The following is a 139,600-nucleotide window of genomic DNA, read 5'->3' on the forward strand; positions in this document are numbered from 1 at the left end:
AGCATATTTTCAGTTACATCTTCAAGTAAGTAAGTTCCTTAATAAAAAAAAAAAATAAATACACCCAACATTACTATGCTGAACTATTTGAAAGTTGTAAGACTTCAAATATTTCACATAATGAAACACTCAACTTGAAACTATTCATCTTATCTGTTGAAAATATATATGTAGGCATATGTATATATGTACTTAAGTTTTAATTAGAACACTTTATTCATCCAAATTTTTACACTTCAAATCAATTTCTCCAGGTGTACGAAAGTCCTAAATTTCTGTTTCTCTCTTTTAATTATAGGACTTGACCTGAAACACTCAAGTAATGGAAGTTACTCCTCTTATATGTATGACAAGGTTTACATCTCTTTCGAAGTATATCTAATTTATGTACTAAAATTCCCCTAAAATTTTAGGCATAGTTTGAGATTTTAATTTGTTCCAATACTCGTCAAAATAAATAATTAAAAATAAGAACTGATTAATTTTCAGTACAGAATGGAAGCACACGTGACATTTTTTCTACATAATTTCGCTTTAAGATTCTTGCAGACTCTCAGGACTACATACCAATGATAAAACTGTTTTCACACACATTGTCACTATAGCAACATCACTGATGGTTATCACTCTTTGGAACTGTTAAGACTAAAGACGCCAGTCACAAGAACCTACATAATCAGTAAGACATATGTCAGTTGTTTGTTAGCTGGTCGTTGTAAGTAACACTACACAGAACTCAAATGTCAGTGATCACAAACATTCTCTGATGACTGGATGACCATATTGTAGATTTCCTGGCTGGCAAAATATGTCATGAAGGATAAATAATTCTATTTTGCATTAAAATGTATGTTGAATAATTCGGTCAATAAGCATTAATTACGAAAAGAATTGCTAATTTCCTGGAATAAAAACATGAAAATAAATTCTGAAAGAAAGACGTGGGAAATTGTAATCTGAATGTTTTTGTTCAAGTAACACGTCTGTGTTCTGGATTATCTTTGTGAGGACGTATTGAGGTCACAGCTGAATTAAATGATTATGTTGGGCCACATATGTATGAACTGAAAGTAAATAAAAACATTTGATTTCATTTAAATTCTCGTTAAATGTGATAAATCTTGATGGTATATCATAGGGAAGAGCTTGCACTATAGATCAAATGAAGGGTTCAGAGCCATAGTGGGCCAAGAGCCATTTATTAAAAATGGAGAAAGCAAGGGTTATAGTTAAGTGAATACCATAGTTTAATGAAGATTGACATATCAATTAGTTTGAATGTGTATACTTTATATTACTTGCTATATGATTCCATTGAATTATGGTAATAACTTCATTTTAACCCTTGTTTTCTACGGTTTTAGTAAATGGCGCTTGGCCCACTATGGTTCTGAACCCTTCAAATAATACCATAAAATGTGGTGAAAAGCAAAAACTTTTGGTGTTTCATTCCACTTCAATCCTTCAAAAATTGTGAGGAACGCTTTAATCTCGTTCTTAAAATAAAAACCTAAGATAAGAAGAAATTTAAATGGTACAAAAGTTATTAAAAAACAGTAACAACATGTGTACTGAAAATCGACTAGTTCATTACATTCCTTCTCAATAACTCCCTTTGATGTCAATTGACAGAATGTTTCCGATTGATATAAGCGGATGCTTAAAGCATCTCTTACACACTGCAAAATCGCATGTCTCTTAGGGGTTATTTCATTCTGGGGAACAGGTTAAAAGTCACAAGAACTCATTGTGGTGAATACAGAGAATGTTCCAGTGATCTTTATTTTCAAAAGCACTTTTTATAGTTGGTTATTTAACGATAATGTACCAACTACTCTGTTACTTAGCATTGATGAAATTGGTGGTAGCAAGATGATATTTGGCGAGATGAAGCTGATGATTCGCCATAGATTACTGTCAATGACACAGCTCATCTGCCCTGAACCTTGAAGAAGTTAGAGATAGTTGTTTTGAGTGATGTGAGGCTAACCTTGTAGCAAGCCGCTGGCTAACGGTACTTTTGGGGCGAATACACTCTGCTTAATCCCCTTTCTATTTTCTTAAAAAAAAACATTTCTCTCCATTTATACTTGGAAGACGGAGGTGAATGTTTGCTTTCTCTAGGTAATAGAATTGCTGGTGTAAATAAATACTCAAAGCTAAGACGTAGCAATATAACTTTAGTGTGTAGTGTTTGCATATATATATGTATAGGTGTAAAGACTAAGTGTATAGACTATATATACACACACACATATATATAAGACGTCCCCGGTTTTGAGTTGCTGACCCTGGGGAGCAAATGTCCCCGGTTTTGTCCTCGAAAATGAATTTTGTCCCCAGAAGCTTTGATTTTGTTTCAATAACATTTTACTGGAACCACTGCGATTCATGCACATTTCTGAACGGTTCTCAGTATGAGACAGAAGAACCAGCGATCACAGTATGAGATATTCTGCACTCTTTGAGAAGAATATAGCATTTTTGTCTTTGGTAATCTTAGCATTCGAGTTGTGTGGAAGCATTAGAACTGCCACAGCATTCATTTTTAAGTAATTAAAAAAAATGAGGAATTTTGTGAGAAACCAACAGATGAAAAGTGGTATGAAGTTTTTCAACATTTCAAAAAAAATTCCATTCAGTTTGAAAATATTCTCAAAATAGTATCATTAATCATGTGTCTTTCATTCAGTAATTCATCAGTTGAAAGACTTTTCTCCACAATGAACTCTATCTGGACTGATGAAAAGGCAAGAATGAAAATTGAAACAGTTAAAGCTTTGTTACAAGTGAAAACAAACTTTAATTTCTCATGTGAAACTTAGTGTGAAGCTGTATGGGAATCAACAGATACTTAAAAAGATACAGTCTTCAGACAAGTACTTGTAAAATGTGTGTTATAGTTCAGTGTGTACAATATTATGTGAAAGACTTCCATGCATGCTTCAGTACTGAAATTGAATTCTTAGTGGCTATAATTATGTATAGGAGTTACGTGTGTTTATGCATTTAATTAAAAAAGTTAAGATACTCAACAAATTTAATGTGCAAAATTCTATCATTATTTCTACTGTTACATCTATATCCTGCAACATTTCAACGGAGCATGACTAGGTAAGCGTTTGTGGTTTTTCTTGAAATTGCCGATGCGCCCTGCTGGACCATAAAAAATCTGGTCAGCCTATGTATATAGTAACTCTTGTAGAATAATTTTGTGCGTAGTATATATATATATATATATATATATACACACACACACACACACACACACACACACATACAGACTAAGTGTATTTCTAAACGTATTACCTGTATAAAGCAAATAAATTTATTGACTTAAACTTATTTGTGCCTAATCATGTCGCCTCCTAAGAAAAAGAAAGTAATTCATTCCCAAGCACGTGAAATAATAGCGGAAGTAATAGAAACGTGTGAAATGAAGGCAAGACCAAGAGTCTTATGCATTGTTACTCAGGCCAATAAACACGCCGCATATTACACTGGTGTGTCTGAATTTACGATAAAACAGTGAAAGACTTCACAAAGTCAACATTTTCTCCTTAATCGAGGTACAAAGGCCTCAAATAAAGACTTTTAGGGTTGACCAAAGACTGGTGGAGTTCAGATACACCGTACTGAGACTTCTCCTTATATGTGTAACTTATCCCCGATCAGATTAACATGGAAAAAGATGAAATAGAAAATAATGTGAGAGGAGATTTATCTTTGCAAAGATTAAAGGAACTTACAGAAATTACTTTATCATAAATAACAAAAGAGAACTGGGAGGGTTATTGTCAACATATATCAAAAGTGGAAAGCCAATATAGATTTCGACATAATACAGTACCTGCAGTAGTGGATAATCTGATTATTTATTTGGATAACGAAGACGATAGTGTTAGTGATGAAAGCAGCAGTAATGATGATGATGAAAGTGATTCAGAATCAGCTACTATATTGTAGCAGAATTGGGTTATTTTACGACGCTGTATCAACATCTAGGTTATTTAGCATCTGAATGAAATGAAGGTGATAATGCCAGTGAAATGAGTCCGGGGTCCAGCACCGAAAGTTACCCAGCATTTGCTCGTATTGGGTTGAGGGAAAACCCTGGAAAAAACCTCAACCAGGTAACTTGCCCCTACTGGGATTCGAACCCGGGCCACCTGGTTTCACGGCCAGACGCGCTGACCGTTACTCCACAGGTGTGGACCGCAGAACTGGTGAATCAATGTTTTTATAATATATGCTACATTGCATTTCTAACTTTCTTTCTCCATCCACTACTAATAGAAAAATACCCCAACTCCGCATTTCTTCCAGAGCAGATGAGTTGTATCACTGACAGTACTTACAGTTGGGGAAAACCTCGGAAAAATCCAAACAGGTACGGTATCAACCCAAGTGGGAATCTTTACCCATGCTCGAGCACAACTCTGGATCAGCAGGCAAATATGCTACTGTCTGAGCTATGCCAGTGGCCTCAAAAGTTCTTCACCAGTAGGACTAACATACAGCAATCATAGTGGAAAACATCTGAAAAGTGAGTATGGATTTTTATTACACACTTTTATCACTAAAGATTTGTTATAGAAATAACCTTATATTAAACTGAAACTAAGATGGAAAATTTACTTTAGTTGACTAGTTTCAATTTAACACAAAGTTATTTCTACAACAAATGTTTAGTGAAAAATTAGGTCGCTTTCATTGTAAGGTGAGATACAAGTGGTGCCCCAGAAATTTTTCATGAATAAACTGCACTAAGAATTTGCACTTGTGCCACGTGATGAAGAATAAAACTTTGAATATCGTAAGCTACTATCAACATAACTTTGACTCTGCTGAAATTCTGTGGAACCTTTTTTTTGAAAGCAGAAATCCAGAATGGCATTGCTTATTGGATTGTCAATTTAGTTTGGGTTCATAAATTTTTGCCCACATTTCATCAGTGAATGCAATATGATTTAGAAAATTATAATCTTTATTTTCCTATTGCTCAAAATGGAGATCAACAACTGCATAACCTTGCTATTTTTATACCTATGTTAACAGGAGTGGAAACCAAAAGGAAGCAATTTTGGAACATTTTTGTTTAACACAGTTGCATTTCTATTTTATGGTTTTTAAGTGCAATTTTAAATACTGTTAGGTTTCTTTTATGTAATAATGTTCTGAATACCGATGCTACTTATTCTAATTTCCTGGGCTAATTGACATGAAGTTTATAATGTCTTTCTGCCATGAGGGATTTATTATATGAAATAAAGGAGTCGTCATCTACAAGCATTATTCTCAGGCCAATGTCACTCTCTAAGAAATGTGTTCACCCATCATATAGCTGTGTGGTAAAGCAAGGCACTTGTCATTCCGAAGACTACAATAATAATCATTTGCAGTTTTATCATGTGCAACCTGAATTTTTTTGCGAGACCATTGATTGCAGTCATGTAAACATGACTTAGAGCACTGCACACCGACTTTGATGAATTCTCCACACTTTTTTTACTAGAATAGCATCAGTCTACTTGTATACATTCTTAGTGAAGACAACTAGGATAGCACTAGAATAGCATCAGTCTACTTGTATACATTCTTAGTGAAGATAACTAGCGCCTCTATATCTGAAGAGTCACATTACGATCAATGTTCGTATCTTATGACATTGTTGCTGTTCATTTTCGAAGTGGTGTCCATGAGAATACATGTTTTACTATATGTTTCTGGATACTGATGAACATCTCTATGGAGTGTGAACAGCAACAAAGCGAATGCTTTCTTACATGTAAAATAGGAATACATAACCAATATAACAAACTAAGTATACATAATTTTTAAGTTGTCAAGCATAAAAGTGTAATGATTGGAGACAGGCAATATATGAAATTTCATATTCTAAACAAATCCTACTAGTGGTATGTGAACAAAGGATTTTCACGGTTCACTATGGGTAGAATGCAACTAACGACCAAAAATTGTTCATATAGGTATCATAAAATGTGGCAAAATTATCATATTTCATAAAACTCTTCATACTGTTTTATATTTCGTACTATTTTTTTCCGGTCCATTAATATCTCTGTACAACTTGATTCAGGGATTTTGGCCCCTGCAAAAAATAAGCAGATAGACTGAGAGTGAGTTACTCATCACTACTGGTAGACTGGGTCACACAGGTCAGGCCGCACAGTATAACACAAAACACTTCCTTCTTATCATGTCTTGGGACACTCCGCCTTAAAAACACAATATTCTTCCACACGTCCCGTTACTAACACTACGTCTGTTGACTAAACAATGTCATGATGACTTATATTTTCTTGACATGAGTGTCCCTCAGCTACGAGCATAGATATTATTTTCATTCTTCCTCTTCTCTCTTTCCCTCCTATGCACATATGTGATTAAATTTCTTTCTTATGACGCAACACACAGCTCGGTCACTAGCCAAACAACCAAGGACAGGGGTCATTAACAGTGAATCGAGCTGTAACTACCACTGAACCAAGCTTTCGAGATATTATAAGGAGATATTAGAGATGTTTTCTTAGAAAAACTTGAAAAATTCAAGACACCTATTCCACCAACATCCTGGGATACCCCAGGGGAAATGAGATATCCAGATTTCTCTTTACAATCATTGAGCTCCTGGCGTCAATAAATTCGATAAACCAAACCAAAGTGGTTCTTATTCCACCTTTACTTATTCCTTGGATCCAATAAGTCTTTTCAGTGAAGCCATGTTTACTTTTATATGTGTAAATTATTAATGTTTAAACGGGTTTCAACTATTAATTATGCTGTCTACTTAATTTCTCATTTTGCAACTTCATAGGCTTTCGATTGTGCAAAACAATATTAACTGACAGAAGATGTAATCTTTGTCAGAAAATATAGAAAAGTTACTTGTGTTGCAACCAGTGTTGAGCTCAGCCAATGTAAGACTTATATTATTTTTCTTATTTTCTTTTCAGTGAAAAAAATTTAGTTATCTAGTTCTTGCATTCAGGTAAGGATTTGATGATGCTGACAGACTATTTGTAATTATGCAGATTTATTGTGTTTTGTTTCATAGCATATTAAATATAGAGAAAACTATTAGCATCTAAAGGCTTATTTAGTAAATGATGATGTAAACCTGCTTCAAATGGTGTAGAAACAAAGATATATTAGCGCTGAAATATTTATTTCTTATTTTCATATTTTGGCAAAATTCTCTTCATATTGTGCCAGTCTCTAGTAATGATGCTAATTTAAATATAATAATGTTCATTAAGTATGCACTTACAGGAAATACCGAAACCTTTCTCCTTTATGGTATTTGTGTTTGAATCCTATCAATAAGATATTTTTGTGTTCTTTACAAAATTAAATTCGGAAACAACGTCCACATTTGGTACAGTAATACAAACGTCCTTCCATTTTGCTCGAGGATTCTAACAGAAAAAATGGTTGCTAAAAATCTGGATAAACATACAAACCTTAGGCTATGAAATTTCACTAATAACCAAAAACTGATTATCCTGTCCAAGTTTTGCATAATTCTCCAGTCTTGACGAGATATCATTACCAAACTCTTTATAGTTTCTAAAACATCTATTTGATTTTAGTTATCTCTACAAGAGCTCCTTTACACAATTAGTCAACAGCATCCTCCTCATCAATGAAACTAGGCCTACTTTGTAGTGAATCGTCAACTCTGCTGTCTTCATTCAAGTCTATCTCTATCACACTTGAGGAGCATTGTTGCAAACCATACTATATTCATCTCTGAACAAAACTGAGTTTGACATGATTTTGCATAGTTTGTTTTTCTTCATGCTATTAACTCAGTTTATATCAAATTGTTTTCCTTCCTGATGTAATTGAAGCCTGAAAAGTGAGGCTCGTTCATATAATTTTTTGTCGTATTTTCCGAACAGTGTAAACTGTATTATGTCCACCATTAGATTTTTTACTTTCGTTATGAAAGTCAATTTAAATCTTATATGTTGGATAATTCGATTATTTAACCCACATTTAAAATGTTTATTTTCATATGTGTAAATTCAATTCGGCGTTTCAAGCAAAAGAAATGTTTCTTAAAAAATATTTGATGTTTTTTTTAAGTTGGTTATTTAACGACGCTATATCAACTACGAGGTTATTTAGCGTCAATGAGATTGGTGATAGCGAGATGGTATTTGGCGAGATGAGGCCGAGAATTCGCCATAGATTACCTGGCATTCACCTTACGGTTGGGGAAAACCTCGGAAAAAAACCCAACCAGGTAATCAGCCCAAGCAAGGATCGAACCTGCGCCTGGGCGCAACTTCAGATCAGCAGGCAAGTATTTGATGTTAAATTCAAGTTACTGTTTGGCAGGCGCAGCTCCTTAAGGTTGTAGCAAGACTGCGCTACACCTAAAAAAATTTACAAGTTAAATTATTGTGGTCTATAAGTACACAATTGGTATGATCATCTATAGTAAGTTTCTCATCCAACTAGAATCGTTTGTAGGAACCTCATCATTGACTTGCCACAGTAAACGACTGTGCTTCTTATGGGGACTGGCTTGATCTTGGGTATTTCTTCGGGGCGAGGGGATGAGAAGGGTGTTGTCCAGCGTGGATTTTAAATTGTTAATAAATGAACAGGGAGGTAGTAAACGAGCTTTGAAAAATGGAAACAGATGACAGAGCTACTGATGAGTGACAATGAATCAGTTAAGAGAGGTAGAACATGCCCTGCGACTGCAGTTTGGTGCAAAAACAATTTTTTTTAGAGGATGAGCTTGTATTTTATTAATGTTTTTGCTTTCCGTGTCCACTGCAGTTATTTGAGTTGAGTTGGCTGAGAGCACGTGGTGGTGCATACGAGAAGTTTCAGTGATTATGTGGCTGTGAAAGAAGAAAATCTTTGTTCTCTTTTCCTTGTGTTTTGTTCAGAGAAGAGGCATATACAAAGCATCTCCAGGATCGCTCTAAAACACGAAAACTCGACAGAGTTAATAGGTGAGGTTTTGAAAATTTTTACGACTGAAGCATAGTAGGCTTAATATTTTGTAGTAAGAAAGTAAACGACCAAAATTTTGAAGCACTAGCCGCCACTGCTGTTTGGTACACAAGCAACTGATACCAACAGTTATTTTCTACACATGAGCCACAAAATTAGCTACTGAGAATTGAGGACAGGGAAATAAAATATTTGCAGAACTAAGAAATCATAAATAGGGAGCAGAAACATTTCACTTGTCCAAGAAACAATAGCCAAACAGGTATTAATTTTACTTTGACCCGCAGTAAGTGTACCCTGTCCCAAAATGATTGATAATTGAAGCTTATTATTCCTGAAAAATCAGGTCCTAAGCTCTCTGTATGACAGATATTGGAAATTAATACCCAAAATTCTTTGTATGGAAAGAGAAATACAGCTTATTTCCAATATCATGTATGGACAGGGAGTTAAACCGCAACAATGGCTCTATGCTAGTGCATTGAGCTTATGAAGCAGGGTGCCCAGGCTCAAATCCCAGTTGATCTACCCTGAATTTACAGCTTGTGTTTGGCAAGCAAATGATCCAGAAAGCATAAGGGTTTTCTCCAGATACTGGTGCTCCGGTTCCTCTATGACATCTCAATTCTCCATTATCATCATTCATTACGAGTGCAATGTAGATCCACTACCTGTGGTGCACTCTGGATATTCTCTAACGAACTAATTGTCTATGCTTGTTGGCACTATGAGCCATGGTCTAGAAAAAAAAGTATGAGCCATGCTCAAGGAAAAACAAATAAGATGGACAGAGTGTGTAGGTAACAGAGCTTTCATTTTCATAGCCTCAGTTTACTTTCGGACTTGAAAGAACAACATTCCCAGACATTACTGTAAATTTAAGTCTTTTTGCAAAAGGCCAAAGGGGAAGAATAGAAATATGTACTGGTATGGAACAAGAATTTTCCGAGCTGAAATGCTGTGGTCTACTAGTGGTATTGCTACCAGCTGTTTCATCTCCCATGCACACTTTGCCACTAAAGATGTCTGCCACAACAGTAGACAAAATGTCTAGTAACAACACCAACAGCAGACCACGGTCTCCCAGCCTGGAAAAGATTTGTTTAATTGACACCAGCCATGAAAGCCTACATGCTAAGAGAAATAGAGTAAAATCCCTCGTAACCGGCACCAAAATAACCAGAAATACCAAAACATGGCACTTTCGACTAGGCAAAAAAAAAGTTTAAATCTGCCACATTGTCACAGTCTAAGCCGTCAGTTTTGCCACATTAGAAAGTTTGCACAAACTTTCACTTTCAGTGAATATTCTAACCTAAAATTATTGTATTATTTGTACTGTGTGATGTGATTTAATAAAAAAAAAATTCACACAGTTGTTATGTTTATTCTGCTATGTTTGGGCCATCAGTGTTGCCACATTAGGAAGTTTGCACGGACTTTCATTTTCAGTGAATATTCGAACCTAGAATTAGTGTAATATTTGAGTTGTGTGATGTGTTTTAATAAAGAAAATTCACGCAATTTTTATGTTTATTCAGTTATGAGTAGGGCCCGGATTTTTCGAAAATGCATATGCGCATATGCAAATGCATATTTTGAGGGTTAGTGCATGTTTCGGCATTTATTTAGTTTATGTATGATCAATTATCTGACAGTTCTGAACGAACTGTAAATATAGTAATGAATTTGTATGTCGGACATCCCTTGGCACCACAATAACCTTCCTATTTCAAGTGAAATGTTAATGGGACCATACTTCCAGTCTCACAATACATGCAGGTAGATGGACCTGCAGACCTTTTTCACAGAAGGAATTTCTTACATTCCTTTCTCAATGCAGTATCATCTCAAAGTTTGTGTCAACAGGACTGCAGGTGTTCATCTGTTGACTTGTTTTTCATCTACTAATAGTTTATGTGGTGTTCTGTCAGATTAAACTAAAAATGCCTAGAGATAAGTCCACTAAATCCTTTTTAATTAAACCGTCAATTTCAGGCAATAGTGACTATTCAAGTGATGGTGATGTAGTGTACCGGTATTGTCAAGTCTGTGAGAAGACTATGAAATGCGAGAAAAAGTTTTAACTAGAACAGCATTCGAAAACAACTGCACATCTCTGGTCAAAACAAAAGGGTAAGAACACGCAACAGGTACTTTTAACTCAGGTGAAACCACGGTCTGAAGTTAGTACATTTTCCGCTGACCTTTGTAAAGCTTTTGTATGCAGAACATTCCACTGCATAAATTAAATAATCTACATCTGCGATCATTTCTTCAAAAATATTGTCTTAATCAGAGGACACTGGATGAATCCACTCTTAGGAAAAATTATTTACTTTCGCTACATGCTTCTATCCTAGATTCAATACTGTCTGACATAGGAAGGAACTGTGTATAGATTTTGGTTGATGAATCAACAGATTCCTGTGGCAGACACATAGCAAACTTCATAGTGGGTAAATTATGTCCATAAGAACCCAGCAAACCTCATTTACTTCCATGCAAAGTGATGGAAAAAACCAACCACAGTACAGTTGCAAGATTTGGTTAGTGCATATTGTTTTGTTTTTAGTGAATATTTTCTACATTTTGCATGCATATTTTAGGTATTTTCAGTGCATATATATCTGGGCCCTAGTTATGAGCAAGTGTAGAAAAATAAGCTTCACATGGCTAACAAGGAATATTCTCACTTAGGGGTCACGTTCTTGAGAAGTGTGCAAGGTAACATTAATCCTTGTATGATTAACTTGCATGTAGAATGCTGCTAATGGCCAATACAGACTGTACAGGAGGGCTGTAAATGGTGGCATCAAGCTTCAGCAGCTGTCCAGTTTTTCATATAAATAGAAGACAATGGAGATTTCCCAATCTGAAAAAGACCTAGCTGAGCATGTAATTGCATTTTTCCGGGATGAAGCAGATGCGGAGTGCAAGACGATGTACACCCTTGATTGTGATGACTGGAACTAGTGGCTCAACTGAAGAAGGGAGTGTACAGAGATTCAAACAATTGTGACTATATGGGAGAACCTGGTACATGCAGTTCAGAAGCACCGTTTCTGTCACCAAAAAAGATAATATACCAGATGTTTCAGACCACACATATCAGCTTTTTTCTCGAAAACTATATGATACTGGTTGTTCAAAAAAAAATTTTGATAACCAAAACCTATGTAAAGAATCGATTGGTGGCAGTACCATTTCCTGTAACAAACCGGAAGTAGGGGTACCTGTGGTCAACTTCGAAATTTCAAATGAGAACATGTGTCATTGAAGGTGCCATTTGAAATTACTTTTAAAAAGAAACAACTTTTTCTGGAACTTTTTTTTTCTAACTTTTATTGTTTACTCACAAAGCAACAAATATGGTATTTTCTGAGAAATGCTGTATATTGTTTATGTACGTACACTCTTCACAGTAAGTGTTGAAAATGTCTGCAGCCCTGTGCTAAACAATGTTCTGATCTCCTAACATCCATGATTGCACGGAGACCTTCAGCACAGCTGAGAGACATACAGGCTTATCTAATTCTTTGTTTCATATCTTCTCTAGTTGTTGGATGCACCTGGTAGAACATGTCTTTAATTCTCTCCCACAAGAAGAAGTAATTTGGAGCAAAGTCAGGAGATTGGGCAGGCCAGGCTATTGGTCCTCCTCGTCCAATCCACCTTAGAATAACTGGTTAATAACTCGCCGAGACCTACATGAAAAGAAAGCCGGACACCCACCCTGCTGAAGCCACATCGTTAACCAAAGTGTAAGGGGAACATCATGAAGCAACGGGTGCAAAATGTTGCAGAGGAAGTGTATGTTCTACCATTCAAGCTCTCAGAAAAGTATGATCCTATGACTCGGTGTATGAGGAGGCCACACCATGTGTTGAGGGTCCACATGTTTTGGTAATCCACTTCACGTAGCCAGTGTGTTAACCAGAGACCAGTAATGGGAATTATAGAGATTCACCTGACCATTACTTTTGAAAGTTGCCTCATCAGTCCACAGAATTCTGAGCTCGAAATCACTGTCCATGTATAGAAATCAGTTGCAGAAATCAACACGAGTCTGACAGTCATGTCCCTCAAGTTCCTGATAGAGATGGATATGGTATGAATGAAATTTGTTGTCTTTGAAAATTCTAAACACTGTATCATGGTGCAATCGTGAGTCACGGGCAATCCTTCTTGTAGGGGAGAATTAAAGACATGATCTACCAGGTGCGTCCAACAACTAGAGAAGATATGAAACAAAGAATCAGAGAAGCCACATCATGTGTGTCTCTCAGCTCTGCTGAAGTTCTCCGTCCAATCACAGATGTTAGGAGGAGATCAGAACATTGTTTAGCACAGGGTGGCGGACATTTTGAACACTTACTATGAAGAGTGTACATTAACAACATACACATTTCTCAGAAAATACTCATCCTATTGACGCCGGCCGTGAAAGCCTACATTCCAAGAATATCATTTTTGTTGCTTTGTGAGTAAACAATAAACGTTAGAAAAAAAAGTTTCAGTAAAAGTTGTTTCTTTCCCATTTATGCCCACTGCCCCAGTAATGTGGCGTTTTAGCCCCCCCACTGTCCACAAAGGCTTTTTTTTCTTGCCGTAACTGTTTCGATACATTAAGTTGGTACTACTGAAGAACGACAATGTACAGTTTATGCAAGTTGGGCCTTCAGTTCTCGACAGAGCACAACAAAGAAGGAAGTTTTATGAGAAGATGGCATCTACAAATGTATAAGTAATTTCTTATATACAGTTATTGATAATGTGATCAAATTTTATAGTAAACACTTGCCAAATAATTTAAGTCGAATATGCATTCATCATATTATTTCAGTCTACTTCAGTTTTCTTTCTATTACATGTTACATTATACCGCCCCAGAAGTGGGGTACTGGGCACGGTTGGTAGGGGGTTTTTCTGGTATATATAAGTGTTTTGTCTCCTTCCAGAATCGAAATTATTGCTCCTGTGGGGAAGATAGCAACATCCTGGGTGCTGATATATTTACTAACTCTCCTGAGATAACCGTTTTGAAAAATTTAACGCATTTTCACGAATGTGATAATGGGAAAATTGACAAAAATGACAAATTTGCTAAAATGAGGCCACTGTGGTCGCTTCTAAATGAGCACTAGTTGCAGTTCTTTCCAGAAGAAACCAATTTCAGCATCGATGAAGCAATAACACCATATCTTCGTTGTCACAGCACGAAACAACATATTCAATGTAAACCCATAAGATTTGGTTACAAGTCATGGCACTTGTGTGCACGTCTTGATTACATCATTCAATCTGAATCGTACCAAGAGGCTTCTACTGACAAGATAATTCCTGGATGGGTCTGTTGCCAGAATTATCTTGCCAGTGGTGGACCTTCTTGCTGAATTTCCGGAAGAAAAATCTTACTTCTTATATATTGATAATTCCTTCACTTCATTGTTACTTTTCAGAAAACTGAAAGAGAATGGTCATGATGCAACTGACACTATAAGGGCAAAACGGACAGCAAAGGCTCTCCTGAAAACTATAGAGGCCATGAAAAAAATTTCGCGTGGTTCACATGATCAAGTGACAGATGATATAGCAGGAATCACTCTGATGGGTTACTACGATAATATTATCGTAATCGTTGGATCCACGAGCACAGGCAAAGAACCCATGGGAGAAGCAAGACGTTGGAGTGCAGTCCAGAAAAAGAAGATCACAATTCCACAGCTTGCCTGTATTGTGAACTATAATCTGTTTATGGGCGGGGTAGATAGGATGGACCAAAATATATCATCTTACAGAATCAATATTCGAAGCAAGAAATGGTATTGGCCTCTCATTACTTTCGACTTCAACGCCACAATGGGTAATGCTTGGCAACTGTATTGTCTAACACCAAAGGGTAAAGGGGATGGTATGGATCTTCTGTCACGTGATGCATTGTACAAACATATCTAACGCAATACCCCGAGACTAGATTACGTCCTGATCGATCACCACTCACTGGAAAAGACGGGTTCCTGATGACGCCCGTCTCGATGGTCGTAATCACGTGATTGAAAGAATTGAAACTCAAGTAAGATGTGCAGAGTGTCATAAGAATACCTTCAGAAAATGTAGGAAATGTAATGTAGACTGTTACATCCATTGCTTTGAAAAATTCCATACCTAAGTTGCAAACTATGACTATTATCTGAATTAAGTGTAAAATAAGAAGCAAGTGAACGGCTCAAATAGGCCTATGTTTGTTTGTAATGTAGAATTGTTTATAATTGTCTTATATAGGTTCTATATTACATGAAAAAGAGCTCTATAGGATTTATTTTAGAAAAAATATCAATTATCAAAACACCCATCCCATTCATGCCCACTGCTCCATTTCTGGGGCGGTGGTTTTCTTCAAACTGGCTAAGTGAAATTTGTTTTGAGCAATTTTCTCCTTAGTTACTACGTCTTATGATTGCAATGTCAAAGTATTTCTCAAAACAGCAAAAGAAAATTAACTTGGGCATAAATGGGTTAAGTTCCCAGTGTCTTGTGCTTATAAAAGTGGGATTGATATGTTGTTCTTTTCTTTGGACTTGCAGACATATTGTAAGTTTAGAAGTGCAGAGTGGAAGAGGGACAGAAACAATGTCTTCCCTTTCTTTCGCTCTACTATTGACATTAGTAACAGTGCTCAGAAAATTCTACTGGACAAATGCATGTTTAGAGATGTTTTGTGTTTTGTGATGATGTTTTCCTCCAGAGATTCAGATATCTGTTTGAGAACAATTTCATTGAAGTTCAATCTACATTATAAATCTATCAACAACTAAGAGTGTCCATTATGAGAGTTCTGATGTAGATTAAGATTTATGAACTGAAGGTCTGTGAACTAGTTTCTATGATACAAATAATAAAGAAAGTTGGTACTTTGTTGGAACTCCCTCACCTTCAAACATGACCAATATCAGAACTACGTCATTTGAAGACCTCGTAAATATTTCATTTTTGTTTTGTAATTTTAATTTATACTCACTTTGCCTACTAGCTAGCAAGCTAGCTAAATAAATAAATAAATAAATAAATAAATAAATAAAATAAATAAAACTGAACTTCACAGTTCTGAAATTTTAGTGTAAGTAGGACAATAGATATGGAAATACTCCAAACGAAAAATATAAATGCTTACCTAGCCTTTGGGCGTAAGAAAATAATAGTAGGCCTACTCTTCGAACAAGGACATGGTGAGTGGTGAGTGGTGGCGGTGGGTGCCATGAGAACAGTCAAAACAAATAATAACAAACACAACCTCATCAGTTTGGTGTGGATATGGGTGGATGCCTTTACTCCTGTAATAAAATCAGCCAGTGTTACTATTTCCATAGGTGATTACAAGACTTTGAACTATAAAAATAAATAAATGAATAAACAAAGAAATAAAGTAAACAACTCTTGGAATGATAAATGAACTTTAAGATACAAAAGGAAGAGAAATTTATAGGGTTTATACACATGGAGAAGAGAGGAAAGTAGAGATTATTATTGCAGATTAGTAACCCTGGAAATAATTCAAAGCCCTTGTAAGTTCCCCAGTTGTTTGTGCTATCAATATGCCTACAAAGTAAATCTAATAGAAGTTACTTTCAGTGAAGTCTCCTATCTCTCACAGCAGAGAACTGCCTTGTCTAGTTTACAGAATGACATAATTCATCATCTGTTAAGCGAGTTCACGAGTGTGTTCACAAGCCCATATATGGCAGAATTATTACTGCTAACAGTAATAGAGCTTAAATTAAAAAGCAGTCCGGGGACAAAAGTGAAGAGTGGCGACAATTTTTGCAATCCTAGCCGTAAAACGTTCTCTCGTCATGAAACTGTCCCAAATATCTCAAATGGATGTCATAATTCACTACCGTTGCTCAAATGGGGTGAGAAGAGAACATAGCATTTTTCCATTAAGATATCCTTGAACAAAGTGATTTCATATACAAGTTGAACCGTAAGTAATGTCATTAATTTCAAGGGGCTATCCTTTGAGATATTTCAAACAAAAAAGTTAAATACAATTTTGGTCGTTTTTGCTTCCTAAATTCCCAATATACTCAGTCAATTTAAGAGAGCAGTGTATTAGGATGATAAATGATTGAAAGTAGTTTAGTTTTTTGTCCTGTAACTGTGTAGAAATTTGATCTGAACAAATGTATTTCACAAATATTAAGTGTTCATATTTTTATATTTATCGTATTTTAACCTCATGCTCTGATTGATGATGGCATTTTTAATGCCGAAAATGTTCATCTAGCATTGTTTTAATGTATTAAAATGGGAATATAATTCTCAGTGTATTAAGATAAGCTAAAAAAGACGGCAATAAACTTAACATATCAATTTATATTTAATCCTAATGCTTTGGTCCAAATTGTAAATTTAGAAAGGCTATAAAAATTGGAAGAGGGATAAATTTATGAATTGCTCTGTCTCAAATTGATGCAAATTCATAAAGATTTATGTAACAATGCTGTATCAACTGCTTGATTTTCTAGCATCGGTGAAATTAGTGACAGTGAGATATTTTAGAGAGATGAGGATCCACCATGGATTACCTGACATTCGTCTTTCTCAGTTGAAAACCTCGGATAAACCCCCAAACATGGAATCAGCCCAAGCAGGATTCGATCCTAAGTCTCAGCACAGCCTCGGATTTTTTTAGACCAATGCTAGCCAAACTTCACACTGAAAAATATGTACAAAGAATTAAACATGAAAATGTTTCAATAAGGAGGAATATTTAAAGAAATCACCCTCTGAAATGGCTTCCAATTACTCTTTCAATTATTGTTAAACCATCATAGAGCCTGCAGGTCAATGTTTTATTAAATACGGAAAACCATTTTATTTTACTGAATTAATATGAAAGTCTCAAACTGAGTATTTCACCTTCAATTGCGATTCAATGTGTTTTACGTACCGGTACTTGTAGCCAAGCACTGTCCTCAAAATACCGATATCTTGAAAGGATGGAACTTACTTTCAGTTCTGAGTTCCATATTCAGTGCTGCAGTCCCAACTTTTCACACTGAATACTCTAAGTTAGGGCATGACAGTCTCGGGCACCAGGTTGCCCCAGCACCTAACATTAATGGGTGACTCCTCAAATGCAACAAATTTCCCACAATTTGGAGTAAAGGAGGCATGAAGAAGACATTTAAGATGAAAAATAGGAAATCTGTATTTTAATGATCACATTTAAACATAAAGGCTACAATAAAACATTAGTTTGAAAACAGCATTATTTTGATTACATAAAAGTCTTATATTGGAGCCGGTTCCAGCTACCTAATAAAGGACACTCCAAAGTGTCTCTTTTGATTTCGATCACACTTTTCACTAGAACAAACTCTTGAATTGGTGTCTGCTGCAGCACTGTGATTTTGCAGCCACATCTTCACATATCTCTCAGGTTTAAATTGGTTAACTCTTGGGGCATTTCAATGAATGGACTTAAGGTTGGAGACATTAGTAAACAGCAGTGATGACCTTGAGTCAATGATGACGTTATTCATCAAGCTGAACCCTCACTCATATTTTGCAGTTGAACATGTCAATGTGAAAATTGTTCTTAGCATTGGTAACACATTATCTGGGATGTTTTCGACTCCACAGTTGTCTGCCAAGTCCATTAACCCTTGCATTGCACATAGCTTTCAGTGGGATTAAATTATCTGCAGATTCTGCTTACGTCATTTTCATAGTGATGCATGTCTCCTTTCTTGATTTTAGTTGGATCTAGTACTGCAATGTCCCACAACAGTTGGTTATTTTCAGAGTCTGCATCAGTACACAATCACGATCTCTGTCTGCAGCACTCTGAATGAATTGCTAAGCATGTATTCAAAATATATTCGAGTTGCGTTCAAGAATGACATTTTAAAAAACACCATCTTTCACAGCATTCACAGCCAACTATGTGTTCACCTGGTTCACCTTTACAACTCTTGATCACATCATATTGTTCAACAGATTGTGGTGAAATGCTGATGCACATTATGTTTTTATACCTTCAACCCCTTAAACGATGTTCGCGATTATATTATGAGTATGAGTCGGAATATTAAAACTCACTGAAAAAAAAAAAAATCAAATCAAAGCAAAAGGTATACACAAAATATCAGAAGACATATTGAACTCTTATGAGTGAGGTTAGGCAGAGGGTATATGACATATATCCACATATACCCTCGACTATAGCACTATCTATTTTTACTATAATTGAATCGGTCAGAGCTGAAAGGTATTAAGTCAAAATTTGACTTTTTTTTTTTTTAATTTAGGATTATGAACTATTTAAGCAAGACCAATCAATCAGCGCAAGAAAGAATTAAGTCAGCCTTCTCCTTGTACAAGAAACTGTTGCTATTGATAACGTGAATGGAGAAGGAAAGTATTAAGCCATTGACTTCCTGTCTTTCAGCGCAGCGCCACACCACACCATGCAAGGTTGGCCAAACAGCCAAGGTGCTGCTTTTCGATTCCTGCCTTGTCATATCAATATTTTAGTGTAATACCAGTCATCAGTGACATTGTGTTTTTTACCCTACTTAGTTTGTATTTCGCTGTATCATAAGAGATGTAATTTATATCATTCTGTTCATATAATTTTGAAATGGCTAGCAACAAAAACTGAAGAGGAATGATGAATCTTTTAAGATTAGCTGCCATAAGTGACTTTGTATTTTTTACGCTACTTTACTCTATTTACCTTGTATATGCTGTATCATAAGAGATGTAGTAATTTACATAATTATGTTTATTTAATTTTGAAATGTCCAGCAACAAAAACTGAAGGAGAATCATTGTAAGTTCAGCTGCTATAAGTGGGTGTGTATAATATGTTTTACCCTACTGTACTCTAATTAGCTTGTATTTTGCTGTATCATAAGAGAAGTTATAATTTACAACAATGTTCTCATTGAATGTAGGTGATATTTCTGTTACTAATATTGTAAATGTAAATAAAATATCATGTAATATTAAAATATGTAAAGCATTTATGAAGTGTAAGTAGCAACCACAGAGCTGAAAAGCATTAAGTCAATTTTTCGAAATATTTTTTTTTTTTTTAAATATGTGTGAGGCATTGAATTTGTCTTTCTATAGTGGCACACATAGGCTAGGGAATTATTCTACAGCTTAACATAAACATTAAAGAAATTTACTTGGTTTTCTTCACAATATGTTTTTTCTTTCTCCTGAAAAGTTACAAAAACTGACTTAATGCCTCTCAGCTCCAACTGATTCAATTATATACAATATACGGTATTAGTTTATAGTTTCGAAGTTATGATGGGACAGGCCCATGTGCATTTTGGTCACTCTAGAGTTCCCAGAAATATAAAGAATACGGACACTCAGCACTGATTATGAAAATTAAGCTTCGGTGTATATTTCCGATCACACTTATCCATGTTTTCTATTAACACTTAAGCAGTAGCACAGGATGTTGTCAACACCTCAGTCACATATACCGGGTATAGAGTTGTTAACTACATATTGAGTAAGCCTGTACTTTTGAAACTTTCAGTACCTTTCCTAGAATTGGTAAGACAACAACCGTAAATTTGCATACTCGAGAAAATAATGGTTTAAGTGGTGTGGGGTGATGTCAACATCATGTGCTCCTATTGTAAAAATAGTGACAGTGACTAAACTGACCATACTTGTGTAACAAACAACAATGGATGTTAAGTAGTGGCTGTGTGCACAGAAAGCTCAAGAAAGTGATCTGGAAAGGAAGATAAAAAGTAAATTATGATTAGGAGTGAATAGATGTTCGAATATTACATGTGAACCAATATTGAAATATCATTACCGTACATTAATTATAACATTATGATAGGTATTAAAGTATTTCATATAGTTGTATAAATGAAAAAAGAGCGATATTTTATTTGTTCACTAAAAATAGCTAAAAAAACCTATTATATTTGGGGTGTCAGCAACACCCTGTGTGACTCTTAATGTTACGAAGTTAGACGCAACTGCTTAACAGTTGGAGGATTAAAACAATACAATTAAATCAAATTAAATACTATTCTACTATTAAAAATAAAGTATTTAAAAAATAAATTTAACCAAATGAACTGAAAATGTAGCCTACTTCATACAAAAGAGGTCCACCAGAGAATATGCTGTTTAATCAGAGTCACTCATGCAATTCTCTTCTGAAGAATGGATATATTGTAACAATTGCTCCTTCTGAAGCATTATGTCATGAAATGCAACACAAATCCCACTAAAAATAATTTCACAATAAGCATTGATTTTACTGTATTTATATACAACTTGTTTTTCTCATTAGTTCATAGTGAGTTCATGCTGGAAAACAGTCTTTCAACATTTGCATTTGTACCTTGGGTACAAATAATGAATTCTATCACTTTTTTTTTAATTTGGGAACATTTCATCAATACTTTTGAATTGATTCATCAAGATTTCATTTAAATATTTTGATTTAAGGATATTCTTCGAACTTCTTTGGAATTCATAATATTTTTCACAATTATGGTCTCATCAAGTAAGTGAGATTCAATAAAGTTTGATCTGGTCGTAGTTTGCTTCATAGTATGAACTGTTTTAAAAATAATGAATACAATCAGTGTCATCTACAATGTTGTCAATGTATTGAATTCTAACGTCACCAACAGTGATGGAGATTGATATTTATAACAAAATAACATTTCAGTTCCCAATTTTGTTTTCAGTCACTAATTTTTAAATATGGGACAAAACCCTATCCTAAAGATCTCTTTCCAGACAATGGGAACCATTGGCGAAAAAGGAAAGTTTCTGTATTTTATTGGATGTATGAGAACCCTAATTATATTATCTCGAAATTTCTACTTGGGCCAGACATTTTGTCTGGAGCCCCCTATCACGTACAAGATTTTTTCACGTGCCCTAAAAATAAGATACAAAATTCACAACTTCACTTCCCTCCCAAAGGAAGCCATGTTTAGAAATGTATTAACCTTTAAGTCCCATCACTCAGTCAGGTTTGAGCCTGTGAATCTTGGATGCAATAACTAGCTTGATAACTGCAAGACCATAGATCAATGTTCCCAAACTTTTTGAAGGTGCGACTCACTTTTGGGTGAGACATTTGTTTGCTACTACTACCATAATGTTACTCTACTCAATTCGAAATATATAAATTCCTGTACAATCGAAAACAACGATAATTTTACTCAAAACCAGAGGATATTACCCAACTTCTAATGTATCAATACCTGCAAGACGAGAAATCGGAATATGCAAACCTATTTTGCAAGTCTATTTGGCTTCTTAGACTGGCCTATGTCGCTGATATATTTTTCTAACACTTAAAAACTTTGAATAGTAGCTTGCAAGGCCAATATGTTAATATAACAACAGCCAGAAATAAAATCGACTGATTTATAAGAAAACTTGACTTCTGGCCGACATCATTTGAAAAAAAGAAATTTGATTCTTTCCAATGTATTAAAAAAACTCACGAAAAAATTAGCCACAGTACATACTGTATGATATGACAAATATTAGTTTGTTTTGTGGATAAACATTTTACCTTATAGATTTATCTAAATTTAAATAAATGTGTAGTGAAGAATATTGCTGGAGAACCTTTTAAGTGTAGAGTAAACATTTGTAATTTAAATTTATGTATTGTATTGATTAAGGCCGGTTGAGTGGAAGAGAAGGCCTTATGGCCTTAACTCTGCCAGCGAAAATAAAACATTATTATTATTATTATTATTATTATTATTATTATTATTATTATTAACAGTCACAGATGGATACTGAATCTATTTTTAGACAATTCCGTTCAATTGACTGTAATTCCAAAAAAAAAAAAAATATTAAGAAAATACTAATTGAAATATGTTACTGATGACATATTGAAACTACACATTTTTTTCGCAGGGTTTAGACCAGTTTTGGAACAAAAGAATGCATGAATACCTAGACCTTGCAAAAGAAGCTATTACATATTTTTTATAGTATTTGAAAATTCGTATTTATGTAAAATAAGTTAGTGGTCTATGATTGCCATCAAAACAAAAGCGAGATTTTGAAAATAATAAGAGTTTGTGAATAGAGAGTTCATATTTGAGAAGATATTTTCTCAAAAACAGGTACATTAATTGCATTAATTATTTTTTACTTTAAAACCACTTAAACATTTTTTTCTTATTTTTAAGTTTAACGTTGTTTATGTTTCTAAATGCAACAAAAATTTATGTTTTGTCTCATTTTGTAAGTCATCTCGCGATCCCCTCAGCTCTTTACACCAACCCCACTTTGAAAACCACTGACATATACTAAGCTCATAACGTGTGTATACTTAGTCATTCTTCAATGGAAGTTTACAGCAGAAAGAGGGACTTGTACAGTAAGGCTAGTACCAGAGAAAGAGCATCATCGACCTTTAAGCTAGACTGCAACAAATCCTGGCAAAAACTTTGAAAAACACAGTCAGTAGTGTAGTGTGCATGTGTCTTTGTGACAAGTGCATTGTTTGTAACAAGTGGTGGTTGCTATGTTATCAATCAAAGAGAGAGTGTTTTTCAGTGTAGTATGTTTTTCGTGCTGGGGATAAATTTTCAGAAAGTGTAAAACTTCAATTTAAGAAATGTTTTCATCAGACATGTCCTTATCGTGATACTGTGTATAATTTGATTATTTGTTTTTGTGATACTGGAGAGGTTCGTGATGCTCTCAAAATTGGAAGATCTTCTGTTTTAACTGAGGAAATAAAATAGAGGAAATTTTCGACATACGTGTAATGCTATGTAGTCCCAATAAATCAATGTCGAAATTAGCAGAGCTGACCAATGTTTCTTTGTGGAAAGTTCATAAGACCATAACTAAAAACTTTACATTACACCACTACAAAATTAGTTATTCAGTAATTAAAGAAATCGGATTATGGAAAAGAGTGCTAGATTCAATGATTTCAGGAGTCCACCAGCAGACATGGACAAACACTGACAAAACTTTTTTTAACAATGACGCACGATTTAACTCTGGTCGCACTAATTCCCAGAATTCGTGCATATGGTCATCAATTAATTCCCACCCAGTACGAGAGACATTGAATTGAATTGAATTTAATGGAGAGGAGCACTATGGCCCAGCACTGCGACCTTGTTCAGATCTATTGCGCTAGCCCTCTGGTGACGCATTCCCAAACCCACACTGGTCGATCACACTAAGGTTCTCTGGTCCAGGTTTCGAGCAGGCAACCCTACTCGTCCCTAGGCCAACCCCCTCCATGCATCGATGACCGGCAATCGGGGAACGCTACAGAATAATGAAATGGAGAAATGGTGACAGAATGATGTAAATGCCTAATATGGGGAAAAATGGGAGAACTCCGGGAAACCCTAACTGCGACCTTGTCCACCACAAGTGTCACTATGGATTATTTCAATGAAAAAATCCCAGACCTGACCAGGAATCGAACCCGGGCCGCCTGCGTGACAGTCTGAAGGTCTGACCATTTAGCCACCACAGAGGTAACAAGAGACATTATTACATCCCAATAAAATAAGAGTTTTGAATTGCCATATCCAGAGTGCAAATCGTATCACCAATGTTTCTTTTAACACTACTGTTGACTCACGAGTCTACTGTTCAGATACTGTTCTTCCATTTATTGCTCAACTTAACCAGAGTGAAACTGAATGCTCTTCTTTTCAGCAAGAGAATGCAATGGTCCACATATCTCATCATGTGATGCGACTTTCAGAGGAAACCTTTAGGGAAATTATTATTTCCAAATGAATGTGGCCTCACATGTCCCCTGATCTTCCACCTCCGAATTATTTATTCTGGGGCACGGCAAAATCTGCAATGTATAAAACAATCCCAATATATTGATGAACTTAAGATCGAAATAACCAATTATGTTAAATCTGTTCCTGCTGTTTTTCTCTAATAATGACTGAGTTTGTTCATTTGCAACATTCCTCTTGCACCCAGTATACTCCAATGAGATCTCTTCTTGTTTGCTTTTTGCAGTTGATACATAGTACATTGTGGTGGTGATGATATCCAGTTCAATATAATTATAGAGGTTTTCCAGAAGGTGGTCATGTTTTGAAAACAAAGGGTAGGATGCTATTGCTGTTCTCCTTGGAATATGAAGTAGATATGTGAGTTTCTGGATGTTTTCATATGGCTTATCTTGAAGATTTGCAGCGACTTTGGTCAGTGTTTTTCGGCCAACGTATGTATGGGTCACAGATACATTAGTGTCGGACATTTGGATCACGTTTTTTTTTTCGCTCAAAGTTTTATTTTTATCACTGGATATTGGTCAGAATTTTTAGGTCACTCAGCACATTTTGGTCACTGAAATCGGTAACTCATTTCTTTGATCAGAATGAAAGACAAAATTATTTACTGCATTTTATATCTGTGGTATGAATTCATACCATTTTTGTGGCACAAGCACAAGTTATTCATGATCGTCTTCACTATCACTTTCTTCAATGTTCTTGCTTGGATTGAATTTCAATGTGTATGCTACAGCTTTTAGGTAAATATACATCTGTCCACCATCTTTATGCTCTTCATATCTTTGCACTATAGCTAGTAGCTGCTTCTGGTTTTTAATATAGGTTACTTCTTGTTCAGAACTGGTCTCACATTTCCCTGTCCTCATGCCAGTAACGACGGGTTTTCAGTTTGCTGCAAGTTTTAAATTGGTAACAGAACTAATTTAATACAAGCATTGGTTTGTTCTCTGTGTACTGAATTATTTGTGCCATTTTCACTATAGTAATTCTAAACCAAACACAAATTATGTAGATTGCTAGAATACAACCAACACAATCTGATTACCATTACGTCTGTGATACCTAAACATCGCATTACCCGAGTACTGTTGTACCGTAATGTTTTATTGACCGAAATGTTGTATGATCGAAAAGATTTGTGAACCAAAAAGAGAGACCAAAATCCACCTGAAACAGTCTTGAAATTGCTGTCTTTGGAGGGTTTCTCTTATCCTGGAAGAATCTTCTAATATTGGCTATGTATTTGTCAGCTCCATTTCTTTGGAGGGTAGAGGTTGGCATCTTTTATCCGCTCCCTTCTTTGTCAGACCATCTGCTTCTTCATTTCCTTGCAGTACCACATAAATCTATTCACAGTGCTGTAGTTGGAAACAAATTTTAGGGGATACTGTTGAAATCTCCGTGGTCAGACTAGACTATGTATGGACTCGTACTGCAATTCTTTTCCAAGGTTACTTCTTCGCCAAGCAGTCTCCTCTGCAGACCTCGTTTCAGATCGCAGTCACAGTTTCATTGCATATATGGCAAGAAATTAAATGCTGACATTGGTGGCTCAACACTTTCTAGAAACAAAAGCCTAAGAACTCTTTTACTGGAAGAGTATTCCTTTTCTTAGTGCAGATATCGTTCATTACATTAATGTTCATTCACATTCTTTAGTTGAAATTCGAATAGAATGAATAATATGTAACTGGGCTCAAGATTCATGAATTAACGAAAAGTAACAATATTTCCCTACTCTAGCAAACTTCTAGCAGTATGTCTGAGCGAGTTTTAAAAATTAGTGAATCAGTGCAGCAGAATTCTTGAGGCGCCACATTATAAAATTAATGTTATGCGAAGGTAACTACGCAAGTCTTGAAATTAGCAAATCAGTGTAGCAGATTTCTTGAGGCACCATGCTATGAAATTAGTGTTAATTACTTCTAGAAATAAGACGGCGGTATGCAAGCTTGAAATTAAAATGTCACAACTAGGTACTCCTGAAGTGCTAACAAATGGACAAGTGTTTAAGAAATGGATATGAGATTCCAGCAGCTACTTTTATGCCATATATCTAAATCAAAATATTTTTCACATAGCTAACATCCTCCATTTAAAGATTATTTAAACATAATTAATATATTTTCGAGTCTATATTTTTTCTGGTACTATAACAGTGAGTTTTTATTTTACACGGTATGGCGTACTGGTCAGTACCGGCCCAACTACAGAACTGCCTATTTGCCTGGAAACTTTAGAGAAACTGTTTGCAAACATGTACAAGAGGATGGAATGCCATCTATAACAGCGAGGAAAGCACTTTCAGCACCTAGTGTAAACATGGTGACATAAAGTAAAGTAAGTTTAATAGTTTTTTCACACATATGCATTGCCATCAAAACAATAATTCAGAGGGAGTACTGGCAATGTCCTTATGTCACATTTCAAATCAGGTACGCCACTCTACCAACTTCATTCTGTCTGCCAGTCTGGCCACTGTCCTTACCTCACTGTTGAGTGATTAAGTATGCGTACTGTACAATATATCCTTTTAAAATAAAAAAAACAAAAAACAAAAATTATTACTAAGAAAATGTTGAAGCTCAAACAATATAAAGTACAATGTTGACTAGTATATTAATTAACAATGAGTTGCTACAAGCTGGAAGTAGTGTTGCCAGGTCATCTGAAATGTTGAATCATCTCCTGATTTTTAAAGACATTTCTGAAAATACGAAATGTCTTTAAAATCTTCCGAAACTTTATAGTGGTATCCTATTTGTACAACAGCACATTATTTCACTCTCATAAGATTCAATTCGGGTTCTTTCTCGGTGCACCAGGTCGAAAGTCTTACAATTAAATCATTCCATTTAAAAATTGAGTGTTGCACAGAGTAACATGACCCAATTCTTTACCAAGGCTCCATCTGTGGTTCCCAATTGTTTCTAGTTGCGGCACTATGATTATGGGTTTTTGGTTTGGTTTTGTGATCAATCATAGGGATAATAAGGTAAAATTCGATAAAGGGATTTGCATTGGCTCTCATGAACTACACAGCATATTGTTGTTTTATATGTGTAAGTTGGGATTCCAAATTAATATCCGTGTTGTAACATAGTGTCATAGTGCTCAGTGATTAGTGTCAAACAAGTGTAAATCTTTGGATAAAATATATGAAGAGTACAGGAAAAAAAATGAATGTCACATTGCTGTTAAGGGTAATGTAATGATCTAATGCAGCATATTAATACAAAATTTATTGTTGTTTCTATTAAAATGAAGAAAAGGATGACTGCATCCATGGTAATAATTCTTCTTTTTACCAGATGTGGTAAGAACACTAAAGTTAGTAGTAATCTATTGAATTAGATACTGACATCATTTTACAGCATTGTAACATTAATTTTTTTTTTTTTTTTCCTGTGTACTCTTCAAATTTTGGCACCCAAGTTTTGTTTATCATTCAGGAAAATATAAATTTATCATCTGAAAAAGTGAAAGCTATAAATTGTGATGTTTGGGTTTCCTGAATGATGATGCACGACTATACACAATATTTTCTTTCAGTCATAGTGTGATAAAAGATCTGGAAGCAATTGAACCAAGAAGCGCTAAAAAGAAGACAGTCCCATTTCTTTTCAACCTTGCATTAATTTTTCAATATTAATGACAGGAGATTATATACTACAATAGCTTGATGCAGAATAGAGGGTTTTAAAGATTACATAGTGAAAGTGAGCGTTTCAGCTCCAACTGAATTTTGGATTATGGTTCGAGACCCCAACTGGCCGATACAATGAATATACATATCATCAACTGGTGGAATCATACCATGTGACATCATATGTTTTAACGTACAACCTGCTGCTACTCAAGGTTACCAACACTGCAGAAAGATAGCTAAATGTAATAGATGATTTTAAATCATAACATTGGAGGATTGTTGCAACTAATATTTTAATTTTCCAAACAAAACATGTTTATTTTATAATTTTGTAATTACCAGCCACAATAAACGTTTTATGGCTTTGTTTAAGGCCCATATTACACTATCAAATTTCTGTGTCACAGAATATGACAACAATTTTGATCAAATATATATGATCAAATGTAAGATTTCGAGTACATTACACTATGTCAAAGCTTTTAACATATCTTTCACCACAGTTCTAATACTGGATCCACAACAGTCCTATGCATGTTGCAACTGTAAGTGCATTAATGGTTATGGAATTAGTACTAAAGAAGAAATCAAAGAAAAATGTATTTGGGTTAGAGTTTGGGCAGGGAGAAAAGATACAAAAGAAATCCTTCAAACTCTACCGAGAGAACTTCAATGTGAAGATGTGAAATACTATACCAAGATGATGAAACATTTCATGTGACTCATAATATATTAAAAGTTTTGTGATTTTCACAGATTATGTTTACTTAATCTCCGCCATTTTCTTTCTTCTTAGAAACAGGTCACAGATTTTATCAAAGTTATGATGATGACCATAACTTTATCACAGAACTATGCCACAGCTATAGATGTGATCAAAGATGCTCTATTACACTGTAGAAGATTTTATCATATATATATATATATGTATATATATATATATATATATATATATTATCAAACTTCTGTGACACAGAAATTTGATAGTGTAATATAGGCCTAAAGGACTCACTGCTTCACCTTCCACATTTTTCATGTTACAATATTTAATGACATTATGAGCAATATGCTTAGCTTGACTGTGTGAAATGAGCCGTTGGTTAGAAGACAGTTTAGCTCACCTTACACAGGAATATCCTCCTTTACCGCTCCTTTCAGACTGACTGACTGACTGATAGCAGAGTGTAAAGTTTAGCGATTTTCTTTATGTGACATTGGTAGTGCTAACTATTGCGGCAAACTCCACTTTACGTAAATGAGTAACAGCAGCACCTCAAATCCGATAGACATGTTCACTTTGTCGACCAGTACATTCAAAGAGTCCCACAAGGAAAGTGACACGTTTCAATTGCAAAGTTGATGTACAGCTACTAGGTCTCATGAAAAACATCTACAAGCATGGAGAGAAACATGATCAATGCTAGGATTTTTTAAAATTAATGTTGCACATCAAAATTAAAGAGAGACGTACCCATATAACTTTGTATGTGATACAAAAATTTAATTTAAATCTTACATATTAGTTTTAAATCATACTTTCGAATTTTCCCCTGAAAATTTCGAATTTAAAAAAAAGTTTTTCGAATTATATTTTACAACTTGGCAACAACACAAATCGTATTAATCTGTATTATTTCTTGTTCGTTTTATAAATGCAGTTGAGCTTGGAGCGCTGATGTTTTGTTGTGAATGAAGCCTAGGCTCACAAAGAGGAGAGGTGCAGTAAGGTGAAGTGTGGTTTAAGCATTACTGAGGTATGTACCAGCAGTCACAACATTATTATCAAAACCTGCCATGCACATTTAGAAAACGAACGAGTTATTCCAAACCACATGTACTATCCAAGTGATCACACTTTCTATTTCTATTCACATTGACAGAGATTCAGCTTATTATAGAAAAGATTAAGACTGTCCCATGATATACCATGAAGAAGTATGTAGTACAGGGGAGTAGATCTGCCTACTTCGTGCACCAGGTAAAGTAATCAGAACACAATGGACTGTACTGCTGTAGGAAAAGAAAAACACATTATATTAGGCTAAATGGACCTTGAAAATGATTCTGGAAGCACCTCTCCACCCTCCAACTCCAGGTGCCCTTATTTCTCAGTCCACAACCAGATTCTCTATCAACTTAACAGACTCAGTTTTCCATTCTGACAAAGCTCTGTGCAGACAACAAATTCCTTAAGATGCAGTATGTCAGAAATATTATATTAACAAATCCTCTTTTAAATTTTGAAACTATGGCGAGACAATTCTCTGTCAAGAGAACTTGCATCAGTATGTCAGTTCGAAACACGTCACACATGAGAAGACCTCAAGCAGTTATTAACCAGTACTGCAATTCAGAATAGTTAAGTGATAATCTTCGTTATATAGATTATTAAAAGAAAACTGTTCCAAACTGGCTGTTGTGAACGGCCATTTTGATGCATGTTGACACACTAGTTATTTTTTTCTACAGTGTATATCTCTCAGTATGATGGATTTCTCAAGGAGAACATTTAACACAACACACCTCAAATACACCTTCCACAACACACTTTTCGAAGACACATCAATTGTATTAAGATGCAACCTGTCACGTTTGGCTCTCATAATCAAAGTTCATATTGTGACACTGCACATTTTAGAATCCATTTCGTTGTTACAATTATGAACATCAAACAAGGAGGAAATTTTTCATTTCAACTGTGGTCGAAATTAGGCATGACACTTGTACAGTAGATACTTCATTATTCACAGTAAATGCTGATTTATATTAAAACTGCATAAGACAGTTATGAACGTATACATAATAGGAACCACAATAGTCAATACTTGTAAATAATTTCATGGACTATAGATACTGTGAACACAAGGACATAGTTATGGTACCTCATGTGCATAACCTTCAAAATAATGTCTCTCAATTTTTATGCATTTCACCTAACATTCTTGTAATTACATAAAACAGTATTTGGAAAGGTTCTTTGTGTGTCAATCTAATAACATCCTATACTGAACACAACATTACACTACATTATGACCAATGACTTTTTAAACATAAACATGTTGAAGCATATTCAGAATTCCTTTTACAACTCTGCCATATTTTTTGGAGAAAATTTCATACCTCCACCTGTTCAAATGCTGACATATATTTAACAACTTAATTGTAATACACTTCATGAAAGTTACCATTGTTTACTCAATGACATATATAGATTAAATGCTTGTCATCAATGAAGAGCACTTATATATATATAAATGCATTCTGGGATACATCGAACAGCTGTGCTGCGTGGATATTGGACCATGAAGTTATTCATTACATATATCACATATTTTAGTTTCCACATACTTGTAGTACTTAGCCTCACACATATATGTAATTAGTACAACTATTTTCATTGACAGGATATTTTTGTATTAAAATTATATATGTACTTCACTGCTGTATATATCAACAAAATAATTTTTCAATACATTAAAATTACAACATTTGAATTGGCATGTACAAACACATAAAGCAAGTCTAAGCTAAAACTTGTAGTGGTAGAGAAATATGTTAGTACAAATTTTCTTGTGGTACTACACTTCTTTCATAGTTTCACTCTGTTATCACCACCTGTATAGCAATATCCACACTTGACAACCAGCGCAACATATCCTTTGGAATGTAACAGATTCTTACATCTGTCTACGCGTTTCCAGTCTTTAAGCTGACTTGAACAGTAACCAATGTCTGGAGTCCTGCGAAAGTGGTTTTATTTTGAAAGAAATTAGTTTTAAAATTCCATGTTTTCAGTGTTATTGCCAATTTGGCAGGTTATTTTAAAATAGTATAGGCTATGTGCAAGTTTCATAATCCTGGCTTAAGATATTAAACAAGATAAGAGTGTTTTCAGATTTTTAAATTTATACAGAATTTAATACATTCAGTTGCTGACAAAATGGTGGAACTAAATGTGCCATCGAATAAAGATAAAAATGCTGAAATTATGAAAATATTATTTAAAAATGCGTTATTGTTAAGATTTCGCGAATCAAACAACACATATTGCTGGAATTATGTGGCCCCAAAAGCAAAATGTGTCATTTCTTGCAGTTTTTCAGGAGAGAGCATTTAAAGTTTGAACGAATGTATAAAATCATTTTATGCTCGACCATGCCGAAATGTAGTAATTATACACCTGGTAGAAACCCTTTAATGGACCTCATTAAAGTACATCTATTCATTAAAGTTCAGGTGTTCCATCAATCAGAAAATACCATTGTAGCAATATGAAAGCGCAAGTATCGATTATTCTTGGATATGCAATTGAAAGACAACTAGCCAATTGCACAATAAATCACCTATATTTGAAATAAAGTCAGTTCTGTTACTATAATAATTATCGTTAATTGTAAATAATATTCAAATAAATTCAATTTGTCATCTCGTTTTTCAATGTCTAATTCAATTTCAAGGTTATATCAAGATTAATGTTTATTTTACTCTCTAGATTATATCAAGGTCAATGTCACATTTGTTTCTCGGAAAAAATCAATACTTTCGCGTCTGCGCACATCTAACAATTTACGAGGTACTGCACAAGGTCAGTTCCACTCCTCAGTCAGATAAGAATAACATGAATACTTATGAATAATTTCAAGTTAGAAATATGGTCGAGCATAAAAAGTCGTATGAAACTTGACTATAATGGTAATTAAGACGCTCGTATGAAAATTATGAAACTCACTTGCACTCGTTTCATAAACATACTCGCGTCTTAATTACTACCATTATAGGCTCGTTGCATAATGTACTATTAATCATGTTTCATAATGGGTTGTAGAGGAACCTAATAGAGGTAAATAAATATGTCATATTTGTCACAATAAATACACCATCAGGATACACAATATACCACAAAATCTCATTTTCGCCAAAAATTGATATTCAGTATCACTTTTTGCCTTGGAGCCACAGAATTCGTTTAAAAACTTGAATTATATTTTTCCTGTTGCTCTACGAAATCGCGTTATTTCGCGATTCAAAAGTGCGTTTTTTATCGGCGGAAGGGGAGGGTTAAGTGAAGAATTATAAAGAATTAGTGCAAAAAATTGCCAAAATGACAATTTACGTTATCGCATCTCATGAATTTCACGGTTCTCTAGCAATGTCTTACCACCTACATAAAACCTAGATATTGTTGCCACACAGTATTTCAAGACTTAGTTTGGATAGTGCCTAAATGTTGTCACCAGCATTTTTGCATTGAAAACCAACTTCCAATCTTTCTAGTGAACCACGAGGAAGGCACAGGGCCAGAGCACAGCGCAGCAGTTAACAGCATTCGTTCTCCTCTCTCCAGAGGCAGACAGAATGTAGGCACAGAGTGTTCATTACTGTGACAACTGAGCTAAAAGTCTACGTGGTAAAGCCATTTTCACCGGAAATACGAGTGACAAGTTCAGTTTTTAATGCCTGACCCATATAAGTAGTGGATAGAAGGGAGCTGAAAACAGATTTTACAAAGCTGTCAAATGTCGGGTCTTTTAACCATTATTACTAGGAAAGTTTTGCGTACAAAAAAAAAAATGGTAAAGTTATACCTATTATAGGCCAATGGATACCCACATGGTATAGAAGGTTAAGACTCTCACCTCTGCAGACAATTGGCATTACTAGCTGTAGGAATGTCAGTCCTGCATAATTACTGCCTTCACACCCAAGGAAATATCCCTGGTACTCAATTCTGTTGGAGGCTGATTGAACACCTGGACCATAGTGCAACTAGGAGGATTAGATCAATGAAGAAAATTCATGACTTCATTAGGAATCGAATGACCTTCCGGCTTGCAGCCCAATGTCTTAACTGCGACCCCACGATACACTCCAATTTAACAATAATAGCAGTAAAAATTGGACACCACATTAATTGACTAATGGTATGGCAAGATAAAATTATGCTGAACTGTTTGCGAGATGATGTTGCCAAATTACAGCTAGCATACGAAATTTTATATGGCAAGTCCCAAAGAGTTGTTCGGTTCTCTCTGAATGTGTCAATGATGTATTCATCCTCCCTTAATATCGCACTTTCTCATGCTATAAAGCAAGCTATTTCCTGTTTTATCAGTTCAAAAACTGGAAACTATTGCAGTTATTTCAGCTCAATACACAAACTGAGAGAGGTGTAACATATACAGTGAGTTTGATAACATTCCTACAAGACTCTTTCAACTTATCAAGGTTAAAAATTAAATAGGCTCGTGGCTAAAAACTTGGCCATAAGAAAGTTTTCTCGAAGTAGGTACTTCTTTTCCCCTCCTCATCCTAAGTGGAACAATGCTCCATAATACAATATTATTATTTTACTGGTGCTGGATAGTCTTTCCAACTTAAATGTCTAACAAATATTTTTTCAAAAAATATATAAATAATTTGATTACAAGTTACCATAAATCAGATACTGCAATGTCATGCGTAATTCGAGCCAATTTGGAGGTATGGTATTTACTCTAGAATCCTGTTTCTTCCCCACATACTAGGGAGAAGTAGTGAGGAACGAAATAACACCAAGGTTAAAAATCAATAGCAATGGTTCCATGTGTTGTGAGAATACCTGTCTTGAATAGGTGTGATTATTTCTCTTAAGTTCATTTTTGAACATGAATTTAGCAAAATTAAGTTACAGCAACCGTATATTTCAGCACTTACAAATATATTAATCACTTAATCCTCAATTTTGAAAGTGACACATTTTCAATATGTAATACGTAATAATAATTTACAATCAAGGAGTCATTCTTCCTCCCAGACACACAAAACAGCGAGGCAACTGTCACGATATAACACAAGGACTCCAAGCACAACACAGCAGGAGGTGTTCTTCGGGATATGGAAGATGTCTCAAAACAAACCTCTCTTCTGAGTCTTCCAGTTGTGAAGGCACTTTAAATAAGTTTCGGGGCCGAGCGTTTGAGGCAAAGCATTTACCTTTTGTCTCTTCGCATTGGACAAACACAAATTAGAGGAGGAGCTGGGATCCACAAGTCACACGCAACTCTGTATCAGTATCTGTGAGCCTGGTACAAACTGTGGAGGGGAATCCAGTCTGATCCTTCGTTCTGATACTGCGACTTCTTGTGAATCTTCGTGTAGATGGAGTCACCACAGCTTCCATACTGCAAGCAAACACCAAGAGTTGCTGTAATAATGTTAAGAGTATGTGAAACATATGGTAAAACCCTGCTATCCTTCACCCTTACAAGTGATTAGCTGATTAATTTTTCCCCCAGAATTCATTTTTTAGCACTGACATCAACGTGATTATATACCAGAAAAGAAGTTTAGACAGTAACAACAGTATTGCTTTAATAGCTTATAATCTTACAGGATGTTAAGTCTTTCCTTGTAATTATTCCATAGTTCAACTCCTGGGTTCCTCGTGACCTCATTGTTAGAGATCTTCATTGGCCGTGTTTGGTTAGTTAAGGTAACAGCCCAGCCAGATTAGGTCCCTACTAAGCCAGTAAGCCAGGTCTGTACCTGATCGAGTATGCACCTGCCTGAACCTACCCGTATTCTAATATCTGACTTCGAATTTGACTTAAGTAATGCTGCATTCTGCAAGCAGTGACAATGTGTGACTTCTGAACGTTATTTCACATTGCTACATTATAATTGTATTAATTTAATAATCTTTCCCCCAAATATTTTAAAAGTTTTATTAACAATTCCTCGAATGGAAAATTTTATTCTAAAACCATAATGCAAGATAACTCTCTTTATTATGTGAACAAATTCACCCCAGTTTATGGCAGTATTTGAGACTATTTTCCAGTCTTTGTGTATCCTACCTCAGAAGAAATTTCAAATAAGGATAACTTAAAATTTATATTTTCTAACTTGGACTTGTAAAACAGTAGCCTACATGCTTACATTTAACACAGTGAGCAATTCCCATGATGACAGTTGTCTTTGTCCATTAAAACAAAGTTGATCCCAAATTTTGCTTTTTACTTTTAAACTCGGGTTGTGTATATCAATTAATTCTCCAATTTTAAGTCTTTTTTGAAGTTCAAAAGTGGACTCTTACTCAGTGTTGCTAGACATGGTCACAATCATTACTTACTTACAAATGGCTTTTAGAGAACCCAGAGGTTCATTACCGCCCTCACATAAGCCCACCATCGGTCCCTATCCTGATCAAGATTAATTCAATCCCTACCATCATATCCCACTCCCTCAAATCCACTTTAATATTATCCTCCCATCTATGTCTCGGCCTCCCCAAAGGTCTTTTTCCCTCCAGCCTCCTAATTAACATTCTATATGCATTTCTGGATTCGCCCATACATGCTACATGCCTTTCTATCTCAAACGTCTGTATTTAATGCTCCTAATTATGTCAGGTGAAAAACACAATGTCATGTAAAATTCTCCATTCTCCTGTAATTTCATCTCTCTTAGCCCCAAACATTTTCCTAAGCACCTTATTCTCAAATACCCTTAGCCTCTGTTCCTTTCTCAAAGTGAGAGTCCAACTTTTACAACCATACAGAACAACTGGTAATATAAATGTTTTATAAATTCTAACTTTCAGAATTTTTTAGAGCTAACTTTGCTGTCATAGTACCATAGAATCAGTCCTATTCGAAGGGTTATGTTGGGGTTTCGTAACAAGCTGTTTCTTTACTGTGATGGGTTGTTAGCCCTTCGCCCAACTCCCAAGCTGGAGGACCACCCCTTTTCAACTGTCCGTGATTGCTTAATATATTTGCAGCTACCCTTCATATCTGGAGGCCGTCTCCTCTATCTGGAACCTCAGGATGCGCCATGCCGTGGTGATAGGAACCCACAATACATAGCATGGTCACAATATTGTTGAAAAATAACTGCCTAGTTTTAAGTAGATGGAGTCCTGCAAATAGAGCCAACAGGGTGCTACTAATCCAAGACCCTACTGCTAAATGAACAATATGTGAAGACAAAGCATGCCTGTACTTTAATGCTGCTTGCGTCATTCCTTTGCAAACACATGAAATCAGACCCAATTGCATCCAAATGACACAGACTTCTGCTCAATGTAATAGTAACAAAAGAAATTGAAAGTAAAGTAACAATAGCAGAATTTTTGGAGCAGGAGGACGACAGTCATTTTTTCAATATCCTTGCCATCAGAAGAATACGAACGAACATGAAAATGAAACTAAGAAAAGTAAATGCACAAAGAAGAGCAACTAACTTCTTCACAAGAGATCAAAAGAAAAATGTAGTATTGTAGGGAAATCATGTACTCATAAGTGGTATAAATAAACTGACAAATGTTCCGATTTTTCCATATTTTATGTTACACAATATCATTTTCATGAAGAATAGTGTAGCAATAGTTCAATCGAGTATTAACCCAGCATGTAGTATGCAGATAAAGGTGGCATTTGAAAATACTGAATTGTGCATTTCATACTGATAAAAGAATAGCGTATTATTTGGAATAAACAGTTCTACTATATCAGCCCTGGGCACGAAGAGGTAACGGAAAAACCCCAGACTATGTTCTCCTTTGTTTACACCACCTTACAAACGCATAGCAAGGCACTCTGACTGTGTCAGTAGTGGATTTCAGGTGGTCAGTGAGAGTCAAAAGCTCGTAAAAGCTATGATAATAGTATCAACATGCAATGGCACTTGATATAATAATGATTTCCATATCCATTTGTTACTTTGCCTCAGTAATAACACACACGTAGCTTATAAGATCTTTCCTTTATTTCATTCATTTCTGACATTCTCTGAACAGCCATGGGGACTAGCAAGCCTAGAAGGGAAGCAAGTTTCTATCTTTTTCTTCTCTCTTATTCAGGAGCAAAACCAGTTACATCGCTGTCATGTATTGGTAGTTGCATCAATGGCAGAACTCATAATGTTAATAAATCACAAATTCTGTCCATATTTCATGTAAGAAAAGTGTGACAAATAAGAAATAGTTTTCAATTTTTTTTTAACTAGGAGAACTTTATCCCATTTTAATAACACATTACTTACTTACTTACTTACTTACAAATGGCTTTCAAGGAACCTGAAGGTTCATTGCCGCCCTCACATAAGCCCGCCATTGGTCCCTATCCTGTGCAAGATTAATCCAGTCTCTATCATCATATCCCACCTCCCTCAAATCCATTTTAATATTATTCTCCCATCTACGTCTCGGCCTCCCCAAAGGTAATAACACATTAAGAAAGGAAATAACAAAATTATTCGCTTAAACTACATTTGGCAAATCAGGAGCACCAAAATTGAAAATTTATACTTGTTCACCCTTATTTAAATACAGTATTACTCAATGTTACTCAAGCTCAGATGAAAAACGGTCGGCATTTTCTGCTTGTTAACAATATGTCTGCTTGGTTCATAAGATGCCAGTAAAAATCTGTCAGGCTTGAACGAGTATTGTAAGATCCAACAGTGCTATGATGTCCTTCCTGAATGCAAAACTTATTTTAGGCTAGTGTAAAGTTTATGTAATCGACTGATGAGCCTACCTTATACAATCTGTCACAGCAATGGTTACTTTTTTTTCTTTTAGTTGATTATTTAACTTTGCTGTATCAACTATTAGGTTATTTAACGTCGATGGGATTTGTGATAGTGAAATGGAATTTGGCAAGATGAGGCCGAGGATTCATCATAGATTACCTGACATTTGCCCTACGACTGGGGAAAATCTCGGACAAAACCCAACCACGTAATCAGCCCAAGCGGGAATCGAACTCACGCTCGAGTGCAACTCTGGATCAGAAGACAAAGGCCTTAGCCGACTGAGCTATGCCGGTGGCTAGCAATGGTTACCTTACTGTCCATTTGTATCAGACCAAAATATTACTGCCTCAGCAGGGGAAAGTGGATTGGAGAGTTAAGGGGTAGTTGGCAGAGACTCAATTGAGATATTAGTGCTCAGGGTTGTGCTATACGTTCTTACTTGAAATGTTACCATAGTAATTCAATTAGCTTAAACCTTACAGCAAAATAATTTGAGTGAGATCTGTGGTGCACAAAGTGACTATTTTCATTCCACCACTGACCCACCATCGAAATTTAAAGTAAATTAGGTCTGTCCAGAAAATATGAAGCCATTTTGAATTGAATATTTCAAGAACAGGTCGCATGTCCGTGATGTAATCTGTCAACCAAAGAGCGGCTTAATGCGCGTGCATGGACAGTTACTATTCTATGGGACTATGTCAGCAGTGAGACGCAATTGGGTGAGCTTATGTACTGTATGGCCCCCATCGCATTCACAACAATGAAGCAAGTAAATCAGTAAACTGCATCAAGTTTAGTTTCCAAATTGGACGTTCATCAATGAAAACTATTTGAATGATTAAAAATGCTTTTGGGGATGATTCAATAAGTGAAACCCAGATAAAATTGTGGTACCGATGCTTCAAAGATGGTTGGGAATTCACTGAAAGAAATTCATATTATGGAAGGCCTTAAACAATCAGCACATCTGAAAATGTTAAATTAGTATCAGCTGCGATTGGCAAAAATCAGCAACTTAGAGTGCAAGAATTAGAGAAAGATCTGGGGATACCACATACTTCTGTTTCAGAGATTTTGGCAGAGGATTATGGGATGAAACATGTGGTGGCAAAGTTTTTTCTGCAGCTCCTCGAAGAGTCAAAGTAATTTCGTCATGAAGTTGCATAGGACTTGCTTGACAATGCTAAAAATGACCACATTTCCTCAAAGCAGTCGAAACAACTTCTGGCTTCTTCGAAAGTTGAAATCTTCATTGAAAGAGAGAAGATTGGAAACTGTGGATGGGATTAAGGAGAATGTGAAGAGACAGCTGAAGGAAATCCTGAAAGAAGACTTGGAAGATTGTTTTAAAAAATTGAAGAAACGCTGGGATAAATGTATAAAATTCCATGGGGAATATTATGGAGAGGAATAAAGTGCCATTGTCCTAATTTTATTAGAATATGGTTCTAATATTAAAGGTCTGGTTATTTTTTGAACAGGCCGCATGTGTACAGTTTTAACTGAATGTCAGGAATAAAAAGAAAGCAAAAGATCGATGACAGGCAAAACTGTAGATTTTGTGTTGCCTAAGTATAGTAAGTCAGAATGTTAGGCATTCCCAATCAATTTCTTACTCACGTAGAAGTGAAAGCAATGCAATGACGTACATGGGAGAGTATGTATGAATGCATTACTGAACTCCTGTACATGATCACTTGATACGTGGAATCAGGACATCATGAGATTTTTCGTAAAATGGCAAAATGATTGTGGATTCAGTTTTATGCTCTTCCCCCATTAACGCAAATGCATATCGTCACTGATTTAATGAAACTTCCTATGTGACAGTACAGAAAATAATTTTTCAGGAGAAAAAAAAATTAATTAAATATCAATAGGCCTACACTGATCCTTAATGATGTCATTTGTGTTCATCACATGCACCAACGTTTTCTATCGAATTACTTCATAATCTCACTAATTTTCAATTAATTTTTTCTTCCTCCTGGAAAATTATATTATGTACTATCACATAGGAACTTTCATAAAATCAACGACAATATATAAGTTTCGAAAGTTCAGGTATGGGGGATAAAGCATACTCGAATCTTTTGTTGTAGACATGTTGACCGAAAAATTTTCATATAGGTGAAGGTGTACAAGGCCAAGGAAGCTTTCAATAGAAAAAGGATTATCTTCTGCGAACATACACAAAAAAAAAAGCTCCACTAATAATTTGTAACAGAATAATAACTTTTTAGAGTAATCATAGTATACAGAAATGGAAACCAAAGAATTTTGTAACATAAAAAAAACAATGTGAATAGGCCCAATAATATAAATAACACAAAGTCAAATAATTTGTAACCTGACCAACTAAAAAGAGAATAAAATTAAACTACAAATTGAAATTCACATCCTGGAATTTTCACGACAAAGACTGCCAAGGGGGTAACAAGATTACTCCATATGAATAATGACAAGTACATCTTAAGTGGATTAATTATTTGTGTTATTCTTATTCCAGAATGTTGGTAGACAAGTACTGGACAAATACACGGAATTTAAAAAATATATATTGAAGAGAATGAAAGTTATGTTAAAAAATTATCAGTGGGGTAATTCCATGTGAAATTGCGAGATGAAATGGATACCAATAATAAGTAACTTTGTAAATGAATAATTATTGAGGTTTTACAGTAAGTGATGATTTCAGAAACTTGAGATAATTATCGGTACTGACCTTTTGGCAATTAACACATTATTTTATCAATGTTCTATTTGCATCAGAATGAACTATTATCTATGGGATTTAATGAAAGGGTTTTATTATGACAGAAGATACTTTCCAGAAAAGTGGAATTATTTACGCACTGAAAGTCCAAATACCTAAGGTACATTTAAGAGATCCTGAAGACCAATACAATCCATCCTGGCACTTTTACAATTTCTTATTGTTTTTCAAAGACAATTTTGGAAAAGCAGAGTAGCCTAAGTTCAGCTAAACTGACTGGCAAGTGCAAACAAGCTTCATCCTGATAACCCCGACTTTCTGCCCAACGACCAGCTAGGTTACAAGCAACCAGCATGGTAACTAGTCAGGCTTCGTCTTGTACATTCCGACTTCCTCTCCAGCGACAAGCTTAGTAATCAACCAGGCTTCATCTTGTACGTACCCTTACTCCAGACACATTTTCTTTTATGGAAGAACGAGAAGCATGGTTAAATGTTGGAAGACCAACACCCAATACTAGCTCTCTGGAGAAAATTTGTGGTAATCAAATGCAAGTTCTAAGATTTTCACTAGAAAATTTAAACCTTGTTGGTATGTGGGACATAAATGGATGAGTGACAGTAGTTATTTCTGAAAGCTTTATTATTGGTTATGTTTACTAATCGACGCCATAAAGGGAGCATGAAACTATATAGTGGCCTGGCAGATTTGAACAATATAAACGAGCATTTTGCAAACACGATCCTTCTTTAGAGCATATCAAGAGTTGTGTCGGGTTCAAAGAGCTGGAAAAAACTACTAAAATTGCAGATACACTTACAGAAAGCTTATGAATGGACATTGATATACAAACATTAAGGTGAGATTTATTTTAACTGATAAGGTAAGTAGTTTGAAGTAGAAAAGAGTAGTAAATTCGTTTCTTGGCAACATGCTTCCTCCACATGGATCCTTCTCTCCCTCTGCGATGAAATATCACTTCCAATTATGGATATGATTCCCAGTTTCATGGTGTTTATCACTGACAAATTCATGAAAACTGAAAAATTATTATTATTATTATTATTATTATTATTATTATTATTATTATTATTACTGTTTCTGTATTTTACGTAAATATGACCTGGTGAGTCACATGTTCAATTACTCCAGAGTCACACCTTGTAAGTTTAGGAGAGGTTGGATAGCAACACGGAACTGTGTGGACAACTGCTTTTAATGAATTCCCAACTTGCTTTGAAGAACTGGTACGGCAATTTCATCACTCATTGAGTCATCCCTGAAAGTCTTCTCTTATCATTCGAATAGTTTCAGCAAACGAATATTCAATTTGGAAGCAAAACTTGATAGACATTATCTGATCTACAGTACTTGCTTCAGTTATTTTGAATGTGACAGTCATACATTACACAAGCTCACTGCTAACATAGTAGCCACATGGGAGAACGAATATGCATGCACAGTTAAGGTCTCCCTTCTGACTGGCTGCCAAGTTACATCAAGACACTACAGATTTAGCAAGATATTAAAAATGGCTGAAAACTTTCCAGACAGACTTCATAGATTGGATAACCACAAAGTCAGTGTGAAGAAGAGTACAAAGGAGGAATATTTTTACCATATACATAACCTGTAATAAGAAACAAATTGTTTATATTTTATATCTTTTGAAATATCTGGCAACAGTGTATTCCTTTTTTTTTTTAGTTGGTTATTTAACGACGCTGTATCAACTACTAGGCTATTTAGCGTCGATGAGATTGGTGATAGCGAGATGGTATTTGACGAGATGAGGCCGAGGATTAGCCACAGATTACCTGGCATTCACCTTACGGTTGGGGAAAACCTCGGAAAAACCCAACCAAGTAATCAGCACAAGTGGGGATCGAACCCGCGCCCGAGCGCAACTTCAGACTGGTAGACAAGTGCCTTAACCGACTGAGCCACACTGGTGGCTAACAGTGAATTCTAAAAAAGAAATAAAAGTATATTACATATTGTAAAAAATTCGATGTTTTCTTGATTTCGAAAATATGACTGCTGCACCAGAATTTATCAGACAAAAAAAAAAAGCGCGAAACTCTCCTATGCACACTAACTCTGAGAAGTAGAAAGTATTCTGCAAATCTGTTGATGTACTCACAGTGGCTGGCAGTTGCTGCAACTTCTCGCAGTGTTGAGCATGATGAATATATTGTCGATGTGAAAGGCTGCTGGACAGTTCCGTATCAGTAGGATCTGGAACTGCTCCCACTGCCACGCCCGAACCCTCTCCACCTGCCATCGGAAGACGGAATGTGGCATATGGGCTTATGTCCTCCCGTCGGCCCAGAGACACACGCATGGGAGTGGGCAGGTAAGATGTCTCTCGGGGACTGATGGGTTCGCCATCAAGACTCACTCCAACTCCACTAGTACTACCACTGGAGTTGGCAACACAGCTTTTCTTTTCCACGTTCATCAGTGCCGTTTCTGACGTCACGTCAGCTCTCCCAGATTTCTCTGATATTGGCAGGAGGCATGTACAAGGAGTAATAATTTTGATTCTTCCAAATACCTCACAAATAAGTCGTAATACTTGTTTGAGTTAGGTATCAAGATTGAATAAATTCGAACGCCAGAAATCTTTCAAGTTAATTCTGATTTGATAATGGCATTACCCATGCACATCAACATCTCATACAGGTTTTTATTATGCAAACATTTTCATTTTTAAACCTCTTGAAAGTAAACTTTTACTTAATTAAAGGGAATCAAATTATTTCTGACAAGACTAAAGAATATGCAATTATACAGGGTGTTAAAAAAAGTATCCAATATTTTAGGAGGTGCTAGTATGCATCAAAACAAGAAAATAATGTCTAATAAACATGGATCCTACAACACATACTTTCTGAGATTTGAACACTTGTTCATAGGAGGTGCTCAATGTGACGTCCATTTATGGCAATGAATTCCTCTGTCCTTTGACATAAGAAATAACGCTTACTTACTTACTTACAAATGGCTTTTAAGGAACCCGAAGGTTCATTGCCGCCCTCACATAAGCCCGCCATCGGTCCCCACCCTGTGCAAGATTAATCCAGTCTCTATCATCATATCCCACCTCCCTCAAATCCATTTCAATATTATCCTTCCACCTATGTCTCGGCCTCCCCAAAGGTCTTTTTCCCTCCGGTCTCCCAACTAACACTCTATATGCATTTCTGGATTCGCCCATACGTGCTACATGTCCTGCCCATCTCAAACGTCTGGATTTAATGTTCCTAATTATGTCAGGTGAAGAATACAATGCGTGCAGTTCTGCGTTGTGTAACTTTCTCCATTCTCCTGTAACTTCATCCCGCTTAGCCCCAAATATTTTCCTAAGCAGCTTATTCTCAAACACCCTTAACCTATGTTCCTCTCTCAGAGTGAGAGTCCAAGTTTCACAACCATACAGAACAACCGGTAATATAACTGTTTTATAAATTCTAACTTTCAGATTTTTTGACAGCAGACTAGATGATAAAAGCTTCTCAACCGAATAATAACACGCATTTCCCATATTTATTCTGCGTTTAATTTCCTCCCAAGTGTCATTTATATTTGTTACTGTTGCTCCAAGATATTGGAATTTTTCCACCCCTTCGAAGGATAAGTCTCCAATTTTTATATTTCCATTTCATACAATATTCTGGTCACGAGACATAATCATATACTTTGTCTTTTCGGGATTTACTTCCAAACCGATCGCTTTACTTGCTTCCAGTAAAATTCCCGTGTTTTCCCTAATCGTTTGTGGATTTTCTCCTAACATATTCACGTCATCCGCATAGACAAGAAGCTGATGTAACCCGTTCAATTCCAAACCCTGCCTGTTATCCTGAACTTTCCTAATGGCATATTCTAAAGCGAAGTTAAAAAGTAAAGGTGATAGTGCATCTCCCTGCTTTAGCCCACAGTGAATTGGAAAAGCATCAGATAGAAACTGACCTATATGGACTCTGCTATATGTTTCACTGAGGCACATTTTGATTAATTGAACTAGTTTCTTGGGAATACCAAATTCAATAAGAATATCATATAATACTTCCCTCTTAACAGTCATATGCCTTTTTGAAATCTATGAATAACTGATGTACTGTACCCTTATACACCCATATTTTCTCCATTATCTGTCGAATACAAAAAATCTGACCAATAGTCGATCTATTACGCCTAAAACCGCACTGATGATCCCCAATAATTTCATCTATGTACGGAGCTAATCTTCTCAAAAGAATATTGGACAAAATTTTGTACGACGTCAACAAAAGTGATATTCCTCGAAAGTTACCACAGTTGGTTTTGTCCCCCTTCTTAAAAATAGGTACAATTATGGACTCCTTCCATTGTTCTGGGACAATTTCCCTTTCCCAAATAGCAAGTACAAGTTTATAAATTTTGCTATATAATGCACTTCCACCCTCTTGTACTAATTCTGCTGGAATTTTATCGATACCTGGAGACTTTTACTTTTTCAGATTTTATTGTAGGGATTCGTAACACGCTGTTTTTTTACGGTGATGGGTTGTTAGCCCTTCGCCCAACCCCCAAGCTGGAGGACCACCCCTTATCAGCTGTCCACGACTGCTTATTCAATATATTCGCAGCTACCCTCCATATCTGGAGGCACTCTTTGAAATTGACCTGGTTCCTTCATGTGTCCCCATAACCAAAAGTCTAGGGGATTTAGGTTTGGGGAATGAGTAGGCCAAGGTGTGTGGTTTCCCCAACCAATGCAGTGGTCCAGAAATGTCAACGTCAGGTGTTCATGTACATTGCGGAGAAAATGTGCTGGTGTGCCATCGTGCATGAACCACATTTGTAGCCCTGCTGACATGGCACATTCTCCAGCAAGACAGACAATATGTTAATAAGAAAGTCCTGAAAGTCTCTGTGGTAGCAAGCATGGCCGTATGAATCTATCACCAAGAACACCTGCACATATGTTGATTGAGAATCGGTGCTGATGCCTTGTTTCTTCAACTGCATGGGAATTTTCATCACATGCTGATTACGAAAATTCACAACACCATCTCTGCTGAACCCCGCTCATATCGCAACCAGACTTTTGTTTTCAGTATTCCTTGCAATGTATCATTATTCCATGCTAAGGGTGTCAACTACGGTATGATTTTCTTGTAGTCTGCTGTATTGTAGGGCAGAGAAATGCATTGCCATGAATGGACGTCACATTGAGCGACTCCTATGAACAAGTGTTCAGATCTCAGAAAGTATGTGTTGTAGGACCCATGTTTATTAGACATTATTTTCTTATTTTGATGCATACTATCACCTCCTAAAGTATTGGATACTTTTTTAACACCCTGTATTATTAATGATATGTATATATTTTTAAATAAACAACTTTTAACTTCACTCTGTTATTATTGAAATTATGTTCGTAATTTTACCTTAATGACTAGTTCAGATGTGTTGTATCGCCATCTTCAGATTCCCTAGTAAAGTATTGTGCTTGCTTCCAGTTTCTTTTTTAGGTGGGTGTGTGTTTATCACTGATAATGTTGTGTCGAATAGCGTGTGTTCTGAAAATCAGTGGAGTGTTTAGGATGTGTTGTACATGTGTACGAGATTTATAGATACAAAAACACATGTATAACACATTATAAACACTCAACTGAATTTCATAACACTCTCTCTTCGACACATTAGCAATCATAAACACACCTCCCACTTCTACCCACACATCCCCACCAAGACACTAAGAAGAAACCGGAAGCAAGCACCAGACCTCACTAGGAAATCTGAAAATGATGATATAACACGTCAAAACTAGTCTTTAAAGTAAAATTACCAACATAGTTTTCATAAAAATACAGTGAATTTGCAAAACTTTTTGTTTAATTAATATACAGATCATTAATGTTAATACAAGCGTTAAAAGTGTGTAATAAAAAATGAAGAATTATATTATTCACTTTCATTAAAACTAATTATGGATCTCAAACTTCACATAGAGATAACTTATATATCGGTACATGACAATAGCATACCAATACTTCATTTTTTAATATAAATTCTCACGGTTAATGAGAGTATACGAATCTAATCACTTGGATTCAGTGATACAGAACTCTATTTCTGTGGCACTTTGAAGACAAAAAATAACACAATATTTTAATAATTGTTCTTCATGTCTTTAGAAACACGACTGGTACTGCATTTACAAGATCCTCTGTGTCCTTTCTGAGACTTACATTTGAGAAACAATATTTCGTAATAAGATTAGGTGACAGGATATCACAAACCAGCTTGTTCACATAAAGAACACTTAAAAAGTACAAGATCGAATCTTAAAAATTATTTGAGGTCTATTCCATAAAAATATGGAGTAATACTCCACAACTTACAACTGGAATTTCCTGTCAAGAGTGGGGTTTTATTGTTCTGTTCCAAAGAATTATATACAATTTATGTTTATTACTAGAAAATTCTATATTCTATTAGTCAACAATTATAAATGATGTTCTAATACACAATTGAAAGTAAATATTTTGTCTCCCTCTCCTTTTTCTTTGGGGGGGGGGGGGGGTTATGAGCAAGGAATCTGTAAAGTCCGTTCCAAAAGGTAAGAACAGCCAAGTAAGATGTGAAAGCTGCTTTGCATTCGCTATGGTTCAGTAAATATACAAAGTTTTTAATATATATGGCTGCCATAGCATGAGATCTGGCTCCCAGACAACAGGTTCAGTATCAACCAGTAAAATGCTGCCTGCAATGGTGGAAGCAGATATGGGTTATGAAACCTACATTACAGTAGATGTTGAAAATATACTGTCACTCACTCGTCTAAACTCATCAACTGAAATTCTTATTTCATGCTCAATATTAGTCTGGAGTTCCTCTAATGTGTTCAGATTTGTGTGAAATACTTTGTCTTGTAAACTACTCAATAAATAGAGAAATTAAGAAATTGAGAAAGAAAGGGGAAAAGAAAAAGACAAAAGAAGAAAACCAGAAATAAAGAAATGTAAAAAGGAAAAATGTAGAAATAAAGGAAGAACTATAGATATCAGGAATGTAGAAAGAAAGCAAAAATGAGCTACCCCTCCCTTCCCCAGCTCTTAGATTTGTTGAGCCGTTGGCTGGATAATATCTCCCCTTCCAATTCAACATGCTGGGAAATGCTGGTCCAACCCCTGATGTACTGGACTTGTGAAATGTGCTGGAGTGGCATTTAATTTGTGCCACATTCATTGGTATTATGTAGGGGCACATCATCCAATAGCATAGGCAGTGCTGTATCAAGGAAGATAATGAAAACTAATTCAGATAAAGTTATAAATATTTTCTGGCCAAAATAAAGTCATTTTAACTTGTCACTAGTGGTGCACCTGACCCATTGACATTTATAAAAATGTAGCAGATACAATAAAAGTTTACATATATTACTTATTAAACTCAAGTTCCTCTTTCATATCCTCACTTGATCTTATCTTTTGAAACAGTCTGCACAGTGCCGAAGGGGACAATATCTTTTCCAAAAGAAATACTGGTAGCAATAAAAAAAAAGACAAGCATAAATATCAAGTGCACATAAATATCCGACACTGAAAGGGATCGTGGAGTTTTAGAAGGTAAATCTTGGACTTATATGAGATGCATTGTGTTCCAGCATTACAAAAGTAACACTGGTAAGTAGAGTCAATCCACATCACATCAGATAATATTAAAACAGTACTTTTTCTGAATAATTTCCAAGGAAAAATTGTTCCGGGGCAGGGTATCGAACCCAGGACCTTTGGTTAAACGTACCAATGCTTCACCAACTGAGCTACCCAGGAACTCTACCAGACACCAATCCAATTTTTCCCTCTATATCCACAGGTTTCAAAGTGGGTTGACAACCGTCAAGCAACCAACATTGAGATCCTGGGTAGCTCAGTTGGTGGAGCGTTGGTACATTTAACCAAAGGTCCCGGGTTCGATACCAGGCCCCAGAACAATTTTTCCCTCGAAATTATTCAAATCAACTTTATGGGGAGTTATACTTGAAAGCTCGATCTGCAGTACTTTTTCTTCTTTTTTTAGTATACATTAGACATTTTCGGGTAACTAACTTCACATAGAAGTTTTCAAAGTTTCATTTATCATGAACTATAACATTACAAAAATTTTTTAAAAATATTTCTTGAACTGCATGCGATGATTGATAGAAGCTTTTTCTTTCCTTCTTTTTTCTATTTTTATTTCTATTCGTTCAAGATCAAGATCAAGAAATATTCAGAAAAGAATGTGGAGGATCGCCAATTTTTATTCTATTGTATGGTAAACAATTAGCTTGGGACAGTAAGCAATACATTAGAAATAAATTACATTATAATCCAGTGGTCACCAAACTTGAGTCACATCGCCCTTAGTATATCAGAATTTTTCAGGGTCCAAAGTCAGACCACAAAGCCATCTAAGAGTTGCAGTGCACAGTTGGTACAGTTAGGTTGATTGTATTAAGTAAGTATATATTATGAAAATCATATCATTGCATTGAATAAATAAGTAGTAATTCGTGAGGTGTAAGCATGTTATTCATGGGACATTTTCTCAAATCTTGCAACGAAACTGAACATAGCCACCATCATTTCCCTTTTCTCATTAATATTCGTATAATACTTGGTTTTTATCACAGCGACCATCAATGGACACTATTTGTATTGGACATTATCTTTGGCAATTTTCAAACCAACTGATCTAATTCTGCACTGAGGGCATGAAAGTAATGCATGTTTAAAATACAAGTTTTCATAATTTGTAAAGAATTGATTCAAGAATATAATAATAAATTTTTTAAGAATGTTATTACATTGGTTTTATAGACAGTGCAGCTTCAAAGAAAGAAATGCTTTGAAAAACACCAAATAAATACTTCAATAAAATCTAAGTCATGTGATGGAAAAAACTGCAATCCTTATGTTTTAAATCTGAGTCCATCACAAAGCTGATAGAAAAAGTAGTGCCAGAGAGAACAGTATTTGTACCTAACAATGTGTATTTTCTTTATATGGAGGAGGGACTGGAAGGCTAGCAGAGCAGAATGAGATTTATTTTGCTTTACCATTCCTGTTCTGTGAATGACATTTTTCATCAAACAGTCATGCTTGTGTGTTCACTTTAATACAGCGTTTCTCAAACTTTTTTGAAGTGGGGACCACTTTTTAAGTCAGAACAGTTCCGCGGACCACCTTACTCTTGTTCCCTTCGAAAGAAAATTTATCATTTTTGTAGCATATTTTAATACCAGCATACTTATATTTTAAAAATAGAATTAATTAATTATAATACTTTTGTAATTATATTTTTTGTAGCCAATCACAAGTAACTTATAACAAATTCTATGCATTGTTGATTCATTGCTTGCCTGTTAGCAGTTAATTGTTTGAAATCCTTATGTGATACACGATAGTAGTTGTCCATGTCTCTGTTAAATAGTGCCCATTATAAATAATGAAAAACTGAAAGAAAGGAACATGATGATATGCTTCAATTAGGCAGTGCCAATAGTTCAGAAGCTGTGTGTGAAGAAATATATTAATTATAGTGCCATTAAAGAAATATCTAGTCCTAGTGGTAGCTATTCAAAGAAAAAATACTTTCGTAAATATAACAAGAGTTATTTGGAACTTGGATTTACTTAGTGTGGCAATGAGAGTGAACCAAAACCTCAGTGCGTTGTTTGAAACCCGCGAAATTGAAATGGCACTTAGAGATGAAACACGCAAGTGTAGAAAGTAAACCTGTCGGATTTTAAAATAGACGGAGTCTAAAGTTTCTTATATCATCATCTGGAAAAACAAATAAAAAATTCAATACAGAAACATGTCCGATTTTCAACAAGTAAAGATGCAATTTGGCAAGTTCTATTATTGGTGTACGATGTACAGTATGCGCCCATTTCAATGTGCAGGCTGGGTGTTGGCAAAACTATTAAGAAAGTCATCAATACATGAAAAGGTTCGGTACTTTGGTCCTCTCTTATGAATTCGGGTGGTCCCTGGCTGGGTTACAGGCTCGGTGCCAGATATGCAGGAAAAAGATGGCGAGAAACGCCACGTTCATATTGCTTTAAATCCCTCTTTTGATGCTGAGAGTAGAGTGGTAAGTGGGTAGACGGGTAGGATAAGAAATTACATAAAATATTAGTACTGGGAGAAAAAGTGAAAGACGATTGCCATGTGTCATTTCCAAACTCTGAGATTTCCAGCTATAGTGTGATACGCAATTCATTTTAATCTTATTTTTTCTTCTGTCTTTTTTGAAGGACTACAAGAGCAGAACTCGAGGACCACAGGTGGTCCGCGGACCATAGTTTGAGAAACTCTGCTTTAATATATAACGTACTAAATTTGGGGCTAATTAAATGAAACCCATAATTTGTATTGGTTCTTATATGTACAAAAGTTATAGAAAGTGGACATCATTTAGCAAAACTTCTGCTTAAAATATGCACGTATTAATGGAATAACCTGTATTTTAAAATTAAAAAATTCAATCTATATGCTTAATTTAAAACAACCACTCAAAAGTGTTAAAAGCAAAGTTAACTCTTTGTTTATGCATCTACACGACAATTCTCATTACATTTACCACTATTAAACTATTGCTGAATCACATGTGTTAAATGTTATGTTTTATTTAACGACGCTCGCAACTGCAGAGGTTATATCAGCGTCGCCGGATGTGCCGGAATTTTGTCCCGCAGGAGTTCTTTTACATGCCAGTAAATCTACTGACATGAGCCTGTCGCATTTAAGCACACTTAAATGCCATCGACCTGGCCCGGGATCGAACCCGCAATCTTGGGCGTAGAAGGCCAGCGCTATACCAACTCACCAACCAGGTCGACGAATCACATGTGTAGGTACGTTGTTTCATATTACTGTTGCAAGGAAAAAACCAACTTCTGACAGTTCCATAACATCTGTTATTGAACTCCCTTCTACCTTCTACCTGTTACCCAATTGGACCAACTAATAGAAAATGAATTCATTTGCCCTTTCGGCATAAGTACAGTACTGCCACAAAGATCCTTAGCTCAGTTTAAAGACTTCGGTGTTCATCATAAAAATATAAAAGGTTTAGGTCATCCCACATTATTTGCAGATGACACAAGTATAGTAATTACAGCCAATAACTCCAACACATTCCAATCTCCAACAGAGGAAATTCTCCTCAAAATATGTGACTGGTTCTCAATCAATAAAGTAGCATTAAACTGTAACAAAACCAACATAATTAAATTTAAAGCCTATCCAAATTCATCCTCGCAAATTTCAAGCGCAATAATAAACAATAGATCCCTATTAGATACAACAACCACCAAATTTCTTGGCTTAAAAATCGAAAATGTCTTAAAGTGGAAAAATCATATTAAAGAAATTACCCCCAAACTAAATTCAGCAGGTTTTGCTATTAGATCTATGCAAAAGATAGTAAATATTAACACCTTAAAAACAATATACTTTGCATATTTCCATTCGGTACCATAATGAGTTTTGGAATAATATTCCAGGGAAATTCCACAGATAGTAACAGTATATTCCTACTACAAAAAAGAGTAATTAGAATAATAGTAGGAGCGAAATCTAGGGAATCGTGTAGGACTATTTTAAAAAAAATACAAATAATGCCCATGGCTTATCAGTATATTTTTTCACTAATAATCTTCCTCATATATAATCGTGAAAACTTTGTAACTAATTCAACAGTTCATAGCATAAATACACGTAAAAAAATGTTTTTCATATGCCATCGGCAAGTCTATCGTACTATCAAAAAGAAGTGTGTTATATGGCAGTAAAATTTTTTAATAGCCTCCCTATTGATATAAAAAATGAAACTCAAAACATAATAAGATTATTTTTGGCCAAATTAAAGAAGTACCTAATTTCTCACGCCTTCTACTCTGTAGGTGAATTCATGACATTCAACAACGCTTCATGAAATTGATACTAAAACTTTGTGTTGTATTAGTAGACTATATTGTAAACCTCTTTTGTATATATTTCAACTAGACTGTGACTATAAATTAAGACTTTATAGTAGTATTAAATTGTTTTGACTTGTTCCATATTCTAGCTGTGAAGCAATGTATGAATGCCATGGAATGTTAATAAATACAATACAATATAATACAATACAATACAATCAACAATGAACACAAGACCTCTGCCTGCCTGGCTGCCTGCCTGCCCCTGCCCACATGCCTGCTGTCTGCCTCCAAAGTCAGGAAAGGGGCAATCTTGCTACCTGCAATGCCGCAATGTGACCCTGTACCTTCCACATGCTATACTATAGTATCAGACATTAACACTAAAGAATCACTTTCTTTTCAGTGGTAGAAATGTCTCATAAGACACAAGTTACGATGACGGACTGATTGACTGACGTATTTATTTTACCCTCTCGTGGTGACATGGATCATAATACTTTATTTCTGATTGGTGATCCGATATAGCAGCACAAATCGTATCTGTCATTTGTGTACCTTTCATTTGTATACTGTATTTCTCTACCGCCTCAATTTGTCTGGGTAATTGACAAGTGTTAAAATGGGTTTTCTTGGTGCGTAATTAAGTTGGTTCATTCTTGGATCACAATTGTGATCCATGGAACATTCTGTGCCTAAATTTATGTTTTACAGCATTTATTATAATATGTAATTGGACAAACAATTGTTTCGTGAATATTTAAAAAAAGAATATAATACACTTTCTTAGGACAGATCTCACCAAACATATTTAACATTAATTGTTACTTGAAGTCTTTTTAATTGACACTTAAGGGGTTAGGTACAGGTTACAGCAGTAAATTTTTGGAAATGAATCAGTAGGAGCTAAAAGGAATTAAGTCACTTTTCACAACTTTTCAGGAGAAGCAAAAAACATTCCACTAATAACACAAGTATTATATTTTTATGTTATAGAAGACAAAAGAATATTTAAAAGTCTTAGTTCCTTCTTCCTCCGTTCGATGCGAATGACATCTGTTGTTCAAATTGTTGCATAACCCAAAACTGTATATTTTGACTTAATTCCTTTTAGCTCCAACCGATTCAAATATTCAACATTTTTTTCCTACATTATTGTATATTGTACAATAATGAAAATTGGTATGTATAAAACACTGTCCTTCTGCTATATGAAAAAAATATATTTACGAATTAAAAAAATTACTTATATATATATATATATATATATATATATATATATATATATATATATAAAATTTTTTTTCAAAATTCAAAATGTGCAGATCACCATGCAGTGAGGAAGCGTTTCCCTCATAACTCATAGACTTGTTAACTTCATGTTCTCTCTCTTTTATTTTATTGCTGAAACTCATGTTTACAATATCATACTCTTTCAACTACATTCCTTTATAAATAATATATTTTTTTATTTTGTGTTAGAAGAAAATATTGATATTTGACCATTTTGTAAAAGGAATTTATTTTTTATCAGGCAATCTATGAAAGATATAGAAGTGATCTTGCATCATATTGTAGATATGACATGCATTAATACACATAAGAAATTTCATCACAGAATGTTCGATAGTTTTTTAGTTATGTGGGAAACACTTCATCACTGCACAGTGAACCAAATTTTGAAAAAAAAAAAAAAAAAAAAAAAAACTATTTTTTTTTTTCAAATCGTAAATATATATATATATATATATATATATATATATATATATATATATATATATTCATATAGCAGAAGGACAGTGTTTTACACATACTAATTTCCATTATTGTACAATATAGAGTAATGGAAGGAAAAAATGTTGAATATTTCCAAAATTTTACTGCTGTAAGCTCTACCTAACCTCTTAAAGGGACAATGCATTTCACCTACACAAATTGGGCTATAATCTCTAATTAATCTGTATTTAAGTTAATTGATGAATGAATATTTGGATATTTAAAGAATTAATCCTGCATTAAAGACTATAATTTTCATTATGGTGAGAAGAATGATGGACTCTATTTAAAGATGGTGATTTCTCAAGACGATGAGCGAGGATAATTTCCGAAAGAAGATTATTTTAATACAAAGGGCAAAGATTTACTAGTATAGAAGGTGAGTTAGAATTTCCAACTGATAGGTAAGTACTTCATATTTAAATTATATATTTATTGAAGAAAAATTTAATCAATCTTTGGTTGCCTAAAGTACAGCAACTGAAGAAAACTGAATAAAACATTTGTTATAAATACATAATATTATATTTGAAGGCATTGAAATAGTGGAAATCCATTAAGTCTTTCCATTTTGCTTGTTGCATTATATTTCCTTGCATCTATTTTCATATTGTTTTCGATGATTTTTATATGTTTTGATAGATCATTATTTCAAGAAATAAATGTTTTAGGTTTCTAAAAAATTATTACTCCTCACTTCTCTATCTCCATTTCTTATGATATTTTACTGAGTTAATGCAACAAATGAACTCACTATAAAAGCCAGTGTCTACATTGATAGGGCACATGGCCTTCGAAATTTCGATTACATTATGATTCAGATTGCCAAGATTACTAATTGGGAACTAAATTAACTGACTTTATTTTAAATGTGTATTAGTTTGTTGAAATGCAAACGAATTAAATATGATTTAACTTCAATATTTAAGCTAAATTACAATTAGTTAATTGTGGGTTTGTAACATGTTGGTGAAATTGGCTCCAAATGTCTAGTCATTAATCATTAACAGGAAAAAAATATATATAAAACTACAAGTAAAAAATAACAAACTATGGATCACAATGGTGATCCACGCACTCACTAACGTATTTTAGCACACAACCACTGGTCGTTAAAAAGGAACATGACTTAAAATCACCAATGCATCTAAGCCACACGGACTTCTTTGGCATGCCTATAATACATCTGTGGAACAGAACAATGAAACATCACTTGTAATAATTAAATACATAACAATAAAACGCATGCATTCAAAAAGGTTTCGTGAAACACATTGTGATCTCTATTACTTGCAAACAAAGTTACCTGTGAATTACTACTTCATACTTTTGTGGAACAGGCCCCTCTTTGTCTTTAAATCGACACCTATAAATTCAATACAATTATGAAGAAATAATAAACCAATTAGAAGGTAATTAAAAATAGTTATTGTATAGTACGAGAAGCTTTCAAGGCTGAAGTAGTAAATAACACAAAAAGAAAACTAAATATTCCAAATAAAATTGTAATTCTACAAAACCTTATACATCCACTTGAGAACATAGTCATTGTATGCAATTTAAATATGGAAGAAATGATCATTAAAGTATTTATGCACTGACACAAAAAAGACTACGGTATAATTTTAAAAACACTATCTACAAAATTTCCTAAAGAAGAATTATCATATATCTCTGCAAGACCCTAAAAATAATACTTCAGTAGAGGCAACATGCAATTTATTTTCAGATAAAGTACGACAAATTCTGATGAAGAAATCTGATCCATAAACATGTATATGAACATGACTACGACAGCTTTTTCACAGACATAATGGTTTAACACAGTTAGAGTCTGACTCAAAGGGAAATTTCAGTTATTTTATGCTCCAATTTAAAAACAAATAAAATGATAGGAACACGACATATGATTAAAAAAATTTAATAAAACTTTCAGCAAGAAAATTATTTTGCAATGCATACCATTACATTGTGAAGAGTATGGAAATGAAGTCGCACACACATTGGCAGAATATGGAAGTAAAATCTAACAAGAAGAAAAAACAACTTACACATCGCTAAAACATATCATGAATATAAAGTTTGAAAGCAGCCTCTCATTGCAACTGGCAAAAATGCAAGAAATTCATATTTGGAAAACTTTTATTGACTGATATTTTTAATTTAATATTTTACAGGTTAATTATTGAAAAATATTGCTCAGACTATATTTCAACGTAGTTAATTGTTACATAATGAACAATTATTAGAGAATTATCAGCAAGTGTGAAGCTCTATAGCAACCACTGGGAATGTCATAAAGAAATATGAGAATGGAAAATGGCAAATTAGCTAATTATCATGAACCAGAACATTGGTGCTAGCTTTTGAGTTAGAGTGGCAATATGAACAAGCTGCTGCTAAACATGTTAGTGATGACACTTCACAAATCATTTTGGTATACAAACATTTTTTTTTTTTTTAATTTATTATTTAACAGCAATGTACCAACTACTAGGATATTTAGCATAGATGAAATTGGTGATAGCGAGATGGTATTTGACGAGATGAGGCAAAGGATTCGCCATAGAAAACCTAACATTCATATTATGGTTGGGGAAAACCTCGGAAAAAAACCTAACCAGGTAATCAGATCAAGGAGGAATTGAACCAACGCCCAAGCACAACTCCGGATCAGCAGGCTAATACACCTGTCACCGGAGTTTTAATTATAGTAGTTGTGTTTCTTAAAATCAGCACACCTTAAAAATTCTGGTTTTTCTTTCTCACAAAAATTTTTTTAACAATTTTGCTAAAACTTCTCCGTTCATTTTATTTACAGAATTAGTGGGATTTGATACCAGGTAATCAGAAGGACTGGGTTCAAGGCACAATGTTTTCACTCTCAGTATTGGTGCTATCGTCTCCCACACACTGAAAAACACTTGGACATCTGGTAGTACAACGTTTTGATTCTGAGAAGACGTTGTGTGCTGCAGATAACAGACATTTTATTGATCTGCACCAGTCACCTTCAAATAATAATCTTTCATATCTGCCTATACAAGCAAGCCAATTGAGATAATTTTCAGTGAGTAATGGGTCTTTGTGTCCCTTCTATACAAATTAGTTTTTTTTTTTTTTTTTTTTTTTTTTTTTTTTTTTTTTTTTTTTTTGAATAAAAGATTTGATATACGATTCATATGTACTGACAAAATCTGCTCAACAAGTATGAAGAGAATTTGAGCAACAATTTCCTGGTATTGATATTCCAAGTTATTCAACTCTTCATTATATAGTAGACAAAATTCAGGAAGCTGAAAGCATTAGAGAAAAAAACAAAACCCAAACTTGTATGTCAAATGCATACAGAGGAAATTTTGGGTGACATTGTACTTAAAATACAAAATTCTTCTAAAAAAATTCTTAGGTGGCTTTCTCAAGAATCAGAAATTTCTTAAGGTTTGGTTCAAAAAGTAACAAAATTATTAAAACTAAAACCCTACATAGTTACAGTGACACATAAATCCAAGCCAAATGATCCACACACACAGAAGGGGAGAGGGGAGAGGAGGGAGGAAGGGGAGAGGAGGAGGAGAGAGGGGGAGGAGAGAGAGACCCAACCCTTATCTGTCTGAACACGTAAATTCTCGGAATAAATGATAGTGGAATACATAACAATCAGACCTCCATTTCAGGACCAGAAAATGAATGCCCAGTGGCAGCCAAATCTGTGACTCAAAAGCTAGACTGCTATTCATGCATCCATAGACCTCAGATTTGATCCCTGGCCAAGTCATAATGGAATATGTGGCAGACAAAGCAGACATTGCAGAGTTTTTCTCGGGTTACTCCTTTCATCATTCAACCAACTCACTCCAACTTCTTCTCTTTATATCTATAACCTGTAATAGTTGAAAGGAGGCTGGCGCTTATCAGGTATTCATTTGGAAATGGGGCCTGACTCCTTCAGAGCTGAGGCAGGATAGCTTACCTGTCACTGAATTCACGAATGCCATACAGACCACATATCAGACTTGGACAATCGTCACATATATAGAATGCACAATGCGCCAGTTTAAGTGCAAAGATCCACCCTGGAGGTCAAGTCCTCAGAAAGTTAAACCAAGCTATTAATTACAGGACCAATTTTCTTTTCCTCTTGAGCAGGTAGTAAACACCAATAGTATAACATTCAGATTTAAATAACACATTACTATACAAGAGTGTACAGACTGTAGATATGCTGATGATTTGGGTATAATGGGAAGGTCACTGCAATCAGTAGAAGAAGTATATAACCAGTTACAAAGGACAGCTGTTAAGATTGGGCTTCTGATTAATGTAGATAAGATGAAGTGAAGCGAATGATCCAAAGTAGAGATCGACTGGAAATACTGCCAATTTTGGGTGAATTTGAGATGGTGGATGAATTTAAGTATTTAGGCATAATTCTTAATTCTAATAATGATGAATGGACAGAGGTACAATGGAGAATTTCACAAGCAAATAAGACATATTTTGCTGTACTGGAAATAATGAAATCTAATTGTGTACATAGAAGAACAAAAGTGAAAATTTATAAAACTATTATTAGAAGTGCAAGTTATGTTATGGAAGTGAAGCTTGGGTCATGACAAAAAAGATGGATATGGCATTGGGAGCATTTGAACGGAAAATCCTCAGAAGGATTTTCGGACCAGTCCAACAGAATGCACAATGGAGAATCAGGTACAACACTGAATTATATAAATTGTACAATGATAATGATACAGTTACTTTCATCAATCTTCGAAGACTGGAATGGGCTGGTCACATACACAGGATGGATGACCACAGGATACCTAAGGGAATACTCGAAAGAAGAATATTTGGTCTAAGACTTAAGGGTAGACCAACCAGTGCACTGGTAGCAATCTAAAACATGGGGGCATGAGATAGTTACTCTGCCTGCCATTAAAAATTCACTTCACTAAATCCCCAAGGTAATAAAAAAAAATAATAAAAAAAAAAATAAATGGATTGATTCGGTGAACGAGGATGCAAGGGTCTTGTTGGGGACAGCAGCTTGGAGGCGAGCGGCAAAGGATAGAGGAGGCCAAGGCTCGATTTCGGGCTGTGGTGCCATTCTAGAAGAAGAAGTATAACATTCTGGTATTGCAGACTTTCTTAAATCAACTGACTGAAAGGTAGCATAATATCAGTTTCTTTTAAAACGACTCTACAACATTACGTGTCGCCAATATTTCTTTATGGGCAAATTTGTGATGTGTTTGAAGAGAGAGTGATTAGCTGATTACCAATAATGTGTGGCTTCCACAATGTCCTGACCTTAGAACTTGTGACTTAACTCTAAGGCAATGAAGAAAAGAGTATACAAAACAAACCCACACAAACTAAACAAAATGAAAACAATACAAAACAAGAAATAGCCTCCATATCAACACGTAAACTTCAATATTCATGGAGAATTAAGATGGTGTCAAAAATATATAGAAAAGAAAAAGGCCATTTCCACATCTTCTTGGATAAAATAAGTAAAACACATTGTAACAATATGTCGCTGAGCACAGCCATGATGGATGGTTATCAGAGAGTAAAAGAAGCAATCACATCTGCCAAGTGCGAAAACACTGTGCTACAAACCCAGTCCCAGCTGATCACCGAGTATTAAATTGTTTATTTAATGTGGATTATTGCATATTATAAGTAGGCAGCGCATTTTCGTTCCCAAACGTACAGAGGATCGAGTAGTTTCGTCTAGTAGCTACATCTGTGACATCATGTGGATATGTAAACAAAGTCGAATTGCAAGCAGGTATGCATGGGGCCATTAAATAATAATGATATAATGTATTATAAATATGCCCCTGTAACGTCATATGACGTAGAAACAACATTCTCTTAGTTTAAACAAATTTTATGTGATGTTAGTAAAAGATTTGCATTTCATAACTTCAGAATATATGTTTTTGTTCACTGCAAAGGGATAGGTTTTGATAAACGAATTATTTGTATATATTGTGTAAAATATAAATATTAATAATTTGTATATTGATTGTGTTAATAATAATAATAATAATAATAATAATAATAATAATAATAATATTATTATTATTATTATTATTATTATTATTATTATTATTATTATTATTATTATTATTATTTTGTCGCTGTAATGTTATATGACGTAGGAAGCACATTTTCTTAGCTTAAACAAAGTTTTACTGGCAGTTATAGTAAAAGATATGAATTTCATAATCTCAGAATATATATGTTTTTGTTCACCTTAACAGAGTTGATTTCATTAAATGAATTATTTGAATATATTATATACAGAGTATTTACAGTTAATGTGTATCATGTTTACTATTATGTTCTATAATATAGGCTATATTGTATACTATTATATATAATATATATTATAAAACATAACATATTCTAGATTATAAAATTCATATCTTTTAGTATAACTGCCAGTAAAAATTTGTTGAAACTAAGAAAATGTTCTTCCTACGTCACATGACATTACAGGGACAAAATAATAATAACAAAAAGCAATATCCAAATCATCAGTATTTATAATATATACAAATAATTCGTTTATCAAAACCTATCCCGTTGCAGTGAACGAAAACATATATTCTGAGGTTATGAAATGCAAATCTTTTAGAACATCACATAACATTTGTTTAAACTAAGAGAATGTTGTTTCTACGTTATATGACGTTACAGGGGCATATTTATAATACATTACATCATTATTATTTAATACCTCCATGTGTACCTGCTTACAGTTCGACCTTGCTTACATATCCCTGTGACGTAGCAGATGTAGCTACCAGACGACACTACTCGATCCTCTGTACGTTTGGGAACGAAAATGCGTTGCTTAATTATAAGTCACTTTTAAGGACTGCTAGATTCGTATAATTTTACATATTTGGCTGCTGAATTTGTAGTGAGGAAAACTATCACTTTATTCGTTTTTACTCACTTTCGTTTTTTAATAAACTCACTATTACTGTATTTAAATTTGGCTCTTCTTTAAGGGAATTTAAAAATTCTTAGTGTTACAACATGTCATATGAGATATGATTTCATAAAGTAGGACTTCGCTAATTTGCAATTATATGTTTGCCATTAATTTCTTACAAAACAAATTGAAACAGAAACACATTAGTATTTATGTCAATTATGTCTGAAAGAATTTGAAGATGTTTATTATGGTCAGATATTTCTGAATTTTTGCATCAAATCATAGCTACAGAAACATCTAAAGTTTCGGAGCTAAATATTGGTTCCATCAGAGAAGACAGAGAAAGAGGAACTATTTGTTGGAGCCTCTGCTTTCCCTGATAATGAAGCTGGTATAGCACCAAAACAGTGGATGTTTCTGTATTTATGAAACTGTCTATAAAAACAAAAAATCATAACAATTCATGTCCCTATTTTAAGTGAGATGAACATGTAAGAACTCATATTTTATATTACTTACAGATCAGATAGAGTGTGAAAATTTTCTAGTGTTAGAAATAGATTTTAAATTTTAAAGTGAATACAAATGTTTATATTTTAGAGTTCATAACTAGACGACATTCTTAAACACTGTGAATTTATTTTAATAACTAAAATCTTGACAAATCTCACCCTCCTGTAGGAAGTACTCTAATGAAACAATATAGATTTATATTTAATATTTGAAATCCTTCAAAAGAGAGAAGAAACTGAAATTTAAGAAATGAACAGTTTTGAAATTACAGATCGAGTTCAGCTCCTGGGCGGGAAAACGTGCATTAGACATACTTGCATGGCTGGCATAGACTGCATCATTATTATCGATCTTTAACTGTAATTGTATTTTTACTCACATAACTTTGATTACTAATAGCATGCACATAATATTAAAGTTTCGTTTCATAACCTATGTTATGAGTTTTTCAAATTAGTATCTGTCTGCATTCACACATTCCCGACATCTCTGATGAAACTGTTAATCAAATGCAAAAGTTACATTTACAGAATACTTACAATTTCACTTTTTATATTGCTTCTAACAAAGGGCTGCATGAGAGAATTTTGCTCCAACACAATGGTTAGCAGATAAGATACTAGTTAGCATACAGGAATGAAAGTTTTAGAGTGAGCATGAACACTGTCAAAAATATTGTAATATGGGAATGTGAAGAGAATGACGCTGTAATGTGAAACTTCTTAACAAGAATTACAAATTACCACACTTGCTCAAGCATATTTCCCATATTGTTTGCCAAATTTTGCCATAAAAAACAAGGGTGGGGTCTATATACTAGACATTGTGAGAAGAAAGAGCTAGCGATGTGGTACACTGATTGCCTTTCTGATGGAGCCAAAGAATTTGGCCCACTAGAATGATATGAGTCAAAATGATGGCTATTTCTTTCTTTTAATGTATATTTCATATCCACTTCTACAGAGACACTATTATGATGTGAGGCGAGAAAATAGCGGGTTACTGCTGGCCCACTCCCTGCACAGTCTGTGATGTGTGGGCTGTTAAAGGTGCAGCATAGTAGATCCTCAGTCGCCATATGGCATTCACTGTAGTCACAAGTCGTGTTACAAAAGTCTTGATTCTTCAAGTGTACAAAGTTAGTGTATAAAGTTTAATGATTATTGTGTATTTAGGTAATGCCTACCAACAAATTCTCATTGCGTGAACGTGTGCATATGTACAATATGTACATAAAAGGCAGAAGGTCGTATGCGAAAGCAAGAAGTAAATTTCGAATAAAGTTTCCAAACAAATCTGTGCCTTCTGCCAAAACAATTAGAAGACTTGCTAAAAGATTTAAAGAGACAGACTCAGTGAACAATCGAAAATCAAACAGAAAATGTAGTGTTCTTACAGAAGAAAAATTAGACGAGATTGGTGAAAGATTACAACATACTCCTCAAAAATCTCTAAAATGTTTAGCACAGGAAACTAGAATATCTCAGTCCCCTACAAGAAATGCAGCAAAATTATTTAAACTGAAGCCATATAAAATTCCAAGAGTGCAAGCATTATAGGGTTTATAGGAAAAATCCTCATTTTATAGATGAACTAAAAGACTATATGTGAGAAGAAATCGAGGCTATCAACGATGTGGAACTTCAGTGTTGTTCATTCGTTTATCAGAAGATGTCAGTTGTGTCTGGCGGCAAATGAGGGCCATTTTCAGCAATGGCTGTGAGCATGGTTAGTCCATATCATTGAACATTTATTGTTAGTACTGTTACGTATTTTAGAAGTGCTGGAGAAATGGTTATGTACTCGCCAGAAACCACGGAAGCAGAGGGCCACTAGTCACCTATCGTTTGTTCTCCTCACATCATAGATGAAAGTGCCCTAAACCGGACTCCTCCCCCTAAAGTGGACTACCGGCCTCCTGGCTCTGCATTCTCCTGAACTAAGTCTAAATAGTAGTTTAGGCTTCTACCACTCTGTAGCGGAGCACACACATCGCCCGCTTCACTTATCAGTCCGCAATTACATGTTTTGACAGTGGAAAAAGTTTTTACATTGTGCTACATTTTTCGTTATTTCTCCTAGATATTGGCAGGTAAGCCATTCGACCTATATATACTTTTAAATGGTAAGGTTTAAGGTTATTGCTCGACATTAAACTGTTTAATTTAGATGTTTGGTTAAAAATCTATTGAGTTAACAAAATGTTGGCTATATTGGAGTAAACTGGACCCCCTTCAGTTGCCTAAATCGGACCCCTTATTTTTTAATATTTAAAGTCTATCTGTATTTGTACACACTCTTATTCTCTTGGAATTCTGGATTGTTCCTTCCTTCCCCATTATCCTCTTGAAATTTGTTTCAAGAGGATAATGGTGAAGGAAGGAAAATCTTTACAGTGTACCATTCAGGGTGGATCCAAATGAACTCCTTCACTCAGTGGTTTCAACACTTCGAGTTTGCCAATCCTACAAAGGAAAACCTGTGCTGTTGCTCTTGGATGGCCACTTTAGCCACACACAGAATATTGATCTGATCAACTTGGCAAAAATAAATCATGTTACCATTGTGTCGCTGCCACCTCACTTTTCACACAAACTACAACCTTTGGACAAAACTTTCATGGGTCCCCTCAAAGTTCACTACAGCAAGGATATCAGGCAGTGGTTAATGCACAATGAACGTGCTGTCAGTGCTTCTGATGCAATGGACCTGTTTGGCAAAGCCTACATTAGATGCCAAACAGCTCAAATAGCAATCAATGGATTTAAAGCAACCCTTGAACAAGAAGCTGTTTTCAGATCCGAATACATTGAAGAGGCAAACAAAAAAATGAGATTTCTCCTTCTATGAATCTGTGCTAAAGAAACAAACAGCAGGAAATCGGAGCTTTCCAGAGAATAGAGAACAATGTGATGTGAACAAACCACAAGTTATTGTAGAGTTTGACCCAAATCAACCATCAAATCTTCGGCAGGTCAGGGTGTTTCTATGTCATCAGCTACACTTGAGGATCCTCAGGGTTCCACATCTTCTAAGACAAGCCCGTTTGACATCACTCCCATTCCAAAATTAAAAAAAGAGGTTCTCGAATAGGGGGCGAAAGACCTGCAGTTCTACGGTCATCCCATCTATGTCTTATAAAGCCCAATTGGTGGAAGCTAAAAAAAGCTAAAGAAGCCATGGAAACTGAACAACAAGCACAGAATCGTGCTCAAGGACGCAAAAGCAATCGCAGCCAGGGACGTGGTTCTGCAGTACAGCCTTCAAGAAAAGGGAAAGGGCTCGTGAAAAAGAGTCTAAATTTTGAGAAAAATGTGAAAGAATGAAGCAGTGAAGGAGAAAACAACGTGACCTCTGGAATATATGAATTGGATCTTTTCTCGGGAATTTCCTCATCCAAAGATGATGCTTGGTGTGTGTGTTTTGTGACAGCAAATTTTCGGAGGATTCTAAAGGGGAACTTTGGGGCTGGGACTGAAAAGGACATGAACATCTGTGATTTTTTTCGCTAAACAATTTAATTCTGTTGTACGTTTTGTGTATCTTTTTTGAACATATCCTATATCCTCACTCTGAGAGAGGAACATAGGTTAAGGGTGTTTGAGAATAAGGTGCTTAGGAAAATATTTGGGGCTAAGCGGGATGAAGTTACAGGAGAATGGAGAAAGTTACACAACACAGAACTGCACGCATTGTATTCTTCACCTGACATAATTAGGAACATTAAATCCAGACGTTTGAGATGGGCAGGGCATGTAGCACGTATGGGCGAATCCAGAAATGCATATAGAGTGTTAGTTGGGAGACCGGAGGGAAAAAGACCTTTAGGGAGGCCGAGACGTAGATGGGAGGATAATATTAAAATGGATTTGAGGGAGGTGGGGTATGATGATAGAGACTGGATTAATCTTGCTCAGGATAGGGACCGCTGGCGGGCTTATGTGAGGGCGGCAATGAACCTTCGGGTTCCTTAAAAGCCATTTGTAAGTAAGTAAAACCTGTAATTGTAATATTATACTTATACTTTGTAACTAGATTATGTTTTTTTTTTTTTTTTTCATTTAATACCTTTTTCCAAATTTGTTTAGTGTTATTTCGATTATTTTTACAAGGGGTCCGATTTCGGCAACTATTTTTCAAATCGCCAAAGTGTAAGGTTATTGAAATAATTTTTTTTCATGCTAATTTTTAATTATATTTTCTAAAAGTAAAATGTAAATGGTGCATAACATTATAAAGTAAACATTACATGCTTTTAAAACATAATTCTTTACTATTTTACATTTGTTTTTAAATCAGAAACAAAATGGGGGTCCGGTTTTGGGCACTTTCCTCTAATAATGTCTCTGTATATTACCGATATATTATGCCATAAAACTTAGGAATACCGTATTTTAGACCAATTAAGCCTGAATTCCACATATGAAGAAGACCCTTCCTTGCTTTAGGAATCAGCGGTGATCTTATAACAGATTATATTTATAGGACCCTTCTCTTAGGAGTAAAGCAAGCAAGTATACTGATATTGAATATAAACGGTGCGCATTAGAAAGAGTACGTATGCAAGAATTGTCAAGTTATGCATGAACAATCACTAATTAACCATTACACAGCATGGAAAATTATAAATGCCTCCTTCAAGAGTATGGTACTGCATCTTCTCATATTTACCTTGAAAATGACGTTTGAAATTAGAATGGGGCCCATACACGAGCGGGCTGATACAGAAGGAAATATGGTAAGTGTAAAAGTAAAAATGAAAAGTTCAGTATGAGATAAAGACCGTTTATAATGCTAGGCTTGCATAAAGTGAATTTAAAGTATTCGATTCTCTTGCTCTTTGATATGGAAAATGATTTAGAATGCAAACACAGATAGCTTAGTGACAGATATATATTTATTATTATTATAATATTAGCATATAGTATATTGTAGTTTTGTTGCTTGTATAAAGTTATATAATCACTCGAACTTAAGTAATGAAGTTCTGTTGAATGCCATGCCAAGTAGCATTTTAAAATGACAGTGTAAGGGACTGGTATAGGGGTAGCCTTGAGCATGATAATAAGATATGCAAACTAGAGTAGGTTATTTTACGACGCTGTATCAACATCTCACGTTATTTAGCGTCTGAATGATATGAAGGTGATGCCGGTGAAATGAGTCCGGGGTCCAGCACCGAAAGTTACCCAGCATTTGCTCAAATTGGGTTGAGGGAAAACCCCGGAAAAAACCTCAACCAGGTAACTTGCCCCGACCGGGATTCGAACCCGGGCCACCTGGTTTCGCGGCCAGCCGTGCTAACCGTTACTCCACAGGAGTGGACTGCAAACTAGATGTAAACGTGTCCATTACAAGCATGGTATGCTGAATAATACTAGGCTCGAGACTAGAAGACTCTAAGCAAGTCAAGCAAGCAAGTTGAGTGTCTGGCAATGTTATACAGAGTGATTCACGAGGATTTACCGCCACTTACGAAGCTTATTTCCGAAGACATTCTGAGCAAGAATGTCATATAAATATGTGTCCTAATATCAATATTTTCAGAGTTACACTAATTTGAAATTAGTTTGTAAAATACCATCATTCTTTAGTTTAAGGGTAAAAGAATATTACAGATAAAGAATGAACTATTCAGGAATATCATTTCTTTAATTAGCTAGTATTCTGAAGCTAAAAATGTGTTGTGAATTCAATAGTAGCTTGGTACAGAATTTTTTTTTTTTTATTTTTAACTACAGGATTACATTTTTCTTACGCACTTACCACAATAATTGTTACAAATCACGCCATTCTTGTAAATTCTTTAAGGCTACATTAAGATGCATAATTAAACAGTAAAGAATCAAGTTCCTAAAGTCGTATTATTTGTAACAATTGTTGTGATGAGTGTGTAAGAATGATGTAATGTTTAGTTAAAAATTGAAAAACAAAATTTGTACAAAGCAATTAACAACACATTTTTAGCTTCAGAACACTAGCCAATTAAAGAAATGATACTTCTGGATACTTCATTCTTTGTTTGTAATATTTCTTTACCCTTAAAACTAAAGAAAAAAGGTATTTCACTAACAAATTCAAATTAGTGTAACTATATCTTTGGAAATAAGCTCCGTAAATGGCGGAACATCCTCGTGAATCACCCTATATATAGTCTATAAATTCGTTTTTGGTGTTCGGGTTATTCCTGTATGCTCTATTTTCTAAGGTTTTTTGTGGTGTGAATAACAATTTCATCAAAAGATGTCGGAAATGTATGAATGTAGGAATCCACATTGAGCAACCCCTATAACAGAAGTTGGTACACATTAGAAAACAAAAATATAGTTGTAGGAACTCTTACTTACTTACAAATGGCTTTTAGAGAACCAAAAAGGTTCATTGCTGCCCTCACATAAGCCCGACGTTGGTCCCTATCCTGAGCAAGATTAATCCAGTCCCTACCATCATATCCCATTTCCCTCAAATCCATTTTAATATTATCCTCCCATCTACATCTCACAAACAAACATTCTGATGGGGACAATAAAAAGTTTTTTTTGTTCTTCCACCATGTTAATAATGTCAAAAGAAGTGCTTATACAAATTTTGGCCACTTGACCGCAGTTATGAGGGCCATAAAAAATAAGTTCGCCAGGGGCTGTTAACAGAAATAAAACACAATTTCATTGGAAAAATTTATTGGAACAGACACAGCAATTGTTGGGCTATTTTTCAACATATTCCTCACCGAAATTCAGACATCTGTCATTCTGCGGGATCAACAGAGAGGTGCAGACAGCTGTCACACACTGGTTCCGATCCCAGATGGCAGACTTCTACGACACAGGGATACAAATTTGATCCCATGGTATGACAAATGTCTCAATTCCGGTGCGGAATATGTTGACAAATAGTGCAACAATTACTGTATCTGTTTCAATAAATCTTTCCATGCAATTGTGCTTTCTTTCTGTAAACAGTCCGAGGGAAAATCACTTTCTGAACGGCCTCGTAATTGCGGTCGAGTGGCCAAAATTTGTATAAGCACTTCTTTTGACATTATTAACATGGTGGAAGAAAAAATTTAACTTTTTTATCTGCTCCCATCAGAATGTTTGCTTGTCAGTCTCCCAAATAACAGTCTATGTCCATTTCTGGATTCGTCCATATGTGCTACATGCCCTGCCCATCTCAAACGTCTGGATTTAATGTTTCTAATTATGTCAGGTGAAGAATACAATGCATGCAGTTCTGCGTTGTGTAGGGATGCTATTATTATTTAAAGTTACAAGAACTGAAGTATGCAGGAGGTTATGGGTCAATAATGACGCAGTTTATGTCAACCATGCAAGCACATTGTATATGCATGTTCCCAACAGGAAGCAGGTCTGAGCAGTCTGTACAATGAAATCATAGAATTAAAAAAGGCTTTCTAAACTATTTATAGATTAAATTTCTAAAGTGTTAGAAAACATAGCATAGTAACCACAGAATAAACTACAATAATAAAGACAGCACGTCAAAACAAACCGAATTTCTGCTCCGTTGGAATATGATAGCAGAGAAGTGGAACACTGTGCATTACCTCCAAAATTGTTTGGCGGAAAAGTTTCTTTCTTTTTCTTGATGTAGAAGTAGAGACCAACACTGGCGACAATGAGAATCATGATACCAGCCACTAGTGGGATTATGATTCCTGGGTCGCTGTAAAATCGGCCTTCTCCATAACTTGAGTTCACAATCAGATCAGGAGCCACAGTAGCTGGAAAACAACAAATCAGAACAGAAGTGATAAAAATTTCAGATCATATGCATTACACTTAATGTCATTATTACATTGTCACTCTCATCATCATTATAATCATCACTGTTGTACACTAAAAGTTCTTTCATACATTTTGCACAGACGAATTTTTGTCACTTAATCATTTTATTTGAGGTCTCAACAAAATTTCTTTATTTTCCATGATTATTTATTTTGGATATATGAATCCATCTGTTTGAAAGGTTATCAGCCACTAATTTGCAACATATGAAAATTATGGTAATTAATAAAAAATTATTAATATATTAACAAGTTGACAAGTACATAACTCTTGTTAAAATTATTATAGAAAGCCATATACCATGCACAATATTCAACATATGAGAACATTACAAATTCTTCTCAAAATATCACGTAAATCAGTCATGTCAACTGATGCCCATAAGCACAAGTGAGCACTTTAGAGTTCAAGAGAGCCTGAGCACTTTAAACAGGAAAGGAAAGAGACAGATAAAAAAAGTAGTATATGCCGCTTGGTCGAGCTATATACAGGGATGGCCAGCACTGATTCAATGGATAAAGGGAAGAGAAGTTATTAAAACTGTATCCATGTTAATTTTTAGATTTGTCTGAGAAGTACAAGTTCCTTATAAGAAATGTAAGTTTAAATTTTAATGTTCATTTTTGACAAATTTGCTTTTTATTCAAAAGGAATATTTTCTCAACTTTTTTACAGAAAAGTGAAATTTTCAGATATATTTATTTAGTAGCCTTACAGGTACTGAAACGATGTTTTCGTAAATCTAATATATCGTAAATATGTATTACTGAAGGTAGTGAATTAAAAATTTTGAAAATATTCGCATGGAAAATGTTTGTAAGGAAATGAATTAACAAAGCAACTACTGTTACATCATAAACAGAAAATATGTGCCCATGTGTAAGTAAAACGTCAGCTCTATAGCTTCAGCAGAATTCGAGAAAATAACTTAATATTCTGATGATAGGAAGTTGCGCACCAATATCACCTTAAAATCATAGTGTGATAAAGAGTTTTGTTATGTAATATTAGTTACAGTTAAAACATATACCTACCTAGGTAACTTTGCTTTGTACTATAATATTGTTTTGATTAGTTTATTGATTACTTTTATAAGGCTAAAGATACCATCAAGATCAATTCCAACTTATTATGTCATACTCAATATGTTTCTTTGGATATCACTTTCTTTATAAATGATGAGTTTCATTCACTTAGTAAAGTATAATTGTACTACTATGGAATTTATGTGAATATATGCCTTCTTAACTCTTTATTATGTTATTAACGTTTAAAACACAAGTACAATATTAAGAAATTGGTGTTAGTACTTTTGTTTTACAGACAATACATATATAATCCCAAACAGAAAGAAGCCATATAAAAATAACGACATAAGATTTAACGTTGCGTTTGAAATTTGTACACCACTGTTTTCTTAATCCAACAGGCTGCTTATTCATATACATAATCCTTCCTCATTTCATACCTAGAGCTTGATGCCCTCTCACAACGTCAAGATCAGAAAAATGCGCTTGCTTTGACATCACTGATGTAAATTATTAATAACCAGAAAAAAAATACAATTATTTTTCAAACCTCTTAATATAGATTTTTGTTGATTTCCTAAAATTTACGTCAATTGACTGATGCCCTTCCAAAGAGAAGAAGAAGAAAAGAAAGATTCATATGTTTTCGTTTATTTGTTTCTTACATTTATACAATAGTATTTTAAACCCTGAGAGATACAAAACGTCATTTATACATTCTAAATCAATTTTTCTCAAAATTAGGTTTACCAATGAAGACATGACAATCTCCGAAACTGTTGACGGCAAGAAGAAGATAATTATATAGATTAGTAGTTTCCAAACTTCTTCAGTTTAATGCCCAATTCTGACAACTGGATGTTTGTTATTGTCCGTCCCCTAGTCAAATGTAATAAGCATGCTAAAATCAGAACAATCATGACAAATTAAAGACCTCCCCAGTAAAAGGATATAATATCAAATTATTGATATATGTGACATAGGTGAAAAAAAGTAATTTTGCAGCATTCATTTATAACAATAACTTATTGCATTCAATAGCTGAATAAACTTGTATTTCTGATTAGTCAAATGTTTCTGCTAGCAAATATAAATCTAATTAAATATGCCCCTGAAACTATTTTCCTTTCTCCTGAAACATGAATTATAGTTTTGTTGATTATTTCGTTATTCCAGGGACATCTTCAATTTTACTTCCATATATAATTAGTTAAAACTAAATACCAAGCCAAGTGGCCTTGAAGTTGGTGAGAGGAGAAACCTGTGTGTATCCAATGAAACCGGGAGCTGTGCTGACAGAGTTACACATACCAGAGAGGTCACGGTGGAGGTACCAGACAAAGAAGAGACTTTCATCCAAAATCCAACCCAAAGGGACTCCCAGTTGGAGAACTTCAGCGAGTCTCCCAGCTGGAGCACCAGTACCACATATGGGCTCTGGTCTACTCAAGGCAAGGTGTAAAATAACAGTGTCGCTAACAATCTCTGCAGGGCACCAGGCGAAACCCTTCAGTATTTAGCATTCCCAATACAATCAGAACTCTGTTTTGGGTGACATTTATTTTCCTGGTACTCGTGGGACTCCTATGAAAGAACTAACACAAGATTAAAAAAACAAAGAGGGGTGACAGGGTCTCTCTAGTTGAGGGAAACCTATCACCTAGTAAAGAAATGGGCATCACTGCCTCTTCTATAAATTGGCCGCACCTGAGCACTAAAAAGTTATCAGGGGTGGCTAGAAGGAAATAGCAAAGGGCTAGGGCCAAGGAGAAAGGAACTGGGAGCACTACGCAATCGGGTCCCTCTCCTCAACTTAGCAATAGTGGGAGCCAAGCTGGGCCAGGGACTTCTAAAAGAATTAGGTCAGTACAGACACAACACCTTCGGCAAAGACTAAACCTGTTAAGAGACACAGGGGCACTGAACCTGGAGTCTCCTATAGGGAAGCCTTGGCTTCATACAAGATGCCATCATTGGGCTATCCTATCCTGATGACAAGCTTGTAGTTATATCAAGCATATTCAGGCAGTGATCCTGAGGGGGAGACATGAGGTACAATCAGGCGAATCTCTACTTCTTCTCACGATGTTTTCTCTTCAAGATGGGGCCTTGATCTACTACTGTGAGAATCAGGACTCCTGCAACGGCTTCAGAGACATCTAAATGAAGTTCAAATCAGGGTCAGTTTTGTCCCAAACCATTTAAGATGGCATTTATGAATCGGAATCTAACAACTGGTGATCCGAAAGTGCTCCTTAAACACATACAGCTGCTTAACCAGGGGCTCTGAACAGAGCACTGGAAAGTAGTTCACAGGCAGACTGATTTTACTGGGCAGCGATTAATCATGATGATTGACCAAGAATCAGCTGCCAAAATCACGGACAACAGACTGACTGGCTTTACTGGGGTGGACAGAGGTCTCTTTAAGATCCTATTCAATCCCAGTATAAAGGCAGCTCAGGAAGAACAAGAGGCAGCAGCTGAGAAGGACGATTCTCCAGAGTCCATGGATGTTGGAATCTCTGGGGAGACTTCAACTCAAGAGACTGACTAAGGTAAGTATTTTTATTTGTTAATTACGAAAAGAATTCTAATTAATTTACAACATTCTAAAGCAGCTTCTGCCATATTGAGCACAACTATTGAAACATCCGTAATGGAAGGGGCAGAAAGAGGACTTTATTGTTCTTATCTGCGTACCTCGCTTATGATGATCCCAACCCACCATCGGAGACAGTGAAGAGATTAATCGCCCATTCCAATGAGATGGGTAAGGAGATCATCTTAGGGACTGATGCCAATGATCGCCATGTGCTGTGGGGAAGGACTGACATCAATCCAAGGGGCGAACAGCTGGTGGAATATCTGGTAAGTAGTGACCTAACTATTCTTAACAAATGTAACGAACCAACTTTTGTTAATTCACACAGGGAAGTTATCGACATAATGCTAGGGATTGAATTAGCTGAGGACCTAGTTTCAAACTGGCATGTGTCATCGGATACTTCTGCATCCGATCTTAGGTACATCTACTTTAGAATTAAGTCTCAGATCACGAATCTAGTGATCAATAGAAGCCTGAGGAAAACTGATTGGGATGGATACAAATAGACCTTTCAGCACTGGTATCGGGTATCCCTAGGAACATTCGTTCTATAACAGATGTGGAGTTCGCAGTTGACTGGCTGCAACAGTCCATTCTCCTATCCTATCATAATAACTGTCAAGCTAAGGTTCCTGACTCGCCAAGACAAATTCCAAGAGCTAAGCGAAATTAGACATAAAACAAGGAAGCTTTTTAAACTTGCACGAAGTACTGGTGATTGGACCATCTATCAGAGGGAACTTACCAGTTACAATAAGGGTATTCACAAAGCCAAAAGGGAGGCATGGCGGGAGCATTGTGAGGGGATGGAAAAATTTGCTAGCAGCGCAAGACTCATGAAGCCAATGGCTAAAAGTGCTCATAAGATAGTAACCAATCCAACTACAAGATGGTAGTTACACACAGTATGTGTATGGAAATGCTGCATCATCTAGCAAGCATTCATTTCCGGACTCAAAAGTGGTAGACAGTGATCAATCAACTGATCTGGGGTGAAATCTGCTCCGTTTATGTTCGAGCAGAGAGGATTGAAACCTAGTCAGGGATGTGATCACAGTTACTAAAGTAAGATGGGCCATTAATTCTTTTGAACCATATAAGTCAGCAGGTCCTGATTCGATCATGCCTGTTTTGCTGCAACAGGGAATTGACTCACTGCAGTCTTTACCTTGCAGAATCTATAGGATTTGCCTAGCCTCTGGTTATGTTCCATTGGCTTGGAAACAGACCAAAGTGACATTTATACCCAAACCTGGGCGACCTAGCTACTCCGACGCCAAGGCATATCGTCCAATAAGCCTCTCCTCATTTCTTCTTAAAGCATTGGAGAAATTAGTGGATAGGCATATTAGAGACAAAGTGCTGAAGGATTTTCCTTTACACAAGTACCAATTTGCCCTTCTACTAGTAAATCCACAGAAGCAGCACTTCATCATGTTGTTTCATCTATTGAGAAGGTGCTGGCTTTTAAGGAAACTGCCACTGGAGCATTTCTAGATATTAAAGGAGCATTTGATAAAACTTCATGCAAAGTGGTGTCAAAAGCTCTTCAAGAGCATAATGTCCCAAGACTTATCTGTATTTGGATACACTTTATGCTAGAAAATAGCCAAATTTCCATGAGCCTATTTGGGGTGACTACAGCCAGGGGCTCTTCTCAAGGTGGCGTTCTTTTGCCCCTGCTTTGGAACCTGATTGTGGATGCCTTGTTGCGGGAACTCAATGGGGTTGGGTATTTTACTATCAGATTTACAGATGATATTACTGTAATTGTTAAAGGGAAATTTCCTAATACAGTCTTCGAGGTGCTTTAAGTAGCATTGAAAAAGATTGAAGTCTGGTGCAACAGAAACAAACTTTCTGTTAATCCCAATAAAACGGTAGTAGCACCTTTCACTAGAATGAGGTCTATAGGGAACTTGAAGGAACCTACTCTTTTTGGATAGAGGATACCCTACTCTTCACAAGTTATGTATTTAGGACTCATCCTGCACAAGAGATTAACTTGGAAAAATCACTTGGATTACTGCATTGCCAAGTCCTACAGGGTTTTTTGGACCTGTAGAAGAATGCTTGGTAAAACTTGGGATCTGAAGCCTGGAATTATATTGATATACATCACTATGGTAGGACCTTTACTCTCTTATGCTGCACTTAAGTGGTGGCCAAGAGTTAAATTAAGAAACTGCAGGACTGAACTTAACAAATTGCAAAGGGTGTAATGCATAGCAATAGCCAGAAAATGCAGAATAACTCCCATCATGGCAGTGGAAATGCTCATAGGACTCACCCCATTACACATCTGGGTTTAGGCTGAGGCCCTCATGGCATTCCACAGAATCTGTCGCAAGACAATGATTTTCAATATTGAACACTTGGATCATCTCAAACTCCCTTGGGACAGCGATCTTTATCATATTCTCAATATGAGAACCGACATCTTGGAACCAAAGGTTTTGTTTGACAATAAATTCACTGTCACTTACCCAAAGTGCAGTGAATGGGAAAGTAAGGTAAAACCCCAGAACAATAAGGGTCCAGTCTGGTACACTGATGGTTCCAAAACCAAGTCAGGAACTGGTGGTGGATTATTTGGAAATGGCACCAAGCTTTCTTTTAGCTTGGGTCAATACGCCACAGTCTTTCAGATTGAGATTTTTGCTATCTTAGCCAGTGTCAGGGAAAGTATTAGGAACTCAGACATATTATTATACTTTCAGAGAGCCAAGCTATTGTTGCTGTTACTACTTTAGAAACAGTGAAAAGTTTCGTAACACTCATGTGTTAACTAAACAAATTGTGGAACAGTTATCATAATTTGAGAGGATGATTTATTCCTTAGGAAGAAACAAAAGCAAACAGTCCAAAATAACTCATTTTGTAAAATAGTCACATATTATTAAATTAAGAATATATGGGAACAAGGTAAATCAATTTTGTAAAATTTTCTGGATTGGAGTTTGAAATGTAATATATGCCAGTTTCGGCTCTTAGCAGCTAAGATTTTCTACAAATAATATTCTTATATTCAAGAATGTGTATTATAAATTTCAGTACTGTATTTCAGACTCAAAGACGGCTTAACTATGAAGTTCTAAATTTTTCTTGTGAAAATTTTACTAAGTGATAAAGTGACTTAACTCGTTTTCCCTGTATAGTCTTCAAATGCTATTTCAGATGTTATTAAAATGCAGTTTCAGTTATACTGTTTCCTAACTTATGCATTTCTTTCTTCAGACCTTTTATGATAGTAACAAGGCATTAGACACATTATTAGCTAAGGATCCAGATTCAGATCCTGGCATGTCCAAATGGAATATTTTACGGACAATGTTTAGGTTAGGTTTTCGCACAGTACTTCATTTGCCTTGACACAATTTCACAATTCTTTTTAAATTGTTAACATTATCCTGTGTGCAATGCAGAGCCACCTGCATGCAGTACACCACACGAAAAGGGTGACTTAGAGTTTGGGCAGCAAACTCTTGCTAGTTTCTTTGATTTACCGCTAGTTTCTTTGACTTCCAACCTTTTTTGCATAATTTATAACAATAATTATATTGGTACCATATACAATGTTTCAAAAGTAAGCACAAAAGATATAAGGTTGGAAAATTACACTTCAGTACATGCACAAAACAAAAACGAGGGAACGTGATAGCATGGTTAAGGTAGTTGTTACAAAGTTGAAGGTCGTGAATTGTACAGGGTGGAAGGTAACCTTTTACAATCCTTCACACACATAACATATCATGTCATTTGGGAACGTTTTGTCAAACAATATTTTTTCATACGACCAACAGCTATTGTAGCAGTGTTTACTTCGCGAGTACAATGCATCCCAGCATACTGAATGCCACTCCAATCATCTACTTGGCAGGAATTTTGACAGGATATACACACATACCGTTTGGTAAACAAAAACATCTATTGAGAATGCAGTCAAATCAAAACTTATGTAATCGTAACATGTTCATTACATGAACTATGTTATTCGTTATCTATGATGAAATGTTCGTTATTGTATCGTTTCAGTACTAAATTTATTACGAACAAACACGTAGATTCTGTTACATTTGAATGCAATCAATAATACAGTGGAATGAAAAATTATGCATAAAACCAAAATTAATTCTTTAAATACAGTATTATTTCACACTGAGGATCACACAGCTGTCACTTCAACTCAATTACAATACAATGTTTGGAAGAAATAAACAACTTTGAAACAAAATAAAAATGATACACATTAATGTGGGGTACACTGTTAAATTTGTACACCATTCTCTACAGTGTCTTTCAAAGGTATTGTTCAAAGTGTCCACCAGTTGCGTGTCTACAACTTTCACACTCCTGATCCAGTTATCTGTCACGGTATAAGTGAGCAGCTGTAGCGGCATTGTGACCAGTTTCGCCATAAATTAATAACACGTCCAGATAGTCACGATTAGAAAACTGTGGCATCTCGTTGTGTTTCAACTGTTTCGAACTGCACGTAGCCTGCAACTAATGACGAAGTGAATGTAAGCATATCATCCACTCCATACACCTAGCTCGGTCACATGGTTTGCATACGTAAGAAACAATGTTGCCAGCGTGTCACAGCCCTATTCCCATGCAATGTGTACACGACTATTAACGTGATTTATTCGAAATTGTGTCATTTTCCACGCAAATACTACTGTAACATGACCATAAATAGCTTACTCTATCATCCTACATGAGATAAAAATCCAATTTTGATCAGTTTCTTGAAAAACTTAATCATAATTTCAAGTTACAAAAGACCACTTTTTTTCGAAAACCGCCCTTCTGGGAACAAAATATTATTAGACTTTCTTGTTTGTCATAATTCGAGATATCATATCCCAGAAGGATTGTAAAAGGTTACCTTCCACCCCGTATACTGTACTCTCTATAAGGATAGAAGTGTAGCATTTTCAGTCCTCTTAATGCTGATCCTTGCAACATGTTGCATTCCTGTGCTATCAGTGTGAAGATTTCCTAGGACTTAGCTGTATCCCTGCCTGAATATCTGCAAATTTCTCTGATGTGATTCTTGCATCCAGAATGATGGATAATATTTGCAACATATGCTTTGGTAAAAGGCAATATCAACATAACGTTTTCTTATTATCTCTTACAGGCGCATTATTTATATGAGATTATAGGCCTAAATCACCGTCATTCACTACCAATTCACTTTCCCCCTGTGCGAAACAGCAGGTGGATCACCCCAGTACACATGCATGTTACGACCAGTTATAGTGCCGGTAAGTTGTATATGTCGCACACTGTACAAAGTGCTCACCTTTATGAGACAATTTCATAAGTGTGGTGAAGTGCTTTATCTATCTGCTTGTCTGTCTCTTTATCTATCTATTTCTTTATCAACACTTTGAACTAACATAATGGAGAAGACAAGAATGAGACTGTAAGGATATCAAAACATTATAAAATATGCCTCCAGGATTTAACAGCGACAAAACCCTTTTATTAGTTTTCACTGCATTTATTTTTTCACAATGAATGCTACTACAATGTGGAATGTATGGAAAAAAATTTGCAGACATAGTAAAGAAAAAAGCAGTAAAATCTATTCTCCAAAAATAAAATTTGATAAAATTAAAACTTATGAAAACCTTTGTATGAGTAGATTTTGATTGTGTATCTTCAATGTTCATATACTGGGCAATCAAAAAGCAAGTCTGTGAAGATCCTTTACAGAAATTGTAAATAGTATCTACAGAAAGATTAGAATACTTGCTGTATGTAATGAAACATGTAACTCACCTCCTGATGATGTGAGTGTTACGAAGTCGAACTGCGTCACAGAAGAGCCTGCACTGTTGTGTGCAGTCATGCGCAGGGTGTACCATGTCTCAGGATTCAAGTCCAGAACTAAAAACTCCACTTGTTCGAACTTGATATTGTTGGAAACTAAAGTCCACTGAGACTCCAATTTCAACTTATACTCGACGACAAGTGATGTTATAGGACAACCTCCATCCTGCCACGATCCAAGATCTAGTGAGATAGAAGTTGAGTTGACACGAATTAACTCTGTATCATCAGGCACGATTGGAGCTGCAAAAAAACGAAACTCATTAATTAAGGCTTCATGCAATTAAACTATTACATTTTTATAACATACAAGGTTTTACATAACAAGATAATAGAGAAAATGAATGTTTTTTAACTATATTAGGGTGCAGAGTAAGTTACAATATCAATACTATGTACAAAAAAAATCCAAATTTAAAAATAGGTATGGCACAATTATTAGAAAACTCAAAGGGTAAACATGAAACGATACCCTACTGAAGTTTTTAGGAAGTGATGGCTGTTCCAGCATTGTTGTATAGATGTAAAACATGGACACAAAAAAATGATTGTAAACAAATTCCGGCAGCTTAACTGAAATATCTGCTTTCAGTGGCAGTGTATAGGCAAATGGCAAGAAAAGAGAACTGAGAATATCAAAAATAAACTAAACATTTCCTCATTAAATGGAAAAAAATAATAGAACAAAGAAGCAAATGGAAGGAAGATTTAAATAAGGAACCCGAAAATAGTAATATTGTCAGAAAATCATTACAATATATAGTGAAAGAATGGAGAAGCCTGGGATGCCCAAAATCAATATGGTTGCAACAATCCTATGCAGCCAGGACAGACATAAATAACTAATTCCTCAATGATGTTGATGATGATGATGATGGTGATGGTGATGATGATGATGATGGTGATGATGATGATGATGATGATAATAATTACGATTATATCACACAAACATATCAACTGAAACCTGAAAATAATTGTCAGTTTTTATTGGTTTTAGAATTGTCGGAGTGAAACAGGAGACGTGATCACAGTGTTTAAATCAATTCAATGGAATAGTTCAACACCATCACTTTCTTAATCTTCTTTTCCAGTTTTATCTATCCCCTCCTCCTTTCACCACGTCCTAACAACTGAAATTCAATTTCAAATATCTCAATTTCTCTCCCTATGTATATTCATCACTTTATCAGATTCATCTGCTAATGCGTATATATTTTTTTTTCTTAACTGAGGTACATAACACTTTATATGGTATTCTTTCTTGCTCCGCGAAATTTCATAGCTCGATACAGTAAAAAAAAAGGCGAATTAAAAATGACATTAGTGGGAAATTGAAAACCAATTACGATTGTGTGGCCATATTCGAATGTACAAGGGCAAGACCAGGTTGACCAGACGTCCCCAATATCTGGGGACAGTCCTCGGTTTTGAGTTGCTGTCCCTGGGGAGCAAATGTCTCCATTTCATTCCTGGAAATTAATTTTGTCCCCAGAAGTTTTGAATGCGTGAATATTTAAGTATTGTAATGAAACTCCTGTGATACATGCACATTTCTGAACGGTTCTCAGTATGAGACAGAAGAACCAGTGAGCACAGTATGAGATAGTTTGCTCTCTTTAAGAAGAACAGCATCTTCGTCTTCATTTGCATTGCGCGGAAGCGATAGAACTGCCACAGCATCCATTTCTAAGTACGTAAAAAAATTAGGAGTTTTGTGACAAACCAACAGGTGAAAAGTGGTATGATTTTTTTTTTTTAATTTCAAAAAAGAATCAATTACATTTGAAAATCTTCTCAAAATAGTGTCATGAATCATGTGTCTTTCAGTCAGCAATTCGTCAGTTGAAAGACTTTTCTCCACATTGAACTCAATCTGGACTGATGAAAAGACAAGAAAGAAAACTGAAACATCTTTGTTACAAGTGAAAACAAACTTTCATTTCTTATGTGAAGAACTTAGTGTGAAGCTGTATGGGAATGAACAGATCCTTAAAAAGATACAGTCTTCAGACAAGTACTTGTAAAATGTATGTTTGAGTTCAGTGTGTACAATATTACGTGAAAGACTTCCATGCATGCGTCAGTACTGAAATTTAATCCTTAGTGGCTATAATTATGTATAGGAGTTGCGTGTGTTTATGCATTTAGTTGAAAAAGTTAAGATACACTACAAATTTCTGTCATTGTATCTACTGTTACATGTACTTTCTGTAACATTTCAACAGATAGTGACTAGATAAGCATTTGTGTGTGTGTGTGTGTGTTTTTTTTAATTGCCGATGTTCCCTTCTGGATCATAAAAAATCTGGTCAACCTATGTTAAGTAAGATAGAAAGTGTAAAACACAGACTAAAATAGTGCAGCCAATAGTTTATTATATGGAATAAGAGAAAATACATAAATAAAAACTCCAAGGACCTAAATTGATAGAGAAAGAAGAGTAACATTCAGATGAAGGAAAGCTGTAAGTACAGATGAAAAAATGTTTGGTGATCATGGTGGTGGTGATGTTGATGATGATGGTAGTTGTGGTGGTAATAATAATAATAATAATAATAATAATAATAATAATAATAATAATAAGAAGAAGAAGAAGAAGAAGAAGAAGAAGCAGCAGAAGAAGAAAAGCACAGGCAGTTAAATAATAATAATAATAATAATAATAATAATAATAATAATATTATGATGATGATGATGATGATGATGTCACAGAATCGGAACTATAATCTTTACTTAATATCACCATTCAAAATTGCAATGATATGTTGGTAATGAAGAGGAATTATGAAATTAAATCCTTGAAGCAAATCTGTTTCACAGAATTTGCTCACCTTCTCACAAAACATGCCAGGAAATGAACTTAAGTCCCTTTGATGAGATGCTGTTAGATGGATCTATATCGAAAAATCTCATCTTTAATCATAGTAATTAATACAGAATACATAAGAAAAAATTAATAAATTTGAAAGTTATTTAGAAGACATACAGTATATACAATGTTTTTAAGTGTCAGAATGTAGTAAAACAGTTTAACTTTTATCTCGTAAAATGTATGGTTCAATGTGATTTTCATTAGTAATGCAGCAGATGTGCCACGTGTAAGCAAATGTGTCCTTGATCATCTTCATCTAATTGTGGATTGAGGAACTACTGGAGCATGTCCAGATACATGATACCAGAAATGGTGTCTATATATAACTTCATATAACTTCACTCATATGATATGATATGATATATTTATTCCACCAGCTTACATTGGTCGTGATGGCTCTTCACATTTCTGTATCAATGGTGTCTATATAAAAAAAGATCAAACACTTTTTCAAAACACATTCACCTTTGAACTATCACAAACGTGTTCGAGGAAAGTATGTGGACTTTAGCTGCCACAAATTCTGCAGTTAAGGGTGTTGACCTTAAAAGTTATATGAAAGATACTCTCAGCACTGAAAATTACGGAGTCCATAAATGCCTCATTGCCTTCTAGTCAATTTAACATATCCATACCTTGCCTTGTTACCTAAGTTGACAGAGTATGAGCTTATGAGGATGGGACCGAATCCTGGTGATGGCAGAATCACTAAGTAGTGGAAAAAGTGAATGTTCTTCCACTTCTCTCAATCATTCCACAGTCATTCTCCATTTCAGTATTCATTGTCATCATTTCACAAGGTATTTACACAACTAATGTATTGTTTCGGAATATGTATTATATGTCTTTCTCGTGTTAAATTTTTTACCATACCAGGTTAACATGTTTCAGCCTGTTATGGGCCATCTTCGGAACTGGTTAGTGCTAGTCTTGGCACCTTTTGTTTGTGTTTCCTGTGGGGGTGTGTTTGTGTAGCGTAATGTGGAGTCAAAGAGTGTGTGTGTTCTGAAATTGAGTTGTGTGTTGAGAAATTTGGATGTGTTTTTGTGTGTGTACATGTTTCGTATTGTTGTAGTGTGTTTAGTTTGTGGCTTTTTGGTTGAATATGCAGAATTTCTATGTCTTGTTTATGTCTCTGTAGGTGTGGTTAGCATTTGTGATGTGTTCTGCATATGTGGAAGTGTTATGTAGATTTGTCATGGCTGTGACATGTTCTTTGTAATGTGTTTGAAATGATCTCCCTGTCTGTGCTGTGTAGAAGTTGTTGCAGGTGTTGCATTTGAGTTTGTATATGCCTGTGTGGTTGTTTTGTTTGTTTGTGTATTGAGATGCTTTTGTACAGTTTTATTTGTTCTATATGCGATGCTGTAATTTAATTTCTTGAATGAGGTTGCAATCTTGTGTTTTTTTTTTTTCGTATGTTAGTGTGATGTATTTTTTCTGTTCTTGTGTTTGTGTTGTGTTCTTATGCTTTTTGTGATTATATTTTATGTATAATACATATTCCGAAGTGATATAGTGTTAAAAGTTATGTAATCAAAATGTATAATGTATTGTCACCGGCGTACAGAAGGCATTAGTCTTAGAAGACATAGTATGCTTTCAGAAGAATGGAAGTACAATGTAGTATAGTTGAATTAACAAATGGCACCACACAGATTAATCATGATATCAACAAAGTCCCGGCTATTTGGATTTCAGAAATCATTTCAGCAATGGGAGTGATTGGGAACAATAAGCTCACTGGAGGCTGCAAGGAGTCTTCAGTCTCTTCGCACCAATATACAAAAAAATATTTCCGTATAGAATTGCCTTTGAACCACCTTATTTATGTATCTAATGCTCATCAAATTTGAAATGCTTTGCTGCTTTCTGACACTTCAGAATACTGTGTATGTATTCTGATTAAATATTTATTCTATTTCGAAGTTGCAAAGTCCTTTTAAATACATGGTGTAAAAACAAAAACCTTGAATTTATTCAGGACTATACAGTAGGCCTAAATATAAAAAAATGAAAGAAATACCGTAACTGTTGTATAAACATGTTTACTAGAGTCAGAATCATAATTGCAATTCTTTCAGGTTGAAAAATTATCTTTTATACTTATGAACAATTGAAGTATTGAGAAAAAAGATTTTGATAAAATATTGGGATAAATGGCTTGATAATAAGTAATGAATCAATGAGAGCACTATATTACAGCCTATTTTACTGTGAATCAATTGTCTTTAAATATTGCTCATGCAATAAAACTGTCAGAGATTCAGAAACACGTGAAGAGGATGCAAATGTGTATATCCAGTGATTTATAAAAACACTGATAAAAATTTTAGGAATGACGTAAGTAGTCATTCGAGATTGGATAAGTACCCATATCCAATGATACCTTGTTTTAATGCTGCAGATTAGTAACTGAATGGACTGAAGTGCATAATTTATTTATTTACATGCTCTGTAAGTCTGTGGTAATGTGAGATAATGGAAGTGTTCACAATAGCTGCTCAAAACTTCGACCAACTGCTTAAGCTCAGAGGTGGTATATCAGTGCAGTGAATGGTGAGTCCTTTCAAAATTACCTAACATATCACGAATAAGATCAAAATTACCAGTAGCTGTAATTCTGGTTTTGATGTTCCCATACAAAGTATTGAAAGGCCTCTAATGAATGTTTTGGAAAGGTTATCTGATGATCTCTACCAATTTAGCAATTGGAGTAATTTTTATTTTGACTATTACACTTTTACTAGGTCACACTACTTTTGACCAATAAAACGGTACGAAAGGATGTCTTTCAACCAATCATGGCTGCTTATCGCACAATTTTATCGCGTCCCTAGCATTTATTTAATTTTATCGTGTCCCTAGCATTTGTTTATTTTTATCACTACCCTACCATTTGTTTCTTTGTTTGCCAACATTTCAAACTGCACTGGTCTGGACGTTAAAAAAACAGAAAATTACAAACCACTCCAGTCGATGCATAGCACTTTCAAATATGACTCGCATTGGCATTCAAGAACAAGAATTAATAAAGATCACTGGTCATATATGAAGAGCACCATTCGGAAATCCTGAATAACTTGAGGGATACACCATGTACATCAACGAGTTCACTTGTTTTACGCACACGTCCAATATAACATCAACTGAACCACCAACCACTAAAACATTCATTTTTGAAAATTGTATTTTCAATAATAGTTTCTTTTAAAATTATTCATGTTTATTTTTTATTTCATCATCGTTAATTAAAACGTTTCTTGTTTATTTCATCATCCCTAATTAAAACTTTTCTAACACTTGTTTATATTATTTAGGTTATGTTTGTTATAGCTTCTGCTATATGATATTATGGATAGTCACATATCAGAGATTTTTTAATACTAAGATTTATTGAAAATCATCTGTCAAGTGACGTTGATTACTGGGATCCGGATGATTGAAGTGGAATGCAAATGTTTTAATAAAAATGAAACTGAATCAACAAAGCCTTCTTGACTAGAGTTCAATGAAGATTCCATAGTTGGCACAACTGATAACAAGAAAACATAATCATAAAACACTACTGCCATCTAGCGTAATGTTAAGATGGTACAATAATACATTTGAAGACTGTTGTATTTTCGTAAGCCAATTAATATTTTATTGTATTGGAGTACTTTGTTACTTCTAATCTTTATATACTTTCTTCTTATCGTGTAATGGTCAATTAAATCCCACTCGAGTTTTGAATTTCTCTAGATAAATCAAAACCTCTAGTGAGATTACTGTTGATAATTTATTACTTGGCATTCATAAGGTGCTGAAGCTCCTCTCAGCTGGAACTATGATTATTACTGCACTCCCAGTGAAGTTGGTAAAGTGTGCTTTAAAACTGCCAGTAAACATACACAATGAATCCTGGAATTAACAGATAGAGTTGGTGAAATAAGCTGGTTTTCAGTTTTTGAAATACCGAAACTGTGAGTGATAGGAAAGAGCAGACTGGAGCTGTAGCAAGTAAAGAATTGACACCATGAGGGAGAACAGAAAAATTCGCTAGAATTTTACTTTCACCATGTCATCTGCTAGCAATAAACTGGCAACATAGTGTAGCAAAACCATCTTGTTACACAAAGTGAGTCTAGCTTCGGAAAGGAGAACCTTAAGATGGGTAATAAGACTTCTGATTGGATAATGTCATCTGAATAAGCATCTACATACATTGGACCTTAGTGATGACCCAATGTGTAGGAAATGTGGGATGGACGCTGAGTCATTACCTCACATTTTGCTGGATTGTCCATTTCTAAGCCACATCAGGCATCAACACCTCAGAAAACACAAATTGTCTCCCAAAGAATTTCAAGAAATAAAACCCAGCAGCATTGCAAAGTTGGTTATACAGTACAATCTTCTGGGTTGAGATGTGCCGTTATTTTTCGCCACTGTCTTTTCCTTCTATTTCCATAGTATTCATTTTTTTGTTATCTATCCATTGTGGCTAGTTTCCTTATTTTGTTTCTTTCCTGCTAGATGTCTTTTACCTAATCTTGTTTTTATTTAATTTTTTTGTTTTATCTTCTTATACATATGTGGAGAATGAGTTTATTTCCGGGGTTTTTCTGTTGTTTATTGGTTCGTTTCATAATGTCTTCCGATTCGTTAAATTTAAAATTTCTTTCTGTTTGTCACTGCTCGGGTTTTGGCTGATGTGGAGTGGAGTGACTCGGCGAGTGGGCTGAAGTTACACATAGAACTTCAGTGAGAGAGGGGACAGCAGTCAGAGACAGGCTCTTGAGAGAGCCAGACATGGGACATCATTCAGAGATGGGACATCAGTGAGAGACGAGGCTTCATAGAGAGGGACCATGGGTTCTACTTGCAGAGAGTAGGACTTCAGAGGGGCGACACTGAAAACGGTCTTGAATTGCTGGGCTGCTGGTTTTGGAGAACAGTGAGCCATGGGTTTCGACTAAAGTATCATGAGAGTTTTATTTTTTTTATTTCATTCTGAGATTGCAATTTCATTTGGACTTAATTTTTCATTATTATTATTATTATTATTATTATTATTATTATTATTATTATTATTATTATTATTATTAGTCTATTTTGTTTCGTTTATTCATATTTTGCTTATTTCACTCACATTCACTAATTTTTCATATCTGTTTATATGTTAGATTCACTGTCCCATATATTCAGAATTCTATAGATTTATACCGGATGTGACTTTGTGGTCCTGAGTTGAGTTATGTTTCAAGGAATTGCTTTATAGCTGTGTATCTTATGTATTTAACCAACTCTAGAATTTTGTATGACATTTTCTTGCATTCATTGGCTAATCTACATTAATTATTACAGGCTTTTGTAATAGTGAACGTGGGTGAATTTATTATTCCTTTTTCGATTTTACATGAGCTGTTCTTATATCACCCCAGCTGTTGGTACGTGATATAGTTTGATTTAGGCATATTGATATAGTCCCCTTTCTAATATTTCTATCTTTCCATTATTTATTTTTCTGTACTCTCACCTTTTATATTCAAATATATACACATACATATTAATTTATATACTATTACAGATTTATATATATATATATTTTATTGTTATATTTTTATGTTACTATTTTTGAAGTTTGTTATTACCTCGTTTTAGGCTAATAAATTTATTATTGAGGTAAATGTTTAAATATTTTCTTTCCTCTATTGTAAATTCCTTCCCATTCCAACGAGATATTCATCTTTTTCAAGGGTTCATGACCGAATAGCAGTTATTGGTGACCCAACATGGTTCAGAGTTTCAGTTTATGAGATGCACAATGGACCATTTGTGCCTAAGTGCTTAAGTACCGGTAACAGTCTACACCCTTATATAGGAGGAGGAAGAAGAAGAAGAAGAAGAAGAAGAAGAAGAAGAAGAAGATGAAGCAGAAGAAGAAGAAACACACCAAGTGAATTATAAACTAATGCAAAACACCAATCAGTTCGTGTGTTGATTCATTTTATTGCTGCTACAATTAACTTATGCACAAATCTTTCATAAATATCGTACTTTAAATATACTGGAATAATCTTAATGTGCTGAAGAAACTTGAAATATGGAGCCAATATGTAGCAGCAAATTTTTACATGTAGACAACAGGACATTACTTTCAGTTTAGTCATTTCAAAGATGACTAAAGAAAAGTCTTATAATTAAAAATAGGGAAACTGAACAATTTTATTTCCCTTTTAAAGAATATAGAAAACTAACAAGTTTTAAAATTTCAAGTGATATAGAAACATTTCATTGTGATGTCATAGCAAATTGTTGATAGCAAGTATTAATAGGCTTACACTGAACCTCAATGATGTCACTGATGTTCATCATATTCACCAACGAAATACCTAATATTCTTATGTAGGCCTAATGATATTTAATTACCTTTTTTCTTCCTCCTGAAAAATTACGCCCTATCCTGTCACATAGAAGATTCCATAAAATCAACGAAATGTTACTATCAAGCATTCATCCTATTCAAATGAGTGAAACTTCAGAACATTCCTGCAAAATGCATTTTCACTAGTCCAAATGTACAACAAAATGGCCAATCTACACATATTACCTAGCTTTTATATTCTTCACATTGTCAAGGAAGAGAAATGTACATAAAAAAACCATTAAATTGCTCGCTTCCTAGATAACTGTGACCTAAATTATTGGTGGCAAACAGATACCGGTACCTTTACCACTCTAGAGCACATAAAAGGCATTATCAGATATGAACTTTTATTGTCAAAATACTCATAAAATCTTCTAGTTCAGGCTTTAAAAATTGATGGCTTGGTTCCAAATATGGCCATCTGCACAATTTTCAATTTTGAGATTTCTGCACAGTCTGACTCAGAACCTGATTATTCATTAGTTCTAAAAGTGTCTATCTGTTAAGTTTAAAAATAGCGCCTCAAATCATGGTGTATCAATGTAACTATGTGAAATCTAAGGTTGAATGTGAGTTCCAAATGTGTCTCAAAACAGATAGCCACAATTGGAACAGAATTTTCTTTATTTGTATGTTTTCCATATACTATAGCTATATCAGATAGCTACTTATGGAACTGTTAGCTACATGTAATTTTACTATCTGTAATGTTGGAGATGGGCGTGGAAAATGCTACTTGTGGAATGAAGTAGAAGGTGGACGAGGGCCTTGTGAAATTGCTTCATGTATCTTTCACCACTTGAAAAGTATTCCAGAAACAGTGAAGAGAGTAAGGCTCTTCAGTGACACATGTGGAGAACAAAATAAGAACCAGTATGTAACTGCAATGTTAATTTATGCTGTAATGGTGTTGCCAATAGCAACTATTGACCAAAAGTTTCCTTTGTCTGGTCATAGTCAGAGAGTGCGATCCGATGCATGCCAGAATAGAAGCTGCGTCAAAAAACGTAGGCCTACCAATTTACTTGCCACAGCCAAACATACAGAGCCAAAGTATCAAGTTTACCAAAAGAAAGATATCAAGTTTGTTTACTGGAAAGCATTAGCAATGTTAGTGATGGTGAATAGAAATACATCTGATGAGGATAGCAAAATAAATTGGCGAGACATTAAGTGGATAAATGTATGGTCACACATCGCTACTTTTGCTGCGCAACTTTTGTACTGCAGCTGCAAAAGTTGCGTGTCATGTTCACACATAAACCAAAAGTAGCACGCTGCACGCTACTTTTCGTGCTGCGCAACCCGAGTGCTGCAAAAGTTGCAACTGGAGGTTGCGAGTCTGTTGACACACAAGGCGCTACTTTTGCAGCCGCAGTCATGTTGCAGGTTTCCATCTCAGTGTTGACTTCTCAATATACATTTTGTGGTTATGTTCGCATTATTAAGAAACTCATGTGAAAACTTCCTTAGCTATTATTTGCTTTTCTGTCGTATCTAGTATTCAGAAATTGACATTTTTTTTACTATAAAGCTTTTAAAAATGCCTATATACTTAAATGATAACAGACAGTATATTCACGTAATCAATGTTGGCAACCCTCCTGTTTGGAACTACGCTACAGAAGATTTAAAAAATGAATTATATCGTCAGCAATTATGCTCAGACTGTGTTGTGTATTTAATAACTGTTACAAATAATTTATTTTCATCACATTTAACATTAAAATATATCCAAACAATAAAAGTATCATTGGCACATTTGGGTGGTAACACTGGTTGCAACCGCAGCAAAAGTTTCAACAAAACCAATATCAAAAATGCTGCGGCTGCAACCCTGAGAACCCTGTTCACACGTCGCTACTTTTAAGCTGCGCGCAGCATGAAAAAGTAGCGGACAGCAGGTTCGGCAGCCACTACTTTTCGGGTTGCACCGTTGTTCACACGTCGCAGTACGAGAGTTGCGCAGTTTTTTGTACTGCAGCGCTGCAAAAGTAGCGACGTGTGACCGTACCTTAAGGTACGAAAAGGCAGATCCATGTGTAATGAAAATTAAGACGAGTTATGAAGAGGATTTCCGCAGTAACAATGTCTTGCCAAGAAGAGGTGACAGTTTACAATCAATACCATGGAGGAATGTTTGAAATCTTTGCACATTGAGAGGAAGACAATTTCTGCATTGAAGTTGAAGCATTTACGAGAAATTTGCAATTCATGTAATGCTCTTAATGACTGTCAAGATTTCTTTCAGAATTTATTAAGTGACTCTGCTTTTGAAAATGATGAAACAGTGGTGCCAGATATCAATAGATGACAAAGATGAAGATTTTCTTTAAATGAGTAAGACTATAGTTTACCAAGTATTTGAAAATAATACAGCCTGTATTTATTTGTAAAGAGAACTCAGGTGTGAAAAAATACACTACAGTGGAACCTCGGTTTTGGGTTTCTCGAGTTAAGATTTACCCGCATTTTGCGTTCTTATTTTGGGATCCTGGCATTAGTCCCATATATGCAATGCTTTCCTTACCCCAATTTAAAGTTTCTCGATCTAGTGTTTTACCCGCATTTAAGAAACAAATTTTTTGTCCTAATAAGGCAAACTAGCTTCGATTGTGTGTTTTTCCAGCCCTAAATGCTTATATCCTTGTTTAAGATCGTTTCAGTAACAGTTCCCATACCTCTCCTTATCGGCCACATGTACCCACGCAAGATACCTGATGCCACACACTAGTCAGAAACCATGCGTTAACGTGCCGCAGCGCTTGTGAATCAGTTCACAACAGAGCATCGCATTAAGATTGAAACTGGTCATTTTAAGGCTTCTAATGAATAGCTACATCATTTTAAGCAGCAACATGACATCACATACAATGTGTGTGGTGAAAGTGCAAGTGTTCCATATGAGCCGGTGGATCACTGGAAAGATGTGCTGCCATGTCTCACTGAAGGCTATCTATGATGCCAAAGATATCTTTAATGGCGATGAGACGGGCTTCTTCTACTCCCTGATACCAGACAAGAACCTCCACATGAAAGGAGAGACCTGCCATGGTGGGAAGAGAAGTAAGGAGAGGCTTACTGTTCTCTGTATAAATGCAGATGGTTCTGAGAAGTTGAAGCCCTTGGTAATTGGCAAATATGAAAAACCAAGGTGTTTTAAACATGTTCACACATTGCCATGCAGTTACAAGAACAGGACTGCCTGGACTGCAAAGCAGACATCCATTCTTGATTTCTTCAAGAAGTGACAGGTAAACTTAAGGCAATCAACCAGTGAACTTAATGTTGTGTAGCTATTCAAAGTATTTTTGTTCTTTTAGTTAAGGTTAGACCATAAAAATTAGTTTTTAAATAATTATGTTAATGTGTTTCTTTTTCAATTTTGGCAAAACCCCCATTTTCGGTTTTTCTGGATTCTGGGTGTAATTTTTCTGATCCCCTGAAAAACCCAGAATCGAGGTTTCACTGTATTACATTCTACAATTTTTTTTTACCTTTGTTCAGAACTAGTACAATTTTTTTTCCTGTCAGAATTAAAGTTTTTAAATAATCATTAAGCTTCAGAAAACAAGCGTTGATAAAATTAAGTATGTTTACTGTAGCTGACATTTATTTCTATTTATTTGAAATGGATAAAGTATGGCTGATTATATACTAGTTTTATTTTAAAGTTCTTTTTTTCCTATAATGACAATTCCAAACGTGGCTATCTTATTATTATTTTTTTTTAATCCTCACATAGTGCAAAATATTTGTAGCTAAAACATTATTGAAATTATTAATGTCAAAATTTTATAATGAAATAAATAAGTAACCAACTAAAAACCTGATTTGATGTGTAGCTCCAAAGTTTAACTTTAATACTGAAAATTTATGATTTTGGGGATAGCCACATTCCGAACCAAGCCATCGTTTAATCTGTGTTTTTTTTTTTAACATCGTGCATTTAAATAAGCATGTGAACGGTCTTCTACTATGTATTCATGTTAATCTACAGAAATATTTCAAAGCTGCTTTTATATTTTATTTCTTTCAAACTTCACCTGAGCCTTGTGTTCTTGTGGGAAGAATATCTGTTGGGTTACTCATTCCAAGTTGATTGAAAGCTCTGAGGAAAAACTGGTACTTCGTTCCACATTGCAGACCTCCAAGAGTGTAGTTAAATTTATCTGACGACAACTTAATTTTCTCCCATTCACCAAATTCTCGCTTGTAGTTCAAGTGATATCCTGCAACAAATAAGTAGTTTAACAGCATACTGGTAAGTAATTGTAGCATAATGTTCAAGAATCTTTCAAACAAATTAAATTACAATACAAAGATTACAATAAGTTTAACCAGAAAGGAATGTACTTTTGAAAGTGAAAGTAGAAAAGTGGGATACAGCTACCTGAAAATGTTTAACCTCAAAAAAATTAACTCGAACTAGCAAGACAATTATAGGGATGATTCTGCACTACAAACCACTTCAGAAAATTTTCGGAATATAGATAGTATATTAAAACAACGTAAAGTATACAATGTTGCATAATTCGTTCGAAGTTATGTCCTTCTGTAGCTACACAGATTTGCCAACATCTGTAAAGTTGATGGACACATTACTGAAACCCATTCATTGCAACCTCCTTCAGCTGCTTTGTCACATTTGCTACGATGTCTTCAGAATCTGTGAACTGCATTCCTTTCAATGTCATTTTCGTACACGAAAACAGGTAAAAGAAAATCAGCAGGTGCCAAGTAGGAGAAATATTGAGGATGTTCTAGAGCTCTCACATTATATCAAGTGAGTTACTTCTTGACCAACAAGGACTGATGTGCAGGCACATTGTCATGTAAGAAAAAACAATTTTTTGAGTCAGTTAGAGTCATAACTCACATGCTCCAAAAAATGAAAAATTGAGATACTGTTATATTTCCATGCAGTTATCTGCGTAGAACACGATTCAGGGGTTAATTTTTCACATTTCTTACATGATGCTTGTGTAAACAGGCGACAAACTTCCCGGTTTCTGTCAAAGTCTCATGATCCACTGGATCTTGTGTGTTCTGTTGTGTACCGCTTCTCTAAGAATCACCAATCAGTATTTTCCCTCCCACTTCTTGTTGTGTAGAATAGGGTTGTGGATGAGTATTTTGCATGTGCCTTGTTATTTTTATAAATATCAGTGAATTTAGCAGCTGTAATTGAGCATTTTGTAAGCGTAATATTATGGAAGAGAACATATTACTGTTTGGAGAAAGAGGACGACCATGGAAATGTGTAGCAGCTCCAGAAATAACGAAAAGAAACCAGGCCAAATTAGCAAGGTTAATATTCTTTTCTGATTCTGCTTGGCTCCTACTGATGTATTGGTAAATTAATCAGGGCCTAATGTTTTATCACAATTGTAATATATTCAAGTTCTACATGTATATCATTGATGGTGCCGTGAATAATAATCAACTAGACAATATTGAACATATGTGCGAATTGATGGAAGCAGATATTAGTCTTGTGATATAAAGGAACATAGTAACGAAAATTTGAGTTTCAATAAAATTTACAATCAGTATTTCTTTTATAGGTTGTAAATTGAGGGGTCGACTCAAATAAGGGGAGAACCCGCTTTTCTAAGAAAATGTAGTTTTCTCGTCTCTAGAATGTTATGTCATAATTGCAATAACTCTGGCAATAGCTTGGCCCACTGGAATTTAAATTTCCACCATAAATTCTCAGACTGTTCTGAGGATACTTAATTTCCCTATTCCAAGATTTGTGACATCCTTTTCTCTGACTGGACCCCTCAATTTATACTGTACTATATTATTTTGTAAAATGTACTCAACTGAAAAATTTAATAATTGGACACTTATTCTTTTACATTGAATTTAAAACTATGCTTGAATGTTATTGTGTAATATTTCAATTTGTTACTGTCAAATCCCACATGATCCCAACTGGTCACTTTCTAAACTCACATGTTCCAAATGGAGCACTCTCAGAACACTCATGATCCAAAGGTCATTGTCAAAACTCATATGATCCATAATTTAAAGCTAAATAACTTTTACTCCCGTATAAATAAATACTATTAGAAATCTGAATAGTAGTTTTTAATCATTGCTCTTTCATTTATTAACCTTCATTGTGAAGTAAATGGGCTCCAAGTATTACAAATATGTTTTCCCTCATTTGTGAAAATTTTCATTATTGGAACATGTGAGTTATGACTCTAACAGACTCATTTGATGCTCATTTTTCTGGTTGCTTCCTTCTGATTGTATCCATTAAATTATGTAATATTTCAACATTCACTTTCTTGTCCACTGTTCGACCTTCAGGTATAAATCCATGATGAATGATACTTTGGAAATCTATAACTTTTCCAAAATGACTTTCCCTTGATCCTTGTCGAATTTAAATTTTTGTTTCAAGGGAGAGATATTTGGTGTCCATTTTGAGCACCAGCATTTCATCTGTGGGTTCTATCTCCTCGGTCAACATTTCAAAGATGCTCAATATTCTCGTCATTACATGACGTGTATGCTTCTTGATGATGGATATTTTGAAATCTGAGGTCACCTTATAAATATCACATAAACTACCTCCTGCTGGAGTAGACTGAGACGGGCAGCATTGGTGTAATGGTGATGTCATGACTGCTAGCAACAGAAAAACCACTTACAACAATTGAAGCGTTGGCTGGAACAACGTTGTAAATTACAAAATTTTCATTCGGCGTGTTTCCATGTAATAATGTTGTATGTCATGTTACTTTGCTATACTCCTTGGCTTGCAGCTGTCCATCAATGCAGTACGTGAAATTTGTCCACTCAAAAGTTTGCTACCCTCATAAGAACAACGTTGTACGCGTACACATTTTTGCTGCTCCTGTCAATTTTATCAAATGTAACTTATAACATTGTCCCAGCCAACGCTTCAATTATTGTGAACAGTAGACGCCAATTCCGGAAACATCTGAAGCTGCCTCGTGTATGGAGAAGGTATCAATCTGTAGGTAATAATTCAAAATCCAACCAATAAAAAGATTTCCCACAGCACCCAAACTTCTACATCCACTTAACTTTCAATATGATTGACCTATGTTATCAGCCAAACTGTGAGCTGTTCTTGCTCGTCCTTGACCAATGGCATGTTTTATTTTGAGAAACTGACACTAGACCTATTATACGGCACAACTGGACCCAAAATGTCAACTACCTTGTCATATGTGTGCTGTGTATATTGTGTACGTAGATACTAAACACGTTGTGACACTCATCAAATGCAGCAAGAATGAGTTAATCTATGTTTCATTAGTAGTCCCTGCACAAGAGTTTAGTTAATCTCACATTAATTTTTATTTATTTTCTGTTTTTTTTTTTAGTTGGTTATTTAACGATGCTGTATCAACTACAGGGTTATTTAGCGTTGATGAGATTGGTGATAGCAAGATGGTATTTGGCGAGATGAGGCCGAGGATTTGCCATTGATTACCTGGCATTCACCTTATGGTTGGGTACAACCTCGGAAAAAATCCAACCAGGTAATCAACCCAAGCAGGGATCGAACCCGCACCCGAGCACAACTTCAGACCGACAGGAAAGCGCCTTAACTGACTGAGCCACGCCGGTGGCTTTCTTTCTTTGTGGTGAGGACTGATTTTATCCCAGAAGTTATGTTAACAGCCAAAATACTTAAATCTGGATTTAAGAAAATCCTCATGAGATATTGGGAACCACTCTTTATGTTAAAAAAAACTCAGGGCCCGATGTGCAGTCAATGAAGAAATGATAAACACTTAATCTAAGGCAGGAGCGGCAAAGGCTCTGGAACTCACAAGCGACTTTACGATGTGTGCTAACCAGAAGGGTTGTTTATGTATTTTGTGCTGAGAGCGATGAAGGGATGAGTGTACAGAGCAAGGGTTGAACAATTGTGGTGATGTGCTATATGTGTCAGAATTCAGGAATAACTTCATTATTATAAAGAATCTCAATAAATAAACAAGTTGTGTCCCATTTGATTCATTTGCAGTACCAGTATCAATGTAGCAGAAATAAACCTGTCTGTACGTGTAAAATTAATTTATTCTTCCAAATATATATTTTATTTCGAAAAATATATAGTATCAACAGCATGTTACTTAAGGAAATGTAATGAAATCAACCTGGCAAACGAAATTATGGAACTACAAGAATTTATCGTTTTTTATCAACAGAATATAACAAGGCCAATAATTCTTAAATTGATTTGCACACTGCTTAAGACAAAATTTACTAAAAGAATAGGATTATATTATATAACACACTTGTTTAATTAAAACAATTCATGACAATTTTCTCTTCTCCATTTTGATTTTAGCAGGATGCCATACAAACTTCTATTTTCATGGACACTTCAGACATATGTATTCTACTGTATTATAAAACAATTGCTTTTATCTCTTCGAACAGTATAACAAGACCTGTGTATCTTCAAAACTTATTCCCTGTAAGAAGATGTTTTCTTGTTCTTCTTCTTCTTCTTTGGTACTACGGCCCTTATAGTCTAGCCTTGGCCTCCCTTAGGATTTTGTTCCACTCCTGCCTAATCACAGCCTTCTGCCTCCATCTTCTCACTCCTAAAGTCCTTAGATCATCCTCTACTCCATCCAACCATCTTAGTTTCTGTCTGTCAATATTGTGTCTACCTTCGGTTTTGAATTTAAAATCTTTTTGGATATTCTGCTATCATCCATCCTGATTACATGTCCCAACCATTCCAATCTATGGGTTTTAATTTCAACTACAATATCTGGAAATCTATATTGAACAGAAGTTTTCTTTGTTTCCTCAACTAATTTCGCAATATTTGGATTAAGAGATTATTTTGATGCTGCAAGCCACAAAACAGCTTTTAATCTTGTATCCTTTGCTCTCAGTCTTGGCTTCATACACTTCACTGTAGAGAAAAACTGTTCAAAAGCATATGTACTTCAAACATGTATAGTACATAGGCTGCAAATTTACATAGTGTCATTTTAAATGATGTTTTCTGGACATCACGTGTTTTTTACATCTTATACATTGGGCAACACCCCTATTTGCACCCCTAAAAAAGAATGTCACCCTCCAGGTGGGGTTAAAATGGTCTAAAGATTTATACTTTTCTCCTTTCATGCACTGTTTGCTTGATTTTCATTCACTCATTAGGTGCACTTGATATCAGTGAAGATCTTATGAGCAGTGATGGATGACTACTGCCCTCTATGTGCAACTTGCTCATACGAGCACCTGTTGCTATAGCTGGTCTAAGGTATGATGTTTTGGACTGGAGGTATGGAATGTCTGCTGGTTCCAGTCCTCATGGTTGAAGAATGGAATTTCAGCCAGATTATGGAATCAGTGCCCACCTAGCATCATCATGAATTTGGGAAGCTACAGTGAGTAGTGGGAAATTCTATTTCATAAGCCAGCTATAACGGCTGGAGTGATTATCGTGTAAACCACACATTACCCTCATGCTGGTTAGATCATTCAAAATAAGAAAGACTTTGATACAGTTTCTTAATTAGCAAACAATACTCTATAAAATACCTCCGAATGAGGTCCTGGCTGATATGTACATCTATTATCAGGCAGTACACCTCACTTGATGATATGTCATAGGAGGAACAATTGTTTGTGTATACATCTGAGGTCTGATTAGTGTAATATGTAGTTAGTCTGCAGTGTATGCAATGGAGGTGGAAAAGAACTGGTCACCCTACCCCATTATCTCCTGGCTTAGTTGTCTCACAAGTGGTACCCTGTTGGTATCACTTGTGAGGTTCAGACCTGTCTTCGAACAGTTGACTAAACAACAACTCTGTAAAAAGCACTATTTTGTTTGTATTCATCAAAACACATGCTGAATGGTCTATTCTGGCATGACAGCCTATAGTTGATCACCCAACTGTTGGCATCATGTCCACAGAAATTAATCGTTTCAAGCATCTGTTGAAAATAACAGGTACATACACTTAATCGTAAGAATGTTATGTTTTATTTAACGACGCTCGCAACTGCAGACGTTATATCAGCGTCGCCGGATGTGCCGGAATTTTGTCCCGCAGGAGTTCTTTTACATGCCAGTAAATCTACTGACATGAGCCTGTCGCATTTAAGCACACTTAAATGCCATCGACCTGGCCCGGGGTTAATCGTAAGAGTGGGTTACAATTTACTACAATACAGCTCTAGATTACAGCAGAAAGCTGATGTGTGGCAGACTTCAGCCAGTTATGGACTCAGCAAAAAATATGGTGTAGCAATGTACGAACTAATAAATGCATCTGGGTGGCAAGCTTGCTTGATAAAACTCCTAAAATGTGTGAGAGTTGGATTCTTTTAAATAAATACAACTTTACTTTTATTTATTAATAATAGTTTCACAGTCGAAGAGATTATTCTGTAAATACCTTGAATAGTGTTACCCAATGACTGGCCTGGCTTCCACTGTAATGTAATGCTGGATGTTGTTGAAGATGCTACACTGAATAAGTAGGGAGTAGACGGAACTGAAACACGAACATAATCATAACAACAGTACTGACAAGTAAAAATTATGATAATATTTACTATTCTTGCTCATTATATAACTTATTCAAGATGTATTATGAACGCTATAAAAACAACAATTCAAATAAACAAATACAATATAATATTGAAAGTGTTTCCTGAGATGCGACTTATCTGTGCTTATCTGCAACTATGCCTCCTTTTCTGTCTTTAGGTGGTTAAGTAATGATGATAAGGTGGTAGTAATGTGATGGTTAAATGGTGGCAATTCTTAGTTGGTGGTCGTAACAGTGGGTATTGTGATGGTTGAATGGTGGTGGTGGTGGTGGTGGTGGTAGTGGTGGTGGTGATGGTTGTTAGATGATGATGGTAGTGGTGTTCATTGGTGTCAGTGGTTAGGTTGTACTGAAGGTGGTGATGATGGTTATGGTGGTGGTTAACTTGTAATGGTTGAAGTCAACATATTTTCACACACAAAATTGTAAAACTTAAAATACCTGCATAACAGAGTACTTACTAAACTTTATATCAGCACTAGCTAAAAGTACCCTGCACTGCCCGGGTTTTCCTTTTTGCTTCTGACTTAAGGAGATTTCGGCAACTCAAGTATAGAAAACCAAAACCAATTACTGTCTTTACTAAGCTTTCCTCATCCCTAAAGATGAATCTCTACATAGCGTCACTTACATGAATTAATGACCTTAGCAAAACCGCCTCCCAATATAATCACAATTTAAAACAGCTGAAGATCAGCACCGAAAAGAAAAGATGTCATCATGTGCCTTACTTTTTTGTTTTTAATTAGCTTTATCTTGTAGTTTAGCTAAATGAAAACATCCCCTTGGTCCCTTTACATTCATTTAGCATAGACGCAATGTTCTATATTGATCTAAAGCTGTGCTGACACAATTTTTAATGTAATTTCCTGTCTATGTGTCCTTTTGCTTGATGTTTAAAGACAGTTGATGATAAATAGGGAATTTTCTTGTTCCCAGTCAGAACCCCTCGGGATATCATGGTGAGTTAAAATTTACCTCTTTATTGGTTGTATCAAAGAATCAATATGTAAATAAATATATGCTCGCTTATGTCATATGACATGTTTCTTAAATATGACTTGAAAAATAACGTCTTACAAATACTCGTACATAATACTATATATTAATGTGTGTGTATGTATGTATGTATGTATGTATGTATGTATGTATGCATGTATGTATTAGCAATGCAATTGTGTATATAATATAATATAATATAATATAATATAATATAATATAATATAATATAATATAATATAATATAATATAATATAATAGGTACAGTACCAGTATGTAATGTAAAATATGTAATGTAATACAGCAACACACAAGAATACGTTTGTATAAAAACTTAGCTAGACCTGTGCTATGTTACTGAAGTGAAGCGTGGACAAGGGGAAGTATGGCTATCAGCAGAATAACGGCCTGTGAAATGAAATTTATGACAGCAACACTAGGATATAGCCACTTTGACCCCAAAAGAAATGAGGATATCATGCAAGAACTTCAATTGCAACCAGTCTAACAGTTTGTAAACAAGTATCAGCTGCAGTGAAAACACCATGTCCAACAAATGAATCGTAATACACTTCCAAAAGGCATGCTTCAATACCTTCACCAAGGGAAGAGATCTTTACGCCATCCCAAAAAAAAAAAAAAAAAAAGAGGTGGAATGACAATGACTCACTCAGACCATAATGAGTCTTGGCCCTTATACTTGTTTGGATGATGATGATAAGGTAATATAATACAATATAATATATAAGATTGCAATGACTACAGCTACTCAGCAATAAAATAACATAAGATAAAATAAAGGCAAAAGTATGCCTAACTATAAATAGAGTGTAAATTATAAATAAGCCTACGATTACAAATAAAGCCTAAATTATAAAATAATATCTACTATAAAGCATACCTAAACAAAAGTGAAACTAAGTCACAGGTAAACCTATTTATATTAGCTCAACCACTGTCAACTTAGGTATTAAAAGTCACCTTAATTAATTACATGTTCACTTAATAAATTAGAAAGATGAGTGGAACGGAGAAAAATTCTCTCCAGTACCGGGATTTGAACCCGGGTTTTCAGCTCTATGTGCTGATGCTCTATCCACTAAGCCACACCGGATTCCCATCCCGATGTGAAATCAAATCCTCTCAGTTTAAGTTCTGCTGCTTGGGTTCCCTTTAGTGGCCTACCCTCATGCACTGCGTCATAGATGTATGACAGTGGCACAATGTCAACACATGTGCAGAAGTGCACTCATTAAGAGTGACTAAGTAGCCGGGATCCGACGGAATAAGTGCCGTCTTAAATCACCAATTGATTATTTTTCGCATATCATATATTATTATGATGTACCGAAGTACATATGATATTTCCGTGCAAATATTCTGCGTTATCACATAATAAAAGACGAGTGGAATGGGAAAAATTCTCTCTGGCACTGGGATTTGAACCCAGGTTTTCAGCTCTATGTGCTGACGCTCTATCCACTAAGCCACACCGGATTCCCATCCCGATGTGAAATCAAATCCTCTCAGTTTGTTCTGCCGCTTGGGTTCCCTTTAGTGGCCTATCCTCATGCACTGCGTCATAGACGTATGACAGTGGCACAATATCCACACATGTGCAGAGGTGCACTCATTAAGAGTGACTAAGTGGCCGGGATCCGACGGATTAAGCGCCGTCTTAAATCACCAAGTGATTATTTTTCGCATATCATATATTATTATGATGCACTGAAGTACATATGATATTTCCGTGCAGATATTCTGCGTCATCATATGATGAAAGATGAGTGGAATGGAGAAAAATTCTCTCCGGCACCGGTACAATATAGACCTTATGTGCAGGGTCGCATATTTGTCACTTTCGCTAGTTTGCCAGAGGAGTTTGTTTTCTGCATTTAAAATTCATAATATCATATGTATGATCAGCCCAACATACATAAAGTACTTGCTTTATATCAGTAAGTACCCATTGATTGTAAGAGAAAAATAGGTATTCATGATTTGATTCTAATTTGCACAAAATTACGAACTTACACTTTTATTTAAAGTTTGATATTACTGCTTTTAATTCTATTACATTTGTTATTACACAAGGATTAGTGATTGAAAATAAGATATACAGTATATTCATAATTATGTCCAACTGAACATTATAGCATTATGGTACTGAAAAAAATTTGTAGAAGTTTATACTATAATGTACAGTTGCAGTGATCTTGGCCTTACTTATCATGTAGCCTACTGAAAATGAAATCGAATTTACTTCATTGGTATACTGTAAAGTCTGACGTATTATGTCAGGGTTAACATCAATGTATCATCTTCTCTGCTTCCTATATACTGTATTTCATATTACTTGGAACAAAAATTACTTTATTTCAATTTCAACACTACTTACGTCCTCTATTCCGGCTCTCTGTGAAGAAATAAGAAAATGTATAAAAAAGACTGTACACAAAGTATGTTCAGTAACCTCTTAAGTATTCCATCTACACTTAAAAGAATGTGTTTTACGTAAGTGCACCAATGTCGTAAGAGATAACGAATCTTGTTGATCATTTAATTGCAGACTTTCAAGTGTTAAAAATTATTGTTATTATTATTTTTAATACCTCTAGAAAAAAGTATGTTAGCAGATATCAAATTCTATGTAAATAAATGAAATTGATCATTCAGTTATTAACTTCTAGGATTTCAAGTGTTATAAATTATTGTTAGCAATAGTTTCAACTCAAAGAGTGATTTATACCATGTTCCAACAATGCTAGAGACTGCCTAATAGGCAAAACTATAACACTGCTAGAGAGAAGTTTGAATATATTCACATTACATTTTAGTTAAAATTCTGTAACTGTACGACCACATTCACAATAAAGTCTAGGAAACATTCCATTAAATGTGACCATTTACAATACATCTATGTAGACATAACAATAACACTCCAGAATTAGAAGCAGAGTGACTACAAGCTTTGAAGTTTAAATCTGCGTGAAAATGAACAATTCAGTCAATCGCTAGACAGAACTGACGTGGTAATGGAAGATAAAACATGATCTGAAAAACAGGATAAACCTATAATCGCATTTTCCAGCATTACTGTCATCTTCAAAGGTTTAATATCCTTATGCATCAAAGAATTCAATCAACATGAACTTTCTCTTTGATGGTTTCTTGAAGATTTTCTTCGAAGACAGTTATCCATGGCCTCTCCACTCAGCACTTTGTCATTTGGTTTGTGGGTCATCATTACAGTCCATTCAACCATAGATGAGCATGGACAACACGTGCACAAATGTATTCTTTCTCAACTCCGCTAGGCCAAATGGAAACAAGTGGAACTTTCAAAACTTGCTCGCCCAACCTGTGCCTTTGTCTGTATGATCTACAGCAATATGTTGCATGGAACAATTCTCACGTAAAGAAATTCAGATCATTAACTTTTGGGGCAAAGGGTGTACAAGGAACTGAGCAGCACTGGAAAACCTGCTTATAATATCAGTACAAATACTCAAATTTCGTTGCACAAAATGTAAGCGAAACTTAGTGTTTTTCAAAAACACACAACTGATTGAATCAATTCAAAATATTATTTTAGAGCCAAAAGAATTGGTTATTCCTAGAGGACTACACATTTCCCATCCTGTACGTTCAATTTTTTTCTATGTAAACAGCATTTATCTAAATGCCTACACTTGAAACCTTTGTAATTGTCACATGGGAGAGAGACATTGGCCATAACTACAATTTATTTTAATACCTAGCAACAACGTAATTGTAAGAATCCTGCATGCCAGTTTCACCAAGTTTTTTAAGTCAGCACAAATGACTTGTCAACAAACGGATCTTTTAATTTTAACGAGATCTTTAAAAGTTGTCTGTTTCGCCATGCCTCACTTCTGTAAAATTAACGTGCGTTTAGTAACGTGAAGATTTCGTACTTGAATCCTGCATGCTATATTTATGATATGACCACGGCTTCGAAATCGCGAATTTCATTTGTTACATATAAGCACAGCTGACTATGTTTTGTTTGGTATGAGGAAACAATGATAGGCAAACGGGTAAGAGGCAGTAATTTCATGAACATCTAAAAGTTCTTAGTTCTTGATATTCTTCCTAAATATAGCATGTTGTCATACCGTAATTAAAAACAAAACGACAGAATAACGTTAAAAAAGAAGAGATTTGGGTACAGTAACATATGTAAATAGGAGAAATGTAGATTGTAAACTCAAAAGTAAATCCAAGAAGAAATTTGCGAACGATAAGGTGACAGTTTTAGAACTGATGTACAATTATATACATAGAACTTTCAGCATTTGTTCTTAGGCCTAACTTTAGGATGGGAAAGTGTCTCTTCTATAAATTGCATACTACTTTTCCACTGTAGCCTATATCATGCAGATTTATGTAGGTATCCTGTAACAATTCTTTCCTGCTTGTGTGGCAGGATTCACGAGAGGTGTCATTAAATTGGATTTTAAGGGGTATTCATTGTCTCCTAAAAGTAAACCTCTTTGCACCCTTTCCATTTCAAAAGGCATCCTCCTCTTACATGTTTGGAATGTTATGCTATCGTGTACTGACTCTGCCTATTTACAATGTCGCTAGAACTAGCACTGGGGTAGTTCTGGTAATTTCGGAAGTGAACATGGTTTTTTTTTTTTTTTTGTGGAGATGCAATTGAACATATATGCAAGGCATAACAAAATCCTAAACTAGCTAGTTAGCCACAATTTCTCTATGCGGAGTTTTGAATATGAAATTCTTTCAATATTGAATGAAAAATAGGATCTCCTATTGTAGAATCTTTCATCCATGTTACTGCCAGGAGATACGATTGGAACATGTACACAATCTATCGTGTCAATGACAACAGAAAATTTATGGTAGCTATAGGCCTATTATAAAAATAATGAATGTATTGTGGTCGTAATGTTGACAGTATGTCTGATATTTTATTCACATAGCTAGACAATACAGCTTTTGACACCATGTTCATATCACCAAATACTATTTTAAAACATCTTGTAACATAAAATCTTAAAGCGAGAAAAATCTGTTGAAGAAGTGTTAAGTGGGTCATTGGGTCATTCCTATCTGTCATATTCTAACCTATATTCACTTTCTTCTATAATTATTCTTACTCTTAATGTGTAGCTTTTGTGGAATTCTTTATCACTTAAATCTTCAAAATCATTATTCCAAATGTTATTACCACATATAAGTTTGCCATTATGTTAAAAGTTTAAATAAAGAATTTCAGCATTGAATACATCCACCATTTTGTTGACTTTTTAACACATTGTTACTGTTTTAACGCGACGAATAGAGCCTAATAAGTTAACAATGAATTTAAAGATGTGTTAGCAATAACAGTGCTTGGTGAAACACAAAAACTTACTAATGTACCATTAAATTATTTAACAAGACATTATAATGATAATGAGGGTTGATGAAACCGGCCATTAGTATCATAAAACCAATATGTAAATTATTCACAAAATACAGAAGTTTAAGTATCTGTAAATTGTTTTATTGTAACTACAATGATATTACTTTCATTACGGGCTTAAGAAACTGGTACATCAAATTTACTCATAACAAAAACACGTTTGAATATCTGTTTCTCACAAACCATAGGAGATGGATGGTCTCCAGTGGTAGCTGAATGGTTAGCACTTCAACCTGTCATGCAAGCAGCCTGGGCTCGATTGCCATTCAGAGCTGGGATTTTTAATTGAAAAATCCATAGTAAAACTTGTGGCGAACAAGGTTACATTTGGGCGTTTTCTTGAGGTTCTTCAATTACCCCATATACATTATTCCGTCAACATCCCTCCAATTCATCATAATTCCATAGCATTCCTCGAACACTGACTGGCGATGCAAGGAGGGAATTGGTCTAGGAACAAGTAGGGTTGCCTGTTTGAAACCTGAGTACACAGGGAATCTTTGAGCGTCCATTTTTTTTTGCAGTGGAAAACACTCTATTTTCATGGGAATATGTGACCTTTCTTCTGGTGAATTTTATTTGTCTCATGAGTTCAGAAGTTAACATAAATTGAACATTTTTAAATGTTGTACAGAAATGTTATTAGTAATTTGGTTCACTATGTGTTACTCTGTTCCATCTATTCTTCATTTGGAGCACCCATTTAAATATATTCTAAATGATAATGTACCATGGCATCATAAGCAAGTGTATGCGGGGGCTCTGTAAATGAGAGAACATTTTACATTTTGTTTTACAAGTCACAAACATATGACTGTTCACACAATTTCTTTTCACCTCATACCATAGGGTTTAAATAAGATTTTTCAAACGTCAAAATGTGATTTTTTATTACAATTTGTTATGGTCATGTATGTGACCAACCAGATTTGTGACTGAGGAGTGATGTAACTTATGTAACATTGTAATTTTTTTAGTTGGTTATTTAATGACGTTGTATCAACTACTAGGTTATTTAATGTCGATGAGATTGGTGATAGTGAGATGGTATTTGGCGAGATGAGACCGAGAATTCGCCACAGATTACCTGACATTCGCCTTACAGTTGGAGAAAACCTCGAAAGAAACCCAATCAGGTAACCGAGCACAGGCAAGTATCTCAACTAACCGAGCTACACTGGTGGCTGACAATGTAATTAATTGCAGATGCTTATACTAGACAGCACTGTGTTACTAGTTTCTAATACTTTCATTGGATATCACCAGTAGTAAATTCCTGTTCATAGAACATGGTGTCTGTAGAAGCTAGGTAGTGGAGTTCAACCGATATCAACAAACATCTATGTTTAATCTAAAAGTTTCTAACATCAAACATGGACAATGATCGGGAAACAAAGAAGGCAGCCACTCAGACAAGGTATTACCAGAAAAAAAAAAAGTAATGAAAGTTTTAAGGAAAAGGAAAAACGACAGAAAATTATACAGCAGACAAAAGCATCAACTAGGCCTATGACAAAAAAAATGAAAAGAAGAAACAAACTGTGTCAGCTAGAGGACAACAGAGGAAATGTAGACCAAAAAGAAGAATAACAAAACTAGTTCAACTGAGTTACCAGGTCCTTTCATGTCTCTGTTCCTCAAGCTTCAACTTACAGGATTCCACAAACTCGATAAGGCAGTGAAGACAACTCTGAAAACTTTGCCAACATCACCACGTAAGTGATTAGCAGTTGTGACTAGTGTGATGAAAAAAATGGGTTTAATACCACAAATGGAGAATAAATCTAGTGGTACCAACAATAATCAACATAGGGAATTAGTGGAAACATTCTTGTGTCGAGCAGATATTTTATATAATGCTCCAGGTATGCATGATGAGATGACTCTATGGAAAAATGGAGTTAGAAAACGTGTCCGCAAATATTATCTTACACTGGCCACCCTACCCCAATATCTCCTGGCCTAGTTGCCTCATAAGTGGTGCTTTGTTGGTATCACTTGTGAGGTTCAGACCTGTCTTCGGACACTTGAATAAACAACAACAGTACACATGAAAGAAGCACAACATGCTTTGTTCAAAGCAGAGAATCAATCCTCATGTGAATATTGGATAATCTAAGTTTTGCAATCTTAGATCACAAAATGTTCTTCTGATTGAAGACACTCCTAGTGAACATTGCAACTGTACTTAACTGTTAACTGTTCGTCATTCACTCATATGAAGCCAGATGAACAGACGAGGATGTCAACAAGCGATTGAGGAAGAAACGAGAGACTTGCACTAAAATAATGATGATGGCATCAGGTAGACAGGGGAGAAAAGAAGGACGGCATACAAGGGGTGAGAAAAGCAATAAGAGTTCAGTGAATCCAGTTGGAAGAACAAATATGGGTCAGCAATTACAAAAGGGATCAAGAGATGAAGAAGAAACTAAGATAAGAAGTCAAAATTCTGCAAGAACTGGAAGGGATGAAGTAGCATTAGTGACACCAAATAGAGGTACGTCAGTGGGAAGAAGGAGGGGACAGAAAAGTTATAACTTAAGAGATTGGTGCATGAGTGACAAAACATAGGAAAGTGATAAAGTGAAAATAGTATGCATGAGTAACAAAACTTAGCAAAGTGATAAAGTGAAAATGGTAATGGTGACAGAAAAGATGGTAAGGCAAGGGAATAATAGTAAAAAAGGATAAGATACAAGTAATAACCAGGGAGTGATAAAGGTTTAAAAAAAAAAAAAAAAAAGGTAAAGGTATCCACATAACATGCCATGAAGGCACTTGAGGGGCATGGAGGTAGAGCCCCATGCTTTCCATGACCTCAGCACTAGAATGAAGTGGTGTGGTTGGCACCACGCTCTGACCACCATTTACCCCCGGGAAAGACCCGGTACTCAATTTTATAGGAGGCTGAGTGAACCTCGGGGCCGTTCTGAAAGTTTGGCAATGAGAAAAAATCCTGTCACCACCTGGGATCGAACCCCGGACCTTCCAGTCCGTAGCCAGCTGCTCTACCAACTGAACTACCCGGCCGCCATGATAATAAGTAGTGATACAAATATAATAAAGAAAGTAGGAATGGAAATGTAATGAAACTGTAGAAACTACTTCGTCTGAAAATATACAGAGGAGATTAATGGGAATAAGTGGTCAGTGAACGTTAGTGATTTAAGTGAATAAATAAGTTGACAATTATGGAAGAGTTCAACTTAATGTAAACAATGTTGGGAACAATTAATAAGGAATTGAGAGAAGTGATTTTTTAGTTAAATGAGAATAGCAATAACAAGATAGATAACTGTGAAAGGGAGGGTAGCTTAAGTAAAAAAAGAAGGGAGGGAAACAGAGGTGAGTGACATGATAGAAAAGTGATCAGGGTTATTTATATGGAATAGCCGGATGTTTAAAAAAGCGTAAGCAGAATATGTATCCAAGGGAGTGATGGCATTTTATACAGAAATGTGATGGGTCATCATGACCAATGTAAGTAAGCTGATGGAATAAATAGGCCTATATCATATGAAGCCAGTTGTGTAAACCAATTTACCGACAGAGTCACAGTGCACCATAAGAGGCTGATCTATACTACACCTGCGATGTGATGAGATATATGATATATGAGATGAGATATGATATATGTGATATGAGAGATATGAGATATGAGATAAGATGAGATGAGATATGAGAGATAAGAGATATGAGGTGAGATAATGGAAATTTGTTGGGATGCCACAGGGGAACCTCTGAGCTCCCGAAGAAAACCTCTGTGTAACCTGGACCACGGAGTTGCCCAACACAAGCTATAAATTGGGAGTAGGCCAGGGATCGAACCTGGGTTCACAGGATTACAAGTCTAGTGCTCTAGCCACTAGACCACCGTGATGTAGCAGTGCAAATGTAAAATGCATGAAAACTATACATTGTTATTGAAGGGGTTAGGAATTGTATACAACAATGATTTCTGGAATAAGATATTGATGTATTTCTAACTCAGAATCAGACTGTTGGAAAATGGAATGTATTAAACGCAATAGTGGACAGCTGCTTCAAAAATTTATTGCAGAAAAAGGGTTAAGTAATGCAGCAGGTGTACAACAACATGAATGGGTGATGACAGAAAACAAACGACTGTGTAAAGAATCTCACGAAGTGTGCATAGAAGAATTGATTGACAAGATTCTATCAGACTTTAAAAGTTTCCAGCAACATGCATACACGAAACGAATCCAAGCTGCAGCATTTCAATCAGACATACAGTAAAGTGATACTGTTGTATTGCAAGTATATTTTTCCATTAATTACTCGTGTGAATGGCAAGTTGGAATACAATCAGCACTTTGGAGTAGACAGAGCGTAACTTTATTCACAGCTGCTGTTTTTAAGACAAAAGACAAAATGTTCTCTAATTGTGAGTGATACAAAGGATAAATCAAAGCTGTCTGTATCTGCCTTCATTTTGAAACTCACTTAAGATATAGTTTCAAGCCAATAACAAAAACTGATAACACTGGTCAACAGTCATTTTGCGTCAGACATAAACTAACAAATTCTTACTAATTTCGACCTCCTGAAATCAAAATTAACAAGCAAAATGTTCCATCAGTTCGGGTTTTGGAGATGCATAATGTAATTAATTTTTTATGCATTTTATTTAAAAAATCACCGCATTTCTTGTGTAACTATTTTGTTTTACAAATGTGACGATCCATTATGTAAAAACAATATTAGTATAAGTAGGTCACCATGTTATAAGCACTTGTAGAAATGGAAATTATTTTATTGTCCTTTTACGAGTCTATTTGGAGGGGGTGAAACAGGTTCGCGGTATGACTTCGCTTGAGTTTACCTGATTTTACTTGAGATGTGTATTTCTTTCACTGTGAGCTATAATGACATTACTGTAGTTTATATTTTCCAATAGACCACCCTGTGAAAACCATTTCTAGAAGCGGAAATTTGTTTTATTGCCCTTTTCGGTTCCATTTGGAGAGGGAGAAACAGGTTTGCCGTATGAAATCACTTCAGTTTACCAGAAGATTTCCGTGGTGTTAGTATTCTGTGTAAGACGTATTTCTTTAATTTGTGCTTTAATATGATATTCAAGGTAAGAATGGTTTGTATGTGCGGATTTGAAGGTTGTAGCATTGCTTCTTGGAATGCAATTAGATTATACAAAATTTTGCTGCTTTCTGTGTGAATGGGACAGTCACGCTCGAGATAAGCATTATAAAATAAAAGTATGGTCAACACGACAATCACTAGAGCCAGGGAAGAAAAATATTATATATCAAATCCTTGTACCTCTACGTAAAGTAATTTTTCTCTCTTTATACATTAAGTTAGGGTTAATGAATTTTCTTAAAGGGATGAATCATGAAACAAACATTTAAATATATGCAGGAACAATTTCCTGCTATTAGTGACTCAAAAATAAAAGACGGAGTTTTCAATGGACCACAACTCTAAGAAATAATGGAGAATCATTTCGAATCTTTGTTGGAAGGAAAAGAGAGAGCCACCTGGATTGCATTCAAGGAGGTTGTATTAAATTTCCTGGGTAATCGTAAAAGTGAGAACTATGAAGAACTAGTGTAAAATTTACTTTTGGCATAAGAAACTATGGGTTGTAACACATCCCTGAAAATTCACTTACTTCACATCCATCTTAACTTTTCCCCCCCGAGAATTGTGGCGATTTCAGTGATGAGCATGGTGGGCGCTTTCATCAAGAAATTTCAACTACAGAAAAAGATACCAAGGACAGTGCAGTGCCAATATGCTAGCAGACTATTGTTGGACATTAGTTCGTGTTGTACCTGATGCCCAGTATAAAAGAAAATGCAGAAAAAGAAAGCTGTATTCTTCTGAACAGTGAGTATTTAACCTTACTGTCATTATATGAAGCAGTATTTTGAATACATATAAATTCGAAAATTTCTCAAAATCCGTAACCAACAACTGTTTTTTATTGTCATATTCGTATTCAGGAGGTTCAAATTATATAAAAAACATATATCACATGCCCAGCGCAAAAATAAAGTTAAAATTTGTTACACAGTGTAATCTGAAGTGATAGTCCATCAGGTGAATTTAAAAACAAGCTCATTTGCTACTTACTAAGCATAGTAACCAGATCATAAAGATTTTCAAGGCTTGAATGGAAGTATTCTACATTGTTCCCTGGGAAAGTGGTCGTGGATGGTGTGGGTGGTGGTGCAAAGTTTTGATTTTATGCAGAAGTTATGGAAAGAAAAGTCATTGTGCAAAATGCAGCTGACTTTTCTGCAGTAGCTGCGAAAGTGATTCCTAATGTGTCTGTAATTCCGAGGATGCAGGAAAATATAGGTAAAGTACAGATTGAATGAAATCTGGCTAAAGATGTTGCAGATATTAACAAGGCATATATAGTCAGAAGTTCTAATAACCATGTAATATCTATTTAGCAGTAAACAGTCCATTACTACAAGCTTGTTATTGAGAATAGGGAGTCATTCTGTCATTGTGAAGACAGTGCACATGTCGCAGATAATACACTCCCATCATCAACTACTATAGAACAGAGTTCTAAAATTTCACCTGGCACATTTTTACTTGTGAAAGTATTCAGTAAGAAAACTGAAGCCACTCATTGCACAAGCATCTTCTGTGGACAACTCTAATGTCAGAGTAGTTTTTATTAAGAAACAATCTGAACTTAACTTCATATATGAAGATGTTAATGATAATGATAATGATAATAACAATAATAATAATAATGATAATAATAATAATAATAATAATAATAATAATAATAATAATAATAATAATAGCAACTGTGCACAATGTGTATGGTTTTCTATACTTATTGACACAGCTGTGTCAGCGTTTCTTGTCTATGTGTATAGTGCATCGCATGATATCTTTCACACTTTTGGTCACATCGTTTACACACACACTTGGCACTTGGTTCATGAAAACCTACAGTTCTGCACATTTTATGGTGAAAGCCATGTACGGCGAACCTGGTGACTGTATATCTCAGCTTGTAGCCCCCACGTGTCCATTCTCGGTCAATCATCGCTTCAGTCATGTAGAACTCATTCCATATCATGATTTTCTTGGTCCACAGTTCCTGTAGGAGCTCCTCGTAGCTTGTCGTGGAGGGTAGTAGGAGTTTGGTCCTCAAGTCTTCTATTAGGAACGTCTCCCTTGCCATGATGTAGACTAGCTGGGATGGTGTGTATTTTGACAGCTGTAGGACCCGTTTAAGGTATCTGGCCTTCAGGTTCTCTAGTTCCTACAGTTGTCTTTTGGTGAGGATGGCACTACCATACAACTGGATTATATTATTCAAACTCTACCAACATCCATAATTAATAATAATGGAATTGTGGTATTTTCACACTCAATTATCTGAGTCCATACAATGTCACATACGTGACGACCTGTCTTCTTCTGATTTAAGGGTATTAAATTACAGCACTTGGGCATAAAAGACACATTATGCAACTCATAATCTAGAAGTGAATCCAGAAGACCGCAATGCAACAGCCAGCCTTGCAATACTACTAGGTTTAATATCCTGAAAGTGATGACCTTTCACAAATATGACAGAAAATTGTATTGCATTTAGGGTTGCCCACTTTTTTTTAAGAAAATATGGGAGACTAAGGAATCGACAAAATTTCACATAGAAAATTAAAAAATTATTCGGTTCAGTGACTAGAAAACAACTTTATTCTACACTTCGGTAGCTAGGTTTAAATTAAAAGTAGGCTATTTTGAAAAAGATTTTTGTCTCACGTAATAGTTGAATTAGACTACAGTTTGCAGCCCTGGTTTGATTAGATGTGTCATGCTCCTGTTTCGAACATCTGCCCAATTATTGTTCATGTGATAATATATCCTCTTTGTATGAGCATTACTACTTGGTAAGCTTAGAACAACACTAGCCAGTTTTTTCCAAATTTATAACATTAACATTGTTTGATTTCAAGCAGTGAACACTAAAATCCATTTCTGGCAAACATTACCTTCTACAAAGGCTGCACATTTTAATGCCTATCTTGAACAACAAAATTTATCATATAAATCGTCATTCACGGCAAAATCAAATGTTTAGAATGAAAATTTTGATATTATGCAAAAATAAGGGAGAAAAATGCTCGAAGAGAAGAATAATATGGGAGCCAGGAGTCTGTTAAAAATTAAGGGCAAATACAGGAGATCTCAGGAAATATGGGAGGGTTGGCAATCCTAATTGCATTCCATAATTATAATATAATTATGTACTTTTGTTTAGTGGTGTTTGTTTGTTAGTCATTCACTAATTAAAAAAATCACAATATGTTTTTAATATATGATTCACAGAGTTGTGAAGAATAAGGAATATATGTCAATTGTTACTTCTATTTTTTGTCACATACTTAATCATTAAAAAAAAAGACATTTAACATTCTCAGAAAATGTGTTGCCAGTTAATATTTACTGTAAAAGTCCTCTAATTTATGCAATAAAATATGGTACCGCCTTCATTTATATACTTGTGAAACAAATGACCATATTCTATCTGTATATACAAGTATGTTTGTCACAAACATGACTGTGGAACGAGCCCTTAGTGTAGACCTAGTCAGCTGGAGTGCGTTGAGAATTCACTTAGCTTGAGAGTCAGTACAATACATTTTCTAAGGTCGGAGTGCTGGATTATAGTGTTCCCCTCCCTAAAATTTAATTAAATTCATTGGGAGATGGATCAGGATATAGTACACATGAAATACATAAAGAATCACTAGCTTTCAGAATATGCAATTGGATTCTCTGTAATTAAAATGGTTTTTGAGTTACAGCAGATAAATCACTAACAAACTATGTACATGCTGCCTGCTGTAAAGTGACAGTATGTTAAAGTTTATTTCTCTTAATTTTATTCTTAAAAACGTTATTCAAGGAAAAGACAGAACTCTGGTTCCACTGCCAAATTTTTACATTTCTGCCTATACCAGACAATTCTGTTTATGATTAAATATACATGTTCAATACTACCTACAAATAACAGAATTTCAACTTTTGTACGATGAACTGTATGCCATGGGTAAATGTATAATAGGATGCGAAACTATGCATGTAGCAATTAGTTTTTCTTTCCGTTACTTGGTGCGCTGCTAGATGTAATAAGTTATCCACCGGCCAACAGATGGCAGCGAGATTAATTTCAACATTAGCACCTCTAGCATGTGTTATGGGAAACTCGGTAAGTTTCGAATCCTATTATATATTTATCCATGTATATGCACTGTGAGCTATTCAATCTTTCGACTAACAGTGATGCATTTGTCTGTTGAATGTATCCAACATTTGTGAACATTGCATAAATGAACACTTTGTATGTGAAGAAAGTACTTTCAAAAAGTCTGAAAAGTCCAAGGTCCAGCATCTCAGAACACAGCAACTATATTTCACATATCAAGAATGAGTTGCAACTAAAAATGGCAATGACAAAAGTAAATAGTTTTTTCCTTACAGTTTAAAAGAAATGGACTCACCCTTAACTGTCAGGGAGTACATGATCTCATCTTTGTTGTGTTTGTTTTCAGCTGTGCAGGTGTAGTTGCCAGCATCAGAGCTCTGCACAGAGCTTATGATGAGTGTTCCTTCTGAATTCACTCTGACTCGAGGGTCATCTTGTATGAACTTCCCACTGTGAAGAGAGTCGTAATTTAACACACAATTCTAAAACATAACTTTCAAAACCTTATTATAAACCCAATCACCACTATTTCAAAACATAACACTATCACTGAATAAATACAGTAATACTTCCGACAATTAGACAACTTTTTGGTACAGTACCAGTACACTAGATGTAAAGTCATTGCAGTGTTTCCAGTAGCAGCACTGTGGATACAGTAGCCACAGAAACTTCAAAATTATTGTGTATCCCAAAGTAATTTTAAACATTTAGACATAACATCAATAAAATAAATAATACATTTCTCCGGATGGTTCTCAGTCATCACAAACTATTGCTTCTGGAAGAATGTTACATTATTTTCAAAAGATCCGAACAATACCTACATTTGTAAAAGTATAAAATGCAAAACTGAAACAGTGATTATTTCAGACACCCTGGGAAGGGGAAGGATGAAAATTAAACAGCAACAACTTACTGAATTGAGTTAATAAGCAATAAAGAACACAAAGAAACAGGTTTCGATCAGATAAACGCCATCAAGCTTTTACTGTTAATAGAACCAGGTAATGATTAGGGGTCAAAAATCGCGCGCGCGCGCACGCACGCACGCACGCACGCACGCACGCACACACACACTTGTACAATGCATTTAAAAGATTCAACAGTAGCATAGATGTTAACACGTTGTAAATAGTAAATTTAGGGAAAGTAGAATAGGCTAGCAATAATATGTATACATTATATTCGGAAGAGTTAGCAATATTGTAATGGGTAGGCCTAATGTATTAGCATGTAGTATCGCATTTTTGTAGTGGAACATGCTTGTAAAGAAGGATAAAAAATACACACACACGCGGAGATGGAGAGGAGGAGGGGAGAAGGAGAGGGGGTTGAGAGAGCAAGAGAGAGAGTGTACTGGTTATCACATTAACTAAACTATCAAGATCTTCGGCTATAGCCAATCTTGTCATTAACTGACTCTATGAAGCCACCACCTCTACTCAGCTATTTGTCTCCCTCCACAACAGTGCATAACCCTTTGCAGAAGGAAAGGCAACACACATTCCTTGTCCTTCAATAATCAGTGGCAGAACCTCATAATAACTTTGCATATTTTTCATCAAGAGGGGGAACAGGAATACTTCTGTATTTTTTAAATGAAAAACCATATTGTTTAATTTGAGGTTATTCCGTGTATCTTATGTCCCATTTCAATATTAGACGCCATTTCAACACAAAATATGTTAAAAAGTAGGGAAAAATGGTTATAGCAGATATGTATAATTTTCTATACATATTTATTATACCATTTGAAATTTCACAGACTAAAAATATGAAGTAATCACGGTGGTTATTATACATTTTAGCCATTTACATTAATTTTCATATTATTTAGTACCAACCCAAAACAGTGGTTTGAAGAATAAAAATTAAAGTTCTTTAACATAATCAATGAAACTAAGGAGTCAAAGCAACACCAGTTGATGCTATACTGCTTATTACTGAATTAACATCAATCCGAAATATATATGTTAGTAGGTTATTTTACAATGCTTTATTAACATCTTAGATTATTTAGCGTCTGAATGTGATGAAGGTGATAATGCTGGTGAAATGAGTCCAGGGTCCATCACCGAAAGTTACCCAGCATTTGCTCATATTGGGTTGAGGAAAAACCCTGGAAAAAACCTCAACCAGGTAACTTACCCGACCGGGAATCGAACCCGAGCCACCTGGTTTCGCGGCCAGACATGCTAACCATTACTCCACAGGTGTAGACAATCCGAAATATGACTGAAGAACGAGCACCACTCTTTTATGAAAAATTGATAACTTCAGATGATCATTTCTGGACTACTTATGTCAATAACAAGAGAAGGCTGAAAACTCAAGAGGGTTTTATACAGAAAGCTTTGCATCTAAAATCACAGTTCAAGATATCCAGCCCACCACAACTACAACAACAAAACACATTACAGATTACATCTGTTGACTACAGTCTTGATCTTCAAGAATTTTTATTAAAAAGAGACATGGACACCATGAGACTATATCTTCTTGCCGTAGAAACTGTTAATTCTAACTACCCAGAAGAGAACTGGCTATACAGATGGCTCACAGATAGGACAAGTAAATGCTGTAAATGCTGCAGCTGGAATATATTGCAAACTATTCTCCATGTACTTGGCTGTGGGAAAACATAAGACAGCTTATGACGGCGAGATAGAAGCTATACATGTAGCAATATGTCACCTAACTAGCCTACTAGAAAATTTTACTAAAGCTGTGATACTCTCTGACTCCAAAGCTGCGATTCAATCTATAATTTCTCCAGAAAATGGATCCAAGAAACTGCACAAAAATAATACAGAGCCTTCAGGATATTAATAAAACAATTACACTACAATGGGTACCAGGTCACTGTCAGGTCTTTGGTTATGAGCAAAGAGACATTCTAGCTAATAATAGTACTAAAATACTTCAAACACAGATAGAAGATACTTAATATACTCTGTCAAAAAATATGCATAGAAAATTTTCAATAACCATCATATTAAAGTACTCCAAACCAGAACATAGCACTAACAGTGGAACACCTTAATTCAAGATCTACTAGAAAGGCCCAAAAGGCTCTTCCGATTACATACAGAACATGACTGCCTAGCAAAACACCTTTATTGATTTGGAATCACAGAAACAACTTAATTGCTCCATGTGTAAACAGAAAGAAGAAATGGAATGACATCACCTTCAAATTTTCCTTGCTTTGACTGGTGTCAATGAGTGGGAATGATATTGGAAAGCAAGAAACAAGATGGAATATTAATCCAATCCTCCTTTTCTGTACTCATTATATTTCATTGAAGTTTTGTGGTTAATAATCTCAGTGTACCAAACGTTGGATATAAAAAGTCCATTCAAAAGTCTGTCAGGGTCAATTACCATATTTCCCCACAAATAGCGGAATCTTAACGGTGTTTTTTCTGATGGGGAGTTTGTCAAAGACTGCATAATGATGGTAGCTGAGGAACTTCGTCCAACTGAGATAAATAACTTTAAAACTCTGTCTGTTACGTAATACCATTGTGAGTAGAAATGTCGACATGGGTTTGAACACTGAAAAACAATTACCTGAAACAATGAAGAGAGTACACTGCTTTTCGCTTGTTCTTGAGAGTAATGACGTCAGAGACATGGCAAAGTTAAGCATTTTCATTAGATGCATTGATTCCAACTTTAAAATCTTGGAGGAATTTCTGAATGTGGTTCCACTGCAGGACACTACATATGGGAAAGATATTCTTGTGGCTCTTATGCATGTTATTGAAATGTTTAACCTGCCATGGGCCAAATTGTTTTCTGTATCAACAGATGGTGCCCCAACCACGAAAAGTGTCAAGAACAGTTTTTGTTGTTACGACATGCAAATCATTGACCTAAAGTTTTCTTGTAGCACAATGTTATTCAACCTTGCACCAAAGGTTTTCAGTTCAAATTCCGGCAGTGGCAGTAACTGATTTTAGTAGTTCCTGAAATTCTATGGATCATTCTTACTTACTTATTGCTTTTAAGAAACCCGGAGATTCATTGCCACCCTCACATAAGCTCACCATCGGTCCCTATCCTGTGCAAGATTAATTCAGTCCCTAGCATCATATCCCAACTCCCTCAAATCCATTTTAATATTATCCTCCCAGCTACATCTCAGCCTCCCCAAAGTTCTTTTTCCCTCCGGCCTCCCAACTAACACTCTATATGCATTTCTGGATTCGCCCATATGTGCTACATGTCCTGCCCATCCCCAAATATTTTCGTAAGAACCTTATTCTCAAACACCCTTTACCTCTGTTCCTTAACCTATGTTTCTCTCTCAAAGTGAGAGTCCAAGTTTCACAACCATAAAGAACAACTGGTAATATAACTTTTTTATAAATTCTAACTTTCAGATTTTTTGACAGCAGACTGGATGATAAAAGCTTCTCAACCGAATAATAACAGGCATTTCCCATATTTATTCTGTGTTTAATTTCCTCCCGAGTATCATTTATATTTGTTACTGTTGCTCCAAGATATTTGAACTTCTCCAACTCTTCGAAAGATAAATTTCCAATTTTTATATTTCCATTTTGTACAATATTCTGGTCGCGAGACATAATCCAATTTTTTAAAAAAAACTGATGAGTAAATGTTTATGCTTGTAAACTTCATTAATCTGCTTAATATATATTATGTTTACTGGAAGCAAGTAAAGAGATAGGTTTGGAAGTAAATCCTGAAAAGACAAAGTATATGATTATTACTTTTTTCAGTTGTGTAATTTTTATACGCATACTAGGGCTTCTAAATTTCTATTTTAAGCACCGGTAATGAGAGAATCTGAAATTCTTAACAAAGTCTATGATATACTTACTTAAAACTCCAATGCCTCTCTGGTGTTGGGTCACCTACAATTATACACTCAAGTTCAAGCACTTCCTTCCATGCAGCAATCACATTATCACTAAATGATGCTACTTTGGCTGGAATATAAATGGATGGTGTTTGCACAGCATGGCGGGATGGAGGTCCCTGCCCAATTATCGTGTAAGCAGTCACCCAAAATTCGTATCGATGATTCATAGTCAAATGAGTGATGGTGTAGTACGTTTCCTGTGAAGAAACTTCGAAGTTGTCCTTTGCCTGCAACAGGTAGACACCAACCTTAAACAAAATAATAAGTAGAGATGTGATTTTATGGTGATTACTTTACTCTGATTTCAGTGATTAAAGCAATTTGATTTCAGTGAATATTTTATAAGAAAACAAGTAATTTCGTGCACATTTCACCCTAAAGAAACTTAAAAAATAATAAAATAACATTTTTTTTTAATTATTATTGAAACAATTCCTTTGAAACTATGCCTTCTTCATCACACGAAAGCAGTTGTTGCGGGAAAGAGAAATGACCATTGTCTGCTTATGCTGCTCCCTGGAAGTAGTCCCTGAAACTATGCATACATCGTCGCCAGATATTACACCATGTAATGCTGAATGATAAAATATGTAGAAATGTTCGTATATATTTTATAACAAAGAACATTTTCACCTTTTATTTGGAAGAAAGAATAATTTTTTGTGCCAAATCTCCATGAAACCTGTTTTTTTTTTTTGAAAATATCGTGATTATGAAGTAATTTGGTGAATTTATATCAATTTCACGAAATTCACGGATATATTTCACTTAATTTTGGACTTTCATTAAGTTTAACTTAAGTTTTTAACACATTTCGCATATATCATTTGTACCAAAACTCGCATCCCTAGTAATAATTGACATAGAAAAATAATAAAACAAGTCAATGTACAGAGCGTTTTTAAATGTGGTATTTCAGCATGAGACTGAGAATTTGCCACGAGATTAACTGATATTTTTGTTACAGCTCGGGAAAGTTTCGGATGAAACCAGATAACCAACCCAAAAATGATTCATATCCACGTCCAAGCCCAGCCTAAGATCAAGAATTCCACTAGCTACCCTAGTGGCAATGGAGATGTTATGATCATGTGTGAGAAGTGGTATTTAAATATGAAACAAGTTTAATTCACAACACAAAATATCCCTTTCATATCAAATACTGAACATCTACAAGTTTTTCATCATACCATCAGAAACTGGTAGATTATGTGACCTGTTCCTCTGAATCTCTAGAAAGATGCTTTTGATTGTTCGATTGATGCTTTGGTCAACTCTGGTCTTGGCGTCCTCAAGAACACTGGCACAATTATACTACATTGATTCTGTGACTTCCAAAATACAGTAATGTAAATAATTCTTTACCTTTTCCTAGTATTCCTGAACTCCGTTCACACAACAAGACAGCTGAACTTCGTTTCTAATGTCGATATTTTCCTGGCAGTCAGATCTGTTAGAACATAGCACTAACTTTAAGAAGCACATTTTGTGCTGCTTCACATTTGAGAATTACTTTGCTTAAAATATAAATTTCACTCTGATACCAAAGAGATACTTTTGATGTTATATTGTGTAGCCATAATTTTGAATCAACTGCAGTTTTTTTTAGCCAAAATGTATATTAATAACCGCATAATTTGACTTGATATCTGAAACAAATTTATGATATCAAAAAGTGTTTTCCAAATATTTCATAACACAAATTTGCTCAAATATTTTTGCATCTATTACGATCTTCAACATAGTGTTTTACATTACATTTCCATATTATTTTACATGATATAACTTATAACCCCTCTTCGAAATTTGCTGATATTTGGCCATCTCTATGTAACATTATTTGAATTGCAACATTTCACGTTCCTAATAGAAAACCCGGTACTTCTGAGAATTCAAGAAGCCTTCTTATGAAATAAAAATAATTTTTTAAAATTATGTTTTATTTAAAGATGCTTGCAACTGCTGAGGTTATATCAGCATTGCCGGTGTGCCGGAATTTTGTCCTGCAGAAGCGCTTTTACATGCCAGTAAATCTACTGACATGAGCCTGTCGCATTTAAGCACATTTAAATGCCACTGACCTGGGCCAGGACCGAATCAAATGTGTAACCTCGGGGACAGAAGGCCAGTACTCTATCGACTACGCCACCCAGGCCGACACAAGAGAAATAATTTGAGTGCATAACTTCTTGCGATATGTTCCCAAACATATAAAGTATGACTTATCTGAAAACATAACTATATATCAATCACATTTGTTTGTTTACTTACCAAACCTGCATCATCCAAAGGACGCATATACACTCTGTATTTTGTTATAATTCCATTACGATGCATAGGAGGTTTCCAAGACAACAGAATGGTTTCTCTGTCTAGAACAAGAGCTTTGATATCTGCAGGTTCACTAGGTACTGAAACAAAGTGAGCAAATTTGTTTCATAATGTTCACTTGAAAAGTATTTTGATTTAATTATACATCTATCAATTTGCATGACTATAAAGACTGTATCTGAATAAAACTGTATAACTTCATGGCATTGTGAGAGATGGTTGACAACACTCCATTTTCGCACCACTGAATGTTGCACAAAAGCAGATGTTCAAAGTGGTGGTCAGCACATTTGATGCAAACATAGCAGTGACAAAAAGGATTCTACTGCTCCCTTTCAAATATTCCTGGTGTATCCTGGATGATGTGGCATGCAACTAAAATCCTGGCAACTATTACGTTCTCTTCTGTCTCCTTCAGAGTTTCATTGTGCCCTCAGAAAAAATAGAGAGTGGTGGAGGCAGGTGACTGGAATGGCCTTAGTGTTATGTTTGCAGCTCAAATGTCATTTCAATAAGAGTATTAACCTAAATACAGGTTCAGAACTGCCACCTTTGATGTTTTCATTTTAATCGCTAACAACCCACAAGGTAAGAATATTGCCGATCATGGGTCCACTTTTTTTTTGACATCCCCTATAAGCCTATGTTAGAAAGTTTTATTCAGTTACAGACTGTATACAGTAAAAATTATATCATGTTTATAATTTTACTGATAAGAAGAATTAAAAAAAGAAAGACATGTTTATTATGTTCCTTCAATGGTTTTTCCTGCCCTTTCTTCAATACAAAATATCTTTTATGAACCATGAACATTTGCACTTTTGATTATGGTTATATCTCTGTGTGTGGCTAATTTTGTCTCAAATCTGGCTCTAATTCAGAGTTCCAGTTACAGGAAAATGAAGAAGGAAGGGTAAACTAACCATTCCAAAATAGAGGGAAACAGGCATGCGCCTCACGGTAACAAAGCCATATCTTGGTGGTATCGACACTGCCTATATCCGATCACAATAAATGCTCCTCACTGTATAATAAACTCTCTGACAAAATTAGAAAACAGGTAGTGGTAAGAGGACTGTTTAAAAAATCTCGTGGTCTTGATTAGCCTATTGGTATGCAATTTGTCAAAAATAATATTGGGAAATCAACAAATTGCTCTGTGATTTTCAGAAGCATAATAGAAAACTAATAATTTATCTTACGTGCTGGAACAATGAGGAGAATCAAAAAAGTTATTGCTGATAGTAGACAAGAAGAGAGAAACAATCTTCAGAGCATTTGGAAAAGTTAGGAATTAAACAGAATTTTGCAAGCAGCTGTCAATTTTGACATAACCTCACACAACCTTGTCAAATTATCAGGTACTACTAACGATACATAATTATGACATGCAAGGTTAAATATAACTAAGATTCCCTGAAATTTTCATTTTATTTTGAAAATGAAGTCAATTTTACCTCAAACAGATATACTGGTATAAGCCTACTATTATTTCAGTTCTAAAACAAAGAAAAACTTAGCATTATCAGTGGTACAAGGCGTGTTATCAACAAAGTAATGAAAAATAATAGTATTTCTCCAGAAAAGGTACACCAAAGAAGGTACAATTTTCTACAGTTTTTGTCAGATATGTAGCCTATTGTGATAAACACGTGGTTTCTGTTTGCACCCACAAAATAATGACAAATCATTTAATATCATGCGAAATTCATTAAAAACCTTCTGTTTTTTGTCATATTATCGAAATTATGTACACAGGATGTGTGTGTAATTGTTTAGAACGACATATGCACGAGATACGTATTTTTAAACCTCAATTTTAGGCCTGATTTTCAAAAAGAAAATGAAAAAAATTTGGTAATTTCATAGATATGGTATACTAAATTCCTGCTATTGTGGATTAGCGTATAAATGGGTGGTTTAGTGTGGGACAATACATCATAACTGATTTCATAATAATATATAGAAAAAATAGAATTAAATATTATATTTTTTCATATCATACGATAAGAGTGGGTTAAACTAGCATCTGGGAAGTTCAAGTGATTCCTTCGACTTAGCCGAGAATTGGTCCAGCTTTAATCCCATATTCTACCTAATAAAGTAATGTAATGGCCATATCCGAGCCTAATTCGGATGTAATTCTGTTTGTTGAGGGGGTGGGGATGGCTGTCCTGCTTGAACATTGTTGCTCCCAAACCCACACTGGTGCTTAATAAAAATAAAAAAGCAGCATTAAAATCAATTAAATACACAAAGACTTCAAGTGAGTTTAAGTTAGCAGATAAATGACATATTATGTAAAATGTAGGCTTCTCCTATCCAATTACTGAAATTTATACACCTTACATATTTCTATATATGACTTAATTATTAACAATATTTTGAAAAATAATTTCAAGTCGCTTAATGGTAAATCTTTAAAGAGCATTAAGAAAGGAAGGAAGACAGCAAGAAAGGACAAATTCTTATACAACTGTGAGTATATGCAAGGCATACCAAAAGCCTAAATTTAACTCATCTGTCACTGATTGGTATATGCAAAGCATTCCAAAAGCCTAAACTAACCTAATCTAACCTGGGCTACACTAGTGCTGAGTTCCTCATACTCTGCTTATTCACCTTCAAGTGTTTAGAGCTCTCTATTCAGTCGTACCATCATAACTTTGGTGACATTACGAAAGTTCCAAGCTACTGTACACTCACGCTATGCCTTGCATATAAGAATCTGTGACAGGTTATGTAAAGTTTTGGTTATGCCTTGCATACACGAATCTGTAACAGATACGTTAGATTAGTTTACATTTTTGTTATGCTTTGCATGTACGAATATGTGACAGGTTACGTTAGTTTAGGCTTTTGTTATGTCTTGCATATACGAATCTGTGCAGGATTTTTTGCACTGGGCAAAAGCTGGTGATGTTTTGTTTTGTGATGTTGTCAGTGCTTGTCTGTAATAAGGTACTGTAATGGAGTTTGACTTCACGAAATCACTGGAACTAACCCAGTGCTAGTTTCACCCTAACCTGTCACAAATTCATATATGCAAGGTATACCAAAAGACGAATTAACCCAGCGTTTCTCAAACTATGGTCCGCGGACCACCTGTGGTCCTAGAGTTCTGTCCTTGTGGTCCTTCAAAAAAGACAGAATAAAAAATAAAATTCAAACGAATTGCATATTACATTATAGCTGACAATCTCAGACTATGGAAATTACACTTGGCAATCGCCTTTCACTTTTTCTTCCAATACTAATATTTTATGAAATTTCTTACCCTCCCCATCTACCCAGTTCCCACTCTACTCTCAACAATAAAAAAGAGGGATTTAAAGCACTATGAACGTGGTGTTTCTCACCATCTTTTCCCTGGATATCTGGTGCTGAGCCTGTAACCCAGCCAGGGACCAACTCAATTCATAACAGAGGACCAAAGTACCAAACTTTTTCATGTATTGATGAGTTTCTTAATAGTTTTGCCGACACCAAGTCTCCACATTGAAATGGGCATGTACTATACGTCGTACACCAAAAACAGAATGTGCCAAATTGCATCTTTACTTGTTGAAAATCGGGCCTGTTTCTGCATTAATTTTTTTATTTGTTTTTTCAGATGACGATATAAAAAAATGTTAGACTCCGCCTATTTTAAAATCTGACAAGTTTATTTTTACACTTGCGTGTTTCATCTCTAAGTGTCATTTCATTTTCGCGGCTTTCATACACTCGTTTGAAAGCACTTCGTAACAAACAACACACCGAGGTTTTGGTTCACTCTCATTGCCACACCAAGCAAATCCAAGTTCCAAATAACTCTTGTCATATTTACGAAAGTATTTTTTTCTTTGAATAGCTACTAGTAGGACTAGATATTTCTTTAATGGCACTATAATTAATATATTTCTTCACACACAGCTTCTGAACTATCAGCACTGCCTAAATGAAGTGTATCATAATGTTCCTTTCTTTTCAAAGATCCGGATCAAACCCAGTTTTCCATTATTTATAATGGGCACTATTTAACTGAGACATGGACAACTACTAGCGTGTACCACATAAGAAGGATTTCAAACAACTAACTGCTAACAGGCAAGTGATGAATCAACAATGCACAGAATTTGTTATAAGTTACTTGTGATTGGCTACAAGAAATATAATTACAAAAGTAGGCTATTATAATTAATGAATTCTATTTTAAAATATAAGTATACTGGTATTAAAATATTCTACAAAAATGATAAATTTGCTTTCAAAGGGAACAAGAGTAAGGTGGTCCGCGGAACTGTTCTGACTTAAAAAAGTGGCCCCCATTTCAAAAAAGTTTGAGAAACGCTGAATTAACCTAACCTAATCTGTCACAGATTCCCGCACTTCTCTGTCAACCTCCACTTTCACAGCAAATTTCGGCCCTTATTTTTGGTGTGAAATAGGTGTCGGCACTCATTTCTTTTTTATGATATGTATGACTCAACTAGAAGCCAAGGATGTAAACACATTTCAGTCATTCCAAAGTAATGGACATGACACTCAAAAGGAAGTCCATAAAGACTATACATACTGAATATTACAATATATTAATCAGGTACAGTTTTTTATGATCTAACACAATTTAAAATATAAAAAAATAATAAATAGCAAAAGGTAAGCCACAATATTAAATTATAGATGATAACAGACGAGTCTTGCATAGATGAAACTTTTCACATTAGGTAGCTAAAAGTAAAAATTTATGTGATTCTGTTAGAGTTAGAGAAGTGGATTTATTTTTAACAATGCCTAAAGATGTATGTAAGTGACTGGTACAATAAAAACAATAACAATTTTGTTGGAATTCTATTAATAATGGATGTGACATTTATATTCTATTGCTTCATTTCTTAATTTCACAGATGTATTAAACACAATATTGTTGATTATATGAAGTAAAGTTAAGATTTCAAATAATGACATAATTTTTATTCTCAAAACACAAATTAACTGTAAATTATTTGGCTGTAGTGTGACATAAAGTATGTTAGAGTGCTTTCAGAATAAGAAGGCATATAAGGCAGAGCTAGTTCAGGCCGGTCTATGTCGACTAGCCAGTGACAGTGAAGCGGTGTTGCCTAGTTAAATCGTCGCGAAGTCTCGCTGAAGCGTCGCGTATTAGTTTCTTTCTTGCGCACACAATACTTATGGCTAGGAATGAATTTTAAGCTATCGCATTCGATAGAGCTCCGAATTCTGAATCCAACAGTACAAGAATGGCAATTGTATGTCAACTGGTTCGCGTGTTATCGCTTTAAGACTAAACAGAGATATCCAACCTACAGCATAGAACATATTTTGCTCTGAATTCCGTCTCTGTAAACGAAGATAGAATCTGTTTATTTTCAAATTCAGATGTGGACTGTTTTCTCTTGTGTGATGCGTAACTTACCGTAACAATGTCTCTTGAAGGGATTGCAATTGGCTCTGGTGTTTCATCTGTTATACGCAAAGGGATAGTTCTACACTCACAGGCGAGGGGTATTGTATTTTTGTACATAATTTTTTTCAGTGCGTGTCAGTTCTTCACAAACAAAGAATCTGACTGCAGAGGCGTGTGGTTTAGAAGTGCATACGTTATCTCATATTCTCGGACAGGACAAAGAGACAATTAAAATAGGTGGTATACTTGAATTTACCTCTCCTGAAAAATAACGCAAAACAAACATGTTAATTATTTGTACAATTTTCAGAACCATGTATTACTTCATTGTACGATATTTTAAATACATTAGTAGTATGTGTTAGCAGTGCCATTGTAATAGAACGTGGAAAGAAGACGAAAGCTGAGAATAATCATAGATACGACTTTCACTTATACATGGTATAAGACGAAATACTGCATAAACATGAGATATTTGGATGATATTATAAACATAAACACTCCTGCCTCTTTTTCCATGAATTATACGAAGAGCATTAACAACATTTCCTTAAGAGCATTAGAAAACTTTATAAAATGAAGCACATTAACTACATTTCACTTTTAAAATAAATACAAGCATGCTAGGAACGAGGAGATTTTATAATTCCAAAACTCAATTTTTATTTTAAAAACCTTTCGTTATATATATTACACTTTATATGATGTTTTCTAATATACAATTTTATCTTCAATATATTAACAATATTATTGGATTACGGTTTTCATATTCGCTTCTATACAACTACCTTCACTCGTAGGTTTATATTGCCACAGGCCAGAGTGATAGAACATAGAATCCTGGACTTCTAGGTAGGTATAAGCTAGAGGATTAAATTAAATTTGATAGGCTTGATTTAATAAAGTAAAAGGAAGTAATCTTCAGTTTCAATATGAGTACTGAATTAGGCCTACATATGAACAGATATGCTTATATCCTTACAGCCGGATTCTTAGTCAGAATATGGAACACTGGCCCTCCAGATATGTAAAAATTATATGATAAAATAAAATTAGATAGACTTAGTTTATCATAGAAAAATAAAATAATCTACAGTTCCAGTATGAGTACTGAATTATGTATGAACACACATTATGATTACGTTGCATTATAGCCAGATTCGTAACCAGAATGTAGAACCCTGGACCCCTAGGTACATGTATAAGCTAGAGAATTAAATTAAATTATATAGGCTTCATTTAACGGAGGAAAAATAAAATACTTTCCAACTTCAATACTAAATTACGTATCTACAGATTTGTTTTCGTTTTGTTATTGCTAGATTCTTAGGCTGCCCCTACAAACAAACTGTACCTTATCTTTCCTCTGGAGAAATAAACAATAATAAATTCAGCTTTGCTGTACAAGGAAGTCTGAGTAAGAATTAAAACATTCTTTCTCAGACATTAGCAAAGTAAATTTCTACATATCTGTCACTTTATTTCGCAAGTCATTGACTCCAAGAACTACTGATCTATGAAGCTAAGAAGTAATAAAAATTGAGATGAGAATTACTTCAGTAAGAGTAATTATATTTAAACATTACACAAAATGAAGAAACAGGTCTCGACCCGCTCGCGCAGCGAGAGAGCTGCAACTGATATGTTCTGTCCTTATCTGTTGTCTCTGTCTTCCACGTCTCGTGAACCGTGCACTGTGTGACAACGTCGAACTGTTGCTAGCACTCAATTGGCTTAGGCCTTATGCCTTCTTATTCTGAAACCGCTATAGACATTACTGAAATGTTGGCTATTAATGAAGTTCCCTTAGTAAAAAATATTATTAGAAACAAAAATAAGTGAACCTATTCTTATTGAACATAACTTTTAGACTATTAGTATCCTGCAATTTTTGAACATGAGAGAGGCAACCAAGACATTACAAACTTCGTCTTATTTCACATGAAAAACTAAGAGCAAGATCTATGCTAAATCAGTAAGCGGTTAAACATTAATGGGTAGGAGTGGAGGACAGCGAATTTATTTATAACAAGGTAGAACAAACACGACAGGCATCCTTCTGCGGAGTGAACAGCGACAAATATCGAACTTTGCCATACTCGACAAACTTGAACTGAACATGGCGCCAGTAATGCACGATGCTAATTATACTGTACTCAACAAATCCTATTTGATCTTGAAAATATAGAACACATTATTATTAAACTACAAACATTCACAATTGTCACATTCATGAAACATGCAGTCTTAATTTATTTCATCATAAAACACAACATTCAAATCGTTTTTGTGACTTGGTGGAAAATTTTTTTCAAAGTGTACGCATCAAGCTCAACGAAAAAGGAAGAATTGAAATGATGCTTGCAGACACAAATGTTATGAAGGAGTCTTACTAGCTGTACGAAAATACTCCGGCCTAAAGAAGAAAAATTTGGTTTTTGAGATCTTTCTATCAGGATACTTTTCTTTGAGCTTTACATAGGCCTCAGCTAGGCCTATATTCATTAACATGTGATGGACTGGCATTAGTTCTCTCTTTTCTGTAACCTTGTTTTTAATAGATTTAACATCTGACTTCACAGGTGCTTGTCAGCTTATTTCATCAAGACAGTAAAATTCTTTCACTCTAGCCTCAAGAACTCTGTTATTTGATAGTCTTTCCCTTAAGTCGTTTTTAAATAAATTCTTTACAATTTGCAGGTTTAAAGGTTTGTGTGGCTACTTCTTGAACTACTTGTTTACTTTTACCAGGGCATTATGGTAAAGATTGAAATGCCTTTTTTACTACTCATCCAAGTGATTAAGGAAAAATGAATGTGCTAAATTTTCACCCGGGGTCCTACATTTTGTGCTTTCATTTTTTTTTTTAACCAGCGCTTTTGCCGCTCTTTAGTATTTTATTTTCCTTTTAGACTCTTTTTTTTTATTAGCTTGGTGTAGCAACATCTTTTCCGTTGTTCAAGATAAGCCTACTTTTTTTTTTTTTTTTCCAATTTCTATCTTTCTGCAAATGTTTCTGCCATTTTTCAGGGTCATCACGCTTTTTAATCTAGATTTTGCTATCAGGACTCATTTTAGAACTCCTATGTTATATTTTAACATAGAGGATATTTGATATTATATCGACATAAGCTTCAAAATAGTTAGAAAATAATCTGTCACACCCGTTACTGAGAACCCATGTCACATTCGTTACCAATTTTCTCCAGTTTGCTGAAGAGCTTAAGAAGTTTTTAAAATAGCATTGAACTTATGAACACCTTATAGCTTTATTACATAAGTAGGAAGTCAGCCCTTTAGGTTATGTAATCATTATGATAACTTTTGCCCGTTTTGGTAACGGACATGACATAGAAATTGTCACTTCAAACCAGTGTTTAGTAAAAAATGTATTAACTTTAAATTCTTCAAGTTATTGAAAATAAAAGATTAGGCTTGAAGATTCAGTTTCATAACACAAACAGTTTAGTGTCTAAACTCAAAAACCACTGTTGTCGCTAAATAAAATTGAAGAAGATGCAAACAAATATGTCTGTTGTACATAACCTACTTAGACCCAAGAAAAAACACACACTAAAATATAGCCTATATCGTATTTTCAATAGAGTACTAAATATGAAAAACCTAAACCTTTTAGTATATATATAGTAGCCCTACAGTATATAATGATATTTACATTTTTCAACTGGTATGATATTTTTCCTTAATGGCTGATTTATACTTTAACATGGTAACGCAATAGTAGAGAAATACCGTGTCATTTTTTTGTGAAGTGAAAAGTAGTTGGAAATAAGGGTTTCTGAAAAATGTTTTCACTTTCTTTTTGAAAAGCAAGCCTAAAATTGAAGTTGGAAAATCCGAAAATCGTGGATATGTCGTTCCAGACAATATGCTGTGTGGTATGCGCGCGCATTAGGCCTATCTCTGGAAGCTTTCCGAGACTGTCATAATTTGAAGCCTTTTATAAAACTATACATAACCGGTACTTACGTATATACAATTATATGTACGTGTGTGTGTGTGTGTATAATAGGCCTATCACGTACGGCAGACCTACTTTTCCAAAAAAAAAATAGGCCTAAATAATACAGTAGATTCATTCGAACATCCCGAAAAGAGAACTATTCAACACAATGTTTTTCACAAAACTTCACTTACTGCCGGACAAATTCACAGAACTCGTGAATCTCATGTAGACAAAATAAAAATATATATTGCCCTAATTATATCAAGGTACTGTAAAATAACAGTCCAGAACCCTATTTAAGGCACTGGTGAACTTGAGCGGTCCCGCTTATGCCCTTCTTATACGCATTTCTTAAATAACAAACCACGGCATAATTACGTATTATTCAACTCCACTTGTAATAAATCACTATAAATGATCTTCAGCACATGAGACTTAAATTGGCAGCTGTTTAACCTTAACCTCTATTTTTAATTTTATGGCGATATTTTGTTAATACACTTTTTTAAATTGAATTTATTACATCACCACAACTCTTACAGAAATTTCTAGTATTAATATCTTAATTGTTTATAACAACATTACAAATCTGTGTCACTGTGTCATACTTGAAAATGACGCGCGCTTTTGGAGTATATAAAATTTCCAGTGTCGCCAATTGTTATACACAATATATGAAATTCCCACCTTGCTATTTGTGTCACACTCATAAACTGTCTGGGCTAACCATTCGCACTTTGAGGCTGGTATTACACTATCAAAGGCATGCCCAACGAGTTATATGCCAAAGACCTATCTCACAGTGTAATGGGTTTTCTTTTATGAAAGTTTCTTTGATATACAAGTCGAAATTGATTTATGTATAATATATTTATTATTTACTATTATCATAGGATTGATGTGACACCGTAACAGATCACCTGGTCCAAATACATGTTTTGAATAATGATGTTATTATTTAGTTAACTGTCCGAAAACAGGTTTGAACCTAATTAGTGATACCAATAAGGCATCACTCATGAGGCAACTAAGCATAGAGATAATGGCGTAGGGTGGCCAATTCCTTTCCTCTTTCATTGCATACATCACTGATTAGTAATAGGCCTACATTACACTTTCCTACCACATTTCAGATGGTGATGGTGGTGATGATGATGATGATGATGATGATGATGATGATGATGATAACTATTATACAAGAAACAGTTACTAGAAATTGAAATAAATAATTATCTGTAAACTGAGAGCAAATATAATAATAATAATAATAATAATAATAATAATAATAATAATAATAATAATTTTTACTTGGTTATTTAACGATGCTGTACCAACTACTGGGTTATTTAGCATGATGGAATTGGTGATAGCGAGATGAGGCCGAAGGTTCATCAAAGTTTACCTGACATTCGCCTTATGGTTGGGGATAATCTCGAAAAAAACCTAATAAGGTAATCAACCCAAGTGGGAATTGAAGCCCGAGCGTAACCCTAGATCAACAGTCAAACATGCCTACTGCCTGTGCTATTCCGGTGGCCAATAATAATAATAATAATAATAATAATAATAATAATAATAATAATAATAATAATAATATGAGAATCAAATCTCATTACTATTTGAAGAGTCCACTGCAAGAATGATGGATGTCACTTTCTTGTCGAAAATTAACCAAGACTGCCAATGCATAGCTTAAGACATATGAGGAGCATCGTTTCAAAATGTATTAAGTCCCCCAGTGGACGAAATTAAATTTGTTACTTTCTATTTATTTATCTTTCATGCTGTGAAGTCTGATGGTTCCAAGTCGTCATATTTGTAAACTGTGAAACCAGTACTTAAAAATGGTTTTGTGTAGTGTTTTGAAAAATTCTCCGGTTTACGAGTAATCCAGTTTTTCGTCGTTCGTGTAAAAAAATTGTAAGGGGCACATAATACGTTTTGAAACGATGCTCCTCATATAGAATGTACATAGAGAGTTATATGGCATTAACACTGATAGTCATTGTCCAGTAATGATTGGAAAATCACAGTTAAGCTTTGAGCGCTAAGCATTTCAAACTTCCAATTGCTTCTCCTGAAAAATGTATTCCAAATGACATCCATCATTCTGGCAGTGGACTCTTCATTTGTGTAACTAATAACTATACAGCTATATCCCTAGTGCGTCCTACTGTTCACTTTCATTTGTCATGTACAAAGTACAGAGGAAATAGATGCTGAAAAGATTGGGTTCTGGAATTTCAAGAAGTTTGAGGTTGTTAGCATCTCTAATACTGGTAATCAAATTTTTCTGGCGGGGTATGGGCATGCTGTCTGTGCAAGTATGGTATAACACACACTATGGCCTTCTAAAGTAAGGCATATTAGTATCCATCCGCAAAAGAAATTGTAAACACTAAAAACATGATAATAAAGAAACCCGTTCAATTTCAAACCCTCTCCGTTTTCCTGCACTTTTCTAATGGCATATTCTAGACCAAAGTTAAAAAGTAAAAGTGATAGTGTATCTCCTTGCTTGAGCCTGCAGTGAATTGGAAAAGCGTCAGACAGAAACTGGCATATACAAACTCTGCTGTATGTTTCACTGATACACATTTTAATTAATGGAACTAGCTTCTTGGGAATAACAGATGCAATAAGAATATTATATAAAACCTCTCTCTTAACTGAGTCATATGCCTTTTTGAAATCCATGAATTAGCCCACTGATGTACTGTGCCCCTATACTTCCATTTTTTCTTCAATAACTGTTGAATGCAAAAAGTCTGATCAATATAGTCAATCTGTTACCAGTATTACCTAAAACCACACTGATGATCCCCATTAATTTCATCTACATATGAAGTTAATCTTCTCAAAATGATATATTAAGCAAAATTTTGTACGACATCAATAAAAGTGATATTCCTCGAAAGTTACTACAGTTACTCTTTTCTCTCGTCTTAAAGATAGGTACGATTATGGACTCCTTCCACTGTCTGATACAATTTCCTTTACCCAAATAGCAAGTAACTTACAAGTTTATAAATTTCGCTAGATAATGAGTTTCCACCCATTTGTGTTAATTCCACTGGACTTTGATCAATATCTGGAGACTTGTACCACAGTCTAGTATATACAGTCACGAAGCATGAGTTGTGAGGGTGCTAGGAACAATAGACTGTGCTGGTACTATTTCGCATTGTCTGTAATGAGGTGATATTAGCGACCCTAGTGGTAAGTAACTATCTATGGATGCATATTTACTACATATTGAACTTCATGACTGTATGTACTACACTGTGCTTGTACCTACTTTTTCAGTTTTTCTATCGCAATTTCGACTTCAGAAAGTGTGGGTTCGGGAATAAATGGTACAGTGGTTTGTATTTCAATATCGTCCCGATCATTTCTATTCAGTGTATGTACAGAGCCAGAAACAAAATTTGGGCCACCTGAATTTTACAAGTTCCAATTATAAGATACTGCACATGCTCAGTGCTTTAAAGCAGTGGTACACAAGCGATCACTTTGACAGCTATTGAAAATCATTTTACTTCGATTATTGTTGTAAACCGCAAGGCATTTTAAAAGATGGGAAGAAAAGTAGTCTATTCCTAAACCTGCATAATATTATTTGGGTGAGGAGATCGTCATGCCTCGAGAAGAAGAGAGTTTCTGTCTCATCATAATAACTCTCAGGCTGTTACATTGTCTGACTGTTGTGCAGAAAAGTGAAGGTTTGGGTCACATTGGTGGCAGAGTTTTTTCTAGATGAATTTTTGTTAAGACACTTGGAATATCCAATTTGTATTTCAAATTAAAAATATAATCATAATTACAAGAAAGAAATAATTACTAAAAAATAGTGAACCTAACAGGCAACCTCATCCACTACTCATTTAATTCTGCAACTGCTCTGGCCCTCCAAGGCATGGAATCGAAGTTGAAGGAGAGGAGGCGCGAGTTGTTCAAAAATGAGTCCTCTCAGCAAGGTATTAGGTTCACCATTTTTGTTTAATTATTATTTTTTTCGTTATTATGATTATTTTTTTTTATTTGGAAGACAAACTGTATCTTCCAATTGATTTTTCTTATTTATTGTTCTCTGCTTAGTCAAACCAAATAAAATCCTACAAGAGATGGGAAATAATTATTCCACATATGGAAACAAACAAAATGAAACTTTGGTCGCAGGTATCTTAACAAAAATTCATGTAAAAAAAATGTTATTGCCAATGTGACCCGAATCCCTACTTTTCTGCATGACAGTCAGACAACGTAACAACCTGAGCTATTACGACGAGACAGAAACCTTCTCCTCTGTGCGGATGTCAATCTCCTCTCAATCGATGGTCTGGGTCCAATGTTATACTGATGGAATGTTGTGAATCGTGCTCTGTAAGGATGTTCAAGAGTTGACACAAACTTTGATTCTGGGTCTGTACATTTAGTAGTTGCCCAAAATAGATTTTCCATCTGTTCAGGATGGAATGGGAGTCTGCAAGCAAGTCATCATTCTCATCCTTGATTGTGTTTACCCTTGTCTGATATCCTTTCATAAATTCCTTTATGCCTTTATATAAATCTCTAATGTTTTTAATTTTACTATTTATTTTTTGTATTTCTACTCTTAAAATTATGACGAAATTAATTTTAACTTAATTTTATAAATAACAAGAACAAATTTTATATCTTCATGATACAGTAGTGTGGTAATCTTCATAATACTCTCAAGAACAGTCATTGACAGAAGCTGTTACCATATGTTGTTTAGGGATCGCAGATTTTCAAAATAAAGAACAGGGAAATTTGGATTTATGTTCACAAAATATTTTAGTAACATGGCAGTTCCATATAATGTGGGCTCATGTTTAAATTTTGAGGATTTTAAGGTGCACTGTATTGCTTAAGCTTATTTTATAATACATTTTATAATGATTAGCTACAGTCTTCTGGCATACGACATGTTAGTTTTCCATGAGCCAGTCACTATCATAGTTTAAGTTAAGATAAAGTTTTTGATTTGGAGGTTGAGAGACTAATGTATTTATCGGAAGAACAAATATCTTTCGACATTTTCATCCAAACTGAAATGAAAATACTGATATGTCACGTAACTTTGATTGTTTTCTAAGAGAGTGAACTGTAACTTGTAATATATTAGAAAACAACAATGATTTGCTTTGTAAAATAACAACTCAGTGGTACGCAAAATATACTTACATAAACAGTAATATTGATCTATGAAGCCTTCTTGAAAAATTTACAACAATGGGTAGCAATAATTACAAAATCATGTTTTCACATGAAAGACAAACACTCAAATGATGCACAGCTCAGCGTTTAAGGTTACGGCATAATCAGTGACAGAGCACCAAGGTCTGAGAGATTGATATTACCACTTAAGGGTAAGTGTGCAAAAGTATCCTGCCCTCTTTTGTAACACTTTTAGATGCACTGTCCTTCATTAATGAGAGAGTTGGCTGCAGGAAGTGTCCTTTAGCATACTGTATATTCTCTCACATTTTCTCATTTCATATCACTGAGGTATTTAAGAGAGCTCCAGTTCATTTTTCAGTCCATTGGTGCAGTCCACTCTAATATATAGTCAGCTGCTCACGATATCAACACCACCAATGATAACCACCAGCTGATTGACCGCAGTGGTGCAGGAGATAGAAAAAAGATATGACAACAGCACTTAGTTCTTCCAGAATATCCTAAACCTTAATAAGGATAAATAATTGATTAAATGAGGATCTTACTCGTGTTAATTATGTAAGCATGTGAGGCTTACAGCCGTTTCGGTGTTACTTGACACCATCCTCAGAGCCTACTAGATCTCGGCGCTATATCAACTTTGCTGCCTGTTGTGTGGGTGCGTCTGTGTGATGAAGAGTTGTGTCAAATAGTGTGTGTGTTCTGAAATTGATCTGTGTGTTGAGAATTTGATTAGGGTGTGTTTTAGTGTGTCTGTATATTTCATATTGTTCTAGTGTGTTGAGTTTTTGGGTTGTATATGTAGGATTTCCATGTCTGTATTTATGTTATTGTATGTGTGGTTCGGCATATGTAGATGTATTGTGTCCTCTGGTTATTGCTTTAATGTGTTCTTTGTATCAAGTTTGGAATGATCTGCCTGTCTGTCCAACGTAGAAACTGTCGCAACTATTGCATGTGAGTTTGTATACACCTGTATGGTTGTATTTATTTGTTTGTGTTGTTTGTGTGTTGAGATGTCTTTGTAGTGTTTTTTCTGTTCTCTATGCTATGTTGTACCGTATTTCTGTTTTCTGAATGAGGATGCGATCTTGTGTGTGTTTTTGTTTTGGTATGTTAGTGTGATGTATTTCTTGTGTTCTTGTGTTTGTGTTGTGTTTTGTGTGTTTTTGTGTTTGTTGAGTTTTTGTTTTGTCTTCCTTATGATGTTGTCTATTATGTTTGGGTTGTAACCATTTTCTTGTGCTATGTATTTGATTGTGTTCACTTCTTCATTGTAGTGTTGTTGGCTCATGGGTATGTTGAGTAATCTGTGTAACATTGTCCTGAATGCAGCATGTTTATGTTGTGTGGGGTGATTAGATGTGTTGTGTATGTGTGTGGTGGTGGTGGTGGTTGGTTTTCTGTATATTTTGAAGGTGTGTTCGTTGTCAACTTTTGTTATGGTGATGTATAGGAAATTTATGGAGTTATTGTTTTCAAGTTCCAGTGTGTATTGGAGTTTTTGGTGTATTTTGTTTATGTATTGGTGTAGTTTGTGTATTTGTCTTTTGTTTCCTTTGTATAGTATGAGTATGTCGTCTATGTATCTGTGCCAGTATAATATGTTGTCTGCATACCGGTATTTGTTGTGTCCCTTGTTGAGTATGTATGTTTGTTCTATGTTGTGTAAAAATATCTCTGCTAGTATGCTAGATATGGGTGATCCCATTGGCAATCCTTCTGTTTGGGTGTATTATTTGTTGTTGTGTGTGAAATAGTTTTGCTTTGTTATGATGTCTGTGATTTGGATGATTTCTTCGATGTATTCTTGTGGTGTGTTGTTGTCTGTGAGCATTTGTTTTAGTATCTGTAATGTGTCTTGTATCGGTATGTTAGTGTATAAGTTAGTGAAATCGAAAGATACTAGTGTTGCACTGTGTGGAATGTGCTGTTGTTCTGTTTTGTTAACTAGGTCTATAGTGTTTTCTATTGTTGTCTGTTTTCTGAATTTCATGTTGTTTCTGAAGATTTTGTCCATGTGTGTGGCTAGT

The 139,600-nt window shown here is 35.1% G+C and overlaps 1 protein-coding gene and 1 non-coding gene across 2 annotated transcripts; both read right to left on the reverse strand.

Moving 5' to 3' along the window:
• Nucleotides 1-35,516: 35,516 nt before the first annotated feature.
• On the reverse strand, nt 35,517-119,147 carry LOC138707737 (cell adhesion molecule Dscam1-like). The gene is made up of 8 exons (XM_069837602.1): nt 119,095-119,147; nt 116,053-116,207; nt 99,919-100,017; nt 93,541-93,726; nt 80,160-80,453; nt 70,490-70,666; nt 43,851-44,209; nt 35,517-35,630 (listed from the first exon to the last, which is right to left on the reverse strand). The coding sequence occupies exons 1-8, from the start codon at nt 119,145-119,147 to the stop codon at nt 35,517-35,519; spliced, it is 1,437 nt and encodes a 478-aa protein (XP_069693703.1).
• TRNAY-AUA (transfer RNA tyrosine (anticodon AUA)) lies at nt 102,116-102,187 on the reverse strand. The gene has a single exon. It is a non-coding gene; the product is annotated as a tRNA-Tyr (tRNA).
• Nucleotides 119,148-139,600: the final 20,453 nt, after the last annotated feature.

Source organism: Periplaneta americana, chromosome 10 (genome assembly GCF_040183065.1).
Source record: "Periplaneta americana isolate PAMFEO1 chromosome 10, P.americana_PAMFEO1_priV1, whole genome shotgun sequence".
NCBI lineage: Eukaryota > Metazoa > Arthropoda > Insecta > Blattodea > Blattidae > Periplaneta > Periplaneta americana.

Bases quoted from the DNA above. Each gene is read 5' to 3' on its own strand.
- LOC138707737 (XM_069837602.1), bottom strand. From the start codon at position 119,147: ATGGTAATTGACCCTGACAGACTTTTGAATGGACTTTTTATATCCAAC. The intron at 93,727-99,918 runs GTATTTACAGAA...TATTTGTTGCAG, and splicing joins ATTGGGTAACACTATTCAAG to GATATCACTTGAACTACAAG. The intron at 80,454-93,540 runs GTGAAGTTTGAA...GTTTTTTTGCAG, and splicing joins CACAAGAACACAAGGCTCAG to CTCCAATCGTGCCTGATGAT.